This window comes from Eleutherodactylus coqui, chromosome 5 (assembly GCF_035609145.1).
Source record: "Eleutherodactylus coqui strain aEleCoq1 chromosome 5, aEleCoq1.hap1, whole genome shotgun sequence".
Classification (NCBI taxonomy): Eukaryota; Metazoa; Chordata; class Amphibia; order Anura; family Eleutherodactylidae; genus Eleutherodactylus; species Eleutherodactylus coqui.
This window is the reverse complement of record NC_089841.1, coordinates 267,560,620-267,704,798: the sequence shown is the minus strand read 5'-3', so window position 1 is coordinate 267,704,798 and position 144,179 is coordinate 267,560,620. Positions and strand designations below refer to the sequence as shown.

The following is a 144,179-nucleotide window of genomic DNA, read 5'->3' as shown; positions in this document are numbered from 1 at the left end:
TTTCACGTCTGTACGACATCAGGAAGTTAGAGAATTAGTGGTGAGTCAGTGAGCGCATTAGTCTCTCTCTATATATAAATATAGATAACATGAGTAATCAAAGCACTACGGTATTAGGGCTCCCTCAGACGGGTGTAATTTCTATGCACATTGCAGAAGCACCATAGACTCGCATTGGGGTATTCAAAAATGCCTTTTTCAGTAGCTTATTTTTTGGATGTGAAAAATATTTCAGCATGCCCTGTTTTGGTTTGCATTATGAACTAATATTTCCTATTCAAGTCTATGGGAACATTAAGAATACCAGGGAATATGCATTCATGCAAGAAGACGGGAACTGCTTGGGTTCTCCTTTTCTGTGTGTGAAATACGCACACAAAAAAACGCTGCAAGAACTAAATGCTCAATAAATATGAGACGTTTTAGCCCATATATATGCCGCACATCTCACGGACTGAATCTGCTTATGCCCATGTGAGCGAGCCCTTATTTTATTCACGTGTTTCCATTATGTTTTTCCTGTGTGCTAAATTTGAATGGTTGGAAGTGACACTCAGAAATCTTCTCTTCCTCAATATTGCTGGGGAACCCAATGTTTTTAGGCAGCTGTGGTAACACTACCTCCCCTGGGAAGGTTAGGACCCCTAAGGAGGGGTCTTTTAGAATAAGAAACTTTGCATTTGGCAACTTTGAACCTTATACTTTAAGGCAAGAACCAGTCCGAAACTTTTCCCACCTATCTCTGTATTGGAGAGGGCCCTGTTAATCATCCACTATCTACAGCTACATGCCATAAACATCCCTGTCTTTGACAATCCTCCAGCATACTAGTAGAACTGGGAAAGAGACCTAGGTTTAAGTTAATTAAGATTCTCTGTTTCTGGAGATATGGAGACCAGGAAAGGTCTGTTTTACCCATTTTTTGGTGCTGTCCACTTCTTCAGACCTTCTGGAATACAGTGGGGGAAATAAGTCATCTAAGTGGCCTTAATATCTAAATGGAGCCACCTTGGCCCTTGTTAGATACATTCCTCTGACTGTAGAACAATACAGGGCCTCACTACTCAGATATCTCATCAGGAAAATGCAGTCTTGTATCTCATCTTCATGGAAAATATCCACTCGACCATCAGTGGGTAGGTGGTTTCCAAGAGTGAATGACATCATGGATATGGAGGACCTTATAGCCTCCATTATAAACAGAAATGAAAAATGTAAAGCTTAGTGGATATATTCCACGTTCTTCAAGGAATACAAATCCAGACTGCTGTAATCCATGTGTATTGGCCCAATACAATGGCACCCCTCCATAACTATATGCATGCATTTGTCTTGTCAGTGTCTTTTGTGTTGCAAGAATGGTGGGCATTGCCTAGCTGCTGCACTGAAAGAGTTAACTGTCTGATATGTGAGCTGACTGTCTGGAAAATATATCTGTTTGTTTGTCATGTGACGTTGTGAGATATATGTGCTTGCAAAGCGTGTGCAAGAGGCTTCTGTTCTGAGAGTGTTCTAGACCTGCAGCAGAGAGGTCTTCAGGAGTTCCACACAGGTACCTTCAACCTGTGTGGTTCAGAATGGAAGAGGCAGAGAGATGGACTGGTAGAGATTGAAAGAGAGAAGAGTGTGGTACTGGGCCAGGACCTACAGATAACTGTGGCTTCTCCTAACATCCCGTCAGTTCTCCCTGTCACACCGCCTGTCTAGGAAACTGCTGAACTGTATTTGCTGCTAAAGTTGAGTAAACCGACCGGTCGCCCATCCGTTTCTGGCGGCCTTAAAAAGTACCTGTGTGTGGATTTACTCCAACAACCAGGAATTCCCCCACGGAAGTTGCACGAGAGAGGATTTACTCCGCCATCTAGGAATTCCCAGCAGAAGAAACAATGGCGTCACGAGTGACTAAAAGGACTCAGGTAATCCCTAAGTGAGTTCTCATTTATTAACCTGCCCTCGGCCCTTGGACATGTCACCGGTTACTCTCCGAGTGGGAGACGGTAGAGCCACCATGACAAGGCCCAAACTCTATCCTGCTGTCTCCTAGGCCATGGCCTGCTTCTCGGACGCTGCACAGGGTTGTCTATTATATATAGGCCATTTAGCAGAGTGATGGCCCTTGGCTAATGGTCAGCTTCCACCATCTCCTCATCCCATTTTCCTTTCCTGTCCCCCCCCCCCATGTTGCCCCAGCCCTTTCTCTTGACCTACCTTTCACCTGTATCCTTCCCTTCTTTCCTCCCCCTTTATCTTTGGCTTCTCTCCTCCTTTCATGATTGGGGATTGATTTGGGGATTTTAATTGTAACAGAAACTGGAAAATGTTCTGGGAGTTTGATTTCTTGTTATATTTGCCAATGACTTTCTGTGTAACCATTACCCAGGGCTGTGGCCCGATAGCAAAGATGATTTGATCTCATAGTATCCCAGTTTGGTTGGTTTAAATAGAGAATTAAAAAAAATTGAATGGTCATCAGATCAATTTTATAATAGTCAGATATAATAGGATATATAGATTAATTAGGTTATTGATATAATATTTAGAGTGAAACCTCTCAAAAAGACCACCTCTAAGAACACCACCTTTTATCTAGAGCATATTGTGACAGACTCAGTTCCGTCATCTACTTTGCAATGTTGGCATCTTCTTTGAGAGGAACTCCCGTCTAGAAGGCCATTTGTGATGCAATTTTTGGTGTCATCTTGAGGTTTTGCAATACGACAAATCTCTGTCATTGGGGATACTTGGGTTTAGTTTGGTAGCTCAGTGATTAGGGGGTTGTTGAGGCTATATCTGCAGTATGTATACATTATAAGATTTGCCCACTGTTTTGTAAAGATGTTCAATCTATATACGCTCACTGTCAAGAACAATCCCTGAACTGTAGTGGATAACATGATGGCATTGGTTGGTTGCTAAGACTTTATTCCTATGATGTATGTTCCCATGCTTTCTATGTGACAGATGCCCTTGGTTGCATGTCTCTAGATGTAGGTTATGAGCATTCTTTGGGTCTCCATATGCTAGTACTTTATTTACAAATACTGTTCACCTAAAATGGACAAAATCAGCTATTTTATCTTATATGTATGGCCAACTGTAGATAAATTCCCCTTATTTTCATATTATCTGCTGTATGCATTAATTGGTCTTTATAGCACTATTTATGGCTATCAGTGTGGTGACCGTAATGATTGGTGCAGCAGTATTGGTTGCTGACTCCCTGAACCGGATGCACGAGGCTCCTCAGGAGTATAAAGGATGCCAAATGCAATGCAGAGGCTGTGATTTATCAATTCCATTACTCCAATTACTCCAGTAGTATATATAACCGACATAAAAAACAACATTTTCCGCAAATGTCTAACTTGTGAGCCCCCCTTTCCCCTTCATATAGCAACCAATCACGGCCTCGTTATGCGTCCCATGTTTTATAGCTTCACTGCACTCATTACACTTATATTCCACCAATTTACTGAAAGTGAACAGAGCTCCGGGACGAAGAGTCATACACGACAGTGTCAGATGTGGGAATCCACTATCTACCAAAAATAACCTCTACTGTGGCACTTCTGAGACATTTCACAAGGCTCTCCAATATTCTTTGCCTTCAGCACAGCACATTACATTTCATCCTGTAACTGGGGCACTATAGGGTGCACACAGTCCACATTGGGAGCTCATGGGCACTCCATGGTGGAGACACCACAAGGCTTCTACGGAACACTCTCTGTGACACGGTATCCCATCGAACATGTTACATTTTATCTCTCTATGAAACCAGAGCCACAAGGAGGTGAAGGATGGAACCAGAGTAAGCTATAACAGCTGTATCAGTGGACTTTCATACAAGGCGCAGAAATACTCCACGGACAGATCCGCACCAAGGCATGTGGATTTTGGTGAGGATTCATCCATGGCATAATTTAACGCCACGTGTGAAAGTACTGACAGATCCATGTTACAGTTCTGTGTATGAGACCTAACTAAGTGGTCTGGAAAGTCACAAGAACGGGTAATCCAGATCCCGCCCCAAGGAAATAACCTTAATTTGCTCAAACTGGAATCCCCTTTAAGGCCCATCCGCATGGCAGAGATAGGCGAAGACTATAACTCCGGTCAGTCCTGCCCATCATCAGGCCGCTGGACGTAAACAATGAAGGTTCCTATGCCAGCAAGAGACCTTTTCCATATTGGGAAATGTTACAACTTTTAACCCCTTAATGATGACCATATTTTGACCATAAGAACACAATGATTTTTTGAGGATTTTCATCTCCGCTTTTCAAAAGCCGTAACCTTTTTTTCCCGTTGACACGGCCGGACGAGGGCTTGTTATCTGGTGGGGAGCTGTAGTTTTTATTGGCACATTTTTTTGGGTACATATAATTTATTGTATAACTTCTATTAATTTTTTGAGGGGATCAGGGAGAGAAAACACATTAATTCTGCCATTTGTTTTTTGTTTGTTCTTTTATTTCTACAGCGTTAATCATGCAAGATTAATCTTTGTCAAGACCTAACTTAAGGTCGTTGTGTTTTTTGTGGAAAATAAAAATTAAAATATTGTTGCACCACCGGATGCTGCCACCTTTTTTCGTCATTTGTTATGGCAGATGCTCTCACCGGAAGTCAGGTGATCGCTGCAGCATCAGCGCTCACATCCTAGATGCTAGGAGTTCCGATTGGTGACACTGCATCCTCTGGCAGCAATTACCTCAGCTGCGGGGCAGCATCACTGGATTGTGGCAGCAGAAAACAGGTAAGAACTGCTCAATTTCTTATTTCAGCACACTGGGCGCTATAGGGGGCGGGCATGTTGTCTGGTAAGTGGACAGCGCCTATAACAATAGCATATTAGACATTAAGTGAAGGGAAGGTTAAAATGTACATTTTGCACAATACTGATCGCGATGAAAGGGGCAACCGCTCTAAACATTAATAAAGATGCTCCACTGCTTAAGCCCCATTTGCACGGAACGACTGTTGGGCAAACAATGTCGTCCCCGCATGTACTCACTCCCATGCTGTCACACAGTAGGGAGTATTGTTGGCTTGTAGCGGGGTGGCTGAGATTTCCCTCCTCGCGCTCCCATTCAGTACTAAACGTCCGCTGTGTTAAGTGAATGCAGAGGGAGTGACATTTCCTGCAGCCGCCCCGGCCCACTGCTGGCCACTCTGTGAGCGAGCCAGCGATACTCGCTCCTGTGCAGTGGCACGGGAGGGAGTATACGCGGAGACGAGTGTCGGGCATCGGTTGCCCGACATTCGTCCAGTGTAAATGGGGCTTGGCTTGTTACTGTTTATCTCATGGTTCCCCTGGCATTAATACACACACAAGGCTTTTTCACTATAAAGTGCTCTAGGTCCATGAAGTGCTTCTATTCATGCACAGCAAGCCGACGTAGTGCTTCAGATACCTAAAGAAGGAGAAGGTTCCCTGAAATGCTGCTGCTATTGCCGATGTGCCTCCATGCTCTACCTCAGCTTGCTGTGCATGAATTGAAGCACTCCATGGACCAGAAGCACTATATGGGGAGAAAGCCTTGTGTGTATTAATGCCTGGGGAGCCATGAGATAAACGGTAACAAGTTAGCGGTGGATTATAGGGTCTGTGATTTATTATAGACAGAATAGTCACACCATGTCCTGTTTTTGGGTGATATCGCCCCTCTCTGGTTTACATATTGTACCTGCACATACCTGTCCATTACATGACAGGACAGATAACAATGAAGCAGAGATCATGAAAACCTTGAAGAATTGACACAAAGTATATGCCATGCATTATACATAGGATCACTTAGTTTCTCAAACCACAACCTGTGTCACCAACTGTCCGACGACGCAGCAGGACACAGAAAGCTGCCTCCTCCTTACTGCTTTGCTTCGGGGTCTCAGATTGTCCTCTATAGTTCATCAGCTAATCCAAAGAGGAGGGTGGAAGGACAGGGAACAGCGAGAATGCTAGTAGGAGCACCCAGTAGCAGGTGCGCACCCATGTACGTGCAAAAACACACGTGAATGCAGGTCTGTGCATTGTTTTCAATGAAGCCACAGCCACTGGCGGCGGCTCCATTGAAAACAATGGTCTGCTGGCACATCTGCATTGCTTTTCAAGGAAGGGCTTTACATATAAGCCCCTCCATGAAAAACAAAAATTTTAGTGTAAAAAAAAAATAAATAAATAAACTGACCTCTCCGCCGCTGCCGTGTCCCTTGTGGGGATGAAGATATTTCCTTTATCCTCGCTAGTAAAAAAAAATTCCCTGATGCTACATCTGCCACATCTTTGCCAGATGCAGCAAAGGAATTCTTCAATTCTCTACCGCAGCTGTCATGTGTGACAGCTGCGGTAGGGGATCCAGCTGCTGGCAGCCCGTCAATTGATTTCAGGCACCCCGTCATTCATTTGGCGAGAGCACCTCAGCCAATCACATTCAGCTCTTTCAGCAGGCGGGGAATTTAAATTCCCACCTGCTGATAGATCAGCACCACAAAGCAGGGGACAGCAGGAGAAGACGAGGCTGAGCCCCAGCAGCTGAAGCAAGGTGAGTATCTTTTTTTTTGTTTGTTTTTTACAGCACTTTTACTGGATTTTCAGGGAAGGGATTATATTTAAAGCCCTTCCCTGAAACCAGTTGACGACAGTAGAATCCTCTATCGCAGCTGACACGTGTGACAGCTGCAGTAGAGAATTGAAGATTTCCTCTGCAGCATCTGTCACAGATGTGGCAGATGTAGCAGCAGGGACTTCTTTTTACTAGCAGGGATGCATGTGGCAGATGTGCTCTTCATCCCCACGGGGGTTACGGCAGCGGTGGACATGCAAGTTTATTTTACTTTTTTTTTTAACACTTAAATTTTTGTTTTTCAGGGAAGGGCTTATATGTAAAGCCCTTCCCTGAAAAACAATGCAGGGGTGCCAGCAGACCATTGTTTTCAATAGAGCTGCTGCCAGTAGCCACGGCTCCATTGAAAACAATGCATGCATTCCCTATGGTGCTCGCATGTCCTATCTTTGCAGGCACACGTCTGTAAAGCACGGACATGTGCACACACCATAGGGAATGCATTGGGGCTAATAGACGCATGCTTTTGTGCGTGCGTATGCATGCACAAAATACACTCTCGTCTGAAGCCACCCAAAGCCTTCTGCAAGTGCCTGCTGTGAAGAAATCCAGGAGCACTGGGGAGGCTCAAGGGAATGTGAGGGATACAATCCAACACCCAAACACTGACCAACAGATGAGCCCAGGCACATGTGTTTATGTGATGTGTATATACTGTAGCGGACTGTCTCTTTATTTCTGTTATTGCAACAAAAAACAAAAACAAATTCAGTTAAAGGGGTTGTCCCGCGCCGAAACGGGTTTTTTTTTTTTTCAACCCCCCCCCCGTTCGGCGCGAGACAACCCCGATGCAGGGAGGTAAAGAAAGCTCACCGGAGCGCTTACCTGAATCCCCGCGCTCCGGTGACTTCTCTACTCACCGCTGAAGATGGCCTCTTCCTCCGTGGACCGCAGCTCTTCTGTGCGGTCCACTGCCGATTCCAGCCTCCTGATTGGCTGGAATCGGCACGTGACGGGGCGGAGCTACACGGAGCTACACGGAGCCCCATAGAAGACTGCAGAAGACCCGGACTGCGCAAGCGCGGCTAATTTGGCCATCGGAGGGCGAAAATTAGTCGGCACCATGGAGACGAGGACGCCAGCAACGGAACAGGTAAGTATAAAACTTTTTATAACTTCTGCATGGCTCATAATTAATGCACAATGTACATTACAAAGTGCATTATTATGGCCATGCAGAAGTGTACAGACCCACTTGCTGCCTCGGGACAACCCCTTTAACTCTTCTCATAAAGTTAATAAAATGTAAAAACCATGGCTGCAACCAATAAGGGTTTCGTCACTCATACACATGTGATAGCTGAATAAAATTGTAGAACTGTTATCTATCTCTATCTATCTATCTACACACACTAACCACATAAAACTTTACGGTTCTTAGTACATACTTTGAACAAAACATGTAGGCCCATCTGCCACGTCCGCGCAAACCATTGCTTTCAGATGAGTTCCTTATGCTAATAAGCACCTCTCTTTGAGGCTTTGCCTCCAAATGGATTTGGGGGAAGAAGGATATCAGGCTAAATAGTCTAATAAAAGGCATGGGACAGATGGATGGAGTGGCTGCATGCAGTACTGCCATGTAAGGTTGGGACATCGAAAACCAATATATCGAAATATTGATATATCGCTGATGCTTTGGCGATACCTTTCATTGATATTGTTATGTCCGATATATCGGTAACATCGATAGTTTAAGGCGATTTAATATCGATTTGTCTTGTGGTCCAGTGACCATATTTTCGTTCTTTACATTCCGCCCTTTCCTTTGTGTTGTACAGGATGTAGTTTTGCTCGAGGCACTAATGAACTTATAAACGAGTTCTAGAAACTTTTGAAAAGTGTGAGGTGACTGTCACCAATAAGGATTGCTCCAGGCAAAATGACTCAGAAAAAGTGGGGTCTTCGGCCCCTCCTCCACATGTGTTTGTTCATGGCGTTAGACGCAGGCTCTGAACGCTTGCATCAAACGCAATGGCTGTGGGCAATGCTTTCTAAATAAAAGCATTTCCACATGCAGATGGAGGGCTGCACTGAACGCACGAAGGTCGCGTCCAGAAAAGAAGACACGACATGTTGTGCGTTCAGCATCTAACATGAACGCACTGCCCATAGAAAAGATAAGAGACCCATCTAACGCAATTACAACTGCGTTCGCATGACCAGGCCTCGATTTTTTTTTTTAGAATATCTTTCTGTAGTTGCTACTTCGGTTCCTGCAGAAAGAATGTTTTCAAAAGCTGGTGAAATTCTGTCTGCTCGAAGGAGCGTTGTGAAGGGAGAGCAGGCAAGCAAGTTAATATTTCTTGGCTCGTCAGATAACGATTATTGGGGCCAATGATAAAAAACCTCTTTTCATATCCCTAATTTTAATTCTATGTTTCATGTGTAATTTTTTATTTTCATTTGTAACTTTAATATATTTTCATGATGTTATTAATAGTTAGAAGTTAAAGGGGTTGTCCCGCGCCGAAACGTTTTTTTTTTTTTTTCAAACGCCCCCCCCCCCGTTCGGCACGAGACAAACCCGATGCAGGGACTTAAAAAAAAAACCGGACAGCGCTTACCTGAATCCCCGCGCTCCGGTGACTTCTTACTTACCGGTTGAAGATGGCCGCCGGGATCTTCTCCCTCGGTGGACCGCAGGGCTTCTGTGCGGTCCATTGCTGATTCCAGCCTCCTGATTGGCTGGAATCGGCACGTGACAGGGCGGAGCTACACGGAGCCGGCATCCTGCACGAGCGGCCCCATTGAGAAAAGAAGAAGACCCGGACTGCGCAAGCGCGTCTAATTTGGCCATTAGACGCCGAAAATTAGGCGGCACCATGGACACGAGGACGCCAGCAACGGAGCAGGTAAGTGAAAAACTTCTGATAACTTCTGTATGGCTCATAATTAATGCACAATGTACATTACAAAGTGCATTAATATGGCCATACAGAAGTGTATAGACCCACTTGCTGCCGCGGGACAACCCCTTTAATAATAAATTCAACAGTTTAAAGTTTTAATTTTTTTTGTTGATTATGTTGGTTTATTAACCCTAGACCTGGTTTATTTTTATACGGCATTTAAACAAATCGATATATCGAAATATCAATATATTTTCACCAATATTTTACAATAATCGATAGTTTGTTCAGCGATAGTCGATACTATCGATATTTTTGTGTCGATGTCCCAACCATACTGCCATGCACAACATCTTTCCTAAGGTTTTTAAACTATATAGTCTGGCATCCTACTTTCTTTGAATCCATCTGGAGACTTAGGTCAAAGGAAAGTTGTCTCTTAAGAACCTGTCTGAAAGAAATGGTTACCTATATGTGGCAGATGGGCCCTCATGTTTTGATTAAAGTATGTGCTAAGAAACTCACATTAATGTGTTTAGTATATATAACAGTTATACAATTTTATTTGTGTATTTTATTGTCTTGCCATGTGACTGCTCTGTACACATCTGCATCATAAATGGAAACCACTGCACAGTGGCAGATCTATGCACATCAGAAAGGGGTCCCCACACCCCTTCTGGGTACTCTCCTTGGGGAGAGACTATGCCATCCCCATATCCACTCACCCTCTAGGTGTCTCCACACACTTTTTGGGTGCTCTCCTTAAGGAGACACGACACCGCTTCTGACCCAGTGTCAGATCTGTCACACGATGATCAACAGAATAAGTAAATCTTTCTTCCCATTAAGTTAACTAGTTATATTACAAAATTCACAAAATAAAGCAAATGTCACTTATATAGTCAAATTGCAAAACAGTAATGGCAATATTAATCCCAGCTTCCAACATTCCTGTATCTGTCCGATAGCCATTCCCCAGCCTTTATGTAATGCACATCATGTGATTGCACCTCGAGGAGTGGAACCTCTTCTAGCTGCGGCCCTCACATTTGACCTTGGGTTCCCCAGTAATGATAGCTTAAAGACTTAGAACGCAGTCAATGAGTCGTATTCCTCACACTCCCTGCCAGTCCACCAAGGTCTAGCTAGCAAGATGATGGTAAGAGCTCGGTGCCTTGGGATACTTCTCATCATGTAACACCCACCACAAACATTATGAATAATGTGACATTTTCCAACAACCTAAAACCAGAACACGACGACCGTTCATCTTTTCTCTTACATATTTTTGTCAGGTCATTTATTTTCTCTCGTTCCTCCTATTTCCTTTTGTACATAATTACTTCTGCACTTCAATTATTCTAATGACAGAAAATATCATTAGCCCTGCAAATGACCAAAAGAAAAATGTTCTCCAAGTGTAAATCCCCTTACACCTACCTGCGCACATCCATCCCGAAGGTCATACATCATCTTTTCTCTTCTGCCCATTTCCAATGGATAGATCAGGGCACGTCAATAGAATGTGTGCAGTTGGCAGCGGTGACCAGGAGTGGCACAGGACAATGGTCAGGGGATGCTGACAGAGGGAATGCGCACCTAGGAATGTTGCTGATCACAGAGCTGCTTTTATTAGACAGAAACCAAACATAAGCTTGTGGTCACGGACTGAGTCGGGAAACTTCAGGAGCGCAGCAGGGGATCAAACAGCAAAAGAGCCACAGGATGAAGCGCGATGGCATCAGAAGCTTGTGATAAGCAACATGTTAGCTTCTGGGCTGTAATGCTGGGCACCAGGTTATATTCACGGCTGCCCAGATGGTGGCAAAGGCTGCAGATATCATCATAACCCTCATACTAATTTTTCTAGACCTCGTTGCTGCGGGCGGGTGAATATCGGTTGGTATTATTACTAGGCAGCCCATGTCCATGGGATCTTACGCTTTATTAAAACCTTACCAAACTCTTATAAATAACCGACACCAATATTGGATAAAGAAGGCCGCGGTGTTTATTAACGGGGTTACAAACATTGGGGAGAAATGTAACCAATAATAACCATAACACTTCCTGTAAACTCTGTTTTACAGACCCAAGTTTATTAACCAATCAATAAGCATAACAGTTCATGTAAACTCCGTCTTACAGACACGACTTTACCACCACCAAACTCTCCCCAAGTTTACCTGCCCACCCGCGACATGGGGTGGTGGGCGACAATCTCCCACCAGGCCATGGCATCCACTAATGACATGGCCCCCCCCAACAAACCGCAGCCTCCTCAATCATCTACATGAATCCATAATAAAAATATCCAACTCAATCTCTGACAAGTATACTATATCATTCCTATGGAAGCTGGGAACAAGACCTTCCATATCAGCATGTCTAAAAAGAAGACTTCCACTCCTGGAATGAGCTCTACCACCGGGGTAACCCTTCTCCGAATTCTCTGACCATAATAATCAACAATATCTGAAAAAACGATCACTATTTGGAACCTTGTTTCAATGCATGACATATCAATGTGTTCTCTTTTTCCTATGTCATTAACCCCTAAGTGTAAAATTAAAACATCTGGACAGGACCCACGTGACCCTCTATGCCCACGTGACCCTCTATACATCAGTTCAGCCATTACTCCACTCCACCTCAGACATCTATTACCGCACCAAAAATTTCAAACTGACTTTACTTACACAGGTACTGTGTGTTATATATGTAACCATACTTTGTATTGTTTGTATGCTTGATAAAGGCTAAGGTTTATCCGAAACGCGTTGTACACCCTGAATAAACAACTTTCCTTGTCACCATCTGGACACGAGTTTATCTCTACGAGCTGACCAGGATTTCCAGGGGTGTCATTCACATTGGCACCCCTGCTAAGTAAGTCCTTCCTTCTTTCTATTTCACCTTGTTGATCCGTTTACTGGAGCACTGGGGTTTTTTTAGTTTATTTTACGCTTCCTTCTGCTGCCTCTGGTATAATTTTTTTACCTAGAGTCACCCTGCAATGCTCTCCCTTATTAGGATGTCCTTCTGACCAGTAACCAGGATCTATTGATGACATCTAGAACCAATCTTGGATATTATCAGCTTCCCAGGACCATTAGTGACTTTCCTAGGGTCCGGTTACATCTGGGGTGAGTTCTATTGGACCTCTTCTCTATTTTTACCATTTTCTCCGCCTTATATTGGAGCGCTAATCTCATTTTTTACTCACTTTTACACATGTGATCTGTACAATCCCAAATTTTCGGAATAACAGCGCTCTGCTGCCCTTCTCCAAGCCCAGTACACAAAGGAGGGTCCAACAATCCACACAATACTTTTCTTAATTCCTAGAATGATAAAAGAATTAGTACCCCATATTATTCAGGCGCATGTACAACCTAAACTGAGATGAACCCCATCTGTCTACTTGTTCTTCGATAAAACCCCACCTGTAAACAATCTAAGCACCATTATACATTAAAAGCAAGGTAATGACTGTCCATCATCCCTGTCTCCCCGAAAACAAGACAGGGTCTTATACTAATTTTTGCTCCATAAGATCTTACTTTTGCCATGAATAGCGGCCTGGACACCATTTACATTGACTTTTTTTTTATTAACTGTAACTCAATTTTGGAATAGGGCTTAAAATTCAAGCATCCTCAAAAATCCAGAAAAATCACGCTAGGGCTTATTTCTGGGGTAGGCTTTATTTTTGGGGAAACAGGATACGTGGATCAACAAAGAACCTGGTGCTTGCGGGCACAGACACTTAAACGCCTGCAAATTCCTAAACGGGCATATATTCTCATGAAAATGAGCAAACAAGCGAATCCATACCCCTTTACCCATTCTGTCTAATTCTTATAAAGCTCCCATGGTTGGACACATCCTTAAGGCCCCAAAGTCACATCTAAACAGCCGTACCTCATATGCTGATCTACACACTTCAGGCAATACTTTCACCAACTCCCCTAGTAAGCTAAATGTGATAGCAGAGCGTTGATCAGCGGCGTACACTACTGCCTTACAGCCCCTGATCAGCGGCGTACACTACTGCCTTACAGCCCCTGATCAGCGGCGTACACTACTGCCTTACAGCCCCTGATCAGCGGCGTACACTACTGCCTTACAGCCCCTGATCAGCGGCGTACACTACTGCCTTACAGCCCCTGATCAGCGGCGTACACTACTGCCTTACAGCCCCTGATCAATCGCTCTACCTGAAAAATAGAATTAATAGGTACCAGATTATATCACCTTTGAAAGAAAGCCATACCCAACATTACCTTCCAAACTGAGCTATATGAGCCGCATCCTAAATGTTGGGCTCTTCTTCCCTGAATTGCTGCATCCACAAACAAGACTATGAAATAGCAGCCGCATTAATCTCACACCGACCATCTCTAACCCTCAGTAAGAGGTTATATGTTAGACATAATCTGACTAGCACACGAACTAACTCCTGCTGACCGGCTCTTACCAACAATCACTCCATAACCATTACCCACTGATGTCAGCTCCTCATGATAACTCCTCCGCTTCCACAAACTCCCATCACCAGGCTGACTGACCATTAAAGTCACAGATACCAACCATAGCACTAAATCCTGCTTTAGCTCCCTTGGCATCTGCTCATGTGATGTATGGGCCTTCCAACCGCACATCACCACACATGACCTGCGGGAATACCTGCGACCAATAATAATCACCTGTGAAGCTGAACAGGACCGACCTGCTAACCGCTGCAACTCCCTTCATACATAATGTCTGACTAATTAACCCCATAAACTATACACCCCTGACAGTGGCAATTAGAAAAACCATCACAATGCTATCAATTGAACTCTAAAAACGAGAATATATTTCACTGTAAGGGTTCAACTTTTTCTCTAAAACATAACTTTTAATAAATAAATATTAAAAAAGGCTTGTCAAGCAAGTCTTAGGTGGGACCCAAAAAAGAGAAAAAAACAAACGAAACAAAAATCCTCCTTAACTAAAGTCCCCGACCCGTATATGGGGAATTAGGAGATGAGAACTGAATGTTTTTTCAAGTTTCTCTTTGAAAGTAGCCAGATTAATATAGAGGAAGTACCAGATATATAAAATTCCATAATCTGGATGGGGTTTTGTTTCTTTCCTGGCGACTCTCCTTCATCATCGAAGGATATTGGGATTCTCTTCATTTACTACGGGTCTACTTGGACTACAGGTGCCAGCGGGCAGCTCCCGTATGATCGTCTGGTCTATGGGAACCCCGCTGGGCACCAGGTGAGTCCTCTTTACTATTTATTTCCTGGTGGCGCGGATCATTATTTTGAATAATCTGGATGTCGTTATATGGTCAGCCTTATCAAAGAATAGGCGTCCCCAAAAGTGGATCTACTAGTATCCACCTTTTAGTTCCAAAAAGAACATATGGGTCCAGAACCAGACCGATACCAATTCTCTATATAGCAGGGGGATTTGTAGGCAGCTTGATGGTTAGGTCTGATTCGGAGCAAGGAACTTTACAAGGAGTGAGTACTCCAGAGAATACAGCTTTATAGGATTTGGAAAAGGTCAAAGTCGAAGGTTCGACATGTTTCCGCTACTTGTAATGTAGCATCATCAGGAACCAAGATTAAGGTCTGTGCAACTCTAGGATACAAAGTCCCAGAATCAATCTTGAGTTGGATTTGATATAATAATAGATCAAAAACAGCTTAAATCCTATAGACTGGATCTAGTACGGTTATAAATTGCTTGAAATGATCCTAGGTTAGATCAACTAGACTAGTCAGAACTTCAGGTGAGGGATAGATGATCCTATCATCTTAGGCTTGTCTATGTCTAAGCTCCAAGTAAATCCCCACCCCAATCCCAACAGGAACAGAAAACAAAAAAAGGCAGCAGCACCAGCCCTTATGGTAGGCTGGCAGCTAATGAGCAGCTCAGTGTCTCACTCACAGATTTATAGTGTCAAAGACCCACCCCCGGCTGGGGGTCAATCGCTTATCAGCCAATGAGATCATGAAGTAAGTTTACTCCTCCTCAGGAGGCGGTGTGTGCATAGACGCTGTTCCTAATAAGATCTCTAAGTGCCCAAAAGGGGGCACCGCTAACCATCAGATAAACTAATCATAGTCCATGGTTGTAAATACCTAAGAGGGTTTCCTCCGAATACCCGGCTAAACACCTGAACAGTTCGTATACCTTCTTCCCCACTAGCGTGTCTATGGTTGCTAGGCAGCGACCGGTAGTATCGCGGGACACAGGACGTCGTAACGCTTCTCAATAGCGGTGGGCGTATGACCTCATCACATGGTCACGTAGTGAGGGTTCGTTACAATGTACATGTTCAGTCCTGCTCACACCGCTGAGGGTTCGTTACAATGTACATGTACAGTCCTGTTCACACAGCTGAGAGTTCGTTACAATGTACATGTACAGTCCTGCTCACACAGCTGAGGGTTCATTACAATGTACATGTACAGTCCTGCTCACCCAGCTGAGGGTTCGTTACAGTGTACATGTTCAGTCCTGCCCACACGGCTGAGGTTTCGTTACAATGTACATGTACAGTCCTGTTTACACAGCTGAGGGTTCGTTACAATGTACATGTACAGTCCTGCTCACACAGCTTAGGGTTCGTTACAATGTACATGTACAGTCCTGCTCACCCAGCTGAGGGTTCGTTACAGTGTACATGTTCAGTCCTGCTCCCACGGCTGAGGTTTTGTTAGTGTACATGTACAGTCCTGCTCATATAGCTGAGGGTTCGTTACAATGTACATGTACAGTCCTGTTTACACAGCTTAGGGTTCGTTACAATTTACATGTACAGTCCTGCTCACACAGCTTAGGGTTCGTTACAATGTACATGTACAGTCCTGCTCACATAGCTGAGGGTTTGTTGCAATGTACGTGTACAGTCCTGCTCACCCAGCTGAGGGTTCGTTACAATGTACATGTTCAGTCCTGCTCACACGGCTGAGGTTTCGTTAGTGTACATGTACAGTCCTGCTCATATAGCTGAGGGTTCGTTACAATGTACATGTACAGTCCTGTTTACACAGCTTAGGGTTCGTTACAATGTACATGTACAGTCCTGCTCATATAGCTGAGGGTTCGTTACAATGTACATGTACAGTCCTGCTCACACAGCTGAGGGTTCATTACAATGTACATGTACAGTCCTGCTCACCCAGCTGAGGGTTCGTTACAATGTACATGTTCAGTCCTGCTCACACGGCTGAGGTTTCGTTAGTGTACATGTACAGTCCTGCTCATATAGCTGAGGGTTCGTTACAATGTACATGTACAGTCCTGTTTACACAGCTGAGGGTTCGTTACAATGTACATGTACAGTCCTGCTCACACAGCTGAGGGTTCGTTACAATGTACATGTACAGTCCTGCTCACGCAGCTGAAGGTTCGTTACAATGTACATGTACAGTCCTGCTCACACAGCTGAGGGTTTGTTGCAATGTACGTGTACAGTCCTGCTCACACAGTTGAGGACTTGTTACAATGTACATGTACAGTCCTACTCACACAGCTGAGGGTTCGTTACAATGTACGTGTACAGTCCTGCTCATATAGCTGAGGGTTCGTTACAATGTACGTGTACAGTCCTGCTCATATAGCTGAGGGTTCGTTACAATGTACATGTGCAGTCCTGCTCACACAGTTGAGGACTTGTTACAATGTACATGTACAGTCCTGCTCACACAGCTGAGGGTTCGTTACAATGTACATGTACAGTCCTGCTCATATAGCTGAGGGTTCGTTACAATGTACATGTACAGTCCTGCTCACACAACTGAGGGTTCGTTACAATGTACAAGTACAGTCCTGCTCATATAGCTGAGGGTTCGTTACAATGTACATGTACAGTCCTGCTCACACAGCTGAGGGTTTGTTGCAATGTACGTGTACAGTCCTGCTCACACAGTTGAGGACTTGTTACAATGTACATGTACAGTCCTACTCACACAGCTGAGGGTTCGTTACAATGTACAAGTACAGTCCTGCTCATATAGCTGAGGGTGCCTTGGGTGCGCGCATAAATAGAGAATGTCGAGTAGATTTTTATGTGTTCAAACACTGAGCACAGTGGTGAGATATCCGATGGTAAGATATCATATGGTACATATATATGCAGCGTTGAAGGAGGAAAACACTCAGATGGGGCTGTAAGGCATGGGTCCAGACAGAAGATAGGGAGATCATGGCTGAAAAAAGATTAATGTGCATAAAATTACGTGCACGGTCAGTGAATGGCGCCTGATAAAGGGAGTATACAGTTCTATTAAGGCCTCCAATGGAGGTCCAGAATGGGCCTCAATGAGGCCTCTAGAGAAGGACGTGAATATGTACCATTAGGTAGGCTTAAAGGAAGCTTGAAAAGGAAATAATCTCGTTCAAGACCCTCGGCTGGACGCAGTCCATTCAATATGGCCACTGAGCCTCTTTTTGTAGGAGTCTTTTATCAAGATCTCCCCTTCGGCCAAAACTTCTAATAGATTCAATTCCCTGGAATCTCAGCAGATCCGGGTTCCCATCATGAAAGTCCCTCATGTGATTCGCCAGGGGTGTCTTATTCCCCCGTCCTATGTTTCCTAGGTGCGCAAGGATGTGAAGTCTGAATTCTTGCGGCCTATATGTGAGGATCGGCAATTAATGAATTCTCTTATTTCATAAGAGAATCCAGCAGAGGCACTTATTGCTGTATCCCCTTTCAGAATGTTCTTACATGCCAGGCAGTCAGTACATTGGAAAGTCCCTTTAGGTCTATATTTGTTGAGCCATGTATCGGTTTGTTTGGCCTTCAAGTGACCTTTTACCACCATATCCTTGATGTTCCTGCCTCTTTTAAAGGTCAAAAGTGGATTAGGCGGTAAGATGGCATTCAACTCAGGGTCTTCCTGAAGGATCCCCCAATACTTGGTAAGCAAATCTCGCATATAGGGGACCCCATTATCAAAGGTGGTAATTATGCGCAGCTGGTTATCAGGATCTTTCTTTTTTGGGATAAGTAAAGCTGATCTGTCTTGTTTTATGGAATGCTGGTATGCCTTCTCAATTGACCCGACCGGGTACCCTCTGCAAACGAATCTATTCTTAAGGTCCCACATTTCTTGGTACTGCCTGTCGGTGCAAAACCATGCAAGAATTCAGACTTCACATCCTTGCGCACCTAGGAAACATAGGACGGGGGGATAAGACACCCCTGGCGAATCACATGAGGGACTTTCATGATGGGAACCCGGATCTGCTGAGATTCCAGGGAATTGAATCTATTAGCAGTTTTGGCCGAAGGGGAGATCTTGATAAAAGTCTCCTACAAAAAGAGGCTCAGTGGCCATATTGAATGGACTGCGTCCAGCCGAGGGTCTTGAACGAGATTATTTCCTTTTCAAGCTTCCTTTAAGCCTACCTAATGGTACATATTCACGCCCTTCTCTAGAGGCCTCATTGAGGCCCATTCTGGACCTCCATTGGAGGCCTTAATAGAACTGTATACTCCCTTTATCAGGCGCCATTCACTGACCGTGCACGTAGTTTTATGCACATTAATCTTTTTTCAGCCATGATCTCCCTATCTTCTGTCTGGACCCATTCCTTACAGCCCCATCTGAGTGTTTTCCTCCTTCAACGCTGCATATATATGTACCATATGATATCTTACCATCGGATATCTCACCGGTGCGCTCAATGTTTGAACACATAAAAATCTACTTGACATTCTCTATTTATGCGCGCACCCAAGGCACCCTCAGCTATATGAGCAGGACTGTACATGTACACTGTAACAAACCCTCAGCTGTGTGAGTAGGACTGTACATGTACATTGTAACGAACCCTCAGCTGTGTGAGCAGGACTGTACATGTACATTGTAACAAACCCTCAGCTGTGTGAGTAGGACTGTACATGTACATTGTAACGAACCCTCAGCTGTGTGAGCAGGACTGTACTTGTACATTGTAACGAACCCTCAGCTGTGTGAGTAGGACTGTACATGTACATTGCAACGAACCATCAGCTGTGTGAGCAGGACTGTACATGTACACTGTAACGAACCCTCAGCTATATGAGCAGGACTGTACTTGTACATTGTAACTAACCCTCAGTTGTGTGAGCAGGACTGTACACGTACATTGTAACGAACCCTCAGTTGTGTGAGCAGGACTGTACACGTACATTGAAACGAACCCTCAGCTGTGTGAGCAGGACTGTACATGTACATTGTAACGAACCCTCAGCTGTGTGAGCAGGACTGTACACGTACATTGTAACGAACGCTCAGCCATGTGAGCAGGACTGTACATGTACATTGTAATGAACCCTCAACTGTGTGAGCAGGACTGTACACGTACATTGTAACGAACCCTCAGCCATGTGAGCAGTACTGTACATGTACATTATAACGAACCTTCAGCTATGTGAGCAGGACTGTACATGTACATTGTAACGAACCTTCAGCTGTGTGAGCAGGACTGTACATGTACATTGTAACGAACTCTCAGCTGTGTGAGCAGGACTGTACTTGTACATTGTAACGAACCCTCAACTGTGTGAGCAGGACTGTACATGTACATTGTAACGAACTCTCAGCTGTGTGAGCAGGACTGTACTTGTACATTGTAACGAACCCTCAACTGTGTGAGCAGGACTGTACATGTACATTGTAACGAACTCTCAGCTGTGTGAGCAGGACTGTACTTGTACATTGTAACGAACCCTCAACTGTGTGAGCAGGACTGTAAATGTACACTGTAAGGAACTCTCAGCTGTGAGCAGGACTGTACATGTACATTGTAACTAACCCTCAGCTGTGTGAGCAGGACTGTACATGTACATTGTAACGAACCCTCAGCTGTGTGAGCAGGACTGTACATGTACACTGTAAGGAACCCTCAGCTGTGAGCAGGACTGTACATGTACATTGTAACTAACCCTCAGTTGTGTGAGCAGGACTGTACATGTACATTGTAACGAACCCTCAGCTATGTGAGGACTGTACATGTACCTTGTAACGAACCCTCAGCTGTGTGAGCAGGACTGTACATATACATTGTAACGAACCCTCAGCTGTGTGAACAGGACTGTACATGTACATTGTAACGAACAATCAGCTATATGAGCAGGACTGTACATGTACATTGTAACGAACCTTCAGCTATGTGAGCAGGACCGCACATGTACATTATAATGAACCCTCAGCTGTGTGAGCAGGACTGTACATGTACATTGTAACGAACTCTCAGCTGTGTGAGCAGGACTGTACTTGTACATTGTAACGAACCCTCAACTGTGTGAGCAGGACTGTACATGTACATTGTAACGAACCTTCAGCTATGTGAGCAGGACCGCACATGTACATTATAATGAACCCTCAGCTGTGTGAGCAGGACTGTACATGTACATTGTAACGAACTCTCAGCTGTGTGAGCAGGACTGTACTTGTACATTGTAACGAACCCTCAACTGTGTGAGCAGGACTGTACATGTACATTGTAACGAACCCTCAGCTGTGTGAGCAGGACTGTACTTGTACATTGTAACGAACCCTCAACTGTGTGAGCAGGACTGTACATGTACATTGTAACGAACTCTCAGCTGTGTGAGCAGGACTGTACTTGTACATTGTAACGAACCCTCAACTGTGTGAGCAGGACTGTACATGTACATTGTAACGAACTCTCAGCTGTGTGAGCAGGACTGTACTTGTACATTGTAACGAACCCTCAACTGTGTGAGCAGGACTGTAAATGTACACTGTAAGGAACCCTCAGCTGTGAGCAGGACTGTAGATGTACATTGTAACTAACCCTCAGCTGTGTGAGCAGGACTGTACATGTACATTGTAACGAACCCTCAACTGTGTGAGCAGGAATGTACATGTACACTGTAAGGAACCCTCAGCTGTGAGCAGGACTGTACATGTACATTGTAACTAACCCTCAGTTGTGTGAGCAGGACTGTACATGTACATTGAAACGAACCCTCAGTTGTGTGAGCAGGACTGTACATGTACATTGTAACGAACCCTCAGCTATGTGAGGGCTGTACATGTACCTTGTAACGAACCCTCAGCTGTGTGAGCAGGACTGTACATGTACATTGTAACGAACCCTCAGCTGTGTGAACAGGACTGTACATGTATATTGTAACGAATAATCAGCTATATGAGCAGGACTGTACATGTACACTAACGAAACTTCAGCCGTGTGAGCAGGACTGCACATGTACACTGTAACGAACCCTCAGCTGGGTGAGCAGGACTGTACATGTACATTGTAACGAACCCTCAGCTGTGTGAGCAGGACTGTACATGTACATTGTAGCGAACCCTAAGCTGTGTGAGCAGGACTGTACATGTACATTGTAACGAACCCTCAGCTGTGTAAACAGGACTGTACATGTACATTGTAACGAACCCTCAGCTATATGAGCAGGACTGTACATGTACACTAACGAAACCTCAGCCGTGTGAGCAGGACTGCACATGTACACTGTAACGAACCCTCAGCTGTGTGAGCAGGACTGTACATGTACATTGTAACGAACCCTAAGCTGTGTGAGCAGGACTGTACATGTACATTGTAACGAGCCCTCAGCGGTGTGAGCAGGACTGTACATGTACATTGTAACGAACCCTCAGCTGTGTAAACAGGACTGTACATGTACATTGTAACGAACCCTCAGCTATATGAACAGGACTGTACATGTACACTAACGAAACCTCAGCCGTGTGAGCAGGACTGCACATGTACACTGTAACGAACCCTCAGCTGTGTGAGCAGGACTGTACATGTACATTGTAACGAACCCTCACTACGCGACCATGTGATGAGGTCATACGCCCACCGCTACTGAGAAGCGTTGTTAGCGCAAAATTCGCTATTATAGATATACCGTGTGTTCCAAATTTGATAATATGTGCAGGCCTGGAGAGCCTTTCAAAGATCACAAGCCTACATCATGTGTTCCCAAAAGAGTCTCTAGCTTTATTAAGCGCGGGTAAAACTTAAATAAGTTTCAACACAGGAAGTCAGGCAATTTAGGACACAGTTACATTATTTAGCGTGCTGATTGGTCGTCCTCAGAGGGAGGTATTTGTGTGGTAGCTTGTGATGTCATCCATTTGGGAGGAACTTCAGTGAGCACGCTCAGTTCATTCTTGAATTTGGTCTCATGAGAAGAACATCCTGTTTCTCCTCTCTGCTTGACCAAGACAAAGATATTCCTAGATAGGTTTCTGCCAGTTAGAACAGGTTTGACCAGTTCTCTGACACACAGCACTGCTTCTCCAATTCTTGTGGAGGTGGGGGGGGGGGGGGCATGTTCCCTTCCCCCAAAGGATTAGACCATACACAAAATACAGTATATTCACAGTTGACAACAGAAAATACATACAAAATGGTGAACATATTGGATATCTCCCACAGTTACCACGTCCTGCGTCCCGCGATACTACCGGTCGCTGCCTAGCAACCATAGACACGCTAGTGGGGAAGAAGGTATACGAACTGTTCAGGTGTTTAGCCGGGTATTCGGAGGAAACCCTCTTAGGTATTTACAACCATGGACTATGATTAGTTTATCTGATGGTTAGCGGTGCCCCCTTTTGGGCACTTAGAGATCTTATTAGGAACAGCGTCTATGCACACACCGCATAACCTAGGATCATTTCAAGCAATTTATAACCGTACTAGATCCAGTCTATAGGATTTAAGCTGTTTTTGATCTATCATTATATCAAATCCAACTCAAGATTGATTCTGGGACTTTGTATCCTAGAGTTGCACAGACCTTAATCTTGGTTCCTGATGATGCTACATTACAAGTAGCGGAAACATGTCGAACCTTCGACTTTGACCTTTTCCAAATCCTATAAAGCTGTATTCTCTGGAGTACTCACTCCTTGTAAAGTTCCTTGCTCCGAATCAGACCTAACCATCAAGCCGCCTACAAATCCTCCTGCTATATAGAGAATTGGTATCGGTCTGGTTCTGGACCCATATGTTCTTTTTGGAACTAAAAGGTGGATACTAATAGATCCACTTTTGGGGACGCCTATTCTTTGATAAGGCTGACCATATAACGACATCCAGATTATGGAATTATTTTTTATATCTGGTACTTCCTCTATATTAATCTGGCTACTTTCAAAGAGAAACTTGAAAAAACATTCAGTTCTCATCTCCTGTCTAATTCCCCATACACGGGTTGGGGACTTTAGTTAAGGAGGATTTTTGTTTCGTTTGTTTTTTCTCTTTTGTGGGTCCCACCTAAGACTTGCTTGACAAGCCTTTTTTAATATTTATTTATTAAAAGTTATGTTTTAGAGAAAAAGTTGAACCCTTAGGCCTCATGTCCACGGGGAAAAGAAGAATTATAATCCGCAGCGGATTTTAACTCTTCTTCTGCCCGTGGATCCGCACCCCATAGGGATGCATTGACCACCCGCGGGTAGATAAATACCTGCGGATGGTCAATAAAAGGGATTTTTAAAAAAATGGAGCATGAAAAAATCTGGACCATGCTCCATTTTCGTGCGGGTCTCCCGCGGGGACGGCTCCCGCGGGCTTCTATTGAAGCCTATGGAAGCCGTCCGGATCAGCGGGAGACCTAAAATAGGAATTTAAAAGAATTAACTCACCCGCAGCGGACCGGGAAGGTCTTCTCTTCCTCACGGCCGGATCTTTCTTGCTTCGGCTCGGTGGATGTGGCCGGGCCATGCGCGCGGCACGCCGTGACGAGTTCATCCGCCGGCCGAAAAAGAAGATCCGGCCGTGAGGAAGAGAAGACCTTCCCGGCCCGCTGCGGGTGAGTTAATTCTTTTAAATTCCTATTTTCAGCGCTCATGTCCGCGGGGCAGGAGGGACCCGCTGCAGATTCTACATGTAGAATCCGTAGCGGGCCTGATTTTCCCCGTGGACATGAGGCCTTACAGTGAAATATATTTTAGTCATCCAGGTGTTCCGCCTGCTTCTGTGAAAGAGACTAAAAATGAGGATAGTCCTAAATAATAGTAGGATGCCTTAGATCCCATCGGTAACGCTAAACGAGAAACCCAAAGAATTAAAACCCCAACCAATAAGAAGTTATCCGAATATTGCATCACATGACCGAAGTGCCATAATAAAGCCAATGTAGTCACATGATGCATATCTTAATGCCAGCAGCTCAGGAGCCCTTTAGCATTCAGAGACAACTGCTTGGGGTAAGATAGATGATAAATCACTGAGAGGAGATAAACTCCTTCTGTGGTATCACCCTTAAAGGGGACAACCTCATATTGAAAAAAGGGGGGTATCAAAATGACCGGCAACTCTGCCCTCAGCTATGTTCTTAGCAATTTAACTACATCAGAAATAACTAAAATTAATTTATTAACCCCTTCACAGCTGAGTCCCTTTAACTCATGTACATGTAAGCCGTCCCGGGAGCCTTCTTTAATGAGCCGGGCCTACTTCCAATATGAGAGCCTCACTGGCGTCTTGCCCTATTGCAGGAAACTCTCTATTTCCAGGATGCAAGGAATTTGTACTGATTTCTGACTAAAACAACCATAAATGGATGAGAGCCGCACAATATGAGCCCTCATGTCAGTACCTACACCTCTCCATTACCTCGATCCCATAAATGTAACCACACATCCAGGTAGTGGGGCGCCCCAAGGATGTCTAACAGCCACCTAACTAGTTACACCGAGGTAGTGAGGCGCCCCAAGGATGTCTAAGACCACCTAACTAGTTAAACCGAGGTAGTGAGGCGCCCCAAGGATGTCTAACAACCACCTAACTAGTTACACCGAGGTAGTGAGGCGCTCCAAGGATGTCTGACAACCACCTAACTAGTTACACCGAGGTAGTGAGGAGCCCCAAGGATGTCTAAGACCACCTGACTAGTTACACCGAGGTAGTGAGGCGCCCCAAGGATGTCTGACAACCACCTAACTAGTTACACCGAGGTAGTGAGGCGCCCCAAGGATGTCTGACAACCACCTAACTAGTTACACCGAGGTAGTGAGGCGCCCCAAGGATGTCTAAGACCACCTGACTAGTTACACCGAGGTAGTGAGGCGCCCCAAGGATGTCTAACAACCACCTAACTAGTTACACCGAGGTAGTGAGGCGCCCCAAGGATGTCTGACAACCACCTAACTAGTTACACCGAGGTAGTGAGGCGCCCCAAGGATGTCTAAGACCACCTGACTAGTTACACCGAGGTAGTGAGGCGCCCCAAGGATGTCTGACAACCACCTAACTAGTTACACCGAGGTAGTGAGGAGCCCCAAGGATGTCTAAGACCACCTGACTAGTTACACCGAGGTAGGGAGGCGCCCGAAGGATGTCTAACAACCACCTAACTAGTTACACCGAGGAAACACCAACATCCCGGTAACCATTATTAACCATCTCTGTTCCTCCGGTCATCATTAGATTCTGATTCTTATATGAAAGTAACAGTTATAAAATAACAAGTGATTATAAACCAGATCTGATTAACAGAAGCAGCCGCCTCAACCACAGACAGTATACAGTGGTTACCTCACAGCTGACTGCCTGCATACAGTGATTACCTCACAGCTGACAGTCTGCATACAGTGGTTACCTCACAGCTGACTGTCTGCATACAGTGGTTACCTCACAGCTGACAGTCTGCATACAGTGGTTACCTCACAGCTGACTGTCTGCATACAGTGGTTACCTCACAGCTGACAGTCTGCATACAGTGGTTACCTCACAGCTGACTGCCTGCATACAGTGGTTACCTCAGAGCTGACTGTCTGCATACAGTGGTTACCTCAGAGCTGACAGTCTGCATACAGCGGTTACCTCACAGCTGACAGTCTGCATACAGTGGTTACCTCACAGCTGACTGTCTGCATACAGTGGTTACCTCACAGCTGACTGTCTGCATACAGTGGTTACCTCACAGCTGACAGCATACAGTGGTTACCTCACAGCTGACTGTCTGCATACAGTGGTTACCTCACAGCTGACTGCCTGCATACAGTGATTACCTCACAGCTGACAGTCTGCATACAGTGGTTACCTCACAGCTGACAGTCTGCATACAGTGGTTACCCCACAGCTGACAGTCTGCATACAGTGGTTACCCCACAGCTGACTGCCTGCATACAGTGGTTACCTCAGAGCTGACTGTCTGCATACAGTGGTTACCTCAGAGCTGACAGTCTGCATACAGCGGTTACCTCACAGCTGACAGTCTGCATACAGTGGTTACCTCACAGCTGACTGTCTGCATACAGTGGTTACCTCACAGCTGACTGTCTGCATACAGTGGTTACCTCACAGCTGACAGCATACAGTGGTTACCTCACAGCTGACTGTCTGCATACAGTGGTTACCTCACAGCTGACAGTCTGCATACAGTGGTTACCTCACAGCTGACTGTCTGCATACAGTGGTTACCTCACAGCTGACAGTCTGCATACAGTGGTTACCTCACAGCTGACTGTCTGCATACAGTGGTTACCTCACAGCTGACAGTCTGCATACAGTGGTTACCTCACAGCTGACTGTCTGCATACAGTGGTTACCTCACAGCTGACAGTCTGCATACAGTGGTTACCTCACAGCTGACAGTCTGCATACAGTGGTTACCTCACAGCTGACTGTCTGCATACAGTGGTTACCTCACAGCTGACAGTCTGCATACAGTGGTTACCTCACAGCTGACAGTCTGCATACAGTGGTTACCTCACAGCTGACTGCCTGCATACAGTGGTTACCTCACAGCTGACTGCCTGCATACAGTGGTTACCTCACAGCTGACTGCCTGCATACAGTGGTTACCTCACAGCTGACTGCCTGCATACAGTGGTTACCTCACAGCTGACTGTCTGCATACAGTGGTTACCTCACAGCTGACAGTCTGCATACAGTGGTTACCTCACAGCTGACTGTCTGCATACAGTGGTTACCTCACAGCTGACAGTCTGCATACAGCGGTTACCTCACAGCTGACTGTCTGCATACAGGGGTTACCTCACAGCTGACTGCCTGCATACAGTGGTTACCTCACAGCTGACTGTCTGCATACAGTGGTTACCTCACAGCTGACTGCCTGCATACAGTGGTTACCTCAGAGCTGATAGACCCCAAGCAGTAATCACCTCAGAGCTCAGTCACCTCAGTGCAGCGCTCAGTTACCTTAGTGCAGTGTTCAGTCACCTCAGAGCTCAGTTACCTCAGTGCAGCGCTCAGTTACCTCAGAGCTCAGTCACCTCAGCTCAGACATGATACCATTAATAAAACACAATTGCTAAGCAGACATACATTCCCCATCATCACCCTGACTCGCCCTTTCTTTACAGTCTAGTAGGGGTTAACACTAACACATTTAAAACTGACCAATCTACCTTAGGGGGCGCTCACACGACGGCCCCCATGCCCAGCACCTTGTGAGCCAGAGTCAAGAGCAGAGAGAAAGTACAATGGAAAGATTCACATGTCTTCCCTATAATGGACCCGCTCCTGGCTCTGGACCCGCCAAAAAACCAAACACAAAAACCGCCGTGCGAAATTGCTCCCAACTGGTACACAAGCTAAATTATTCACCGACGTCATCCTGCGCATCCGCCGAGCCGAAGAAAGAAGATCCGTCCGCGACGCAGAGAAGATGACACCGCGGCGAAGAGAAGAAACGGAGCGGGTGGGAGGTGAGTTTATTCTTATTTATTCTTCTTTTCAGCGCTCATGTCCGCGGGGCAGGAGGGACCCGCTGCAGATTCTACATGGAGAATCCGGAGCGGGCCTGATTTTCCCCGTGGACATGAGGCCTTAGTCTTTGGGCAGAGTTGCAGTAAGGGTGCTTTTACATGATACGATTCATCACTCGCATGTGCAACCTGTTCATACAGGCAGATAAATCATTGCCGTTCACTGCCGCACCGAATGAGAACGACTGAACTGTTTAAAGCGAACAATTAGCAAACGAGCCAACAATGATTAGCAAGCCTGTATAAAATGAGCGATAAACGAACAAATTATTCTTCATTGCGGGCACAATTATCGTTCTAATCCAAACAATCCAGCGATTATTTCTGAATGCACCTTGTGTGGCCACTGATTATCCCATGTCAATAGGAAATATAAGCCGCTGGATGATGAGTGTAGTAGTCTTCATGAACCGCCTTTTTACTGACGTCGCTAATGGGCTTGATACCAGCACACACATCTTTTTAAGGCGGTGTCTCGGCCGACTACTGACAGCCCGGCTCCGGCTTTAACAGCCAAGAGCAGAGAAACCTTAGATCCCGGCAGTTTCACCCCCTACATACCACAATCAATAGCAACTGCAGCATGTAAGCAGATGACGGGGAATGATCTCGTTTTGTCACCCATTGGCACCCCACAGTGTGATGGCAAAGTACTAATGACAAAGGTGTCCATGTCTGCCATGTATCTGCCTATTAGGCTCTGTCTTCTGAGTGTAATAGGCTGCTGTCATAGGCATAGTAAAATGCACTACATAAGTCAATGCAGTGTATTATTCTAGTGATCAAACTATCGCATCTTCAAGTCCCTAAGTGTCAATTAGACTGATTTCAAGTCCTTCGGGGATAAAAAAAAAATCCAGTTTAAAAAAATACACATTTTTCCTCACAAAAATCCTTTTAAAATGGACCAAATACCAAGGAGATTTTTTTTAAAAAAAAGCAACACATAACATTTATTAGAGTGATGATGACCCTGACTCAGCCTCATGTGAATGCCACAGCTATTGGCCGACTGGTCACCTGCAACGGTCACATGACTCTTGTCGGAGTCATCATCACCGACTGCCTGCACCCCGAAATGAAGATCAGTGGGGACCGGAGAGCTGGCGAGATGGCAGGGGAGCGGGGAGGGGCGAGTATGTAATCTGCGAGGAGCGAGGTTTTACAGCATACGATGTCCTTTTAAGGTAAAATGCCCCATTAGAGGTGCAGATTACAGGGAACTACTTTTAGCAAAATGCATTTCTAAAATACAACGTAGACTTCCATTGGGATTAAATCAAAGCCATAATATAGCATTACATTATTAAGGGCTAATTATTATTTTTTTGGGGGGGGTCATGTATTTTTCCTTAGTTGGATTAGATCATGGGATTATTTGTGATTTTAATCCAAGATGGGGGAGTATGTGAAGTTAACAGCCATGATTAAGGGCATGTAGTCAGGAACGCGTTGGGTTGAATGGTGGGGGTTTGGGACCACATATGTCAAATGCTTTAAGAAACAGGGATTTCAGTGAAGATCTTCAATGCTGGATGTTGAACATTTGCTCCTTCTGGACTGAATGTTATCCTGCTGTGGAGTTCCTTCCGAGCACAGAAGATGGGTATTTTGTGATATAATGCGGTGTGGCTGCTACAAGAGCCCGGGCCCTTAACCAAACATGCAGAAATACATAGTTCCTACTCATTGGATGTGTTAGACGTACCCAGTGATCGAGCATTGCTGCTGAGCTCATAGTGACTTGTAAGACGCAGGTAAACTCTAAAGAAAGCCCCATCTAAATGACACGGACACATGATTAAAGGCCTTTCAGATACACGACTGGAAAAAGTTTGGACACAGCTACTAATAGAAGGAATCTTATGATCTTTAGGATCCTCCTGCTAGATTGTTGTTGGGGCAGTTGTGATGCAACTCTCGGACAACTGATCCTTGAGGCTAACTTCACACGGGCCAGCGTGATAGCGGGCCGTGAATCTCGCCCCATATCGTGATCGCCATCCATGGAAATCTCCATGGATGCGAGGTGTTTCACATAATCCCCCGGCAAGGCTGTCACAGCTGCCGCAGAGGATTGCAGATTTACTAGTATTGCATCCGTCGGGCGCAATGAGAACAATGGGCGCTGCGATGCGAGAGAACACAGAGAGATAGAACATGCTCTGATTTGTTTCCTGCATAGCATCGCATTACAGTGTCATGCAGGAAAACAACGCTAATGTGCATAACAAAAGAATGGGGCTCATATTTGTGCGTCTCGCAACACACAAATCTTGCGCGATTTTGACTCCCGTGTGAAGCCAGCCTTAGAGTGGGTCAGCTGACCACACTGCTGCATATCTGTCTCACTTGAAGAGTTCTTGATGGATTAGCTTCTGCTGTGTGTTTAAATCCAGTATTATTTGCTTCTAGTGTCTTGTTCCTAACGAGTGTGGTCTCCTTGAGGTTGTTAATAGTCCAGGCCTTGCTCCTTAGCCTTATAATTTTGTTTGCTCTTTCCATGTTTATAACCGCCTAGTTCAGCTTTGTCCAAGTTTGTTTTTCTTGTCTCTGGGTCTTAGTGCCCTCTCATTATTGGTTGGGATCAGTGTTTTAGATAGAGATTCTGCATACTCCTGGACAGTGGTGTCTGGTGTTAGGGTCAGTGTAATTGATAGACTAGGGAAAGACATAGAGAAAACTAGATTTAGGGTCAGTTATCCATTTATTGTTATCTGTCATCTTGACTATGTGCACCCTTATCTTATACCATCATCATCCTTTTATGTCATCATCTGATTACCATCACCTTTCTGTTCTTGTCATCTACTGCAGGTTTCTATTCTTGCATTTTTATTATTTACTACTAGTATTGATACATGCTTCATATTATTGCTCATTCAATTATCTAATCATTACACAGTTTGGCTCTGCTATAAGTCTTGGGTGTATCTTAGTACCAGGAGAGAACATTAGTACTCGGGAAAGGCGACTGCTGTATGTGAAGTCCAGTTCTGCAGTCTTATATTCAGCCGGTGTCATTACTAAATGGAATTGCAGAGCAACAAAGAAAGGTAACACCAGTCAAACTATTTTAAACTTCATGTTCTTCTAAGTAGTCATTAGAGATGAGCGAGCGTACTCCCTAAGGCAAACTACTCGAGCGAGTAGTGCCTTCTGCGAGTACCGGCCCGCTCGTCTCCAAAGATTCGGGTGACGGAGAGCGGCGGGGGAGAGCGGGGAGGAACGGGGAGGGGGGGGGGGGGGGGGGGGCGACGACGACACAGTCGGACTATTACTAACATTTGAAGTGAAGAATGCAGTCGTGCATCTACTGCCCTGCAGGCTGTGTACTCTGATCTTTTCTGCCTTATCACTTGACCTTGACTCCTGGGGTCAATGTAAGTCAGTCCCTGACAGCGTGATAGGTCCTGTATGTGTAATAGGGAGAGTGCTCTTAGGGCATCATCTGAATACAAGAATAATAGGGATCAGGAGGGAATAAGGGAACCTGATGAAGTTCTGCTGAGAACACAACGTCCTGGAAAGTTGTTAATAGTTGTTTGATTCATCCGGTTAGTGATGGTCATCAGTTGTAGCGAGGAAGCATAAAGGAAGAAGATGGCACTACTGCAGCTTCTTGAACAGCTTGGAGCTTGTAGGAAACCAGCTCTGACATGCTACAGTGTAGGCGCGTACAGGGTGGCTGCGGTGAGGATCCTGCTGTCAGCACAGAATGGAAGCACTGTGACCATTGCAGCAAACCAGAGGCCACCTTCCCAAACTCCAGGCATCATGGCACCCAGAAAGTGAGCGCGGATGGCAGAAGAACAGATGGTGCTGCTGCAGCCTGCGACTGGCTGCAGCGGTCACCTGACTTACGGTCTGTGCCGACAGAAGGATCTTCACCGGAGATGCTTTGCTAGTTCTCAGGGGAGAAGAGAGATACTCATTGCTTCTTTTATTTTATCGCATGCCAGGCCATTAAAAAAACAAAAAAAATGAGGATATCCTCAAATAAGCCCTCTAAATACATTACATGCCCATTATTATTTATATTTTAGACACACATTTTTATCTGAATTCTTGAGATTCAATATTTTCTACCTCTAAATGTGTAAATGTAGTTCAAAATGAAATGGGCACGTTCTCAAGAATGTTTTAAGTATCAACATTACAGAGCTTTCAGTAAGTACACGCAGAAGCATCGACGACAATAGGTAGGTATTTGTGGAAATAAATACATTCGAGACTACGTCCACATCGGTTTTGGTGTTTCCATGTTTCAGCTCCGTTACGGGAACAAACGAAGGAAGTCCCCTGCCAGGTGGATGTCTTATGATGGAAAAGACGCCATTGGCTATAATTCGGTCCCTTCAGTTTTTGTCATGCTGCCGGCAATAGCCAAGTATGCGGCACTACTTCCAGGATTATATTGGAATCCCATGACAGAAGCCCCGGACGCTCATGTGAACAGCGCCAAAGCTGTAAGACGTTAGATCGAAATGGCTTCAAATAAAGAGAAGACAACCCCCCAAAAAACATCCCAGCAATTCTTCCCTTAATCTTCTTTAATCTTATTCTGTATAATGTAGCAATTACAACTGAAAAATATGCAGAAAAAAAAATCCTCCATGTGTCTCCCAGATCAGCCTTGTCCGCACAACCGTGTAAGAAGGAAGGTACTTTTACACGGGCCGGTAGGTGTGCGGAGCTCACGGGAACAACACGACTAGTGAGCGACTTGTTGCTCCGTGTAAACAGGCAGTCGCTCATCTATGACTGTTTGCAGTGAATGGAGGCGGCTGGAAGAGATCCACCTCCAGTCACTGAATGACTGCGTGAAAGCATCAGTAGTTGTTGGGACAGCGGTCAGGAAGCAATGGTCCCGTCTAGGACATTCACTGCAGCAGGAACCTCTCCCGCTGCCCGTTCTGCATACACTCCCCACAGACTGCTGTCTGACTGTCGCTCGTCTGCTTACATAGGAGCGATAGTCGTTCATGTGGATGGAGGAGGAGCGGTCTGGGATCGTTCTGGCTGCCTGCCTCCATTCACAGTAAACATGAGTCGCTCAAACATGGAGTGCTTTCTGTTGGGTTATAAGTTTTGCTAAAAACCAACAAATTAGCGATTTCTTGCTCAGTGCCCTGTTGGCGGCGGCATGAACATGGGACGATTATAGCCTAAACTCACTGTTTCCAAGAGGAATTTGGGTGGTAATTGCTTCGCATAAAATATCCTTAAAACACAAAGCCTTTTCTCCTTGGTTAAGCTCCATCCTTTCGGCCTGTCACTTATTAGGAGATTAAAGGCCCATTTAGACGGGATGAATGTCGGGCAAACGATGCCCGACACTCGTCCCCGCACATACAGGCTGCGGTGCCGCTGCACAGAACTAGTATAGCGGCTCACAGCAGGCGGCTGGAAAAGATTCCACGCCTCTCGCTCCCCCGCCCCTCTCCATTGACTTAACATAGCGGCCCTTCAGTACTGAACAGCTGCTATTTACACTGAACGCTCATCATTCAGGATTTTAAGATGCATAAATGATAGTAGATGAGCTGAACGATCATCATTCAGTGTAAATAGCAGCCATTCAGTACTGAGCGGCAACTATGTTAAGTCAATGGAGAGGGGCGGGGGAGCGAGAGGAGAGAGATCTCCTGCAGCCGCCCTGCTGTGAGCCAACGATGCTAGCTCCCGTGTAGCTAGTATGTGCGGGGACGAGTATAGGGCATCATTTGCCTGACATTCGTCCCATCTAAATGGGCCTTAATCCCTGCACTCTCAGCAGGACACTTCCAAAAAAATCCTGCAGACTGGTAATGTCCCTTTTACACGGGTCGCCAGGCGTTTAAACGTCCGTATGAGTGCTGACGTCTGCTTGTGCAGAGTGTTTAAACAGAAAGACATCGCTGGATCGCAGGCTTCTGGCTCACCGCTTCACCTTCTATGTAAAGAAATGAGCGAGGATCATTTACACGCAACAAGAAGCCTGAGATATTTTCTCCCCTGACTGAGAGTCAGCGATTAGGCAATCACGAATGAATAGGGAGCGATTTTTTCGCATTTACCCTGAACGAGTATTGCTAAAATGAATTCCTTTGAACAATAATAGTTGCGTGTAAAGAGTGTGGTGACTATCTCCCGTTTACTGTTGCCTTCAGACAGAAACCATATTGCATCGTGAGATTAACTGACACATTTTATTTGCTTATTATGTTTTACATTTGAAATTTAGGTAGGAGGTGGAATATGGGTAATTTTCAGGCAGGCAGAGCAAGAGACAGAGGCACCAATATATTAAAAGTCCACGGGCTCCACGAAGCTTCAGGTCCCGCGCTATGGGCACACCGTCCGAGAGGGAGTAGGGTTCACAGTTAACATACAAGGGGCATAGATAAAAGGCTAGAGGGTGAAGGTCAAGGGGATATCAGTAGAACCTGCAGCAACTCTCTAGTCACATCATTACAATGTTTTGCGGAATATTAAATCATATACAGCAGCTAAGGGATAAAAAAATAAAGTTAACTTTCGTATCACGTCTCCGGACTTCACTCTTAATGAAACACAAGAAACAATTTCCATGACTATACTTGTAACAATAATCTTGTCACACACTCCATCACATTCCAAATGACATGGCGAACCTTATACAGCGATTCTAACGCCAGGCAAGTTGTACGCACGAAACACAGATATTGAGAATGGAGAGGATTTTGCTATTAATCACTTTTAGCTTTCATTACAACTTTCTAAGTGGTTAATACAATACACAGGTGATGGCTGAAGTGGATGGCAATGCTGTTGGCTGGGAAGATCTGTTCTTCCATATTCTTAAGATGGTCAAACCGAATTGCTAGTTGTAACCCATCTGCCCTTAAACTCTAAGGAATGTTATAATAAAGTGTAAACGTACTGAGATTCTCAAGACCTGCGATTTACGAGCGACTGGTGAGCCACACTGAGATTGTCTTTTCATCGTATCGTTTCCTGAAATGTCCCAATGTTGTAACATTCATTGGTAAAATCCTGTATGTATCGAGCGTTCAATTCATCCATTGGTTGGTGTGTTCAACCTACAGTGTAACTCTTGGGAAATGTCCTCTAAACTGTTCACGTTGGTGGTTATAAAAGTGACCGTTGGAGGTAGAGGAGATGAGGGGATCGACTAGATTTCACTGGATACAAAACGGCAGTAGCTTTCATAATATATAGGGAGAGCTGCAGATTCTTCAGGAGATACCAGGAGCAAACATAGCCGAGGAGAATGAAGACTCTAGTGCTGCTAGTCGTGTGATGCTCCTCATACATCTGAAGGTTGTGTGGATGGAAGTCTTCTTCCCAGTCTGAGAGCTTGCAGACTCCGTGTAGGATGATTATTAAGAGAATGTCCTCCCAGATTTCACGAGGAGGAGTGTAGAACGGAGCCCACCGTTAGTTTTGGATCATGGAGGGGACTCCCTCAAAGGCTGAGGTGGATAGAAAGAGTACCCCTTTAATAAACTAAAGGCTTAGGGGTAGTAGCTCTCCATCCAGAAATTATGGTAAAGTACAACCTCCGGTTTCAGGCTTTATGGTGTATGATGGTTAGAGGAAAGGCACACCTTTTCCCTACCTTCACCTGCTTACATCACACTGCAACACTTGCATCTCTGTTTCTTCATAGTTAGATCCTGCTCTCCAGTCTTGAGTGCAGCCGTGTCATTGGCCTCAGGCTTCTCACTCTTGTTGGTAGATTCCGCTGGAGCACCATTGGGAGGGTGCTGTGCCTTTTCTGGTACACCTCCATCAGCGGCTGGCTGTGGGTCTCCATCACCAATGACGACCAGTTCAGCGGTGATGGCCTCTTCCAAACCCAGGACCTTCTTTGTTTCATTCTCATCTTCGACATTCTGGTAGCCCATAAAAATCATGGTTACTGGTTGCTCTGGGCCCGGTGATACTTCAGGAGGTCGAGCCTGGACACCGGGGATTTCCTTTCGAGGAGATGCTCTTTGGATTGAGGTCTTCTCATCTGATGTCAAGGAAACTTCACTAAGTGTTGCTTCTTCCGCCTTGTGGATCAGATCCTCCACCTCTGTGGAACTGAGCTGGTGGACGGCGTCATTAGGTGCCGTAACCTCTGATCTCACTGCATGTACAACTGTAGACAGATGAAAGAGTTAGAAGGGAAGTATAAAGGAAAATGCAGGTTTTACAATTCAGCAGAGAAAACAATTCTAAGCGGATTACACAGTGTTTAACGTCCGGGTCAGTGCATTAAAAAATAAGGTGACCATAAACGGCCCAATATGGATTTGTGGAAACAAAGAGAGATGAGACAACAATACAATGCAGAATTACAAGCCACAGAAACATCGAAACTGAAGAACCACAAGTTTTGTCCACTTGGCACTTCTTGTCGGACAAGCGAGAGTAACTGTTCAATGACATTGCTATTGACATCGTCTCCTAAGGAGAAGAAAGAAACAGCCGACCTTCCAGAGCGCCCTACCTTTCTGTGCATCTTCATACACCTTGACCCCCTGCAGGGGGTGCTCTTGAGGGAGCACAGTGTTGCTAGAGAGGACCTTAGTCTCCCCTGTGATTCTGTCCTTCTCTACTGTAATCTCCACAGAGTACATGGCTGGGATACAAACAGGACAGCGACATTAAACCCAACAACCCCTCCCATCATCCTGCTGAAAGGCAGCAAGCAAGGGACGGGAGATACAGGAGGGCACAGCTGAAACTAAGAGAAGAGAAGCAAAGCGGGGGTACAGCGGGCAACAGCCATCTCCAGCAGCTTGCTTAATCCTTGGCAAAGAATATTACTCATGCTGTAAAGAAACCAGAGCCCCAACATCAGGCTGTGATCACAGGGCTTCGGTACGGTGCTGGGTGTACAGGTACTCTCCTATGCTAGTAGCATTATATGGCATTTGAAATATGGATTACAATGATACATGTAGGGTGAGACATCAGCAAAATAAAACAATTTGCCCAAACAATGGTAATTGTAAAACATTTTACTCCACATGCTGATATAAGGCTGCTGCAGTGCGAGGTGTCAGGCCGCAGCAGCGGCAAGTGTCGGGCCGCCGCAGCAGCGGCAAGCATGGGGCCGCTGCAGCGGCAAGCGTGGGGCCGCTGCAGCGAGAAGCGTCGGGCTGCTGCAGCGGCAGGTGTCGGGCTGCTGCAGCACATTACTTTGATTACTTAGTTTATGCTTTTAGCCTATTATACCTTTGTGCAATCAATTGCAGGTATCAGAAGTGGAATCTTCTCCCTCCTCCTTTGTCTTTTGTGTGTTTCCAAATTAAACAGTCAGCGATGAATGCAGAGGAACGTGTGACGGACGAGTGTTAGGGCTGATTACATGCAGTGAATACGACCCATTGATTTTAATGGCCTTATTCACATATGTGTATTTTTCACGCGACTTTCGGTGCCTGTTATGCCGTTTTTTTTACGCAGCTCAATGCCTGCGTAAATAGGGTGATGTGACTAAGCTCCTAGGCTCAGGGCACATTCAACCTTCTTGTAACAGGCGCAGCCTAAGGCCTCATGTCCACGGGCAAAATATGATTTAAGATCCGCAGCGGATCTCCCGCATGCGGATCCGCATCCCATAGGGATGCATTGACCACCCGCGGGTAGATAAATACCCGCGGATGGTCAATAAAAGGGATTTAAAAAAAAATGGAGCATGAAAAAATCTGGACCATGCTCCATTTTCGTGCGGGTCTCCCGCGGGGACGGCTCCCGCGGGCTTCTATTGAAGCCTATGGAAGCCGTCCGGATCCGCGGGAGACCTAAAATAGGAATTTAAAAGTATTTACCCATCCGGAGCGGACCGGGAAGGTCTTCTCTTCCTCACAGCCGGATCTTTCTTGCTTCGGCTCGGCGGATGTGCCCGGCGCATGCGCGCGGCACGTCGACGACGTGCCGGCGACGTGCCGCCGGCGTGACGAATTCATCCGCCGGCCGAAAAAGAAGATCCGGCCGTGAGGAAGAGAAGGCTTTCCCCGCCCACTCCGGATGGGTAAATTCTTTTAAATTCCTATTTTCAGCACTCATGTCCGCGGGGCAGGAGGGACCCGCTGCAGATTCTACATGTAGAATCCGTAGCGGGCCTGATTTTCCCCGTGGACATGAGGCCTAAGGGAACAGATTCAGGCCGGCTTCACACGAGAGCATGCGCATCTGCATACCCATGAGCACTGTGTTTTTGTGGAACGAATGTTGCTTTTGGCACGCACATCGGCGTATGTTACTGTACTTTTTGTGTGCACAAGTCCTGTGCAACTGCAAAACAATCTGCACTGATGCTCCCAGCCATTGAATCGGCTAATCAGTCGAATGAGTTCAATGTGTTATTTTCCCTGTGCAACTCCGTAGTGTTACACGTATCTTCCAGTGTACTGCGCGTGCATTTGCGCATCCTCATTGACTTCTTTCGGGACTTTTGGTGTGCAAATGCGCAGAAAAATCTGTGCATATGAACGAACCCAGAGAGATGATTGGGTTCTATTCCCTGCGCATTGCGTGCTCAGATATGTGTGACGCCGGCCTCCGTCACACAACAGTCACTTGTACATGAGAACTTCATGAGACTATAGTGTGAACTAATATACATGGCGTGCAGATCTCCCCGAGGTGACATGAGACGGACAACGGTGCAGCATGCCATCGGGGCCACTTCAGCGGGGCCCATGCTGCGCCATGTTTTAGCATGTGGAAATCTGGCGATTATTTTCAGATTAGTTATGTGACAAATCAGGTTAAGTTGAGCCCAGCCATGCCCTTCCTGAAAGCCAAACAGTGCCCAGCCAGATGCGGCAAACCTGGCATCCACTTACCGGCTCGCATCATATCTGGGCTATCCGTCTTCTTGGCGGGGGACTGCGAAACCATCTGACCTGTGGGAGGAATGCAAGGCAACAGTTCAAAAACCACAACGCTGAGCGCTCCAGCAGAAGTTGTACGTGTATCCACCTCTAGGAGGCGCAGCTGAACTTACCCCGGGCGCTGTTCATGATGGTCTGAAAGGGAACAGAAGAGAATCAGTGCATGGTGAGGAGCGCGAACGCAACGCTACAAGTGCAGAAATTGCAGCATGTTCTATCTTGGCACATATTAGGCCCGCATACACGCCAACGTAGTGTATAGCGATTTTTCGGATTGTCATTGCGTGCTTGCTATGTGCTGTGCGCGTCTGCCGCGGGCGTCACGCAGTCAGTTAAGGCCGTCTGAACCTGGCTTAATAGAACGCAGCATGTCCTATTATAGTGGGTATTACTACAATACAGGCTGTGGGGACGCAACGAAGACAGACGCATGCACTGCGCAGCCCGTGTGAACGAGCTCCAAGAGGCCACAGAACTCCGGGAGAAGCTTGATATCATTTATAGCAGAAGGGCTTTAATACTCTTCAGCTGCTGCAAAACCTCTTTTTAAATAGCAGTGGAAACTTCTGATTGATCACAGATTCTGCGGCCAATGAGATGCGCCGGCGCTCCGGCGAGTGGAGTATTTCCACCGACGCAAACCTCCCGTGGCTCTGTGCGGACTGCGATGCGGAGCTGAAAATGGCTTAAATTCTGCATCAAAGTCTGCAGGTAGACTTGTGGGCTGTGGAACGGAATTCGGCAGATTAAGCCGCGGCTTACAGAAATATTCGGCTCACGTGAAAGCGCCCTTACCCCGCCAGACGGGGGCTCCAAGGCATCAGATGCGCTAATCGCAGGGCAGCTTCTAACAGATGTAGGATTAAAACCGCAGCTCAGATTAGTCGCCACAAGGGTGGCAGCGCCATATTTACATCCGGATGTGTCCTAGCAGGTGGGATCATGCCGCATCGCCTATCTAAGGCTCCGTTCACACGGGGCGGATTGCAAAAAAAAAAAAAACTGCTTCAAAAAGTGCATTTGCAAAACTGTGTGCATTTTTTGCCCCATTTTACTCCAAACCTAGTGAGAACACTCGTGGCTTCACCGATGCACTTTTTGGTGCGGTTTTTATTGCTACCGAACCGCGCCGTGTGAATGGAGCCATGAGGTCCCTGGGTGACAGTTGGCACCCCCCACACACACACACACAAGCCAGTTGTCTGGCCTCAACAGCATCAGGGAGTCTGCCCAGCTTGGGCTCAAGTGTATGGGCACTTTAACCCCTTAAGGACGCGGATGTGACGCTTTTTGGAGGATTTTCATCTTCACTTTTCAGTAGCCATAACTTTTTACTTCTCCGTTGACGCGGCCGCGTGGGGGCTTATGTTTTGTGTGGCAGAATGTAGTTTTTATTCGTCCCATTTTTGGGTGAATATAATGTATGGCAGAAGTACGCTAGGGGACTGAGGCCTCATGGAATCTGGGGGCGGAAGGGGTTAATAACTTTAATAAAAGGTAGATGGAAATGGTTTGTATTGGATTTAATATATTATATTTGATGTTATTGGGGGGGGGGGGTTCTAATCTGTTTTTATTAAGTCACTCTAGGGCAGACCTGGGCAAAGCACGGCCCGCGGGCCACATCCGGCCCGCTGAATAGCTCGGACCGGCCCGCAAAGAGTGTCCTGGTGACTCACCAATGAGTCCGGTGTCAGCAACGGGAAGCAGCGAAACTATGCACTCCGAAGCCTTGTCCATTTTGTTCACTTCTGTGCTGTGCTAATAGTTATTCAGGCCTTACTTATTCAAGCACCTCTACCAATGACGTATGCCTGAATAACTTTATTAAACAGCACATAAGTTAACAAAATGGACAAGGCTTCGGAGTTTGTAGTTTCACTGCTTCCCGATGCTGAGTAAGTGATGCCACTGTAACTTCTGAGTGCCAGGATGCTCGTTGCGGACCTTGGGGAGTGCCAGGACAATCGTTCCACGCTCGTCATTGGTAAGTGTCAGGACTTTTCCCTTTGCATTGTAATTAGAATAATAATACTAATAATATTCACTTTTTAATCTCTCTTCTTGGGGCAGCTCTCTGTGCCCTCTCCTAGGAGCATACTACTGTGTATTAAAAAAATCTATTTTCCGAGGTTAGCTGTTAACCCTTAAATATGGCGGCTAACATTAAAAAAAGAAAAATTGATGCAGAATGCCGAGTTTTTAACAAAGAATGGACTTCTAAATATCTATTTACTGAAACCAAAGGTAAAGCTGTGTGTTTAGTTTGTGGAGAGCAGATAGCTGTATTTAAAGATTACAATTTGCATCGCCATTATGAGACTAAACACGGAGAGAAATACAAGAACTTGACGGAGGCAGAGCGGGCACGGGTATCTGAAGATTTGCTAGCAAAACTGCAAAGTCAGCAAGGATTTTTTAAAAAGCTTCACTCATCCAGGGATGCAGCCGTAAAGACCTGCTTTGTAGTATCCTACAAAATTGCAAGAAACAGTAAGCCATTCTCTGATGGGGAGTTTGTCAAAGAATGTTTGGTGGACTCTGCAGCGCTAATTTGTCCTGAGAAAAAAGAAGCATTCGCAAAAGATAGTTAATTTCATCAGGGCAAGAGCACTAAATCACAGACAATTTGTTGCACTGTTGGAGGAGCCGTATTACAGCGCCATTCATTTTCAATGGCGGCCGTATTCTGGCCGCAAATCGGGCGGCTGGAATACGGCCCCATTAAGGCAATGTGCATGGAGCCTTCGTATGTTGGTCTGGCCCTCTAAAACCATTCCAATTTCTCATGTGGCCCCATGGGAAAATTAATTGCCCACCCCTGCTCTAGGGTCAGCTATAATATGAAGAGTCTGCTATGGAAGCTGGGAAGCCTGGCGACAGAGAATGATTGGCCAAGAAGATAACGGCAGTGACCTATCAGGAGAGAGCGTCTCTGTGAGGCAGGGGCCTAGCAACAGGCTGTGATTGGTGGAGGTTTGAGCGGGAAAGAAGAGAGGAGATATCACTAAGTCAAGCTGCAGAATCCGGTCACAGTTTTCCTCACAGCATTCAAGGTTGCCAGCTGTGTGATGGAGGACTTGCTGAGGCTGCAGGGGGTGAGGAGTGGCTGAGACGTTGCCTGGAAGTTCCTGCTGCAGGTGTGTCTGCCTTACCTGCCAGCCTGGAGGATATCTCCCTTTTAGCCTCTGAGCCAAGTGAGCCGGAGGATGACGGAGGTATCGGGTCAGCGGTCATTTTGCCCCGGAGGGACTCCACCAGAAGTGCTGCAGCATCGTCCAGTGCGAGGAAGAGGTCGTCTGGAAGGATGTTGGCGTCGGAGCGGCTGACTGGATGCCCGCCGGAAGCTTTAGTACCAGGGGTTGTGAAGAGGCAGACCCGCGCTAGGAGTAAGCGCACACGGAAGAGCAGCAGGCGCTATTCTCCATCAGTTTCCCCACAGCGTCACAAGCCTGCGGAGGACAGTTCGAGGAGGACACCGTTGGGCTCCACAGCAGCTGAAGGGCCAGCCATCCAGATGACAGCAGCGGCGAGCTCCAGCGGTGGTGGGACTTCTGGAGGGCAGTGTTTTCGCTGCCCTCTGGCAACGAAGGTTTATGGCAGCCATTGCTGGCATCTGCTAATATGCTACCATCATTAGATAGTGTTTTGCTGACCCTGAAAGGGTTATTACAGGCTGGTTCTTCAGGGATGCAGCAGTCAGTGGAGTTAAATAGAGGGTTAACTGTGCAGGATGAGTCCCCAGCAGTGTCATGGACAGCAGCGGTCCCATTGATTGTCATGGACAGCAGCGGTCCCATTGATTGTCATGGATAGCTGCACCAGCGGTCCCACTGATGGTTAACAAGGCCGGTGTGAGCTCACAGTGTTATAAAGAAGCTCTGCCCTGTGAGCTGTCCCCCGCTGGGGTTTCACCTGCCAATAGCCACTAAGGAGAAAATCTTAAAATCTTTTGAAAAACAAAATCTTTTGTTTACATACGATGAAGTGCAGACATAAGATAGTCTGCACTTCAGAGTATGAGAGGATTTTATTTCACTGCGCCTTTTTAGTGGCTTATTTTGGAGCTCTGAGATGTGGTGAATTTGTGTCCCAATCCAAGGTAACTTGCTCACCGTTATCGGTGTCTGACGTGTTTAATCAGGGCAATCACGTGAAATTATTTTTAAAACATACAAAGACTGATAGGTTAGGCGGAGGGATATGGATTCAGCTGTTTCAGAATCCCTCTGCTAACCTGTGCCCGGTCAGAGCTTTACAAAGGTATTCGAGGATTCGTCCGCAGAAGATGGGATCGTTCTTTTGCCATGTGGACGGATCTTCGCTGTCACGATTTCAATTTGTAAGTGTGCTAAAGAAATGTGTTACGAAGGCAGGTTGCAATGGGGTTAAAGTGACGTCGCACTCATTTAGAATTGGCGCTGCCACAGAGGCAGCTAGGTTGGGTTTCAGCAAAGAGCATATTAAGAGTATCGGTAGATGGGGATCAAATCGATTTCAATTATATGTTCGGCCCAATAATGTTGCCTTGTAATGTTCTTTGTTTTTTGTTTTAGGTTCTCAAAGAGAGATAGTTTGGATTGTAGGACACTCTTTTATATTCTGGGCCCATCAGAGGGCGGTAAGCCGCTGCTACTCAAGGGATTTGGGTTTGGATACATCTTCTCATGAGATCTATTGGTGTGGAATCAGGGGCATGTCTTGGTCCTCCTTGACATCGTTGCTGCTCGAGAAGCAGGCAGTGCTGCCGATGCCGAACATTTTGATTATTCATTTAGGAGGAAATGATGTTGGAAGGCTGAAGACATACGACCTGATTCTTGAGATCAGAAAGGAGCTGTGGAAAACGAAGTCTATGTTCCCTGGGACCAGAATAGTGTTATCAGAAATAACACCCCGGAAAATTTGGTCGTTCCCCAAGTTTTTGTTTATGGAAAAAGATTAGAAGACGGTTGAATAGATCTCCAGAGAGATGGATGTCAACCGTTGGGGGTTTCTCATTTCGTCATAGAGAATTAGAAGGGTTCGTTCCTGGGTTTTACAGGGCGGACCAGGTACATCTATCTGATATTGCTCTTGACATTCTTAACATGAATTTGCAAAATATGATTGAAATGGCTGCGGCGGTTGTGGGGGGGGGGGCATGTCATAGGATGAGCATGGCCGGGTGGGATGTCGCCCGCCTCCTGCGGGTGGACAGAAAGGCTATTAAAAGGACTTTGGTGCTGTAGACTGGAGTATGCAAGACTAAGTCTACAGGTTATATTATATTTGATTTTATTATATTTGGTCGACTTGAGGTGGACGGACTGAGTCTACATTTTATATATTTTATGATATTTAATATGTTTTAACCCAGTTTAAGGCCTCATGTCCACGGGGAAAATCGGGCCCGCTACGGATTCTACATGTAGAATCTGCAGCGGGTCCCTCCTGACCCGCGGACATGAGCGCTGAAAATACAAATAAATGAGAATAAACTTACCTCCGATCCGCTCCGTTTCTTCTCTTCGCTGCGGCGTCATCTTCTCTCGTCGCGGCCGGATCTTCATTCTTCGGCTCGGCGGATGTGCACGATGACGTCGGTGACGTGCCCCGCGCATGCGCCGGGCCGAAGCAAAATGATCCGGCCGCGGCTGAGAGAGGATGGCGCGGCGCCGAAGAGAAAAACCGTAGCGGGTAAGTAAAATGTGATTTTTGTGTCCCGCGGATCCGGACGGCTTCCATAGGCTTCAATAGAAGCCCGCGGGAGCCGTCCCCGCGGGAGACCCGCATGAAAATGGAGCATGGTCCGGATTTTTTCATGCTCCATTTTTTTTTAAATCACTTTTATTGACGATCCGCGGGTATTTATCTACCCGCGGGTGGTCAATGCATCCCTATGGGGTGCGGATCCGCGCGCGGGAGAAGAGTTAAAATCCGCTGCGGATTTTAATTCTTCTTTTCCCCGTGGACATGAGCCCTAAATAAATGCCGCGGCCTTTTAATCCAGATTCAGATTTTGTGTATGTTGTTTTCTTGGTAAGATAAAAGATATTTGTAGCCTAAGATTCCATGGAAACATCAATTCTGAATTTCTGTGAACTTCATGCAGCATAAACGACACACGATACATTCCTGGCTGAGCCCCGCGATACCAAATGTACTCATTTTTTAATCACTATTGCACAATAACCCCCTTTTTTGCCTTGTGACATCCAATGAGCCATCGCTTTTTGTTTTTCGCTGGCCGGGCCTCTGAGGGCTTGTTTTATGTGTGGCGAGCTGTAGTTTTTATCAGCACCATTCTTGGGTACATACACCTTTTTTGATTACTTTTGTAGTGTTTTTTGGGTGGCAAAGTGAACAAAATAAGCATTTTGCCTCCGTTCTTTAGGTTTTTATAGTTTCAGTAAGTTCCATTTATTTTACAGGTCGCTGTGGATACAATTATACCGATATGTGGGGTTTAAAAAATAATTTTTATACGGGGCAAAATGTGCAAAAAAGGGGTTTTTAGTGTGTTTTTTTTTTGTTACACTATTTTAATTTTTTCCCCATTTTTTTATGTCACTGAAGGGGATTTGAGCCATAAAAGCTCTGATTGCTATGATAATAGCACGCAGTGCACAGTCCGCTGGTTACACGCAGTGGAGTACAATGTATAGGCCGCTGGTTACACACAGTGCAGTGCAATGTACACGCCGCCGGTTACACGCAGAGGAGTACAATGTACTGGCCGCTGGTTACACATAGTGTAGTGCAATGTACAGGCCGCTGGTTACACGCAGTGGAGTACAATGTGCACGCCGCTGGTTACACGCAGTGCACTGCAATGTACAGGCTGCTGGTTACACGCAGTGGCGTACAATGTATAGGCCGCTAGTTACACACAGTGCAGTGCAATGTACAGGCCGCTGGTTACATGCAATGCAGTGCAGTGTAGTGCAATGTACAGGCCGTTGGTTATACGCAGTGCAGTGCAATGTACACGCCGCTGGTTACACACAGTGTAGTACAATGTACAGGCCGTTGGTTACACGCAGTGCAGTGCAATATACACGCCGCCGGTTACACGGAGTGCAGTACAATGTATAGGCAGCTGGTTACACGCAGTGCAATGTACAGGCTGCTGGTTACACGCAGTGGAGTACAATGTATAGGCCGCTGGTTACACACAGTGCAGTGCAATGTACAGGCTGCTGGTTACACGCAGTGGAGTACAATGTATAGGCCGCTGGTTACACACAGTGCAGTGCAATGTACACGCCGCCGGTTACACGCAGAGGAGTACAATATAGAGGCCGCTGGTTACGCATAGTGCAGTGCAATGTACAGGCCGCTGGTTACACGCAGTGGAGTACAATGTATAGGCCGCTGGTTACATACAGTGCAGTGCAATGTACAGGCAGCTGGTTACACGCAGTGCAGTGTATAGGCCGCTGGTTACACGCAGTGCAGTGCAATGTACAGGCCGCTGGTTACACGCAGTGCAATGTACACGCCGCTGGTTACACGCAGTGTACTACAATGTACAGGCCGCTGGTTACACGCAGTGTAGTACAATGTACAGGCCGTTGGTTACACGCAGTGCAGTGCAATGTACACGCCGCCGGTTATACGCAGTGTAGTACAATGTATAGGCCGCTGGTTACACGCAGTGCACTGCAATGTAGAGGCTGCTGGTTACACGCAGTGGAGTGCAATGTACAGGCCGCTGGTTACACACAGTGCAGTGCAATGTACAGGCCGCTGGTTACACGCAGTGCACTGCAATGTACAGGCTGCTGGTTACACGCAGTGGAGTACAATGTATAGGCCGCTGGTTACACACAGTGCAGTGCAATGTACACGCCGCCGGTTACACGCAGAGGAGTACAATATAGAGGCCGCTGGTTACGCATAGTCCAGTGCAATGTACAGGCCGCTGGTTACACGCAGTGGAGTACAATGTATAGGCCGCTGGTTACATACAGTGCAGTGCAATGTACAGGCAGCTGGTTACACGCAGTGCAGTGTATAGGCCGCTGGTTACACGCAGTGCAGTGCAATGTACAGGCCGCTGGTTACACGCAGTGCAATGTACACGCCGCTGGTTACACACAGTGTAGTACAATGTACAGGCCGCTGGTTACACGCAGTGTAGTACAATGTACAGGCCGTTGGTTACACGCAGTGCAGTGCAATGTACACGCCGCCGGTTACACGCAGTGTAGTACAATGTATAGGCCGCTGGTTACACGCAGTGCACTGCAATGTAGAGGCTGCTGGTTACACGCAGTGGAGTGCAATGTACAGGCCGCTGGTTACACACAGTGCAGTGCAATGTACAGGCCGCTGGTTACACGCAGTGCAGTGCAATGTACACGCCGCCGGTTACACGCAGTGCAGTGTATAGGCCGCTGGTTACACGCAGTGCAGTGCAATGTACACGCCGCTGGTTACACGCAGTGCAGTGTATAGGCCGCTGGTTACACGCAGTGCAGTGTATAGGCCGCTGGTTACAAGCAGTGCAGTACAATGTACACGCCGCTGGTTACACGCAGTGCAGTGTATAGGCCATTGGTTACACGCAGTGCAGTGTATAGGCCATTGGTTACACGCAGTGCAGTGTATAGGCCATTGGTTACACGCAGTGTAGTGTATAGGCCATTGGTTACACGCAGTGCAGTGTATAGGCCGCTGGCCGCCAGCTCTGCTGTTGTGGTTTCCCCATTTGACAGTTTCTTCTCATAGCCATGACTTCTTAGTTTTGTTGAATCCCCTTCTGAGTTCTTGTTTTTAGGGGACAAGATGTATTTTTAGTGGCGTCACTTAAGATGCCAAATAATACACTGAAAGCTGCAATAAAAGGAAACCCTTGATTCCGTCATTCTTTCTTGAGTTCCGCCTTCACATCATTAACTGTGTGGTGAGCCTCCCTCCGTGGGGCGCTACAATTAGGGTGATACTACATCTTCTATCACTATATAGATCCGGCCATTCAGTACAACCCCAACGGAACAATCGGGAGAGTGCGGGAGCCATTTTCCTTGAGACCGTGTGACGGAACCTTTTGGGGATCACTGGCTACTAATTTGCGCCCTGAAGCAAGTCCCCCCCTAGATGTTCACTGACGGACGAGGATCCTCCATCCTGGAAGACTTCTGTCTGGAATTATTTTCCAACATGTTGTTTTTATTCATCACACAGCCGTTTATATTCTTGGATCGGTAACTCCAGCGGCGGCCGGCGAAGCTTCCAGATCATGACGTAAACTGCTCCCTTATGCATCATACGGACAACTGCACCAGATTGTATAGTGTGAATTGGTAATAGGTTACACACCCAGAATGCACCTCTGTGTGCCTCATGGATTAAGACATGCGGCATTCTGAGAGAATACGGAGGCATCTTGTTATGAGACACAGAGTGCCTGCAGGACTGTCATTCGCACTCTTTAAGCGGTGGTACAGAGTTAGAAAAAATGGCTGCTCTCGGCCAGAAACAGCGCCACACTTGTGCACAGGTATTGTCTGGTATTACAGCTCGTTTCCACTAAAATGAATGAAGGTGAACTGAAATGCCACACACAACCTGTAGGCAGCCATGTTTTTCTAATCCTTACAACCCCTTTATGGGCTTTCAGTCATCCGCTGATTTACAGGTTAGGAAGAGATATCACCCAGAGAGGCTAACAAAATTGGGATTATTTACCCTGGAAAAAAGACGGCTAAGGGGTGACCAAATAACCATGTATAAGTACATGAGGGGACAATACAAGGATCTCTCCCATGATCTGTTTATACCCAGGACTGCGATGGTAACAAGAGTGCATCCGCTACGTCTAGAAGAAAGCAGGTTTCATCACCAACACAGAAGGGGGTTCTTTACTGTAAGAGCAGTGAGACTGTGGAACTCTCTGCCTGAGGACGTGGTGATGGCAAAATCCATAGAGGAGTTTAAGAGGGACTAGATGTCTTTCTAGAGAGCTATGATATTACAGGATATAGACATCAGGTGACCAGCGGGTTGTTGATCCGGGTCTTACATTTAGGTAGGAACTATCAAAGGTTGATCCAGCGATTATTCTGCCATTATGGAGTCGGGAAGGAATTTTTCCGCCAAAGGGTCTATTTGGCTTCTGCCTCTTGGGGTTTTTGCCTTCCTCTGGATCAAAAAGGAGGTTGAAACAAGCTGAACTGGATGGACATTGTCTTCATTCACCCTAACATACTATGTTACTATCACACGTAAAAACTAATGCCAACATGAATCTCACCTTGTCTGTTCTGGCCAATTCTTGGTTCTCCGGCTCTGATGCTAAGCTCTCTTTGGTGGACGTGCTAGACATGCCAGTCTCCAGTAACTCAATTTCACTTTCTAGCCTGTGGAATGGGGGAAAAGGAATTTTTAATTCTGCAAAGTACTACGAAAAGTCTTGTAACGTACTAATATGTCCATCCCTGTAGGAGCTCTACAGAAAGTCTATGGAATACCTACACCACTCACTGGTAGCAGCCGAGCAGACAGAGTGCTCAGCTGAGTGCTTCTGCCCGCTCAGTGTAGTGATCCGAGAGTCTCAGCATGCGGATCTCCACCAAACAATACTATTAGTAAGTTAAGTTAAACATTAAAGGGGTTGTCCCGCGCCGAAACGGGTTTTTTTTTTTTCAACCCCCCCCCCCACCGTTCGGCGCGAGACAAACCCGATGCAGGGGTTAAAAAAGAAAACCGGACAGTGCTTACCTGAATCCCCGCGCTCCGGTGACTTCTTACTTACCTGCTGAAGATGGCCGCCGGGATCTTCACCCTCAGTGGACCGCAGGGCTTCTGTGCGGTCCATTGCCGATTCCAGCCTCCTGATTGGCTGGAATCGGCACGTGACGGGGCGGAGCTACAAGGAGCCGCTCTCCGGCACGAGCGGCCCCATTCAGAAAAGAAGACCGGACTGCGCAAGCGCGTCTAATCTGTCGATTAGACGCTGAAAATTAGACGGCTCCATGGAAACGAGGACGCCAGCAACGGAGCAGGTAAGTGAATAACTTCTGTATGGCTCATAATTAATGCACAATGTACATTACAAAGTGCATTAATATGGCCATACAGAAGTGTATACCCCACTTGCTTTCGCGGGACAACCCCTTTAAGGCGTAAAATGAATTGGAAGGTAAATTAAACTAGGTTGCTGCCTGACTGTCCTCCAGCTGCCGGTGTTGGAGATTTCACCTTCAAGCTGACTGTACAGATAACCAGCGATTGCTCTAAGGTGCCACTGATGCCACCACATAACACTGGACTCAACCCATATCATGAGATAGATATATATATAGCCGTTTGGTTACAGAATGTGAAAAGATATTCTCAGGATGACTATTACAGTACGTTGATGGGAAGTTGTAGAATATGTAAAAGTGCCTGTTGGGTGGGAGTACCGAGCGGCAGAATATTACGCCACAACACACAACATGTCGCGGTAACATCAGAACTTACTGAAAACTTCTAAATGGTACATGAAAAATAAAGCAAAAGCTCATGGCATTCATGGCGGTAAACACAGAAATGAGCTCTTCTAAGGTCCTGCTTCCTTATGTTGTGAGCCGCGCGTCCCGGCGGCGGCGGACTGCAGGTTACGGCTGCCTCTCTGGATTTGTCATCCATACTTCAAACAACCTATTTTGGATAAACTGTATTATAGATGAACATTGCCTATAGCCACCGAATGCTACAGACTTGGCCTCCTACTTAAACTGGATTGGGTTCCCCAACTTCCCGAGAGCAGATGCCAGGGATAAACGATCGAGCATGCTGGATTTCAACAAGTCTAATCCTCTGTGTTGACTTACATCTCTCCCCTCATTGAGAACACATTCACGTTCGCCGGAGCCTAAGTCAACAGTGTGTGTGTATGGGGAGGACGACTGGTCTTGCAACCAATGCATGTATATGGGGAGGACGACTGGTCTTGCAACCAATGCATGTATATGGGGAGGACGACTGGTCTTGCAACAAGTGCGTGTATATGGGGAGGACGACTGGTCTTCCTTCGAGTGCGTGTGTATGGGGAGGACGACTGGTCTTCTAACGATTGCGTGTATATGGGGAGGATGACTGGTCTTCCTTCGAGTGTGTGTATATGGGGAGGACGACTGGTCTTGCAACGAGTGTGTGTGTATGGGGAGGGCGACTGGTCTTCCAACGAGTGTGTGTATATGGGGAGGACGACTGGTCTTCCTACGAGTGCGTGTGTATGGGGAGGGCGACTGGTCTTCCAACGAGTGTGTGTATATGGGGAGGACGACTGGTCTTCCTACGAGTGTGTGTGTATGGGGAGGGCGACTGGTCTTCCTACGAGTGTGTGTGTATGGGGAGGGCGACTGGTCTTCCTACGAGTGTGTGTATATGGGGAGGACGACTGGTCTTCCTACGAGTGCGTGTGTATGGGGAGGGCGACTGGTCTTCCTACGAGTGTGTGTGTATGGGGAGGGCGACTGGTCTTCCAACGAGTGTGTGTATATGGGGAGGACGACTGGTCTTGCAACGAGTGCACGTATATGGAGAGGATGACTGGTCTTCCTACGAGTGCGTGTATATGGGGAGGATGACTGGTCTTCTAACGATTGCGTGTATATGGGGAGGATGACTGGTCTTCCTTCGAGTGCGTGTGTATGGGGAGGACGACTGGTCTTCTAACGATTGCGTGTATATGGGGAGGATGACTGGTCTTCTAACGATTGCGTGTATATGGGGAGGATGACTGGTCTTCTAACGATTGCGTGTATATGGGGAGGATGACTGGTCTGCCTTCGAGTGCGTGTGTATGGGGAGGACGACTGGTCTTCTAACGATTGCGTGTATATGGGGAGGATGAATGGTCTTCTAACGATTGCGTGTATATGGGGAGGATGACTGGTCTTCCTTCAAGTGTGTGTGTATGGGGAGGACGACTCGTCTTCCAACGAGTGTGTGTATATGGGGAGGACGACTGGTCTTGCAACGAGTGCACGTATATGGGGAGGACGACTGGTCTTCCAACGAGTGTGTGTGTATGGGGAGGGCAACTGGTCTTCTAACGAATGCGTGTGTATGGGGAGGACGACTGGTCTTGCAACAAGTGCACGTATATGGAGAGGATGACTGGTCTTCCTACGAGTGCGTGTATATGGGGAGGATGACTGGTCTTCTAACGATTGCGTGTATATGGGGAGGATGACTGGTCTTCCTTCGAGTGCGTGTGTATGGGGAGGACGACTGGTCTTCTAACGATTGCGTGTATATGGGGAGGATGACTGGTCTTCTAACGATTGCGTGTATATGGGGAGGATGACTGGTCTTCTAACGATTGCGTGTATATGGGGAGGATGACTGGTCTGCCTTCGAGTGCGTGTGTATGGGGAGGACGACTGGTCTTCTAACGATTGCGTGTATATGGGGAGGATGAATGGTCTTCTAACGATTGCGTGTATATGGGGAGGATGACTGGTCTTCCTTCAAGTGTGTGTGTATGGGGAGGACGACTCGTCTTCCAACGAGTGTGTGTATATGGGGAGGACGACTGGTCTTGCAACGAGTGCACGTATATGGGGAGGACGACTGGTCTTCCAACGAGTGTGTGTGTATGGGGAGGGCAACTGGTCTTCTAACGAATGCGTGTGTATGGGGAGGATGACTGGTCTTCCAACGAGAGCTTGAGCATTTAGTAACAGCGAAGGCTAAATTCACATCTGCGCTCGGGACTCAGTTACGGGAGCAGGAAAACTGAATCCCCGGAAAGAACGGATTGGTCCCATAACACAACCAAAGCGTGCTGACCGGACCCCACTGACTGTAATGGGGTCCGTCCGGTTCCTGCATGTATGACTTTTATTTGTCGGGCATCTCATGTCTCTGATGCCGATGTGGACAGGGCTAGCTCAGATATGCGGCCGCCTTTAGCTTCTGTTTTAGTTGCATTCCATTATATGAGCCGTTTCTTAGGGCACCTTCACATGGCGGATTACACAGAGAATAAAAGATTGATGTCATTTCCCAATTTTGCATGCAGAAAAAAATAAAACATGTTCTATTTTTCTGCAAATTTGTACACTAACGGTCCCTATAGGGGCCTATGGAGGGCGCTAATGAGAGCTCAATGTGCAACATGCTGCGCAATTCAGCGGGGAAAAAATACTTCTGTAACTTACTATGTTAAATGGGGATTAAAATCTGGCTATGTGTGTCTACTGCGCAAAAAGAACACAATCTGCGGGAGCAAAAAGGACAGTAAATTATGCTGATATGCGTACAAATAAAAATTTGTTCGTGGCGCAAATCTGTTGTGCTGAGTTGCACAAAATAAACTGCATGGGCCGGAGTAATGCCGTCCTTAAAGCTACACGGTTACCTCAGAAAAAGGTCAGCTCCCCTCATCTTGCAAATGAAAGTTGCTTAGAGGAGCGCGCAGGGAAGCTCCAGCGGACCCTCGGAGATCGTAGAGTGATCCAGAAACAAAAAAACATCCCAGCACTTTATTAATAAATTCATGGCAGTTTAACCCCCTAATGACACGGCCTATTTTGGCGTTGAGGACCAAGCGATTTTTTGGTATTTTTCCATCTCCATTTTTCAAAAGCCATAACTTTTTTATTTTTCCGTGGACGCGGCCGTATAAGGGCTTGTTTTTTGCGTGGCGATCTGTAGTTTTTATCGGTGCCACTTTTGCGTACATAGACAATATCGTAAAATTTTTTAATTTTTTTTTTATGATAACATGGAGAGAAAACGCATCAATTCTGCCATAGATTTCTTTTTCTTTTTTTTACAGCATTATTCATGCAGCATAAATGACACACTATATTTTTTCTGCGGGTCGGTACGGTAACAACGATACCAAAATTGTTAAATTTTTTTTAGGTTTTTACACTTTTTTGCAATAAAACCCCCCTTTTTTTGGAAATCTTTTTTTTTTCTCTATAGCTGCATTCAAAGTCCTGTAACTTTTTTATTTTTCTATGTACGGAGCTCTTTAGGGGCTTATTTTTTGTGAGACGAGCTGTAGTTTTTATTGGTACTATTTTGGGGAATGTACGGCTTTTTTGATCACTTTTATTGCATTTTTTGTGAGGCAAAATGCTAAAAATTAGCATTTTGCCTCTGTTTTTTAGCGTTTTTTGTTTACGCTTTTTGTCGTACAAAATAAAAAGCGTGTTCAACTTTTTGTACACGTCGTTACGGACGCGTCAATACCAAATATGTGGGGTTTTAATTTTTTTCCCATTTTTTTATGCTAATATTAGAAAAAGCATAAAAAAGGGTTGTTTTTATATTTTTTTTTACATTTTTCTTTTTTTTACGTTTTTCTTTTTTTTACACTATTCGAGTCCCTCTGAGGGACTTGCAGCACTATGCCTATGATCGCTGTCATAAGGCATGGCAGAGCTACTGCTCTGCCATGCCTTATCGCTTGTACAGCGATTATAGGCACAGGCAATACAGGACGCCAGTGTCTGGCGTCCTGTTGCCATGGTGACAGGCCGGGCTCTCGCGATGACATCGCGATAGCCGGCCGGAGACACAGAGGGAGCGCGATCCCTCTGTGAACTCTTTCCCTGCCGCGATCTACTTAGATCGCGGCAGGGAAGGGGTTAACAGCGGGGGGGGGGGGGGGGGGGGGCATCTCCGGCTCCCGCTGCGGGATATCGCGGGATCATATGTGATCCCGCGCTATCCCCAGGACGTACCGGTACGTCCTGTTGCGGGAAGGGGTTAAGGAAGTGCTGGGACTTTCTCTATTTCTAGATAATCTGTGACCTCCGTGTGGCGCTATAACTGGGTAGGATTTATCATTCGCACAAGCCAACAATGCCCGCGCCGCTCCTGCAGCCAGTTTATACAGCAGATACATTGCTGGCTCGCTGAATCCTTCACATTTACTGCATGAAATGAACGATAAGCAAAGGAATCATTGTTCATCGCCCGATTGCTGGCTGCGTTTACGCTGAATGGTTATCTTACAGATTTGAAGGATCCAGCAATAATCCTCCCGTGTAAAGCACTGGTCATGTAATCCTCCCGTGTAAAGCACTGGTCATGTAATCCTCCCGTGTAAAGCACTGGTCCTGTTAGTGGAGGTGACGGATATTTTATCCCCTTGCTGAAGACCGCTCGTTGTATAGAAACCTGGCTCTGTGCTGGCGGCCGCTCCTGTACAAGTCTATGAAAGAGCGCAGAACAGCAATCTGAGAAGAGTCACATTTCCCTGCGGTGTGCGGATTCCAGCGGCGGACACTGCGGGAACCAGGGAGTATAAAACCATCACCCTGTCACCTCCTTAATAGCAGTAACTTAGTTTATGGTGCAGTAGGGAGGTGACTGGATCCCTTTAAAAGTATTCTTAAAGGAGATGTCTCGAGGAAGCAGTGACATTTTTTTTTTGCCCAGTCCCCCCCATTAAGTACACATTACTAAGCCCCCCTGTAAATGACTTTTCTAGCTGGTTCGTACTTACCGTTCCAGCGTTTCAGCAACTTATAAAAGTTTCCCCAAGATGGCCGCCGGCTCTTTTCCCGTCGCTCGCTGCAGCCCGACGTGCGCGCTCCCGAGACGCTACCAGCTGTGTCTCCATGGCAACCAGACGCCCCGCAGCCGCCGACCGGACCGACCGCAGCCGCCGACCAGTCACCCACCGCCAGGCAGCAGGTAATCGGCGCTAGCCCCCGGCTCCCCAGCGCTACGCTCCCGGCTCCCCAGCGCTGGGCTCCGGGGCCTTCACCTGTCAGTGAACATCACCCCCGACCCATCACTTACCTGGGCGGCTTCTCGGGACAGCTGGACACCTGGGCAGCTTCTCGGGACGGCAGCTCCAGTTTCTGCACCTTCCTCTAACAGAGGATGGTACAGAATGGCCGCTCCAGCGCGCTCCCGAGCAGTGACAGCTCGTCTGCGCATGCGCAGAAGAGCTGTAGCGGGGAGCACACTGAAGCGGCTCGTGCTGAAAGGAGAAGACCAGACTGCGCAAGCGCGTCTAAAAAAGCAAGCTGCCAGCGAATTTAGACGGCCTCCATGGAGACGAGGACGCCAGCAACGGAGCGGGTAAGTGAATAACTTCTGTATGGCTCATAATTAATGCACGATGTATATTACAAAGTGCATTAATATGGCCATACAGAAGTGTATAACCCCACTTGATTTCGCGAGACCACCCCTTTAAAGGGGTTGTCTCACAAAAAGACAACTTTTCCCAGTCATTTGGACGTTCACCAATCCTGAAACTCTGAGTGTCCCACAATGAAGGCAGTGGCCATCACTCTGCCACTCCACTCATTTCGGTAAGAACCCTGGAGATAACCAAGTGCTCAGACTCAGCGATCTTCAGATGTCCCACTGAAATGAGTGGAGTGATACTGCGCATGTGTGACAGAGAGTGCCTTCACTATGGGATGCTCTAGACCCCTCTTTTGGGATTATGGGGGTCCCCGCAGTCGGGCCCCCATCAATCAACAAGTTCTTCTCTATCCTTTCGGTAGGGGATAACTGGGACAACCCTTTGAAGAAACTCTCTGTTGGATATTTCTAACCCTTCTGAGGGGTCAAGATTCACTTAGAGTTTACTCTTTGGTTTAATTTTGTTGTCAAATTTTAATCAAGTCACAATTCCCTAATATAATATATAAGTATAAGGTGTATATATCTGTATTGTGATAACCTGTGGGTACTCGCTATTCGGATCACTTTTCAGCAGCAATGGGCACCATGTGCAGAAAGGCTCCCGAGACTCGGATCACTAGCAATTCTGGAACCTGTCAGCATTTATTTTATATACAGCAGTCATTTGTGAAACATATCACGACCAAGGGTTCACAACCCACGGGGTCTCCATCACCATTCCCCACGGATGGTGTCTAGAGAGCATCCTCCTTTGTCAGACTAGTGACGGGCCCTGTCAGGTCTACATGGAACTCCGGCTCCAAGTGCCTGATGGCTGCTGCAGCCTCTCTCTGTGACTGGCAGCCAACTTTCCCCTGAGTGTGGCAGGAACTGATCTTTTAATGTTGTTTTACAATATATTTATTGTAGGAATGCAGTACACAGAATGGCCTGTAGGGGGTTGTAGACAGGAATTCTGCTAACAGAAAGAAGAGAGAACATCTGTGATTGTGGCAGGAAGTAACATAAAAGTATCAGTGGCCAATCCACATACCTCTGAATACTTTCTTCAAGTTCCCGGGTTTTCTGCTCATCTTCCAGCATCTGTTTCTTTGTTGCTTCATCTTCCTCGGGAGTGGAAGCCGGAGCCCCTTCAAGAAGCCAACGCTCCCGGAGAGCTTTAGACTGCAAATAATAATATTCATTAGGCACTTCTCATCTCTGCCGTAATAGAAAGCAATAGTTATTAGTATTGTTCTCTGTGTATCAAACCGACCCCACAGATCCACATTGTGATGATATATGTAATGGTGTCTGCGCTCTGAGGATATGCAGAATATACAAAGCAATAGAGTGGTAATGCAGTAACAGGTATGGAGCCTATCAGATGACAGGACTCACCACCTATGGTCCCCGTTAGCCTTCAGTAATCCTCGCAGGTACATCATTCCATCAGATGTAACCACACAGGGAGAGCAGCAGTGGAAAATGTCTGGGGTCAGCCTTGAAAAAGGGGTCTCCATAACCCCGAAACGCGTTGCCTAGACATCTAGTCATAATTTTAACTTGGATTAAAACGACTGGATAAAGTTTCTTATGACCTCCTGCGTGACCCCTTGTTGGCTGACCTGGTGGGGGGGAATTGGTTACCTCCAAGTCCCCTCTGTGAAGTAAGTCTATGTCTTTTCCATACCTTCAGGTACTTTAGTAGCGCAGGGATCTTTTTCTATATCACTTTGTGATGATGTTGCGTTAGGACTTCATTCCTTCCTTTGTCGCTCCCCCTTGCTTTGAACTACAACTTTACTTTTTTTGTTTCAGTACTTTTTTATTAGTTTTGAAAGAACATAAGAAAAGTTTATAAGACTCCGTTACAGAGATACTTCACATATAAGACAGGAGGAGCCGGGAGGATGGTAACTGACATCAACAATCAAAGGGACTGCTTTTATAGCCAACGAAGGCCTCATTCACACGGGTGATTTAATGCGGCTAATTAACCGCACTAAAATGTCGGCCAAAAATGGCGACCAGGTGAAGCACTGGATCCAATGCATTCATTGGCATGGACGTGAAAAAAAACCAACGTCAAACCGAAAACCGATGCCGGTTTTTAAAGCTGCGTCAAAAGATAGGTCTTGACCTTAGATACACTGGAAGCTCACATGAACTCCTATGGGAGCTGAAAAAAGGGAAGGGAGTTTAGCTACGGTCGAACGTATAAATGCATCCGCTCGTTTGAAGGAGGCCCAAGTCAGAAGGGAAGAACAAGACAAACACTGGGAATCTAGTAGAATAGCACCAGGACCCTCTGATGTCCGGATGAGGAGACTCACCTTAAGGTGCTGCAGCTGTCTTCTGTCATCTTCTAGTTGGCGCCTCTTGTTCTCAATCTCTACTTGACGCCGTCTCTTTTCCTGAGAAGAAAATGTACAAACTATGAATAGAAATGTCCTCCCGTTCCATCACGGCCAGCGGCCTACCATGCAACACGGCGACAACCGCATCCCTCCATCAGTAACTAGAGCCCGCGGCGTGCTGGCGCTCCCAGAACAGCCCGCCGCAGCTTTACGCTCCTCTACACCTTTCTAAAACGCATTGCTTTAGGGCGGCTTCAGACGAGCGTATGCGCAAATATGATTGCCTCAGCACAAAGTATTTGCGCAGTGAGCGAGGTTGATTTGCCTGTGTACCAGCACATTGTACGGGTTTTTTTTTGCTCAGGACCTGTCCATGTGCGCACGAGCCGCCCCCTCCCCCCTCCATTTAGCCTAATGAGGTCCAGATGCGTTTGACGTTTCATGCGAATTGCGCATTTGTGCATCTCCCATAGACTTCTATGCGGCCTTCAAGTGCGCAAATACACATAAAAATAGAGCAGGTGCTACTTTTTTGCACACGACCGAAACGCACGCAAAAAATTGTTAATGAGAACAAGCCCATTGGCATCCATGGGTTCTAGTCTCTGCATAATGATGTGCTAGTTCCCCGCGCACGCTGCGCAACGCAAATATGTCCGTGTGAAGCTGCCTTTAGGCCCGGTTCTCATTAGGAGCAAATAAACAAAAATGGCAAGAGCTCTAGATGGTCCCATTATGGAGGACACCAAGGTTCCATGAGTTTCCATCAGTGCTAGAAGGTCGGTTTGTCTTCATCTGCCAAGTTTCCATCAGGATCTGTTCTTCTTAACATACAAGTGGCGGCGGCGCATTTCTGTCCCGTTAAACAATGAGATTTGTAAGGGTCATTTTTTTTTTTAACAATGCAAGTGTAAGACAACAGGACGCGGCAGGACAGACATCCTTCAGCCCCGCGCGGCTTGGTTCCAGGCGGTTCAAAGCTGCATGGAGAGTGTCATACAGCCAGCAAACGGACGATCGCCCAGACGGGATGCATCGCCATCCGCTCCTCAGCTGACAGCAGGACATGGATTGTACAGAGCGGCTATACTACGAGGACCTGAGAGACAAAGTACGGACATGGCAGAAACTTGTATTTATGCACTGCTCAACCCATTATATACCCCACAGAGACGGCGGAAGATTAGGCGGTTCCGGAAGATATGTTTGCCGTTCCTCCGGAGGTGGGACTGTTCCTCTGCAGACACCCTGGAGACAGCCTGATTAACGCTGCTTTTACACTGAGCGAGTCTCGTGCCAATGAGTGAAACCGAAGATAATCGTTTGGTCTAAACACGAAGCAACGACTCAACGATGAGCGAGAATCATTCGCTTTCCGTTCACGTTATGCCGGCATATAAACCATCGTCGGCTCATTCGCTTCTCGTTCAGTGTAAACAGCGATCGCGCAGTCATTCATGGTCACTAATACAGGGAACGAAACCCATTAACCCCTTCATGACATGGCCTATTTTGGGCTTAAGGACGCAACAATTTTTGGCGGATTTTCTTCTCCGTTTATCAAAAGCCATAACTTTTTTATTTTTCCGTCGACGCGGCCGTATGAGGGCTTGTTTTTTGCGTGGCGAACTGTAGTTTTTATCGGTGCCACTTTTGGGTACATAGACTATATTGTAAAATTTTTTTTTTTTTTTTTAATGATAGCAGGGAGAGAAAACGCATCAATTCTGCCATAGATTTTTTTATTTTTTTTTTACACCGTTAATGATGCAGCATAAATGACACAATCCATTTTTTCTGCAGACCGGTACGGTTACAACGATACCAAAATGCTAACTTTTTTTTAGGTTTTCCCACTTTTCTGCAATAAAAACCCTTTTTTTTGGAAATCTTTTTTCTATTCTAAATTGCTGCATTCAAAGTCCTGTAACTTTTTTATTTTTTGATGTACGGAGCTCTATGAGGGCTTATTTTTTGCGAGACGAGCTGTAGATTTTATTGGCGTACATACGGCTTTTTTGATCACTTTTATTGCGTTTTTAGTGAGGCAAAATGTTAAAAATGAGCATTTTGCCTCAGTTTTTTAGCTTTTTTTTAAGCGTTTTTTTCCGTGCACAGTCAAAAGCATGTGCAACTTATTGTACGCATCGTTACGGACGCGACAATACCAAATATGTGGGGTTTAATTTTTTTTTTACCTTTTTTTATGCTAATCTGAGAAAAAGCATAAAAAATGTTTTTTTTACTCTTTTTTTTTACATTTTTTTTAATTCATTTTTTAAATCTTTCTTTTTTTTACACCGTTTGTGTCCCTCTGAGGGACTTTAACCACTGCCCTGATGATCGCTGTCATAAGGCATGGCAGAGCTACTGCTCTCCCATGCCTTATCGCTCATACAGCGATCTCAGGCATAGGCAATACAGGACGCCAGTGTCTGGCGTCCTGTTGCCATGGTGACAGGCCGGGCTCTCGCGATGACATCGCGAGTTCCGGCCGGAGACACAGAGGGAGCCGCGCTCCCGCTGTGAACTCTTTCCCTGCCGCGATCTACTTAGATCGCGGCAGGGAAGGGGTTAACAGTGGCGGGCGCATCTCCGATGTCCCCCCGCTGTTGCAGCGAGACGCCGGCTGTGACTGACAGCCGGCTCCCGCTGCGGGATAGCCCTGGATCATATGTGATCCCGCGCTATCTCCAGGACGTAAGTTTACGCCCTGTTGCGGGAAGTACCAGGCTGCCAGGACGTAAACTTACGCCCTGCAGCGGGAAGGGGTTAAATGCATCAATGGGTTCTTTATTTTGCGCATGTATATTTTATGTGTGCAAAAACGCACGCACATACGGTCGTCAAAAGAATCACTCATTGTCACTTGCAGCAAAGCAGGAGAGAGAACAGTAGAGAACAACGGCGAGAAAGCCGCCATCTAATTCCCATGTCCGTCACGTAAATATGCTGTGTGTTTATGCGGCCAATAATTGCTCACTCCCACATATCTCACCGGCTCTGGCGTGGTTTGTGTGCGCAAATACACATATAAAAGAGAAGTCAGATTGACCCACTGATGGGCCGCACAGATACACAGTGAATACGGAGCTTTCCTGCATATTTGCGCCCGCCTACTCACTTCATTGGCTTAGTGCAGTGCGTAATATGCACCAAAATAGGCCAAGCTGCGCAATTGTTCAAGTCGCTTGCAACAATACACGGATGTGACTGGAACCCACTGAAATCAATGCTGGGGTCCACAGAACGGCATCCATGGTAAGAGGATGGATTTCAGGGGCTTCTAGAGTTTGTCAAATTAGTTTTTGAGTGGCAAAGGGTCTGTTGAGGATATTTGGAATGGCCGGACCTCCTTTCAGTCTGTGCCAGTATAGCCTAGAAGGTGGGACCCCAGTAACACGGAGAGTTTTCAGGATGTGTTCCGGGACTGGAAGTGCTCCACATAGATAGAACAATTTGGGAAGACATGTCATTTTTAGGGTATTCACTCCTCCTATCCATAGTATTTGGTAGTGAATCCAATTTTTTAGGTGTCGCCTAAATTTGTGGAGGAGAGGCCACAAATGTGTGTGACATGGGCGATTCAACGGATGTTGTCCGGGGCCTGACGACCTGGAACAAATGCCGCCTGATCCCTTCCACTCATCAAGGGGAGAGCAGTATTTAAGCGTGCACCTTAAATCTTGGTGAGGAGTTTCATGTCCACATTGATGAGAGAAATATCTAAATGGGTCTGTGTCCAGTTTAGGAATCACAGAGATGACTGCCAATAGGGAGGATTGTCCCACTGGGTGTCCCTTCACATGGCATGAAAGTAGTTAGCAAGGTGAACACTCAGAATTGGAAAAAATATATTACTGTGAAGCCGCCAGAACCCGGGCATTTATTAGTTAGAAGTCTAGGGTGATCTTTGAGGACAACTCTTCTAGAAAGCTTTGTTTAACCCCTTAACAACCACCCATACTTCTTTTAACAGCGGCCATTTATTCTGCTGCACTGTCTTTTGACTGTATGAGAAGTCTGGCGCAGGTCTCTCATGCTGGGGGAATTGGGCATTCGGATGACAGCCTGACACCTGCGCTAACAGCTGGGACCCAAGAAACCACAGCTCCCTGCTGTTTAACCCTTTACACACCACGGTCAGTGTAACCACGACATGGAAAAGGCTTACAAAAGAAGGGGGCTCCCTCGTACATCCAATGGACCCCCGCAATGTAAACGCGGGATCTTGATGGGTTGTTATGGCACCCTGCGTCTTGAATATATGCTTTGGGTCTGCAGGCTTCAGTGGCCTATGAGACTCTGAGCTTCATAGGTTTTCTAATGCAATACTATATTGAATTGTAGAAGTGTATTAGATGAATGATAAAAGATAAGTGATAATCAAGTCCCCCAGTGGGGCAAAAATAAAAAGTTGAAGTATTTAAAAAAAAAAAAAAAAAAATAGCAAAACCCCACCTTCCCCCTTTACTATGTGAAAAAAAAAAATCACACAAGTGATATCGTTATTACCCAGAAAAAGAAGCTAGCACATTATTTTACCCATAAAAAAATACAAAAAACATGGCAAAAATAGCAAGTTTAGCCTATTTCGCCTTGAAAAAAAATATGGGATAGAAAATGATCAAAAGCTTGCATTGGGCGAAAAATGGTACGATTAAAAAGTATAGCTCATCCGCAGATAAAAAAAAACCCTTACACAGCACCGCTGACCAAAAAAGAAAAATGTTAGAGGTCTTACAGCGATAAATAAAAAATAAATTGTTTAAAAATGCGTGAAAACATTGCAGAAAAAAAAAAAAACTATATCAAAATTGTACTGACATAATCGCACGGCCGGCAGAATTACTTCAACATATTATTTCTGCCACACGGTGAACGCCATTACAGATCAAAAATAAGGCCGGAAAGGGAGATTTTGCTAATTTTGCCTCTAGAATAAATCAAAATGTTAAAAATGTTGGATAAACGAAGATTAGAATTCATCCCGCAGGAAACAATTGACATTATTTATTTTGAAGACGGGACATTAAAATAAAATCAAAAAAACAAATAGCAGAATTTTTTTCCCTCAATCCCCCTAAAAAAATGTAATAAGTTATATACAGTACATTATATGTGCCCAAAAATGCCATTAAAATACAACTTGTCCCGCAAAAACGAGCATCCGGCTATGTCGACAGAAAAAATGTAAAAGCTATGGCTCCAGGACTGCGACGATGAAGAGTACTGAGGAATTAGTTGGTCAAGAAGGTGCAAACAGGCTCCGCCACTAAAGGGTTAATGTGGGGACTGTTATGTGTTAAAAAAAATGAAGTTAAAGGGGTTGTCCCGCGCCGAAACGTTTTTTTTTTTTTTTAATAGCCCCCCCGTTCGGCGCGAGACAAACCCGATGCAGGGGTTAAAAAAAAAAAAAACGGACAGTGCTTACCTGAATCCCCGCGCTCCGGTGACTTCTTACTTACCTGCTGAAGATGGCCGCCGGGATCTTCTCCCTCGGTGGACCGCAGGTCTTCTGTGCGGTCCATTGCCGATTCCAGCCTCCTGATTGGCTTGAATCGGCACGTGACGGGGCGGAGCTACGAGGAGCCGCTCTCCGGCACGAGCGGCCCCATTCAGAAAACAAGAAGACCGGACTGCGCAAGCGCGTCTAATCCGGCGATTATACGCTGAAAATTAGACGGCACCATGGAGACGAGGACGCTAGCAACGGAACAGGTAAGTGAATAACTTCTGTATGGCTCATAATTAATGCACGATGTACATTACAAAGTGCATTAATATGGCCATACAGAAGTGTATAGACCCACTTGCTGCCGCGGGACAACCCCTTTGATTGGGGGGGGGGGGCTGGAAGGTTCATTGTTTAACATATGGTAAGGTTGGTGGGACCTTCTGATTTTGCAGTGGTGTCATTGAGGCAGAACTAATTCAGCTCTAGTCCAAGGGAGTCTTTGAAGATTGCCTGCCGGCTGGAGGGGGGTGAGGGTTCCAACTGCCGTGGTAGCCTTCCCCTCTCAGCGAGCTATTATCTGGATGAGGAAGCCTCAGAACACCACTTTGTGTGCTGTCAATAGGGAGATATGGGAAGTGACTGAAGGGCAGTCTTTAGTGGTTGAAGGACCAAGAATCTATCAAATGGTAGTGAGATAGAAGTGATTGATTGGAAGGTATTGGTCAGCGAATGTTGGGGTAGTGGGAGAGGAGTTGGTTTGGACCTAAGACACAACTGGAGTCACAACAGAAGATAACAGTAAGATTAAGGCAGCGGTGATAGCATAAGAGGTGCGGTATAAAACATAATCTTGATTCCCCCGCAGTCCACATACAACGTTTCGACTCCAGGGAGTCTTTTTCCAGTATAAAACAATTAGGCCTCATGTCCACTGGAATAAGCCAAAAAAGAAACATGGGCTCACCTCACCAGCAGCACCCTCCAATGTAGCTGGTGTAACGGGATCTCTGTCCTCAAGCAGCCGACGGCAGACGGCTAAATTCCATATAAAGAAAAATAGAAGTGGAGAGGAGCTGCTACCGTTAAAAATTTTTTATTTTTTACAGCTCACAGGTCCACGCTGAACACGTTTCGGCTACAGTAAATGTCCACGGGGACAGATCCGCAGCGGATCACCCGCACGAGTGATCCGCGCCCCATAGGGATGCATTGGACACCCGCAGGTAACTAAATACCTGCGGATGTCATTTTCCCTTGAGGCACGGATTGCTTGTGCGGGAAAACACCCGCAGCATGCTCCATTTTAGTGCGGGTCTCCCGCAGGCTTCTATTGAAGCCTATGGAAGCCATCCGGATTAGTGGCACACCCACAGCTGAATTCCTGCTCTTCGGCGCCGGAGCGGGGTAGAGCAGGAGTTAAAAAAAAAAAAAAAAAAGAGTGCACGGCGCATGCGCGTGGCACGCTACTGGCGTGCCTAGCACATCCGCTGGGCCGAAGAGGGAAGATCCGGTCACGACGGAGGGCAGATCTGCACCGTCCGGACAGGTAAGTAATTCTTCTTTTTAGGCCTCATGTCCGCGGGAAAGGAAGTACCCGCTGCGGGATTCTGCATGAAGAATCATAGCCTCGTATGGGTCATTGGGACATTTGAAACGTGCCACCAGAATCACAGGCATGCGGTACGGTCAGCAAGGCATATCAGGATTTAGTTTGTCGAGTTGTTTATCTGATTAACGTCTCCACCAATATTAGAGAAAGACAGATGGGTTGTACTTTTGTACGGAGTTGTTGTACCATTTCCGACCACTAGATGGCGATAAGGCTTGCATGATATCCAGTTGTTATTATTTGACTTTCTCTAGTGGAATAATAGGGCACAAGCCTCCTATACGTTATCGAATAGTTCAGATATTCAAGTATTTTTTCCTTCACCCGGCAAAAAGGTGAAAGTATAACCCATTAGTAATGGCCCCATTGCCTTCTTATGTCCTGGCTAATTGGGCTTTAACCCCCTAAGGACCAGGCACTTTTTAGGGACTTTACCCATGTGGTGGTTTTACTGCCCTATTTTTTCCTTTAGCCATCAAAATTATTTTTGCTGCTTTTTTTCCAGTGACACATAGGGCGATTTTTTAAAATATCTTTTTTCCAGTTTTTTAGTTTTATTGGCGGTAAAAGGCTAAAAGAAATGATTTTTTTAAGATCAATTCTAGTTATTTTCTTTAATTAGTACATTTATGCTAAAATAAAGTATGGGAACAGGTTCCTCATTTTGTTTCGGACACTATGATATATAATATGTATGGTTTGGGATTATAGCTTATAGTGTCGGCTTTGGGTTATTCTCTTTCTTATGTATATATTGTTGTTTTATTCTGTCATTTTGTTTTACTTATTTATGTAATTATGTTTTTTACTATATGTCCCCCATGACGTCATGCAAGACCTCTGGGGGACATTCACATGTTTTTTTTATTTGACACTTTCCCACTGTAGCTGGGGCATCCATAGGAGCCCCAGTTACAGGGGAAACCAACCCCTGTTGTGACATAAGTCACTGGCAGAGCTGGTTAGGGTCTAGTACGATCCTGTAGCTCTGCTATAGCAGGGAATCGCGGCAGTCATGTGACCACCACCCTCCCGGCTCCCGTAGTGAAAGTTACATTTCCACTTTCACTTTTCAGTACACAGTGCTCATTGAGCGTTGTGTACTCAGGTAAGAAAAAGGCAGGAAGGGTTAAAGCCCCTTGGGCTGTGGACTTAACAGGTAGTCGGGAAGCAGGACATGTGACCAGGGACCATGGTGACCGGTCCCCGATCCCGTGATCGGCGCTCTCCAATGGATAACGGTGATCACGGAAAAGTTCTAAAAAGTAAAATAAAGTTAAAGTTTCACCTCCCCCATAGATCGGATACATGAGAGGAGGTGAAAATAGTCACCCCCATATTCCACGATATCCCATGGCGATATGGTACTTCAATGACCTTACGTCGCCTTCTGTGCATGCGGCGGATGCCAGCATGTGCAGCCTGGAGCAGAGAGAGGTCACCATGGACCGCTGTATGCGGTTTCCAGTCACATGATCACTGTAATCATGTAAAGTGGAAAAAAAAGAAAAAAAGTTAAAAAGGTCAAAGTTTCATCTCCCCTCACGGATCATATCCATGAGGGAGGATGAAATTACGTACCATATCCGCGGACCTTACCACAGCTTCTGCGCACGGGCCATCACCACGGTGGCAGACGCCTGCACAAAAACCGCAGATTGCCTGGGTAATTTAAAATCTCCCTGCTTCTGATTTCCAAACATAGCTCAGAGCCTGGAGATTTCAGGGGGTGACGTGGTAGGCGTTCCCCGGTCACGTGATCACTGCTATCCAATGGATAAGGGTGATCACGTAAAAGTAAAAAAAAGCTAAAATTTCACCTCCTGTCACAGATCCAATGATGGGGAGGTGAAATGACTTATCTAAGGCTTCCGGCGATGTTCCCTGATGGGATCTTTATCCATTGACCTTTCCTCAACTTTGGTGTATGCGCCTGTTGGTAAAATGATGCATGCAAGCGCAGAAGCTGGGGAGGGTCCGGAAAATTTTAAATCTCATTGCTCCTGTCTACTAAAGGTAGCCAAGAGCCTGGAGCAGTGACTGGGGGCCACGGTAAACGGTCTCCGGTCATGTGAACGCCGTTATCCAATGGATAATGGTGATCATGTAAAAGTTAAAAACAGTTGAACCTCAATGCTCCTTTCATTTTGGGCCCCGTTGTGCACATAGACATAAGATTAGGGCCACAATGGGTATGTTTCTGAACACGGGACAAAGAGGGGGATCCATTTTGGGGTGAAAGTCTTCATTCATGTGTGTGCTGTACAAATAAAAACTGTTTTTTCAAATGACGCGATTGCCAAAAAAATAAAAATCGTAATTTTTTTACTTCTGCTTTGCTTAGATTCATTTAAAAACTGTGGAGTCAAAATACTCAGTACACCCCGAGATGAATTCGTTAAGGGGTCAAAATGGGGTCATTTGTGTATGTTCTCCATCGTTTTGGCCGCTCAAGATCTCTACAAGTGGGCAATGGGGACTAAAAGGACTTCAAGCAAAATGTCTGATCTGAAAGCCACCGGCTGCTCCTTTAGTTTTAGGGCCCCGTTGTGCATACGGACATAAGATTAGGGCCACAATGAATATGTCTCTGAACATGGGAGAAGCAGGGGGATCCATTTTGGGGTGAAAAGCCTCATTTTCATGTGCATTATAGAAAAAAAAAATCCTATCTTTTAAATGACATATTTGCAAAAATATGAAATTTTATTTTTACATTACATTAATTTCTGAAAAAAAAACAGTGTGGTCAAAATCCTCCTGACCTCCTCAGTAAATACATTAAGGGGTGTAGTTCTTAAAATGGGGTCATTTGTGGGGGTATCTATCATTCTGACACCTACGAGCCTTTGCACTCTTGGCTTGATGCAGGAAAACACAGTATTCCTCAAAATGCTGAAAATTAATGTTAAGTTTCTGTCTCTTAAATGGTTAAAAAAAACTAAATTTTTCAGCCAGAGTAAACAGATGGAGATTATATATCTAAGCAAAAATGCTTGAGATATTACAGTTGAAAAGGTGAAAAAAAAAATGTTTCCCAAATTTTCCCAATTTTGGCGCTTTTAATAAATATACACAAGTTCTATCGGTAAATTTTTTCTGGGGTAGACTGTGGGGTTCTGCTCTCGGGGGTGGTCTACCGGGTTCTGTTCTGGGGAGGTGGTCTATGGGGTTCTGCTCTTGGGGGGTGGTCTACGTGATTATGCTCTGCGGGGAAGGTCTACGGGGTTCTGCTCTGGGGGTGGCTTACGGGGTTCTGCTCTGGGGGGGGTGGTCTACGGGGTTCTGCTCTGGGGGGTGGTCTACGGGGTTCTGCTCTGGGGGGGGGGTCTGTGGGGTTCTTCCCTGGGGGGGGGGGGTCTGCGGGGTTCTGCTCTGGGGGGTGGTCTGCAGGGTTCTGCTCTGGGGGGGGGGGGGGGTCTGCGGGGTTCTGCTCTGGGGGGGGGGGGTCTGCGGGGTTCTGCTCTGGGGGGGGGGAGGTCTGCGGGGTTCTGCCCTGGGGGGTGGTCTGCAGGGTTCTGCTCTGGGGGGTGGTCTGCGGGTTCTGCTCTGGGGGGGTGGTCTGCGGGTTCTGCTCTGGAGGGGTGGTCTGTAGGGTTCTGCTCTGGGGGGTGGTCTCCGGGGTTCTGCTTTGGGGGGGTGGTCTACCAGGTTCTGCTCTGGGGGGGTGGTCTACGGGGTTCTGCTTTGGGGGGTGGTCTACGGGGTTCTGCTTTGGGGGGTGGTCTGTGGGGTTCTGCTCTGGGGGGTGGTCTGCGTGGGTTCTGCTCTGGGGGGTGGTCTGCGGGGTTCTACTCTGGGGGGTGGTCTGCGGGGTTCTGCTCTGGGGGGTGGTCTGCGGGGTTCTACTCTGGGGGGGTGGTCTGCAGGGTTCTGTCTGGGGGGGTGATCTACGGGGTTCTGCTCTGGGGGGTGGTCTACGGAGTTCTGCTCTGGGGGGGTGGTCTGCAGGGTTCTGCTCTGGGGGAATGGTCTGCGGGGTTCTGCTTTGGGGGTGGTCTGCGGGGTTCTGCTCTGGGGGTGGTCTGCGGGGTTCTGCTCTGGGGGTGGTGTGCGGGGTTCTGCTCTGGGGGTGGTCTGTGGGGTTCTGCTCTGGGGGTGGTCTGCGGGGTTCTGCTCTGGGGGTGGTCTGCGGGGTTCTGCTCTGGGGGTGGTCTGCGGGGTTCTGCTCTGCGGGTGGTCTGCGGGGTTCTGCTCTGGGGGGTGGTCTGCGTGGGTTCTGCTCTGGGGGGTGGTCTGCGGGGTTCTGCTCTGGGGGGTGGTCTGCGTGGGTTCTGCTCTGGGGGGTGGTCTGCGGGGTTCTACTCTGGGGGGGTGGTCTGCGGGGTTTCTGTCTGGGGGGTGATCTACGGGATTCTGCTCTGGGGGGGTGGTCTATGGAGTTCTGCTCTGGGGGGATGGTCTGCGGGGTTCTGCTTTGGGGGTGGTCTGCGGGGTTCTGTTTTGGGGGTGGTCTGCGGGGTTCTGCTCTGGGTGTGGTCTGCGGGGTTCTGCTCTGGGGGTGGTCTGCGGGGTTCTGCTCTGCGGGTGGTCTGTGGGGTTCTGCTCTGGGGGTGGTCTGCGGGGTTCTGCTCTGGGGGTGGTCTGCGGGGTTCTGCTCTGCGGGTGGTCTGTGGGGTTCTGCTCTGGGGGTGGTCTGTGGGGTTCTGCTCTGGGGGTGGTCTGCGGGGTTCTGCTCTGGGGGTGGTCTGCGGGGTTCTGCTCTGCGGGGTTCTGCTCTGCGGGTGGTCTGCGGGGTTCTGCTCTGGGGGTGGTCTGTGGGGTTCTGCTCTAGGGGTGGTCTGCGGGGTTCTGCTCTGCGGGTGGTCTGTGGGGTTCTGCTCTGCGGGTGGTCTGTGGGGTTCTGCTCTGCGGGTGGTCTGTGGGGTTCTGCTCTGGGGGTGGTCTGTGGGGTTCTGCTCTGGGGGTGGTCTGCGGGGTTCTGCTCTGGGGGTGGTCTGCGGGGTTCTGCTCTGCGGGGTTCTGCTCTGCGGGTGGTCTGCGGGGTTCTGCTCTGCGGGTGGTCTGTGGGGTTCTGCTCTAGGGGTGGTCTGCGGGGTTCTGCTCTACCTACATGGGGGTCCACCTGTGAGGATAGCAGATCGTCTCAGTATCCACAGCGGGCCGATATCAGTACGTGCCGCTAGCAGGTCGAAACTCGTGGCTTCCAGGCAGGCGAAATCTATCTCCCCTCTGGCTCTACTACTGCTTGATAAAGGCGCCGCTGTGCGCTGAAACGCGTAGCAATTTTATGCTGTTTTGTACACTTTTATGCTTTTTCTGAAGGATTAAAATCAAAGCTCATAATACTTTGTGGAATCCTATTGGATTTTTAACTCCTGACGTTTAACTCTTTCCATTCCAAGGAAATTTAAGCCTTACAAGCGCAGAAAAACTTTTTTCTTCTTTTTTAAACTTTTTATCAATGGCAGACATGAAGACCTTTTTTCAGGCTTACGGCTACTATGGGAACACATTAGTACTTTGTGATTGCACTGCACAGTGCTGGAGGGTGACAGAAAGCAAGCCCTTTCCCAGCCCTCAGTTTACATGCTGTAGCTGTTATTGCTTGTAGCATGTAAGGGGTTAAACTGCCAGGACCTGAGGTTTCTCCTCTCCTGGCGGTTAGTCAGTAGTCAGCTGAGCCATAAAGATCTATGTGCAGGTGTAAAGTCTATTAACGGGGACAGTAGAAAGGTGTACTGGCCTTCACTAAGGGGTTAAAGGGGTTGTCCAGTTGTAAACTATTGGCTGTTCTCTGGGTTGCGGCAAGAAGCAGACAGCTCCGTTTAACTGGAGTGGCCAGACTGGATATTACAGGCAAAGTGGCAATGAGAGCCTGGCCTGTGGTACCAAGTTTGGCCACTGCAGGGGAACGAAGCTGTCTGCTTCCTGCACAAATCAGCTAAGTGCATGAGAGCACCAATAAGGAGAATAGCTAATTGATGGGGGTCCCTGGCGACAGACCCCCGACGATCTACTATTAATAACATGTCCTGAGTATAGGCTATCAATAGTTTACAACTGGACAACCCCTTTAAGTAGAAACTGACAAAATTTATAGCTGAAATCTACTCCAGCTCTTCGCCAACTCAGATTTCTATTTAGCGTCCGGATGCCCGATCCGTGCCTGATGCAAGAACGCAAGGCGCCTCTTTGTACATTAGGCCATCTGTGAGGGTCATACTGTGGCGTTGCAGGTAATAAGTAGAATCAGACTCCCAGGCAGTCCTAGGATGGCGTACAATGAAGAAGTAGAGCTGCAGCGATACCTGCAGGCCGCACATGTCAAAAACATCCTATGAAAGAACAGCGAGAAGCAGGGCCACCTCTATTAGTTGCTAAATACTAATAAAAGCACATAAAACTCACCGCTATCATCTGCAGTCTGTCCTGCTGGCTCTGGGATTCTGTAATCCTGCAAACAACAGAGAACAGCAGTGTCAGAGCCGGTGACCACAGTGCCCCTCCCCCATCTGTAGCCCCAACAGGATACGGAGAAAATCACAATAAAATAGATTTTCACCCATAAAACGCCGATTCATTCAAGCTTTAAAAATGCGATAAATCCAGAGAAATAATTCCGTAATAACCAACAAAACGCTTCAATAAAGTGATGCGAATGCAAAACAGATGCAGAAGAATGTGTAAATATCTTATATAATAGAGGCTCATTGTGCTCTTCATCAGTAGGATGGCAGCGATCGCAGGATCGGTGGTCACGGGTCACAATGCCGGCGTGGCTCTCCGGGTCCATTCACAGCTCTGCCAGTAAATGGTCAATAGTGTCCTTGTTATACCAGCAGTCAGTGAGGCGTGCGTTAGGAAGCAGTCGCACGGCCGAGCGCGATACCGCACTGGTAAAATTCTGGATGCGAGCATGCGACATTTTTGCTTTACAACCCCCTGCATCTTTGGACTGGTGGTTTCCATTGATGACGATGGCACTCACCTGCCGGCCAATCACGTGTAGGCGAGTGCGATGCAGTGAGAAAACAGACGAATTGTGAAGAATCGCCCCAAAATAGGACCTGCAGCGCCGCTTCCATCTTGTAGCGTTGCCGAGACAGGAATATCGCAGAGGTGAACAAACACATTGAAATCAGAGTGCTGCTATCAGGCGCGGGTTCCGTCCGTACCGCTATCGGTCCCGAGAAGCTTGTCCCATCTTAGGCTACCTGCCCAATCTCACACTCATGCCGCAGATGAGAGGTGTTTTCAGGCACCCGTGAAGCGCCGGTCCTCCCGCACGACAGACGATCGGAAATTTTCCGACTGATTTTAAATGAGGAGCCTCGCATCGTGCGGCACGCGAGCACCATGGAAGCATCATGGGTCCCATGGGTATCAATAGGCGATGCGTTCTGAGGAACGTGAAGAGACGGGACACGCTGCGGTGCGAGGAAATATCGCCGGTGTGTAGGAGAAGAAGATTCAGATTTGTGTGCCTTGTAACACGTAAATCTCACGCGAGTTTCACAGCCGTGTAAAGGCAGCCTTAATGGCGGCTTCAGACAACCCTACTGCAAAATCCGCAAGGGTTTTGGCAATGAATGGGGGTACTTTGTGAGCGAGCCTGCGCACTGTATATTTCCGCAGACGCTGCTAGTTTGCATGGGCGAGGAAATTACCCCCACCCTGATTTAAATGGCTATCAAGCCAACGGAGGTGGCGGCGTGCGCGGGGTTGTGCTCCTCCCATAATCCTCTAAGCGCCACTGTGGTTCACAAGTGCGTATAAAATAGAACGAGTCTTATTATTCTGCTTGCCGAGAACCGAGAGCGAAATAAGGAAATGAGCCTACTGAAATCAATGGGTTCTACTCTCCGCGGATTCAGTGCACAAATACGGTCGTGTGACGAAGCCTCGGAGATGTCAGCTACCATCCCTCACGATGTATAGTCAGAAGGAGCGAGGGACGTCCTCCGGCGCCCGTTCTCCCGCGCCGCCTCTTTATACGTCGCTGGCTCACTCATTCCCTGTATAACGACTGAACGATCAGGATGTAAACTGAATTATTACTGAACGTGCGACGCCAATGCTCTTGCGTGGAGTATGAGCGTAGTTGCGCCTATGTGTTTGGGCTTAAAGTCTTCATATGAACGTGCCCCTCTAAAGGCTCATGCCCCTGGGCGTACGTGTAAACCACTGTGGGTCTCCTGCAGCGTTGTACACATTACAGCGCATACTAGCTGCCGGCAGATACCGCATGTGGGCGGAGTATGGCACTGCACATGCCCGTGAATCATGCGTTATGGACACGCCCAGTGTCATTTTAAATTCCCCGTGGGGATGTGTATCGGACCGCTGATGTATGCAATGTATTCCGTATGCACAGCGTATAGAAGACCTCCATATCATACGCTGAGAAATAGCGCATGCTGCGATTTACTTCTCCTGCGCATTGATGAATGAAAGTCCATTGACTTCCATCACCTCCATTCACCATATATTATGCGTGTATTCAACACATGAGTTATACATAGTGAAAACATGGTTGTGCGCGATATGGGGCCGTGAATCCCGCTCCCGTATCACACTCACCTGAGGATGTGAGGCGTCCCTCGAAGCATCAAGATTTGTTATATGTCAAATATGAACTGCGCCCAGTTGACACCATTGGCTTGGGCCAGGAATGCTATCTTTTCTCCTTAGGGAGAGCACCTAGGTGAGTGAGGAGACTTATAAGGCCATTCATGCTCCTCTGGGTAATATGCATAGAAGGGAGATGGAACAATACCTCTGCATCGCCACCTATTGGAAGTCAACAGTAGACTCTTTATACAAGCCTTGTAAAATTCCAAGTCAGTGTTACAAGGCGTGTATAAAGAGTCTAATGTTGACTTGCAGGAATGGTGCCTTCCAATAGGTGGCGCTGCAGAGGTATTGTTCCATCTTCCTTATTTGCACATTACTGACTGTAACGAGATCCCTCAGGAGTGGACACAATAGAGCTGCGTTATTCTGTTTTGTGGAATACGCCGTCCCTGAATTCCGCACTGCTAACTGTGGAGCCTGACGTGGAATTAGTGGCAGGATTCTGTTATAGTCGGCACAGAACATTCCGGAGGGCTCCACAACGCTGCGGCGGAATATTCTGTCCTGTATGAACGGTCCCTTTTTGGAATCTTTGCCGGAGTCTCCTCACGAAGCCTCCAATAGTGATGTACATGCAGCCTCACCATCTTCCGAGTGCCAGCGTGCGTGCGACGGGTCGCGCCTGTCGTCCGAGCTCATCTACAGATCTGGACAAGCAGCAATGACAGAATATTAAGTGAGATGAAGGACGCTGAAATAAATATCTCTATGGAAAACTCCTCTCATTGTTTGAAGGCGGCTCCTTCCCTCTGCACATTACTTCCTGCGGCTCACCCCCACGACCGGCGGCGGCCGCAGGCGCTTCTACATGAAGGATGCTTGGAGGTGCAAGTAGTATTTTCCACACTGCCTGATGAACTTGGACCCAGAGGATGCAGCCTCGTCAGTGGTGACAGCTGAGATAGCGCATTGTCATAATGAGCCGACACTGAACTCCCGTGACGTCATTTCCTATGTTCCAGTTCAAAACAAAGTGCAGATATTCCTTCCACCCGCGGAGAGGGATGAAGTCGCCCTCCGACATGATGGGACGCAGCCGCATTGCCTTTCATTATATGACCATCCCAACTGTGTCCTTCAGGGTCCCACGGTGGGGTAACCACATGCGCCAGAAACCCGCCTGCGCCCCATAGTGCTTGTAAAACCACTGCTGATGAACAATCTCCGACTCTCACACCGACCGGGGTCCGTTCACAGTTAGTCTGCGCGGACTCCGGTCTCACAATGTCACCCCTATGGGAATTCGGCACCTGGTAAAACCTGCGCATCCTTAATTCAAAAGCTTTCTGCTGAGGATTACGGACGTCTTGCGGAATTGTTGTTGTGGATGCCGCTTTCATGCGGCCGAGAAAATGGTGCAAGATTTGTGTTCTGCGAGACGCATAAATCTCGCAGGAATATGAACCCAATTCTATACATGAGAGTCGCAGTGCAGAAAACAACAGTGGCTTGTCCCATCTTTGGCGTTTCCTCGGAATGCCTCGCCCATTGTTTTCAATGGGGCCAACAAAAACATTGCACCTCCTGCGAGGTGTACACAATGCGTGGGGGACACAATGCGAAAGGGACATAATGCGAGGGGGAGGCACTACGAGGGGGAGGCACTACGAGGGGGACACACTGCAAGGGAGACACAATGCGAAAGGGGCATAATGCGAGGGGGACGCACTGTGAGGGGGGCACACTGCAAGGAAGACACACTGCAAGGGAGACACACTGCGACGTGCACACAATGCAAAAGGGACCGGATGAGAGGGAGACACAATGCGATGGGGGAGCATATTTCTGTTTTCAGCCGCACTTAAGCAGCGCTGCTGATTAGAGCCACCTGATTGGCTCTTCGGCACCACGTGACTACACAGCGTGTACGCAGATTGCCTTCAGCAGCCGTGTGCACTACACACTACAGTTAAGCAGACGTGCACTACACACTACACTTAAGCAGCACGGGGTTAGGGTTTAGGGGTAGTGTTTAGGGTTAGGTTTAGGGTTGGGGTTAGGTAACCCTAACCCTAAAACTAACCCCGTGCTGCTTAAGTGTAGTGTGTAGTGCACACGGCTGCTGAAGGCAATCCGCGTGCACGCTGTGTAGTCACGTGGTGCCGAAGAGCCAATCAGGTGGCTGTAATCAGCAGTGCTGCTTAAGTGCGGCTGAAAACAGAAATATGCGATGGGGGACACAATGCGATGGGGGACACAATGCGATGGGGGACACAATGCGATGGGGGACACAATGCGAGGGGGACACAATGCGATGGGGGACACAATGCGAGGGGGACACACTGCGATTTGCGCACAATGCAAGGGAGACACAATGCGAGTTTTACCATTGAAAACAATTGGAAACACTTGCGGATCCTCCGTTGCGGCTGAAGTGCATGAAAATTGGTTTAACACAGATCGCCTCACATCCGCCGGGAAAGCGCACATTACTGAGCGCAATATGGAGCCAAGTTTCACGGGCCGCCATCACTCGCCCGTGGGAAATCGGCCTGAGGAGCGCAAGCGACAATTATATCATTAGGAATTTTATGTGGACTAGAAAGATTCTGCTAAACGGACTTCACTCGTTTCCACTTTTCGTGGTTGTTTAAAACGGAGATCATTTCACTGAAACCCTCTGAATTGTGATGATAATCCATGCCTGCAAACGCACTTTATTACCTTAATGCTATAACAAAACACATGTTTGGCAATGCTGCGGCATTACATCCTACTGCAGAAGCGATCAAAGCAACGCTATTTGTGGTCCCCTCTGGGGACTAAAAAAAAGTAAAAATAAGAGCAATAAAGTTTTACTAATTATAAAAAAAAAGTAATAAAAGTTTAAAAAAAACCTTTTGGGCTCAGTCAGATGAGCGTTGTTTACATGTGTGTATCCGTGTGTAAAAAAAAAAAAACGCGTGACCACTTCCATTGCCACCCATATGGTCTATCTTCTGTACGCGCAAATTTTATGTGCATGTAAAAATCGGACATGTGACCCTACAAAAAGAAAAGCATTGGTTCTATATAGATGCGGATGGCAAACGTGCGCACATAAAAACGCCCGTCCGACTGAGGCCTTTGCCATATTTACAATTAAACAAAAACACATATTTGGTATCGCTGCGTCCGGGTTGGATCTATCAAAGTAAAGCATAATTTACCGCGCACGGTGAACAGCGTCAGAAAAAAAAAAAAGAACAGAAGAAATGCGCTTTTTTGGTCACCCTGTCTCCAGGAGAAAATGCAATAAAAAGCAATCAAAAAGTCACATGTATTCCAAAATGGTACCAATGCAAACTACAGGACGTCCCACAAAAAACGAGCCCTCGCACAACTATGTCGACGGAAAAATAAAAAAGTTATTGTGCGCAGAAGATGGCGGCAAAAAATAACTTTAAAAAATAAATATCTTTGAAAAAATATAAAGTAGCACAGCAAAAAAAAAAAAGTCTGAAGTTTGGTACCGTAGTAATTAGAGATGAGCGAGCACCAAAATGCTCGGGTGCTCGTTGCTGGAGTCGAACTTTCCGTGATGCTCGAGGGTTCGTTTTGAGTAACAAACCCCATTGAAGTCAATGGGCGACTCGAGCATTTCTGTATATCGCCGATGCTCGCTAAGGTTTTCATGTGTGAAAATCTGGGAAATTCAAGAAAGTGATGGGAACGACACAGAAACGGATAGGGCAGGCGAGGGGCTACATGTTGGGCTGCATCTCAAGTTCCGAGGTCCCACTATTAAGCCACAATAGCGGCAAGAAAGGGCCCCCACCCCCCCAACAACTTTTACTTCTGAAAAGCTCTCATTAGCAATACATACCTTAGCTAAGCACCACACTACCTCCAACAAAGCACAATCACTGCCTGCATGACACTCCGCTGCCACTTCTCCTGGGTTACATGCTGCCCAACCCCCCGCACGACCCAGTGTCCACAGCGCACACCAAAGTGTCCCTGCGCAGCCTTCAGCTGCCCTCATGCCACACGCTGGCCTCATGTCTATTTATAAGTGCGTCTGCCATGAGGAGGAACCACAGGCACACACTGCAGAGGGTTGGCACGGCCAGGCAGCGACCCTCTTTAAAAGAGGCAGGGCGATAGCCCACAATGCTGTACAGAAGCAATGAGAAATCCAATCCTGTGCCACCTCCATCAGGAGCTGCAAACGTGGGCATAGCAATGGGGAATCCATGTGCCACACAGTATTCATTCTGTCAAGGTGTCGCATAGCTCAATCCACACTACAAGGGGAAAGCCGTCAGCGCTTTGCCCCCTACCCAAGTCAGTCAGTGTCTTTGTGCCAGACAGGTCAGACACCGCGATGGGAGCTAAGTTTGCACCAACAGCATAGGTGGGTCCTAGGAAACCCAAGACATGAACAAAAAATTGATCTGAGCGGCCAAACATGGCAGACTTGCACCGCGCCCACGGCATAGGCCTCGGCCCACAGCTTCAGCAATCCTAGGCAGGAAGCGGACTTTCACTGCACCCAGGACATAGGCCTCTGCACAAACCCTCAGCAATCACGGGCCTACAGCGGACTCCAATGCTAGCGTAGCTGTGCACGTCTCATTAGCGCTGTATTGCTCCTGTAGTTTGTCCCAATGCAGTGCCCCGGATAGTAGAGCTAACGTCAGATTAAATACAGGTGGGCTTCGGCCCACACTGCATGCCCCAGTCAGACCGGGGTTTTTTATTAATAGTCACAGGCAGGTACAACTCCGCAATGGGAATTCCGTGTGCACCGACAGCATGGGTGGCTCCCTGGAACCCACCGGCGGTACATAAACAAATCCCATTGCAGTGCCCAGCACAGCTGAGGTAACGTCAGATTAAATGCAGGTGGGCTTCGGCCCACACTGCATTTCCCAGTCAGACTGGGGTTCTTTATAAGTAGACACATGCAGTTACAACTCCGTGTGGACCGACAGCATAGGTGGGTCCCTGGAAGCCACCGGCGGTACATAAATAAATCCCATTGCATTGCCCAGCACAGCTGAGGTAACGTCACATTAAATGCAGGTGGGCTTCGGCCCACACTGCATGCCCCAGTCTGACCGGGGTTTTTAATACGTAGACACTGGCAGGTACAAATCCCTAATGTGAAGTCCCTGTGGACCCACAGCATGGGTGGCTCCCTGGAACCCATTGGCGGTACATAAATGTATCCTATTGCAGTGCCCTGCTCAGCAGAGCTGACGTCACATACAATACAGGTGGGCTTCGGCCCACAGTGCATGCCCCAGTCAGACTGGTAATATGTACCTTAACAGTAACCGCGTTGGTGGGAAATGGCCTCGCCACCATCATGTCTTTGGGAAGCCTCCGTTTCCACACCACAGTGACATAGCATTAGCAGCGGTATAGTCAGAGCCCAGAATTAGTAAACATTTCAGCGGTAGCATTAGGCACAGGCCCCAGTAACATATCACTAGCAGCATTATAGGGGGAGCACAGTCTTAGTTCCATTTCAGTAGTAGTAGCAGTCAAGACAGGCCCCAGTAACAATTCCGAAGCAGCAGTATAGGGGGAGCACAGTCTTAGTTCCATTTCAGTAGTAGTAGCAGTCAAGACAGGCCACAGTAACAATTCCGAAGCAGCAGTATAGGGGGAGCACAGTATTAGTTCCATTTCAGTAGTAGTAGCAGTCAAGACAGGCCACAGTAACATTCCCGTTGCAGCAGTATAGGGGGAGCACAGTATTAGTTCCATTTCAGTAGTAGTAGCAGTCAAGACAGGCTACAGTAACATTCCCGTTGCAGCAGTTTAGGGAGATAACAGTCTCTTTCACATTTCAGTAGTTGCAGTATAGACAAGGCCCCAGTTACATTTATGTAGCAAAAGTGTAGGCCAACCCCACACACCTTGCTGTAGAATGAGTGCAGGCGAAGCCCATAAAAATTACTAGGATTACACTGTAGGTGAGGGCCCCAAAAAATTGGTGTACCAACAGTACTAATGTACCTCAGAAAAATTGCCCATGCCCAACCAAGAGGGCAGGTGAAACCCATTAATCGCTTTGGCTAATGTGGCTTAATTTGTAACTAGGCCTGGAGGCAGCCCAGTTACAATAAAAATTGGTTCAGGTGCAAGTTTCAACGCTTTAATGAGAATTGAAACGTATAAACATTGTTTACAAAAGTCATATGACTGAGCCTTGTGGGCCTAAGAAAAATTACCCATTCAGCGTGATTACGTGAGGTTTCAGTAGGAGGAGCAGGAGGAGGAGGAGGAGGAGGAGGAATATTATACACAGATTGATGAAGCTAAAAGGTCCCCGTTTTTTATGGTGATAGAGAACAATGCTTCCATCCGCGGGTGCAGCCTACGTATTGTTTAGGTACCGCTGCTGTCCGCTGGTGGAGAAGAGAAGTCTGGGGAAATCCAGCCTTTGTTCATCTTTATGATTGTAAGCCTGTCGGCACTGTCAGTTGACAGGCGGGTACGCTTATCCATGATGATTCCCCCAGCCGCACTAAACACCCTCTCTGACAAGACGCTAGCCGCAGGACAAGCAAGCACCTCCGGGCATACATCGCGAGTTCAGGCCACGTGTCCAGCTTCGATACCCAGTAGTTGTAGGGAGCAGAGGCATCACGGAGGATGGTCGTGCGATCGGCTACGTACTCCCTCACCATCCTTTTACAGTGCTCCCGCCGACTCAGCCTTGACTGGGGAGCGGTGACACAGTCTTGCTGGGGAGCCATAAAGCTGGCAAAGGCCTTGGAGAATGTTCCCCTGCCTGCGCTGTACATGTTGCCTGATCTCCGCGCCTCCCCTGCTACCTGGCCCTCGGAACTGCGCCTTCTGCCACTAGCGCTGTCGGATGGGAATTTTACCATCAGTTTGTCCACCAGGGTCCTGTGGTATAGCATCACTCTCGAACCCCTTTCCTCTTCGGGTATGAGAGTGGAAAGGTTCTCCTTATACCTTGGGTCGAGCAGTGTGCACACCCAGTAATCCGTAGTGGTCAGAATGCGTGTAATGCGAGGGTCACGAGAAAGGCATCCTAACATGAAGTCAGCCATGTGTGCCAGGGTACCTGTACGCAACACATGGCTGTCCTCACTAGGAAGATCACTTTCAGGATCCTCCTCCTCCTCAGGCCATATACGCTGAAAGGATGACAGGCAAGCAGCATGGGTACCCTCAGCAGTGGGCCAAGCTGTCTCTTCCCCCTCCTCCTCATGCTCCTCCCCCTCCTCCAAAACGCGCTGAGATATAGACATGAGGGTGCTCTGACTATCCAGCGACATACTGTCTTCCCCCGCCTCTGTTTCCAAGAGCAAAGCGTCTGTCTTTATGCTTTGCAGGGAACTTCTCAAGATGCATAGCAGAGGAATGGTGACGCTAATGATTGCAGCATCTCCGCTCACCATATGGGTAGACTCCTCAAAGTTTCCAAGGACCTGGCAGATGTCTGCCAACCAGGCCCACTCTTCTGTAAAGAATTGAGGAGGCCGACTCCCACTACGCCGCCCATGTTGGAGTTGGTATTCCACTATAGCTCTACGCTGCTCATAGAGCCTGGCCAACATGTGGAGCGTAGAGTTCCACCGTGTGGGCACGTCGCACAGCAGTCGGTGCACTGGCAGATTAAACCGATGTTGCAGGGTCCGCAGGGTGGCAGCGTCCGTGTTGGACTTGCGGAAATGTGCGCTGACCCGGCGCACCTTTCCGAGCAGGTCTGACAAGCGTGGGTATCTTTTTAGAAACCGCTGAACCACCAAATTAAAGACGTGGGCCAGGCATGGCACGTGCGTGAGGCTGCCGAGCTGCAGAGCCGCCACCAGGTTACGGCCGTTGTCACACACGACCATGCCCGGTTGGAGGCTGAGCGGCGAAAGCCAGCGGTCGGTCTGCTCTGGCAGACCCTGCAGCAGTTCGTGGGCCGTGTGCCTCTTCTCTCCTAAGCTGAGTAGTTTCAGCACGGCCTGCTGACGCTTGCCCACCGCTGTGCTGCAACGCAGCGCGACACCGACTGCTCGCGACGTGCTATTGCTGACACATCTTGATTGCGAGACAGAGGTTGCGTAGGAGGAGGAGGGTGGTTTAGTGGAGGAAGCATACACCGCCGCAGATACCACCACCGAGCTGGGTCCCGCAATTCTGGGGGTGGGTAGGATGTGAGCGGTCCCAGGCTCTGACTCGGTCCCAGCCTCCACTAAATTCACCCAATGTGCCGTCAGGGAGATATAGTGGCCCTGCCCGCCTGTGCTTGTCCACGTGTCCGTTGTTAAGTGGACCTTGCCAGTAACCGCTTTGGTGAGGGCGCGTACAATGTTGCGGGAGACGTGGTCGTGCAGGGCTGGGACGGCACATCGGGAAAAGTAGTGGCGACTGGGAACCGAGTAGCGCGGGGCCGCCGCCGCCATCATGTTTTTGAAAGCCTCCGTTTCCACAACCCTATACGGTAGCATCTCCAGGCTGATCAATTTGGCTATGTGCACGTTTAACGCTTGAGTGTGCGGGTGCGTGGCGGCGTACTTGCGCTTGTGCTCAAACAGTTGCGTTAGCGACGGCTGGACGCTGCGCTGAGAGACATTGCTGCATGGGGCCGAGGACAGTGGAGGTGAGGGTGTGGGTGCAGGCCAGGAGACGGTCGTGCCTGTGTCCTGAGAGGGGGGTTGGATCTCAGTGGTAGGTTGGGGCACAGGGGGAGAGGCAGTGGTGCAAACCGGAGGCGGTGAACGGCTTCGTCCCACCTTGTGGGGTGCTTGGCCATCATATGCCTGCGCATGCTGGTGGTGGTGGCTCCCCGGCTGATCTTGGCGCGACAAACCTTGCACACCACAGTTCGTCGGTCGTCTGCACTCTCAGTGAAAAACTGCCACACCTTTGAGCCCCTCGGCCTCTGCAGGGTGGCATGGCGCGAGGGGGCGCTTTGGAAAGTTGGTGGATTATTCGGTCTGGCCCTGCCTCTACCCCTGGCCACCGCACTGCCTCTTCCAACCTGCCCTGCTGCTGCACTGCCCCCCCCCCCCCCTGAAGACCTGTCCTCAGTAGGCTTAGCAAACCAGGTGGGGTCAGTCACCTCATCGTCCAGCTGCTCTTCCTCCGAATCCTCTGTGTGCTCCTCCCTCGGACTTACTGCCCTTACTACTAACTCACTGATAGACAACTGTGTCTCATCGTCATCGTCCTCCTCACCTACTGAAAGCTCTTGAGACAGTTGCCGGAAGTCCCCAGCCTCATCCCCCGGACCCCGGGAACTTTCCAAAGGTTGGGCATCAGTCACAACAAACTCCTCCGGTGGGAGAGGAACCACTGCTGCCCAATCTGGGCAGGGGCCCAAGAACAGTTCCTGGGAGTCTGCCTGCTCCTCAGAATGTGTCATTGTAATGGAGTGAGGAGGCTGGGAGGAAGGAGGAGCAGCAGCCAGAGGATTCAGAGTTGCAGCTGCGGGCGGCGTAGAAGACTGGGTGGTCGATAGATTGCTGGATGCACTTTCTGCCATCCACGGCAGGACCTGCTCACACTGCTCATTTTCTAATAAAGGTCTACCGCGTGGACCCATTAAATGTGAGATGAATCTGGGGACCCCAGAAACTTGCCTCTCTCCTAATCCTGCAGCAGTCGGCTGCGATACACCTGGACTAGGAGCTCGGCCTGTGCCCACACCCTGACTTGGGCTTCCGCGTCCTCGCCCCTGTCCTCTAGGCCTACCCCTACCCCTCAGCATGGTGTATTACGAGTAGAGCAGAAACAGAACGTTGTAATTAAATGTGCCGCTTATTAGCCTGTGGTTGGAGGCTGACTTCGCTTACGGAACGCACAGCAGAGCCAGGAAACAATTATGCGCAAGCCTGTAGTGAGACCTAGGTGTGTATGACTGAGCTAGTGGAATTCACAGCGCAGAACCAGTCAAGTGGCCAAAGGCCAGTGGTAGGCCTTAAGTATTTTGCTTCTATTTTTTAAAATGGTGAGGTGAAAAACCAGACAGACACCGTATGCAGCGTATATTATGTATACTGTTTACCTGTGGCGGGATGACGGCGATCATGTAATGGACACAGCAGAGCCAGGAAACAATTATGTGCAAGCCTGTAGTGAGACCTAGGTGCGTATGACTGAGCTACTGGAATTCACAGCGCAGAACCAGTCAAGTGGCCAAAGGCCAGTGGTAGGCCTTAAGTATTTTGCTTCTATTTTTTAAAATGGTGAGGTGAAAGCCCACTGCCTATATAGCCAGTATACCTCTTTCCCTGTACCACTGTCCCTGCCTCACCAGTACTGCCCCTATACTGAGTAAAATGACTGCAGACTGAGGACGCAATGGTCTGCACGCCCGATATACAAAAAAAAAATAAAAAATTGTGCAACACTGCTAAAAGCAGCCTCCACACTACTGCACACGGTCAGATGTGGCCCTAAGAAGGACCGTTGGGGTTCTTGAAGACTGAAATAACACCTAACACTCTCCCTATAGCAGTATCAGCAGCACTGTCCCTGATCTCTCTCAGCGTGCATCTGTGGCGAGCCGCGGGCGGGGCAGATTTAAATACTCGGGTGTCATCTGATCTCCCCAGCCACTCACTGCAGGGGGTGGGATAGGGCTGGAACATCACAGGAGGAAGTTGTAATGCCTTCCCTGTGCTTCTATTGGCCAGAAAAGCGCGCAAATTTCTCAGGGAAGGAAATGTAATGGAGTCGAGCACCGCGTGGTGCTCGTCTCGAGTAACGAGCATCTCGAACACCCTAATACTCGAACGAGCATCAAGCTCGGACGAGTACGCTCGCTCATCTCTAGTAGTAATCTATATATATAAAATTGAATGTATGTCTGCGTGTCTGTTTGTCCTTTATGCGCTACTACACCATTCATCCGATCGCCATGAAACTTTGCGAATTTGTTGAGTACACTCCTGGGAAGATTATAGGCATAGTAAAGTTATGCTATGATAAATGGCGCGCGTGCGAGCGTCGTCGACAGTTACGCCCTCCCCCCACATAGATCGTTTGATTTCCATCATTGCCACTAATTCTCTCACTTCCCGATGTCGTAGAAACATGAAATTTGGCACAGGCATTGATTATGTCATAAATAGGAAAAGTTAATAGGTCCCAACTCGATTACTCAATTCTAAGCGCAAAAGAATTAGCGTCCAAATTTTACATACGGAATCGAATTCTCTCACTTCCTGATGTCATCTATAGATATAAAAATGAATGTATGTATGTCTGTCTGTCCTTTATGCATTACTGCACCATTCATCTAATCAACATGAAACTTTGGGAAGTCGTTGAGTACACTCCTGGGAAGGTTATTGGCATAGTACAACTATCCATCGTCGACAGTTATGCCCCCCAGACAAAGATCATTTGATTTCCATCTCAAGCACAAAAACAAAAGGCATTACGAGCAACGGGATGAGTGTTCAACTACAAAATGATGCATCCGCCGAACGTTTCGCAAGACAATTGCTGCATATTGAGAATGCTGAGGTAAAATAAAAGCTGTGCTGTGATTGGTTGCTATTTCTTATACTACTGAGGTTACATGAAAGCTGTGCTGTGATTGGTTGCTATATATTATACCGCTGAGGTAAAATGAATGCTGCGCTGTGATTGGTTGCTATTTTTTATATTGCTGAGGTAACATGAAAGCTGCACTGTGATTGGTATATTTTATACTGCTGAGGTAACATGAAAGCTGCGCTGTGATTGGGTGTTATCTATATATATAAAGCTGAAAGCCCTCACTGACTCACTGACTGACTGACTCGCCAAAAGTTCTCCAACTTCCCGATGTCGTAGAAACATGAAATTTGGCACAAGCATAGATCATCTCCAAAATAGGAAAAGTAATTGGTTCCCAACTCGATTATTCAATTCTAGCGCAAAAGAATTGGCGTCGAAATTTTACGTACATAATCTATATCTGTCACTTCTCAATGACATAGAAACTTAAAACTTGGCACGAGCATTGATTATGTCATAAATAGGAAAAGTTAATGGGTCCCAACTCGATTATGCAATAATATGCGCAAAAGAATTAGCGTGCAAATTTTACGTGCGGAATGTAATTCTCTCACTTCCCGGTGTCATAGAAACTCAAAATTTGGCAGGAGCATTAATTATGTCATAAATAGGAAAAGCTAATGGGTCCCAACTCCATTATTCAATTCTATGCGCAAAAGAATTAGCGTCCAAATTTTACGTGCGGAATGTAATTTCTTCACTTTCCGGTGTCATAGAAACGGGAAATTTGGCACGAGCATTGATTATGTCATAAATAGGAAAAGCTAATGGGTCCCAACTCGATTATTCAATTCTAGCGCAAAAGAATTGGCGTCGAAATTTTACGTGCGGAATGTAATTTTTTCACTTTCCAGTGTCATAGAAACGGGAAATTTGGCACGAGCATTGATTATGTCATAAATAGGAAAAGCTAATGGGTCCCAACTCGAATTTTCAATTCTATGCGCCAAAGAATTAGCGTCCAAATTTTACGTGCGGAATGTAATTTCTTCACTTTCCGGTGTCATAGAAACGTGAAATTTGGCACGAGCATTGATTATGTCATAAATAGGAAAACCTAATGGGTCCCAACTCCATTATTCAATTCTATGCGCCAAAGAATTAGCGTCCAAATTTTACGTACATAATCTAATTCTCTCACTTCCCAATGTGATAGAAACATGAAATTTGGCACGCGCATTGATTGTGTCATAAATTTGAAAAGTTAATGGATCCCAACTCGATTATTTAATCCTATGCACAAAAGAATTAGCGTCCAAATTTTACGTACGGAATCTAATTTTCTCACTTTCCGGTATCATAGAAACGTGAAATCTGGCATGAGGATTGATTATGTCATAAATAGGAAAAGTTCTTAGGTCCCAACTCCATTATTCAATTCTATGCGCAAAAGAATTAGCGTCCAAATTTTACGTGCGGAATGTAATTTTCTCACTTTCCGGTGTCATACAAACGGGAAATTTGGCACGAGCATTGATTATGTCATACATAGGAAAAGCTAATGGGTCCCAACTCCATTATTCAGTTCTATGCGCAAAAGAATTAGCATCCAAATTTTACGTACATAATCTAATTGTCTCACTTCCCAATGTCATAGAAACATGAAATTTGGCACAAGCATTGATTGTGTCCTAAGTATGAAAAGTTAATGGGTCCCAACTCGATTATTTAATTCTAAGCGCAAAAGAATTAGTGTCCAAATTTTATGTACGTAATCTAATTCTCTCACTTCCTGATGTCATTTTATATAAAGGAAACGTCGCATGGTTGCCTCCACGTGGGGTTTCCTGGGTAACGCAGAGAACTATGCAAAATGGGGAACATATGTTTTTCCTCAGTATCTCTAAAGTAACCACGACTTCATAAGATTTTCCGTGTGAACACCAGACAAATACCAGTACCAAATTAACTCGGGCGAAGCCGGGTATATCAGCTAGTATATTATAAAGCTGAGGTAACATGTAAGCTGCGCTGCGATTGGTTGTTATATATTATACCACTGAGGTAACATAAAAAAGCTGCGCTGTGATTGGTTGTTATCTAGATATATAAAAACGAATGTATGTATGTCTGTCTGTCTTCGCAGCATCGCGCGACGGGTAAGCTAGTCATACATAGAATAAACTCAGGTCATTTTTGTTGCAGTTTGTGCGCCGTAGAAACAACACGCATTGAAAGATGGCAGAATTTAGGTTTTGTTTTTCATTTTACTCCACTTAGAATTTTTTAACGTTTTTCAGTACATTGCGTGGTAAATAGCACCATTGAAAAATACAACTCGTCCCGCAAAAAACAACAAGCCCTCATACAGCGACGTTGATGGCTAAATAAAGCAGTTACAATCTTTTAAAAGGGAGAGGAAAATGGAAAAAAGGGCTATGTCCTTAATGGGTTAAAATGCTGCAACATTCCAGAATAAAAGACCCATGCGGGCAAAAGGCATGCCTGCCCCGGGTTCATTCAGCCTGTGGATCCTGATGACATGATCCTTTAAAAGAAAAAAAAACTATGGGGTGGTAAGCCATATACTAAATTCACTGCAGATCTGTGCGAAATTATGCCCTCTAGTGGACATGCAGAGCGTTGCGGTTCTCCTTCAATTACTGCAGTGTCAGATAAAAAACAAATGTAATTACTACTAGTAAAGTCAAGAAAGTTTATAGAAAAGTGTTCCCTTTACATACTTCTCACCTATCTCACTGCCAGGACCTTTCTGTAGTCTAGTATGTTCTCACACTGTCGGGGCCCTTCTGTAGCCTAGTATGCTCTCACACTGCCCGGACCCTTCTGTAGCCTAGTATGCTTTCACACTGCCAGGACCCTTCTGTAGCCTTGTATGTTCTCACACTGTCGGGATCCTTCTGTAGCCTAGTATGCTCTCACACTGTCAGGACCCTTCTGTAGCCTTGTATGTTCTCACATTGTCGGGACCCTTCTATAGCCTTCAATGCTCTCACACTGCCAGGACCCTTCTGTAGCCTAGTATGTTCTCACACTGTCAGGATCCTTCTGTAGCCTAGTATGTTCTCACACTGTCAGGACCCTTCTGTAGCCTAGTATGTTCTCACACTGTCAGGACCCTTCTATAGCCTTCAATGTTCTCACACTGCCAGGACCCTTCTGTAGCATTGAATGCTCTCACACTGCCAGGACCCTTCTGTAGCATTGAATGCTCTGACACTGTTGGGACCCTTCTGTAGCCCTGTACGCTCTCACACTGCCAGGACCCTTCTGTAGCCTAGTATGCTCTTATACTGCTAGGACCATTCTGTAGCCCTGTGCGCTCTCACACTGCCAGGACCATTCAATAGCCTTGTATGTTCTCACACTGCCAGGACCCTTCTGTAGCCTAGTATGTTCTCACACTGCCGGGACCCTTCTATAGCCTTCAATGCTCTCACACTGCCAGGACCCTTCTGTAGCCTTGTATGCTCTCACACTGCCAGGACCCTTCTGTAGCCTTGTACGCTCTCACACTGCCAGGAACCTTCTGTAGCCTAGTATGCTTTCACACTGTCAGGATCTTTCTGTAGTCTTGTATGTTCTCACACTGTCAGTACCCTTCTGTAGCCTAGTATGTTCTCACACTGCCAGGACCCTTCTGTAGCTTAGTATGTTCTCACACTGCTAGGACCTTTCTGTAGCCTAGTATGTTCTCACACTGCTGGGACCCTTCTGTAGCCTAGTACGCTCTCACACTGCCAGGACGTTCTGTAGTCTAGTACGCTCTCACACTGCCAGGACGTTCTGTAGTCTAGTACGCTCTCACACTGCCAGGACGTTCTGTAGCCTAGTACGCTCTCACACTGCCAGGACGTTCTGTAGTCTAGTACGCTCTCACACTACTCCTGCCACCTGTTCCACTATAGGATATCACTCAGAAGTATTCAGTTGTATGTGCTATTCAGAATGAAAATAAATCTAATAAAGGAAATGTAAGAATGTGACAGGCGTGTGAAAAATGTCCTGGAACATTGTTATCAGAGAGGTGAATCCAACTGTGTTGTGTATGGAACAAACTGTGCTGGCATGAAGTGGTGCAGCGTGTCTGTAGGACACATACATGTATCTAGCCTGTAAACCCCACATTGGTTCCCTGCGGTGGGGTCTTCCCACCCACACGGACGCAACTGTTCAGGAACATAAAGGTTTTTCATCATTTGCTTTTAAGATTTCAAAAATAGGGGATAATGAAGAACTGGAGAGTAGAAGCGCTGGGGGTCCAGGGACCTCTGTTATTGCAACTGCACCACAGATAATGAACATGGAACAAACAAACAAAAAATTCCAAGGAAAATCACAAATTAAGCAGCCAAATGTCCACCATCCGCCATCTACTAACCATCCTAATCCTGATAGCTCCATCCCAGTGTGAGGTACTACCATAACTCCTCAGCGGCATGGCCGATGTCTTGGGATCATTTTTGACATTGATCTTTGTTTCACTCCCTATATTCAATCTGTTGCCCGCTCATGTCACCTGCACCTCAAAGACATCTTCAGAATCCACTCTATACCTCCACCTTGTACCAGTCACTGCACATATGCCTCCACTCTATACTGGTTACTGCACCAATAGCTCCACCCTGTACCAGTCACTGCACCGATGCCTCCACCCTGTGCCGGTCACTACACCGATGGTTCTACCCTGTGCAAGTCACTACACTGATGCCTCCACCTTCTGCAGTCGCTACACTGATACCACCACCCTGTGTTGGTCACTACACTGAAGGTTCCACCCAGTGCCAGTCACTACATTGATGCCTCCACCCTGTGTCGGTCACTACACCGAAGGGTCCACCCAGTGCCAATCACTACACTGATGCCTCCACCTTGTGCAGTCACTAGATCGATGCCTCCACCCTGTGTCGGTCACTACACTGATGCCTCCACCTTGTGCAGTCACTACATTGATACCTTCACCCTGTGTCAGTCACTACACCGATGGTTCCACCCTGTGCCAGTAACTATACTGTTACCATCACCCTGTGCAGTCACTACATTGATACCTCCACCCAGTGCCAGTCACTACATTGATACCTCCACCCAGTGCCAGTCACTACACTGATGCCTCCACCTTGTGCAGTCACTAGATCGATGCCTCCACCCTGTGTCGGTCACTACACTGATGCCTCCACCTTGTGCAGTCACTACCTTGATACCTCCACCCTGTGTCAGTCACTACATTGATACCTCCACCCTGTGTCAGTCACTACACTGATGCCTCCACCCTGTGCAGTCACTACATTGATACCTCCACCCTGTGTCAGTCACTACACTGATGCCTCCACCCTGTGCAGTCACTACATTGATACCTCCACCCTGTGTCAGTCACTACACTGATGCCTCCACCCTGTGCAGTCACTACATTGATACCTCCACCCTGTGTCAGTCACTACACTGATGCCTCCACCCTGTGTCGGTCACTACATTGATACCTCCACCCTGTGTCAGTCACTACACTGATGCCTCCACCCTGTGTCGGTCACTACATTGATACCTCCACCCTATGTAAGTCACTACACTGATGCCTCCACCCTGTGCAGTCACTACATTGATACCTCCACCCTGTGTCAGTCACTACACTGATGCCTCCACCCTGTGTCAGTCACTACACTGATGCCTCCACCCTGTGTCAGTCACTACACTGATGCCTCCACCCTGTGCAGTCACTACATTGATACCTCCACCCTGTGTCAGTCACTACACTGATGCCTCCACCCTGTGCAGTCACTACACTGATGCCTCCACCCTGTGCAGTCACTACACTGATGCCTCCACCCTGTGTCAGTCACTACACTGATGCCTCCACCCTGTGCAGTCACTACACTGATGCCTCCACCCTGTGCAGTCACTACATTGATACCTCCACCCTGTGCAGTCACTACATTGATACCTCCACCCTGTGTCAGTCACTACACTGATGCCTCCACCCTGTGTCAGTCACTACACTGATGCCTCCACCCTGTGCAGTCACTACACTGATGCCTCCACCCTGTGCAGTCACTACACTGATGCCTCCACCCTAGTCACTACATTGATACCTCCACCCTGTGTCAGTCACTACACTGATGCCTCCACCCTGTGCAGTCACTACACTGATGCTTCCACCTTGTGCAGTCACTACCTTGATACCTCCACCCTGTGTCAGTCACTACACTAATGCCTCCAGCCTGTGCAGTCACTACACTGATGCCTCCACCCTGTGCAGTCACTACACTGATGCCTCCACCCTGTGCAGTCACTACATTGATACCTCCACCCTGTGTCAGTCACTACACTGATGCCTCCACCCTGTGCAGTCACTACATTGATACCTCCACCCTGTGTCAGTCACTACACTGATGCCTCCACCCTGTGTCAGTCACTACACTGATGCCTCCACCCTGTGCAGTCACTACACTGATGCCTCCACCCTGTGCAGTCACTACACTGATGCCTCCACCCTGTGCAGTCACTACACTGATGCCTCCACCCTGTGCAGTCACTACACTGATGCCTCCACCCTAGTCACTACATTGATACCTCCACCCTGTGCAGTCACTACACTGATGCCTCCACCCTGTGCAGTCACTACACTGATGCCTCCACCCTGTGCAGTCACTACACTGATGCTTCCACCTTGTGCAGTCACTACCTTGATACCTCCACCCTGTGTCAGTCACTACACTAATGCCTCCACCCTGTGCAGTCACTACACTGATGCCTCCACCCTAGTCACTACATTGATACCTCCACCCTGTGTCAGTCACTACACTGATGCCTCCACCCTGTGCAGTCACTACACTGATGCTTCCACCTTGTGCAGTCACTACCTTGATACCTCCACCCTGTGTCAGTCACTACACTAATGCCTCCACCCTGTGCAGTCACTACACTGATGCCTCCACCCTAGTCACTACATTGATACCTCCACCCTGTGTCAGTCACTACACTGATGCCTCCACCCTGTGCAGTCACTACACTGATGCTTCCACCTTGTGCAGTCACTACCTTGATACCTCCACCCTGTGTCAGTCACTACACTAATGCCTCCAGCCTGTGCAGTCACTACACTGATGCCTCCACCCTGTGCAGTCACTACACTGATGCCTCCACCCTGTGCAGTCACTACATTGATACCTCCACCCTGTGTCAGTCACTACACTGATGCCTCCACCCTGTGCAGTCACTACATTGATACCTCCACCCTGTGTCAGTCACTACACTGATGCCTCCACCCTGTGTCAGTCACTACACTGATGCCTCCACCCTGTGCAGTCACTACACTGATGCCTCCACCCTGTGCAGTCACTACACTGATGCCTCCACCCTGTGCAGTCACTACACTGATGCCTCCACCCTAGTCACTACATTGATACCTCCACCCTGTGTCAGTCACTACACTGATGCCTCCACCCTGTGCAGTCACTACACTGATGCTTCCACCTTGTGCAGTCACTACCTTGATACCTCCACCCTGTGTCAGTCACTACACTAATGCCTCCACCCTGTGCAGTCACTACACTGATGCCTCCACCCTGTGCCAGTCACTACATTGATACCTCCACGCTATGTCAGTCACAACACCGAAGGTTCCACCCAGTGCCAGTCACTACATTGATACCTCCACCCTGTGTCAGTCACTACACTGATGCCTCCACCCTGTGCAGTCACTACACTGATGCTTCCACCTTGTGCAGTCACTACCTTGATACCTCCACCCTGTGTCAGTCACTACACTAATGCCTCCACCCTGTGCCAGTCACTACATTGATACCTCCACGCTATGTCAGTCACAACACCGAAGGTTCCACCCAGTGCCAGTCACTACACTGATGCCTCCACCTTGTGCAGTCACTAGATCGATGCCTCCACCCTGTGTCGGTCACTACACTGATGCCTCCACCTTGGGGCGTCCTGAGTCCAGTCACCTTGTGTGCCCCTATCCACTGCGCTTACTCCTGCGTGACACCGGCCTAAGTGAACTTTTACACATAAGGAGAAATCGTTTGCCGGAGCGAATCATCACATATTGCCCGTTCGCTCCATTTGAACACAAAGATCAATTGTTTATGTTTTTTCTTTACAGGACTTTTAGCTCGCTGTAACAGCGAATGAGAACGACTTAACGATCCGTGTTTAATGATGGAATGAACGATAAGCGAACAAATTATCCTTCGTCGTTGGCCGTGTTCACACTGAATGATTAGCGGTCAAATTCTAAGGCACCAGTGATGTTCTGAAGGATAATTATCATTCCGTGTAAAAACACCTGAAGATCTGCTGTCGTCTGAGCCTCACATTCTATCCATCTCTAAGGCTTTTCCGATCAGCTCCAGTTCTCTGGAATATGCTCAACAATCTCAACAATCAGTTTAATCCCCAATACTCACAATTTCACACGTGCCCTAAAAAACACTTCTCTCTAGAGGTGACCCAGACCATCACACCAGCAGTGTGCAGCTCCGCAGCAAAGGCAGGATTGGGGCACTCACCCCGAGGTCTCCAGACATGAACAGTGCCCAAACTAAAAACCTAGATTCATCACGGACGACAACCAGGTGGTCTGTAGGGGGCGTCCTGAGCCCGGTTACCTTGTGTGCCCCCATCCACTGGTCCCAACACCTCCTAACAGTCTGGTCAGACGCTCCTCTTTACTGGCAGTCTGTAGGGGGCGTCCTGAGTCCAGTCACCTTGTGTGCCCCTATCCACTGGTCCCAGCACCTCCTAACAGTCTGGTCAGACGATCCTCTCTACTAGTCGTCTGTAGGGGGCATCCTGAGTCCGGTCACCTTGTGTGCCCCCATGCACTGATCCCAACACCTCCGAACAGTATAGTCAGACTCTCCTCTCTACTGGTGATCTGTAAGGGGCGTCCTGAGCCCGGTTACCTTGTGTGCCCCCATCCACTGGTCCCAACACCTCCTAACAGTCTGGTCCTCTTTCGTGGTGGCCTGTAGGGGGCGACCTGAGCCCGGTCACCTTGTGTGCTCTCACACATCCACTGGTCCCAACACCTCCTAACAAACAGTCTGGTCAGACGCTCCTCTCTATTGGTGGTCTGTAGGGGGCGTCCTGAGCCCGGTCACCTTATGTACTCTCACACATCCACTGGTCCCAACACCTCCTAACAGTCTGGTCAGAACGGCCCGATGGGGACAGTTCATGGATACGACCATCCAGCTTCTCACATCCCAATAATGCGCCCCTCTCAGACTCTGGTAACGGTGAAATCTCCTCTCTGCGTTGTAGAGGCGTCTAGTGGTCAACAAGCTCCACACAAGCAGAAGAAGAGGTCACTACACACAAGGAGCCTCCGAGAGCCTTTTATAGGCCAAGGGGGAAACCACTTTTAGGGCCTCTGGTGACAAGACCGTCCATCTAATCACCACAACTCTCATCATTTACAGACCTGCCTGAGATGGAACCGCAGGATGGGGTCTGCAGCAGAACGACAACTTCTTCTGGGGGCGGAGTGTTACTGTTCGGGTTTGCGATGCATTTCAGAACACAAACTGGCAGTGAGACGTACTCGTCACCTTCCTGCTAATTTCACACAGGTGAGCGCAATATTGGGCTGTGAAACTCAAACCAATATCACTCTCACCGACATGCGATTTCCAAGGTGTTTTTGTATCAGAACCACCTCGCTGTCAGCCGCGGAGGGTTTCCCATTGTTTTCTATGTGAAACCTGGCATCACACTCGCATATACCTAGCATGCGGTGCAAAGCTGCTGCCAGCCCCATTGAGAACAATGGGCAATGCCAGGGCATGCCCAAACACAAGACATGCCGCAAGATGCATAAATCTCACATGAATATTAACGCCACTTGCTGAATGCGATCATACACAGGAGCGATTGTTTCCTGCATCGCAGTGTGGGAAAAAAATAGCTGCGCGTCCTATCTTTCTGCGTGCCCTCACATCGCCCGCTGTTTTCAATGGTGTCGGCAGCGGCATCGCACCGCATGCTAGGTGCATGCAATGCGCTGCGAGGTTACCCATTGAAAACAATAGCATTCCGCAATCCTCTGTCGCGGCTGTAGGCTACTTCCCTGAAGTGATGCGCGGCAAAATCACATGTTGGCGATCGCGATATTAGGCCAAGCTTCACAGCCCGATATCGCACTCGCCCGTGTAGAGGAGCAGAGTTTTCCTAGGTCAGGAGGAACAACTGTAGATGATGGAGATCGTACATCATATACTATTCTTGTTTCTTGCTTTGTCAGTAGCCCCGATGTCCTGATGGCGGTCACCAAAAAGTCTCACATTTCATTCTCGGGTTCAGAGTAAATCATGCCATGGCGGCGGAGCGTTGCAGCTGACAGAGGGGTTAATGCAGCAGCCTGGGAGGTGTTAGGTCAGGCGGCACACATGGTAATGACAAATACTCCATGCCTGAGGCTCCTGAGGTCCATGTGATCCGATCATGGGACCCAGCAGGAGACATGGCCTGGAATAGAACTACACTGAAGTAAACAAGCCCATAGGAAGCATTAGGGGTTAACAACAACAAAACCTGGGTGGGGCACTAAGGGGTAAAGACGCTGGGGGCAACACTGCCAGGGATCAGGATGATTGCAAGAGACAGAAGACACTGGGGGGGGGGAGAAGTCTCCATTATCTGCATTCCATTAAAAGCAAACTCATTGATGTAGAAGTGAAGGACACAACAAGGATTGAATATGCGCCACTTATAAAAGACGAGACGGCACATAAACCAGTAATGTCACAAGTGAGGGCGCTGCCGGCTGCAAAGCAGCTTTGATGTTAGGATTCGAAGAAGACTTTTGAAGTCAATTAAGTAACTTCAGGATATTTTGTATGCAGATGAATATTAGATGCACTTGACAATTAAGCCGTGACTGTAAGGGTAGATTCACATACGGCAGATCTGTTGCAGACATTTCCATGGCTGCCACCATCATGTGAACGGCCCACATATCCCCATCATGTGAACGGCCCACATATCCCCATCATGTGAACGGCCCACATATCCCCATCATGTGAACGGCCCACATATCCCCATCATGTGAACGGCCCACAAATCCCCATCATGTGAACGGCCCACATATCCCCATCATGTGAACGGCCCACATATCCCCATCATGTGAACGGCCCACATATCCCCATCATGTGAACGGCCCACATATCCCCATCATGTGAACGGCCCACTTATCCCCATCATGTTAACGGCCCACATATCCCCATCATGTGAACGGCCCACATAACCCCATCATGTGAACGGCCCACATATCCCCATCATGTGAACGGCCCACATATCCCCATCATGTGAACGGCCTACATAACTCCATCATGTGAACGGCCCACATAACCCCATCATGGGAACGGCCTACATAACCCCATCATGGGAACGGCCTACATATCCCCATCATGTGAACGGCCCACATAACCCCATCATGTGAACGGCCCACATAACCCCATCATGTGAACGGCCCACATAACCCCATCATGTGAACGGCCTACATAACCCCATCATGTGAACAGCCTACATATCCCCATCATGTGAACGGCCTACATATCCCCATCATGTGAACGGCCTACATATCCCCATCATGTGAACGGCCTACAAAACCCCATCATGTGAACGGCCCACATAACCCCATCATGTGAACGGCCCACATAACCCCATCATGTGAACGGCCTACATAACCCCATCATGTGGACGGCCTACATATCCCCATCATGTGAACGGCCTACATAACCCCATCATGTGAACGGCCCACATAACCCCATCATGTGAACGGCCCACATAACCCCATCATGTGAACGGCCCACATATCCCCATCATGTGAACGGCCTACATAACCCCATCATGTGAACGGCCTACATATCCCCATCATGTGAACGGCCTACATATCCCCATCATGTGAACGTCCGTCATCAGCTGGCGCTCTCTAGAGGTAATGGGAGAAAAGCTGCGCCAAGAACTGGGAGGTGAGCGTAGCACTGAGGCTACTGAAATACAGCTGGTTTCCAGTCAGTTTCGGCAGTGGTGGTGCAGATTTCGACTCTTGTTTTGGATGCAGAAATGCTGCATGATTTCCACCCCGTGTGAACGTACCCTCAGAGGATGTAATTCACTAACATACTTTGTAAAAGCGCTCTTAATGTGGAATCTCACTGTAATTACCAGCCAAGAAGGGTGAAGCCATTCAGAATGGTGAGTCGCAGGCGGGTGAAGCAAACGACTCTTTATGGCATAAAGTCAGGGTCATTTTCCACACCAGGACTCCAATATTGGCTGCTAAGGAGCAACCTTCCATCAGTCTAACATCCATCATGATAGTCCCTGATACTAGCCACTCAAGACTAGTTCCCATCTTCACTTCCTTCCCATGCGCCGACATTACATGAGAATGATACAGCGCATACAACCCTGGAATCATCCAACGACCATACCGATGTAGATTTTTCTAGCACGCGGCACGTCAACCAGAAATGCAGTTTGGTCGTTGAAGGCCCTTAGGTGATCAGCTGGCTCTTCAGATTACAGACTGCTACACACACAGCTACTTGCCCCGGCACCCCACACATGGACCACACGTGTCAAACTCTAGGACCCCGGGACAAACCTGGCCCGTCGTGTCATTTTCTGTGACCTGCTACCAGGTCTCAGCTCTCCCCGCAGGACGCAGCCAGCACTTGGCAGACCGGGTGGGTGCCATCTTGGATTCTGGGCTCTGGCGTACTTACACGCAGCTCTGTTTAGCAACGCACAGGTGGTGGCACAGCTCTGCCAGCCCTAACCGGCACCCTAGCCACCCGCCAAGGTAGGAAGCTCGTGGCTAAAGAGGTGGAAGGGAAGAAACCCATCATAGTGTGGAGAGCGCCGCCGCCGTGTGAGGAGGAGTTACATTTAGGGCTCATTCACACCGGCGGATACAGTTTCTTTCTGTGAAATACACAGCATTTTCACGGAATGAAACTGTGCGTATTCACTGCATATTTGGACCTTCTTGAGTTATTTTTTTTGCCTAAGTATTCACAGTTTTACATACGCAAAAAATCTGCAAGAAGGCCCATACATGTCTCTGGCCTTCAAACAAAGGTACGCAATGAATTCACGTGTGTCCTGTGTATTTACACGATCCTTTTAGGACATGCTGAAATTGCTTTTCATGTGCATAAAATACACGTGTGAAAATGTGAATCCCCCAGTGCAAATCACCATAGGATTGGGGATAACTCGCTGATCAGTGGGGGTGTCACTTCTGAGACCCCCATCAACAGCCAGAAGAGTTGTGCCCCCTCCTCCTCATTGCAGGCTTACTGCATACCCCTACAACAGTGAGGGGGAGACTGAATGGAGCGCTGACACTCTACTCACTATCAATGGACAAGCGTTGGGGTATTTCCATCAGCCCCAGTCTGGCGGGCTGGAACGATCCCCAGCCAGCTTTGCCTCTATTCACTTACAATGACCATTCCTTTAAGGCCAATGGGACAATTAGGTGCAGAGGCCACATGGAATCCTGGCGTGAAATGGTTAATATGGTTGGTTTTTCCCTCTATTAAGAGGGCGCTTATGTAGCTCACCTCCACTGAGGAGTCCTTCAGTACTTTCCAGAACATATGAAAATCAGGTGACTCGGTGACAGCGCTGGATTGGCTGTCCAGCGGCTGGCGGGAAGATCTGGAGTCCACAAGAAGAGGAGAAGTGGTACCCTGGCATCCAGAGGTGGGCTGAAGACTAGCTGTCTCCCCATAAGGGCTCATGTCCACGGGCAAAATAAGAATTAAAATCCGCAGCGGATTTTAACTCTTCTCCTGCCGTGGATCCGCACCCCATAGGGATGCATTGACCACCCGCGGGGTAGATAAATACCCGCGGATCGTCAATAAAAGTGATTTTTAAAAAAATGAAGCATGGAAAAATCTGGACCATGCTCCATTTTCGTGCGGGTCTCCCGCGGGGACGGCTCCCGCGGGCTTCTATTGAGGCCTATGGAAGCCGTCCGGATCATATTTTACTCACCCGCTCCGTTTCTTCTCTTCGGCGACGCGCCATCCTCTCTCAGTTGCGGCCGGATCATTTTGCTTCGGCCCGGCGCATGCGCGGGGCACGTCACCGACGTCATCATGCACATCCGCCGAGCCGAAGAAAGAAGATCCGGCCGTGACGAGAGAAGATGACGCCGCAGCGAAGAGAAGAAACGGAGCGGATGGGAGGTGAGTTTATTCTTATTTATTGTTATTTTCAGCGCTCATGTCCGCGGGGCAGGAGGGACCCGCTGCAGATTCTACATGGAGAATCTGCAGCGGATCTGATTTTCCCCGTGGACATGAGGCCTAAACCCTCCCTCCCCAAAGTAGGCTACAGTGACGGTATTGGATGAAGCAGGTTGTCGCCGGCATCACGTGGGTAGACATTGTTTCGATAGCTTCAGTTTTGGACTTGGCAGACTTGAGTCTGTAGAGCGGAGTCTCTAAGCGTCTTTTATAAGTTACTGATTTATTTATATATTTATTGAATACTAATTAATGGTTTAACCGTTAAATAAAATGTGGCCTTTTATTATGCAAATTGTGTGGTTTGTGTGTTTCTAACTGATTGGTATTTTCCTGTATCCGGGCGCATGGGATCCCAGGTGTAAAAGCAGAGGGCCGATTATTGCTGGGACAGGTCCTGTTGGGCCCGTGTAAAAGGGTCCTAAACCTACCAGATAAATGAGTTTACACATAAGGAGGTTGTCCGTGATGAGATTGTAGGAAAGACCCGTCTTCTATAAAGGCGTCTTCTCCCAGATCACGGCTTACAAGCTTTATGCGGTTTTACGCTGATCGATTCATTTCATGATCCACTGATTAGATATACATTGGTGAGAAAAATCCCTGTTAACTCCAAGCGCAGATTATGTGAAGTCATTCGGACATCCACTAACATGCATGCAAGACGACATTAAAATGCTCTAACATTGCTACAAAGTCTCCCGGCTGCAGAAGCTTTATGTGTCGCTGCAGCCCTGCTGGTCTGATAAGTGCAGCATTACTGACACAAGGCTACATTTTCCAGGATGTGCTTTGTTAATATGATTCTCAGGGTAGACGGCCAATCACAGCCAGGAGTCCCAGGGGAAAGGGTGGAATATGAGCTCATCCTATAATAACAAGGAAAGGAGATACCGCACCCTAGTAGTAGAATACCAATGGAGACAGACGTGAGGACTGAGGGGTGTATGTACACTTAGTGCCGCTCTGTAATACGGAGGCATGAAAAGCTTTTCCTTATTTATATATTGTAACAGAAGAAAGTTATTTGGCCCCGGCACACAGTGTATAACTTCCCCCCGCCCGTCCGTGCTCACTAACACCTGTTACTGGTGAGCATCTCGGTGTATATACTGCTGATACAGCACAAATTCTGTAAGAAAATGGAAGAACTACATAATCACAAGGAGCCCAACATGATGAAAGGTCGCCCTAATACATATCATAGAGAGGTGCTAGTGGGTGGTGACAACCTGTAGAGGCCGTCCCCAGAGGAACAGCATCATTAACCCATTCCCGCTGCAGGGCGTAAGTTTACGTCCTGGGAGCGGGGTACTTCCCGCAACAGGGCGTAAACTTACGTCCTGGAGATAGCGCGGGATCACATATGATCCAGCGCTATCCCGCAGCGGGAGCCGGCTGTCAGTCACAGCCGGCGTCTCGCTGCAACAGCGGGGGGACATCGGAGATGCGCCCGCCACTGTTAACCCCTCCCTCTGTTAACCCCTCCCTCTGTGTCTCCGGACGGAACTCGCGATGTCATCGCGAGAGCCCGGCCTGTCACCATGGCAACAGGACGCCAGACACTGGCGTCCTGTATTGCCTATGCCTGAGATCGCTGTATGAGCGATAAGGCATGGGAGAGCAGTAGCTCTGCCATGCCTTATGACAGCGATCATCAGGGCAGTGGTTAAAGTCCCTCAGAGGGACACAAACAGTGTAAAAAAAAGAAAGATTTAAAAAATGAATTAAAAAAAATGTAAAAAAAAAGAGTAAAAAAACCACTTTTTATGCTTTTTCTCAGATTAGCATAAAAAAAGGTAAAAAAAAAATAAAACCCCACATATTTGGTATTGTCGCGTCCGTAACGATGCGTACAGTAAGTTGCACATGCTTTTGACTGTGCACGGAAAAAAACGCTAAAAAAAAAGCTAAAAAACTGAGGCAAAATGCTCATTTTTAGCATTTTGCCTCACTAAAAACGCAATAAAAGTGATCAAAAAAGCCGTATGTACGCCAAAATGGTACCAATAAAATCTACAGCTCGTCTCGCAAAAAATAAGCCCTCATAGAGCTCTGTACATCAAAAAATAAAAAAGTTACGGGACTTCGAATGCAGCAATTTAGAATAGAAAAAAGATTTCCAAAAAAAAGGGTTTTTATTGCAGAAAAGTGGGAAAACCTAAAAAAAAATGTTAGAATTTTGGTATCGTTGTAACCGTACCGGTCTGCAGAAAAAATGGAAAGTCTCATTTATGCTGCATGATTAACGGTGTAAAAAAAAAATAAAAAAATCTATGGCAGAATTGATGCGTTTTCTCTCTCTGCTATCATTAAAAAAAAAAAAATTTTTTTACAATATAGTCTATGTACCCAAAATTGGCATCGATAAAAACTACAGTTCGCCACGCAAAAAACAAGCCCTCATACGGCCGCGTCGACGGAAAAATAAAAAGGTTATAGCTTTTGATAAACGGAGAAGAAAATCCGCCAAAAATTGTTGCGTCCTTAAGCCCAAAATAGGCCATGTCATGAAGGGGTTAAAGGAGGGGAAAACTAACACCAGATCCTTCTGCCCTGGGGGGCAAAATCTGACAAGATAATTGAGGCCCATCTTTTCGTGGGTCCTCTTTTATATGATTAGAGTTACTCTAAATTTTCAGTTTCTGGTTCAGCAGCATTATTTGACTCTTGTGCTTATTTTAAATGGGTTGTACCGGAATGACGAGTTAAGCCCCATCCGTAGGACAGAGACTAACTTGCTGATTGGTGAGGGTCTCACTGATCCTGTGTCCCCCTCTTCTTGTCTCTGTAGGGATTCTTCGCTTGCTGCTCAGCTATCTCTGTAGTCCCACTGAAAACAACTGGGGGTCTTGCGTGAGCGTTGCTCCATTCATTCTCCTCATCATTACGAGGGGGCAGTGAGCAGGACAGGGAACACAAGTTCTCGGCCTTGGTGGGGGTTTCTGTGAGGAGACCTCCACCGATCAGCAGGTTATATCCTATTCTTTGTATAGAGTTTTTTTTTGACTATTCAAACTGCGCGCAAAAAAAAAAAAAGTGCCAGAAAGTTAGGGCAAGTATTAGGGCTTCTACTCACTAGCGTTTTTTTTTAAGGCTGCACAAAACTGCACAAAAATCGCAAGTTTGCGCTTCTGCGGTTTTAACATTAGAATGTCCCATAGGCATAAAAAAATGCAGCAATATCGCAGCATTAAAAAAACGCTAGTGGGTAGAAGCCCTTAACATGCAATATAGTGATAGCGATTAGAGATGAGCGAACGTACTCGGTAAGGCCGATTTCGCAATCGAGCACCGTGATTTTCGAGTACTTCACTACTCGGGTGAAAAGTACTCGGGGGCGCTGTGGGTGAGCGGGGGGTTGCAGAGGGGAGTGGGGGGGAGAGGGAGAGAGCTCCCACCTGTTCCACACTGCTACCCCCCGCTCCACCATGCCATGCCCCGACCCACAGCGCCCCCGAGTACTTTTTGTTGACTCGTTTGCTAACATGGGTCATTCAGTCGCTGGCACAGCGGATGGAACGATGAAACAACAATAAAGGATTTATCTTTGTGTTTAAACTCCACGCCAGGGTGAGTGAGCCAACCGAGTCATCGGGCGACCGACTTCTTGTTACGTGGAAAAGGACCCTTAGTGGTTTGCTGTGTATTTACCCTGCAGTGGACCCGGCCCGAGAACCCGAAGAGGGCACAGTGGACTCTCTTGTAGGCAGCCACGTGTCTAAGGCCGGGCTCACACGGGCGGATTCCAATTGCGGAATCTATGATTGGCATTCGCAGCAAAATGTAGGCATTGAAAAGTATGTAAATTAGCTTTTTCGCTCACCGTAGCAAATACGAATTGCGTATTCCGTGAGCGGAGGAAACATCGCAGCAGGATTTCTTTTGCTGTGGATTCTACACGAACGGCCTCCATTGAAGTCTATAGAGGCCGTCCGACCCGCAGCCCATAACATTGCGTATGGGCCGAGGGAATCTGCGTCATCACTAAGCCACGGCACGGGAAATACAAACATAAAAAAATAAAAAAAAAAACCTTTAGGCTGGGTTCACACTGGGCGGATTTGCCGTGGAAATTCTGTGCGGAATGTCGCCGCGGCAAATCCGCATGCCGCCGCTAATCCCGGGATTAGCCAGCCATGTGGACGAGATTTCTAAGCTGGCAGAAGCCGCCGCTGCGGCGCGGATTTGCCGACCGCAGCATGTCCATTTTTTTCCCCGCTGCGGCTGCGCTCCCCTCTATGGGAGCGCCGGCCGCAGCGGAAGGGCGAGCGGCCAGGCCGCTTCAAAGCCGCCGCGGGTTTTGCATCAGAGGTTCTCCCGGTGGAAAGCTCAGGGTTTTTCCCTGCGGCCAAACCACGAGATTTCCGCCGAGAATCCGCCCTCTGACAGCCCATTACTGCACATGAGCGACGGCGAGCTGCCGCTGTCATCGACATTACAGAAGAAGGTAGGCCGGGTCACCTTCTCTAGCGACGCTGCGAGATGGAAAAGTCATCGTGTTCTATTTTCGTGTAAGTCTCGCGTGAGAATAAAACATGCCGATGTCGGGTCTCCAGCACAGCGCACAGATTGGGTGCCATTGCACTGTGTGATGCGAGTCATATCCAAGAAGGTCGCCCGTGTAATTGTACCTAATGCGTAGACAGCGGTCAGTGATGGGGTGCTCGTGACTAGACTGCAGCTCATGACTATCGAGGACTACTTCCTGCAGTCCTCTGTGTGTTCTGCTACTGATACAACGTGTCTGACAGAGATGCAGCGTGCGGGTTGCGATCAACAGCCAAAAGCAGGCAGTAATACCAGACAAAGGACAATGTCTGCAAGTAGTTTTTATGTCCTCCCTGTGCTGGTTTATTCTGGGCACTCCAGTTTCCTCCAACACTCCCCAGCATACGGACAGGTTTATGTGGGGTTTAGACAACAGGTGACGGGCCGCTGTAAGTGAGGCCGATCTCTGCAGCGCAGCAGGATATGTTGCTATACAAATGAATACAATAATAATTGCTGAGGTCGCCAGGAGCAACTTATTGCTTGCGGATTCTTCAAGAAAAAAACGAAGCGTTACGGCTGCCACATGCTTGCGTTTTTTTTTATGCGAATGTCAATGGGACTTTTTAATGTTGAAAACGCATCACACAAAAATCACAAAGCACCAACTTGCGAAACTTTTTGAACATTAGAAAGTCCCATTAACATAGCGTGTGGGAGCCCTGACATTCATGGACAGAGTTTTTCCCCTAAGGACGACTTCACACGGACGTATTTGTGCGCACAATACACAGAGAATAGAATGCATTGATGTCAACGGGTTTATACGCATTTTCTATTTTTGTGTGTGCAAGAAAAAAATAGGACCTGCGCTATTTTCCTGCACATTTGTGCACCAAAGGTCCCCATAGAAGTCTGGGAGGTGCACAAATGTGCGATAATTGTGCGCCCAACTACGCAATTCCATGAAAAGAAGAACACACCTGGGCCTCATCAGGCTACGTAGTCTTCTACATCGGGGGGGGGGGGGGGGGCGCACATACGGACAGGCTCTGCGTGCACAAAAAAAACCAGAACAATGTGCAGACACCTACGTAAATCAACCTCGCTCATAGTGACAATACGCTGCAGCCTGCGCATGTGCGAGAGAGCGTATATAGTGAAACTGGTTGTTAGTCATAGAAACTGGTCAGGAAAACGAAAATGGACTCTTCTAAGTGGTCGCAGCAGCAGTCTGAGGGCTCGTCCACACGGGCCACTCCGGGTCACAGTCGTGTAACTACACTGCACAAACGCATTTGCGCGGCGTATTACGCCTGCAATGCACAGTGAATAGAACCCACTGATTTTAATGGGTTGAGTTGCATGTGCATTTTTTGCGCACACATTTCAGTCGTGTAAACTGCGCAGCGTCTCCTGCATTGGCGCACGTCACGCCAGTCAGCCCACATTAAACTTCATTGGCCTTTGCAATCCAATGGGCGATGCTTGAGTGTTTTTTTGCAAATACAGTAAAATGCGCGCGTGGACGCTCCCGCCTGCGTGAAGCCGCTTTACAAATGAAAAAAAAATATCCAGAAGGGCCCGTTAATTTGACGCACAATCACTGCGTATTTTTGCTGGCCCCCGGCCTATTGCAGTGCGTGATGTGCACCAAAATACGACATGCTGCGTTTGTTTCCACGCGAATGAACGTAAAAATTACATGCCTAAACTGCGGCATAAATACGTTAGTGTGAATGAGCCCTAAGAATGCTGCAAATATTAGTTCTTACAACCCTCACCTACAAATGGCGCATTGTAAAATCTACGGCCAAAAGTCCAAAATGTCTTCACTGTGGTTGTCTCCGTCCATCACGCTGCGCACATCATCGCCCGCAGCCGGCCGGACCTAGTGGCGCTATCTGCCAAACCATGGAAGCGGCGCCGTCTACTGGAGTGTCTCTGGACTCGGCGCGGATCATCCTTCCTCTGCTTGGCTTTAGATGCCACCTATAAAGTCCTCCCGCCGAGTCCCAGACAGACCCTGAGGGAGGAAGAAGATGTGCGGGATTAATGGCTGACACTGCAGGGAGGCGGGTGCCGTGGTAACATCACCATAGAAACCAAAGAGAGAAGGCGTCAGGGGACCAGGGAGATGCATCAGAGGAAGCGGACACCGAGTATACGCCGTATACAACCAACTGCACACTGTAGCTTCAAGACCAAGAGAAGACACAGAACAACATAGCAAATACGAGGAAAGAAACACAAGGACAAGGGCAAAAATATAAACTAATCTGAGAGGAATGGTAGACAGATAGATATGAGAGAGAGAGAGAAAGAGAGATACATAGATAGATAAGTATGAGATAGATGTGAGATAGATAGATATGAGATAGCTAGATATGAGATAGCTAGATATGAGATAGATAGATATGAGATAGATAGATATGAGATAGATAGATATGAGATAGATAGATATGAGATAGATAGATATGAGATAGATAGATATGAGATAGATAGATATGAGATAGATAGATATGAGATAGATAGATAGATAGATAGATATGAGATAGAGAGATATGAGATAGATAGATAGATAGATAGATATGAGATAGATAGATATGAGATAGATAGATATGAGATAGATAGATATGAGATAGAGAGATATGAGATAGAGAGATATGAGATAGATAGATAGAAAGATAGATATGAGATAGATAGATAGATAGATAGATATGAGATAGATAGATAGATAGATATGAGATAGATAGATAGATAGATATGAGATAGATAGATAGATAGATATGAGATAGATAGATAGATAGATATGAGATAGATAGATAGATAGATATGAGATAGATAGATAGATAGATAGATATGAGATAGATAGATAGATAGATATGAGATAGATAGATATGAGATAGATAGAGATGAGATAGAGAGATATGAGATAGATAGATATGAGATAGATAGATATGAGATAGATAGATAGATAGATATGAGATAGAGAGATATGAGATAGATAGAGATGAGATAGAGAGATAGATATGAGATAGATAGATATGAGATAGATAGATAGATATGAGATAGATAGATATGAGATAGATAGATATGAGATAGATAGATAGATAGATATGAGATAGATAGATATGAGATAGATAGATAGATATGAGATAGATAGATAGATATGAGATAGATAGATAGATAGATAGATAGATAGATAGATAGATAGATAGATAGATAGATAGATAGATAGATAGATAGATATGAGATAGATAGATAGATATGAGATAGATAGATAGATATTGTTTTTTCTAATCACATACATTAGTGATTGGGATGTGCTGTGTCAAGGAGGATGTAGTCTAGTCTGTGTCCTGGGAGGGGAAAGGCCTAAGTATCAGCAAGTCTGGGTAGAGGGGCTGCTGTATATTTAATGAGAATTAGGAATAAGAGGCACTCAGCCCCCGCTGCGATGACTTCTTCCCCTGAACTCTAGAGGCACTTACGGAGATAAAGATATGCAGCTAAGAAATCTCAAGCACTTATCTGCACAGATTCATCATACATAAGACATCTCCTGTTAATGAGCACATAAAGGGTTAATATATACAATCCATCACCCTCATGCTGCTGGATCTCCCTGATGTCTCCGTTGGCCGGAGTATTTTACATACACAATACGGAGGGATGTCGGCTCTAAAGATGGTTCAGCGGCACCGCTGGAATAACGTCTGTATCTCGCAGCGTGCGGAACACACTATGCTGACGATGTGAGCCCAGCCTCACCGCACGTTCACACCTTGCCGATTGCTGCCGATCTGAGGCACATTTCACCCCTTCAGTTATGAGCGCAACTTCACGCGGCTGGACGTGCGACCGCACTTGCCGTTACGGAGCGCTGTCGCACATTGACAGGTTTTTTTTTCTCTTCTCATTCAAAATCTTTCTTGCAGGATGTATTCAGAGTGAGCAGCAGAGGTAGATTATCTCCTAACGAGGAGCCCACTGAATTCAATGGTTATGTGGCTGTATAGCAGGACAATTACCTGCCCATCTGTTTAAGGCTTTGTTCACACGAGCGTATATCGCCCCGCCGTTTTCACTGTCGGCCAATATACGCTACGATCTGATGTATTGGATTTCAATGCATCAGATCACATGGCCGTATTCCTGCGATGTAAAAGTGATCGTCCGGCCAATATAGCGCCGGGCGTTTTTACGTCGGGCCCAAAAGATAGTCCTGGAACTATCTTTTGGGCGGGAATAGGCCGGCTGCTGCATGAGCTCCTATGGGAGCCAATGACATCGGCAGGAGAAGGGAAGTGGGAGGGATGATTGCAATAGGAGGGGCGGAGCTAAGTTCCTGCCCCTCCCCTCATCCAGAGCCAGCAATGGGAAGAGGCGGGACAGGGTGGCGCTTAGCGCTGCCCCACCATTGCAGTCAGCTGGAGGGGAGGAGAGAGGATGTGAGCTGGCAAGGGGGAGGGAAGGGGCAACGGGCTCACAAACGTTAAATTTGTGCACCAGTTTACGAGTTTTAGCTGCTCAGATCGAAGCGTATATTGTCCAGCCGTGAAAACGGGGGCCGCTATGCGCTCATGTGAAAGAGCCCGAAGGGTAAAATCTGCTGCAGATCAGAAATGCCTGAATGCATCCTAAGGCCTTTTTCACACGAGCGTCAATATCGCGCAGAAGTTAGACACGCAATAAAATTGTGACCATCGCTGCCGAAAATCGTATGAATGGATGATTTCCCGCGAACAAGTCCCAAGCTTCATTAGTGTTTTCCCGTCCATTCAAACAGCTGAGTGCGAAGTATTGCCGAAAAAATGCCCTGCTGTTTGGAATTCCCTCGGTCAGCAGAAGTCCTCCCAATGCCTTAAAGGGGTTGTCCCGCGCCAAAACGGGTTTTTGTTTTTTTTCAACCCCCCCCCCCCCCCCCGTTCGGCGCGAGACAACCCCGATGCAGGGGTTAAAAAAGATCACCGGACAGCGCTTACCTGAATCCCCGCGCTCCGGTGACTTCTTACTTACCCGGTGAAGATGTCCGCCGGCATCTTCTCCCTCCGTGGACCGCAGGGCTTCTGTGCGGTCCATTGCCGATTCCAGCCTCCTGATTGGCTGGAATCGGCACGTGACGGGGCGGAGCTACACGGAGCCCCATTGAGAAGATAAGAAGACCCGGACTGCGCAAGCGTGTCTAATTTGGCCATTAGACGGCGAAAATTAGACGGCAACCATGGAGACGAGGACGCCAGCAACGGAGCAGGTAAGTAAAAAACTTTTTATAACTTCTGTATGGCTCATAATTAATGCACAATGTACATTACAAAGTGCATTAATATGGCCATACAGAAGTGTATAGACCCACTTGCTGCCGCGGGACAACCCCTTTAAACAGGGGCACCTGTCATCTCTCCCGGCGTTGGACGCAGCTGAATTCACTCCCCCTCCCTTTTTTGCAGCTATGGAGGCTCCAGGGTTTTTCGGTCCAAAGATAGGGCAAGACCTCTATTTTTGCGCAGCAGGGAGTCTCTACCACTGACTTCAGTCGCTGATGTCCTATCTTTTTAGGTCCGATTTTTTTTTTTTTGCACGGCTAAAAATCGTTTGCTGAATGATTCCATAGGAAACCATCGGTTCTATTAGTTGTGGCTTTATTGCACGGCTAACTTAGCCGCGCAAAAACCCTCGTATGCATGAGGTCTAAGGCCGTATTTACAAGGCTGATTTTATCGTGCACGTTTTCTGCATTACAAGACGCACAGAACTCACACGAAGATAGAACCCATTATTTCCAATGAATCTACTTACACGGGCAAGTTTTCTCTCGCAGTCAGAAATCAACACTCGTCCTGTTTTTTGGGAGATATTAGCCATTGTTTTGTATGAGAGTTAAATAAAAAAAAGTTAGAAAATCGGTCTCCGTGCCGACCTATGTATATTTGGAGCGGAAGCCTCAGCCCTGACCTCGGTGTAGTGGCTGTCGCTTGTAACTGCAGGCATAGCTTGCGTTGATTTCAATGAGCGCCATGCTTCCAGTTACAAGCACCAGCCACTATACGGAGGTCGGCGCTGAGGCTTCCGCTCAGACCTTTGTGTTATTGTGGCGCTGACCGCATGCGCCGCAATAGTTCTGACCACGGTGTCACAAATTTTTCCCTCTGGTTTTTTACACACTTGTCTTGCAGACTACTATGATTGAGGCTGATAGTGTACGGCGCAATAGTTCTGTTCTGGGTGTCGTGAATTGTATTCTCTCTCCTTACTGTGACATTCATGCGTTTGTTTCAGGCCTGTATGGATAAGTCCTGTATAATGTTGTGTCTATTGGAGGAGTTGACATATACTATTTTTGCCCTAAGGGTCCAGAAGCCTTTTTTGTTAGAGAGGGGGGTAGAGTCACATCACAGTCAGCATACGGTCAGGGGGGTAGAGTCACATCACAGTCAGCATACGGTCAAGTCTTTGCCAGCACATCTTTGTTTCTGTGGGTTCTATCCTTAGTTAGGGTTAACATCTCCTGTGCTTACTAGTACAGGTTAATTAGTCCTGCAACTGTCAGCAAGGTGTGGCTGGTGATTGACAGTTCTGTCAGGCAATCGGCTTCTCCCTCTTCCCTATATCATCCAGCTCTTCCTGGCTAGGAGTTGCTGGTTATTTTCAGGGTTCTCTGAGCAGTCAGCCTGCTTAGAGCTCCTGTGTTCAGGTTTGTATCGGTTATCTGGTATTCTACTGTTCTTGTCTTTTAGTTATTGTCAGCCTCTGACTGTTTGGTTGTCAGTACTCTGGTTGTCCTCGGGCCCCTAACCTGACGTTGTGGAAGACGTGGGGTCGTCCCTTTCGGAATGGGTGCTCCCCTGAGAGGTGGATTTAGTCTGAGGGGTTTGGATTGCCCCGCTCTGTTCATTCCCTATCATTTCTGTTTGTCCTGTGTCTAGCCACCTGTATAGCAAACTTACATGGCGTCATCATGGCTGCCCTCGTACCAAGGCAGTCCAGGAAGAACGTAACAACTGTTTCTATAACTTATAACATAGAAGTCAATGGGAATTATGCTACACTGTTTGTGTAACTCTCATTGACTTCTAGGGGTGTTATGGAAACAGTGTAGCTCAGTGTTTCAGTCATCTCCGCCACCTAATAATCAGCAGTGTTTCTAACTTGGCCGTGTGTCAAATCTGCACCACAGGTCAATTTAAGTACTGATTAAGGCCGCCTGCAGACGGGCGAGTCGGATCCGACGGCGAGAATTCTCGCCGCCGGACCCGACCCCAGCGCCTGCAGGGAGGAGCGCATACTCACCCGCGCCTGGCGGCCCCGGCTCTTTCATGTGCCGGCTGCCGGCGCATGCGCAGACCGGAGCCGGCGGCCGGGTGAGAAATATGACATGCCGTGGTTTGTTTGCCGCGCGACATTTCGCGCGGCTGTCTGCATAGGAGTGCGTATTGTATTTCCGCCCGTGTGCAGGCGGCCTTATCAAGGATTTTTTTTCTGCAGCCTGTGAATGAAATGTTGAATGTCTTCTCCACTTTGCTGCTACTGTAAAAGTTAAAGAGGTTGTTCGGCCTAAAACTTTCCATGTCTTATCTATCAACTGCTTATTGCAGCCCCCCTCCGAATGCTGATAGTTCTTTGTTACATCACACTGTTCTTGTGTCCATTTGTGTATAACTATGTGGCTCTTCAGATAATTTGGTGAATCACGACTGAAGAGACCTAAGTAGTCTTGAAAGCAGTTGGCGAATAAAAGGCATCACCACCTGAGGACTCAAATATCTCTCTCAACCTTTTTAAGACTGCCTTCTCACATGGCAGAATCACTGTGGGCATTCTGCAACGGAACACTAGCAGCACTTCTGCAAGAATTCCATGGTAACCCAATCCACGCCTATCTGGCTACCCTTTATATACAGTCATACAGCGCTGTCAATCACTGGTGGCTCCACCCACTGGACAATGTGTAGGGATATAAATGTATAAACTACAAGTTCTACTGAGTCTTTCCCTATAAATTATACATCAGTCCGCTCGGCTGCTCCAGCTCTATCACATCATGCCGGCAGCAGTTCAAGCTGACGATTCCCTTTAAGCACTTAATTCTTCTTTTCAGCTCTAGCTCTGCGCAGTTCAGCAGGTTGTCGCTGATTTACGAGCATCCAAGGTTTGAAATGCTTTCTAAGCAAATTTCAGGCTAATACATGTGCTGGGAAAAACTATTGTGTATTCTTATGAAAAGTGATATATGGCTTACATTTCAATAGGATGTCCTGTACAGGGTAACTTATGGCAACAAATAGGCACTCATGTGCTTTAACTCTTTCACTCTTGGGCCATTTTTGACTCTTGATTTGCATTTTTTTGCCTTTCTGCTTTCAACCAATCATAAATTCTTTCGTTTTTCTGTTTGGCGCAGCTTTTTGCGGGACAAGTTGTATTTTCAATGGAACCATTTAATGGATTGCGTAGTGTACTGAAAAAATATCACAACTTCTAAGTGGGGTGGAATGAAAAAATCACAAGTGGCCCATTCTGGTGGTTGTCTTATTTTTATGGCCTACACCGTGCAGCATAAATAGCATTAACCCCTTTAGAGTAATTTTTTTAAGCGGTTTTAATGCTTTTTTCCGTGCACAGCCAAAAGCATGTGCAACTTATTGTACGCGTCGTTACGGACGCGTCAATACCAAATATGTGGAGTTTTAATTTTTTTTTATGCTAATATGAGAAAAAGCCTAAAGGGATTTTTACTTTTTTCCTTTTTTATTCATTTTTATTATCTTTTTTTTTTATACACAATTTGTGTCCCTCTGGGGCACTTACAGTATAGCACTGATGATCGCTGTGATAAGGCATGGCAGGGCTACTGCCCTGCCATGCCTTAACGCTTATACAGCGATCACAGGCTATGCCAATACAAGACACCAGTGTCTGGCGTCCTGTTGCCATGGCAACAGGCCGGGCTCTCTGCAATTATATCGCGAGAGCCCGGCAACTTTACAGAGGGAGCGCGCTACCTCTGTGAACTCCTTCCGTCGCGATCTACATAGATCGCGACAGGGAAGGGCTTAACAGCAGGGGTCGCATCTCCGCTGCACCCCGGCTGTTTTAGCGGGAGGCCGGCTGACAGCCGACTCCCGCTGTGGCATAGTGCGAGATCATAAGTGATCTCGCGCTATCCCCAGGATGTAAGTTTACGCCCTGTTGTGGGAAATACCGCGCTGCCAGGACGTCAACTTACGCCCTGGAGCGGGAAGGGGTTAATCTGTGGGTCAGTAAGTGTACAGCAAAAGCAAATTTTTATATATTTTTACTTTACGTTTAAAAAAATTTCCTTTTTAAATTATTTTTTTGTCTCCACCTTCTGACCGTCATTAGTTTTTTTTTTTTTTCTTTCATGTATCCCTCTGAGGGCTTATTCAGACTAGCGTATATCTGCTGGGTTTTTACGCCTGGCCGATATACGGTGTCCCTCTCTGCAGGGGGAAAAGGATGGAAGATGCAGAGCAGTGCACTGAGCTCCCGATGCCCCAGGGCTGCCTTAGGAGACTGCCTATCAAGCAATCCCCATGTGGACGGTTTGAAAGACTGCCTGTCCAATTGCAGTATGACGTAATGCTATAGCATTGTGCATACTGCAGGAGCGATAAAAGCAGAGCTGGTTGTGTTCCCCCAGGGGGGCTTAAAAGAAAAGTGAAAATAAGAGCAATAAAGTTACTTTTTTATTAATTAAAAAAAACAAAACATAAAATGGCCCCCTTTTGTAATATCTAGAATAAAAAATGCTAAATCTTAAAATAAAAATACATATTTGGTATCGCCGCGTCCGTAATAGTCCAATCTATCAAAGTAGTGCATTATTTACCCCGCATGGTAAACGTTGTCTAAAAATAAATAAAGAACACCAGAAATGCACTTTTTCAGTTACCCTGTCTCCCAGAAAAAATGCTATAAAAAGCAATGAAAAAGTTGTACATTTTGCAAATAATGTATAAAAAGTAATAAAAACTTATCCCGCGCCGCAGCTGGAAACTAATCATTTTTTTTTTATTATTTGTAAAAAATAAAACAACGCGTTTCGACACTACATGTGTCTTTTTCAAGTTAAACAAGTCAGCTACGGCGCGGGACAAGTTTTTATAACTTTTTATACATCGCTTAACCCGACCGTGCAAGCACGGTCTTAGGAAATCCCCGGACGCCGCTCCAGAACCAAAGATACATGGAGAAGCAAGAAACTGACTGAAGGCTAATGTGGACAACAGGTGCAGAAGGGTTAACTCCTTGCTCACCGGATTAACCCTTCCAGCATCGGGTAAGTCCACTCTTAACTTGGCAATAAGCATTTTTTACTCTAATTGCATGAGGCGCATTTTAACCCCTTAGTGACGGCGCTATCGTAAAACTACGTCCTGCTGTTGCAGGACGTGTATGGAGGGAGGTAGCGCCGCTATCTCCCTCCATACAGCGCGGGCGTCAGCTGTTTATTACAGCTGACACCCGCGGGCAATAGCCACGCTTGGCCGTTCGCGGCTATTAACCCTTTAAATGCCGCTGTCAATTCTGACAGCGGCATTTAAATCCCCCGAACGCTGTTTGGGGGCCCTGCACGCGCCCCCCCCCCCCCCCCCCCGTGGTGAGATCGGGGGAGCCGTGCAGGTGTCATGGCAGCCGGGGGCCTAATGAATGGCCCCAGGGCTGCCTTAGCAGACTGCCTATCAAGCCATCCACACAGGGTGGCTTGATAGACTGCCTGTCAAAAAGCAGTATGACGTAATGCTATAGCATTACGTCATACTGCAGGAGCGATCAAAGCATCGCATGTTAAAGTCCCCCAGGGGGACTTCAAAGTAAAGTAAGAAAAAAGATCAATAAAGTTTTTTAAGTTGTAAAAAAAAAAAAAAAAAGTTATAAAAGTTTAAATAACCCCCCTTTTGCTATATCAATTATTAAAAAATTTAAATCCTAAAATAAAAATATGTATTTGGTATCGCCGCGTCCGTAAAAGTCCGATCTATCAAAGTAGTGCGTTATTTTTCCTGCATGGTGAATGTCGTCCGAAAAAAAAAAAATAAAGAACGCCAGAAATACACTTTTTTAGTTACCCTGTCTCCCAGAAAAAATGCAATAAAAAGGGATCAAAAAGTTGTATGTATTCCAAATTTATACGATCGGAAACTACAGGACATCCCACAAAAAGTGAGCCCTTGCACAACTACGTCGACAGAAAAATGAAAAAATTATTGCGCGCACAAAATGACCGCAGAAAATAATTGAAAAAAATTTAATATCTTAAAAAAAAAAATACAAGTTTGGTATCGTAGCAATCGTACTGACCCATAGAATAAAAATATCAGGTCGTTTTTGTTGCAGTTTGTGCGCCGTAGAAACAAGACGCACCGAAAGATGGTGGAATGTCATTTTTTTTTCCCATTTCTCTCCGCTAAGAATTTTTAAATTCAGTAAATTATATGGTACAATAAATAGTGCCATTGAAAAATACAACTCATCCCGCAAAAAACAAGCCCTCATACAGCGACGTCGATGGATAAATAAAGGAGCTACGATTTTTTAAAAGCGAGTAGGAAAAAACAAAAAAGCTCCGTCACTAAGGGGTTAAACTATAATTCTAACATTTTGCAAATGGATACTAACGTAAACTACAGGACATCCCGCAAAAAATGAGCCCTCGCTCAACTATGTCAACGGCAAAATAAAGTTATTGTGCGCAGAAGATGGCAGCGGAAAATAATTTAAAAAAAATTTAATGTCTGAAAAAAAGTGTAGTACAGTAATAAAAACCATCCAAGTTTGGTATCGTAGTAATCGCAGCGACCCACAGAATAAAGTTATCAGGTCATTTTTGTTGCAGTTTGTGGGCCACAGAGACAAGATGCACCGAAAGATGGCGGAATGTCGCTTTTTTTTTTTTACTCCACTTTGTTTTTCAGTACATTGTATGGTACAATAAATAGCACAATTGCAAAATACAACTCGTCCCGCAAAAAACAACAAGCCCTCATACAGCGACGGCGATGCATAAAGGAAGGAGTTACGATTTTTTTTTTTTTTTTTTTAAAGGGGAGGAAAAAACTAAAATGTAGGGGAAAAAAATGGGCCGCGTCTTTAAGGGGTTAAGGACCTAACATCCCTGCTCAACTGCTCCTCCTACTGGTGTCTCTGTGACATTGATTTCCCCCTCCCTCCTGCCACCAGGCAGTGCGGAGCTGCCAACTGTAACCAGCCACAAACAGCGCCTGGGGACGCATCGGAACTTGGAAGTATTGGAGCCCTTAGACCGGGCTGTACAACATACGGCCCATGGCGAACAGCCTCATGGCCCATGACATCCACGCAGACCGGCTGGCCTTCTGTCTTCGCGCCTCGGTGATAGACTGGTCGGCAGTCAGTAGACTACAGAACTATGAGACAAATATGTCCCTTGGTCCTCAAAGAGTTAAAAGGAGCGTTTCAGGAGATTTCATGCCAACTCTGGCGCCAGCACACGTCAGATCGCAGCGTCAGGCCGCTCCCTCACACGCGAGACGTTCCATGGCCGACGTCGCCATATTGCCTTAACCACAACCCCTGCCTTAGGGATCTTCCACACTTGCGTTTTTTTTTTTCATGTTTTTTTTCACGTGATATCGCTGCGTTTCTTTTAACGCAAATGTCAATGGGACTTCCTAATGTTAAAAACGCATCACACAAAAAATGCAAGTGTGCAAGAGCCCCGAAACCAAAGGGTTTTAGGTCCCTACAGTTGTTTTCTGTTGCTACACTATCTAAACCCCCTTAAGCCTCAGTGTGTATCCAGGGGCCCGCTCCCTGGGAGAATCACTGCTGCGAACCCCGAGGACAGACCAAGCCAGCGTACCTTCCTTTACTGCACTGCTGAAAATGGCTTCTTATGAAGTACGTGGTCTGGCCTATGAGCCACAGAGGGTGTTTTCGGGACCACTTCAGTGGTAGTTGGCGTCCGGGCGCCGTGGGCAAAGAGTTCTTAGCTGACACAACTCTGAAGAATGTTTGGAGGCCTTATTCCCCAGACAGCAGTAGAAAGTAGCGAGGGCCTAAGCCTGCGGACCGCTTCGGCGGGTTCCTGGAACCCCGGGGGGCAGATGATGATCTCTGGATCCCCCCCTAAAAACAAAATGTGATCAAACAGTTGCATATAGCCCAAAACTGTCCCAATAAGAACTGAAGCTCATCCGGGGAGAAAAAAGCCCCCCGAAGCTCCCCTGAGGCCGTTTACACGCGGCTGAGGAATTCACCTGAGATTTGCGCATTGCGAGACGCACAGCAGACCCCATTCTTTGAATCTCAGCATGCCTGATCTCCTCGTATTCCTCAGAACGCATCGCCTATTGATTTCACTGGGAGCTTTGTTGCCTCGCGTGGCTCTCGTGCCGCGGGATGTGCGTGCGACGCGAGGTCATAGGAATCAATGGGAAACGTTTCCGATTCTCTATCGTGCAAGAGGATTGGAATTTCACAAATGTGATGCGAGCGCGCTACCAGGCCGAGTTTACCAGCCCAATATCGCACTCGCCCGTGGAGGGAGCCCGAGAGAAACGAAAAAACGTTGGGATGCCCAGAACTGCGGTTTTCATTACATTATGTCTGCAGCGCCAAATAAACTCCACAAGGCCCGCTTCAAACTAGCGGCATCCGTAATAATACAGAGGTGCGTCCGGGCCTGAGCGCCTCCATGGAGTCCTACAATGGTGGCCTCTTGGGGCCGTCGGTCGCACTCCTGAATTACAGATGCAGAAATAAACGGCGTCTCCACAAGGCAGATTACGTCAAAGAATCTGCGCCAAAATCAGCTTGCAACAACCATTTCATTCGCTGAATCGGACGCCGCGCTGCTGTCTACACAACGCAGGTGTTTGCATCGCGGCTTTTAAATCTGCATCACACAACAAAAAAAGGAGTGACGAGCCGCTACTTGAAAGCGGTCCTGCGACACAAATGCTGCACCCGGTTTTGCTCGTAGACTAAATCCACGTGACGCCTTGTGACCAAATCTACAGCAGACACCCGCAGTTTACTTGGGATCTCTTCCGCAATTTTAGAGGCGAAATCCACGTGGAAAAATCAGATTTGGATCCTGCTGGCAACATGGAGCTCCTAGCGGCTGGATATAGTGCACAGCTGCTGCAGAACCTCTTTCTGGCCGGTACTAGATGTGTGTGCAGTGTGAAGAGTCTCCAATGTGTCATCATAGGGACCTCAGTTACCTCTCTGCCCCTTAAGAGTTAACCCAAGCTGCAGTCTCTGCTTCCCAGATGTAACCTTTCAAAGAGGGGTCTTCCTGCCGGACCCCCGACCTCTGAGACTTCCTATGGAATGCCATTGATCTACATGTTTACTACCTGGAGGGGCGACAAATGTCAGATTGTTTCCTGCTGCTGCAGCGCTGCTACATCCTATGGCGGGCGTTCCGACTGTCAGTGTCGGCTTCACATGAGCTGAGGGGCGGCTTCACATGTGCTCCCCGCAGCGCCACATACGTGTGCAGTGAACGAGGTTGGAGGAGGTAGATTTGTGCACATATTGGTACATCGTACTTTTGGGCACAGCACCCCCCTCCGTGGTTTAAAAGACGTCCAGGTGTGTTCTTCTTTTAACAGAATTGTGCGCCGTATTGCGCGTTTGCAAGCGCCGCCCACAGACTGCGGGGCCCACGGCCCGCAGAGAGATGCAGCATGCTGCATGTCCATTCACCTGAGCGAAATGCGCGTTCAAAACCGTCATGATGAACTCCATGAAATCAATGACTTCTATTCTTTGCATACTGCGTGCGCAAATCCGTCCGTGTGAAGCGGTCAGGTAGCCGGCTCATGGTTGACTCGTCCTTCCATCCTTAGGAGGTCGGTAAAATGAGATTCCAGCTTGGTGGGGGGTAATAGATAATAATTACCTGAAAGCGCTGCGGAATAAGTTGGCGCTATACAATAACAAGATTTATTTAATATCGCCGAGGTTCTCGTAAAATTGCAATTCAGGGTGCGACCACGATGCGTTTCTGTTTAACCCGCATCGCCTCGCGTCTATCGACTGGACATTTTTCTGTGCGTGAAAAGATTACAAGTGCTTCCAATAGTCGCTGTTCCGAATCGCTCCATATAAATGATGCCGGTATAGAAGTATATTAGCGGCGCGCCTTCAGCAATATCCGTATCACCTGGTCGGCAGCAGGGATGATCACCTGCGCCATTCTAGGAGCGCGGGCGTCACGTCATGGGCAGTTTGGGGACGGTTATCTGAATGCCCCTTGTAGTCTCCCATAACAGACAGATATTAGGGAACTCCCGGAATATAACACGAAGCGAACCTCCGCCCTCCAGCGCAAGACTTCAGCGCCAGTCCTACGTCTTGATAGGAGCTGGCACTTCTTTCTTGCTGATGCGGAGCCCCATCCTGCGTCAGCCGGGGAGTGTTTAGCTTGCGTTACGCTCACATAGCCCTCATATTTGTCACAAGTACAGGAGAGGCTCCAGACGGGTTTGCTGAAAGGTGGGAACGCTGCTCTCTACAAGGTGGCGGAGAAGGGGCCGCTGCTCTCTGCGAGGTGGCGGAGACGGGGCCGCTGCTCTCTGCGAGGTGGCGGAGACGGGGCCGCTGCTCTCTACGGGGTGGCGGAGAAGGGGCCGCTGCTCTCTGCGAGGTGGCGGAGACGGGGCCGCTGCTCTCTGCGAGGTGGCGGAGACGGGGCCGCTGCTCTCTACGAGGTGGCGGAGACGGGGCCGCTGCTCTCTACGAGGTGGCGGAGACGGGGCCGCTGCTCTCTACGAGGTGGCGGAGACGGGGCCGCTGCTCTCTACGAGGTGGCGGAGACGGGGCCGCTGCTCTCTACGAGGTGGCGGAGACGGGGCCGCTGCTCTCTACGAGGTGGCGGAGACGGGGCCGCTGCTCTCTACGAGGTGGCGGAGACGGGGCCGCTGCTCTCTACGAGGTGGCGGAGACGGGGCCGCTGCTCTCTACGAGGTGGCGGAGACGGGGCCGCTGCTCTCTACGAGGTGGCGGAGAAGGGGCCGCTGCTCTCTACGAGGTGGCGGAGAAGGGGCCGCTGCTCTCTACGAGGTGGCGGAGAAGGGGCCGCTGCTCTCTACGAGGTGGCGGATCTCAGGCACCGCTGCTCTTTACGAGGTGGCGGATCTCAGGCGCCGCTGCTCTCTACGAGGTGGCGGATCTCAGGCGCCGCTGCTCTCTACGAGGTGGCGGATCTCAGGCGCCGCTGCTCTCTACGAGGTGGCGGATCTCAGGCGCCGCTGCTCTCTACGAGGTGGCGGATCTCAGGCGCCGCTGCTCTCTACGAGGTGGTGGAGAAGGCGCCCGGCACAGCTCGGCTGCATTGTCTCCGACTCCCATAGAAGTCAGTGGGAGTTACACAAACAGCAAGTGGCGCGGTTCGTTACTCGGAGTTTGTTGGGCCGCTTGTGCAGATCCCACAAACTTCTATGGAGATGAAGAAGCCGCACAGTGAAGCCCAAGCGCCCATCAACACCCCACATAGCCGGAGCCAAAACCTGCACCAATCTGCGGCGGGGGCGCTTATAGGGTCACATACTGGTGGGACGTTTGCTGCAATAGTTAAGGGACATAAATCTGCTTCCTCTTAGGACTTCTCCACACGGGCGCATTAGTGCTGCGAATTACATGTGAAAAGATGTGTGTGCGCAATACGCAGCGAACAGAACTCACTGACTTGAATGGGTTCAGTCACACGTGCAACTGCGTACGGTTCAGCGCAACATATCTGCGCTATAAGCCAGGTAGATGTGCACACATGTTAGTGCAATGAACGCAGGTAAGGGTTTTTGCGCACGGGACACAGCTGCGCTTTGAGTTCCAGAATTTTGCAGCGTTTCATGGCCTAAGCAGATTAGCATGATGCGCCGCGATTATTTTAGGCGCGCATAACACGGAGAATAGAACCCGATGATTTCAGTAGGTTCATTCTCATTTTTTTTTTGCACCCGTTGATTTTGCGGTCAGAATAAAATAGGACCTGCTCTATCTTGGACGTGTTTGCGCACCAAAGAGCCGCATAGAGGTCTATAATAGGTGCGCAGACTCGCATCTACCCGTATGCACTAAACACAGCGCTCACCCGCGATCACCAGCATCGGGTTAGGCTAATCAGCCATTTAAATCAGGGCGCAGTGATTTCTGCGCCTGTGTGAACAAGCAGTGCCCGCAAATACGCTAAATACACTTGTTTACTGCGCAAGAGTTAGTGCACTACGTTACACGCTCCTCAGTCGGAGCTCTTAGACACTTTTTAAGTTGCCAGAAAGAAGGCCTAAGTTAATCAAAAGGGGCGTGGCTTGAGATGCAACAAACTGCGCCAAAGTTTGGTGCAAAGTACTGGCGCGGAGTAGGCCAAGTAATATGTGGTAGAAGGTAAAGAGACGTGTCTGAAGATGAGCAAAAGGCATCATCCAGCCTGAACAGACGAGGTGCGGTCACAGCGGATTATGTGCGCAGGCGTTATGTTGTACCAATCTCCCATATGCTTCCAAATTGTGTGCAATATACGCACCAACAAAAATGACAGCCTGTAAAGATGGCGCGTGGCGACTGGCGTCACGCAGCACATACACAGGCCACTGCGTACTTCCTGCATGCCACGCTGCGTGTGCCCAGCCTGAGTTACACTGCTTAGACCGTTCTCCCACGCGCTACCTGACGCTGTCTGTTATGTACACAGCGCCAAACCCAGCATGACGTGGGTGCGCCGCTGTCACGGCCGAGAAGCCAACCATCCGGACTAATTACCCATCGCAGCTCTCTTCTATCGATCCCACAAAATAATCAATGCCTGGATAATGATGTCTTCTGGCGGAGTCACAACACGCTGCGCTCCGTGACGCTGGCGTGTTACACGCATGGCTTTCATTTATTAAGGAAATCTTCTACCAACGAACATACAAACATATGGAACACATGTGCGCATGAACAACGTTTGGAGGTGGCAAGCTGATACAGGCGCATAGTATGGCATTTCTGCGCCCGTTCACCCACGGGATCCTTCCTATCGTACAATGGCTATTTAATACCTAATAAGGGCCGGCGGTCTTCTCCTGCGCTGTCCGCCCGTCGCACCTTCTCTGTTTATTGAACCTGCCGTAGACTTCTATGGCAGCTTGCTGCGTAACACGCAGAAAGAGAGGGCAGGTCCTCAATTTCTGCACGCGAGAAACACGGTCGCGAGAACAAATCCACTGAAACCAATGGCTTCACTTTGTTACATGAGCGGCCGTGAGCTTCATGAACGGAAAGTCATGTCCAAATACAATCGTCTTACTTGGATCATATATAAGGCAGCGCACAGACGTGTCATGGCTGAGAGCCCCAACACGCGTGTAACATGAGAACGTAAAGAGGCGGCAGGCAGCAGTCTTACGCAAATCCTGTTTACTGAAACAAGCAGCACCGTTCAATGACAAGGTCTTATAAAGTCCTACCTGGCCCATTAAGGCCGGTCTCACACGACCGTATGTTTATTGCGTGTTTCACGGACTCTGTACACCCATGTGCTATGCGGTAACGTGCAGCAATCAATTACATTGTCTTACGCAGTTCAGAACACTGCGGCGCGTCGGAATTGCGTAATATGCCAGTGCAAAAAAGAACGCAACGTGTTCTATTTTGCTGAGTATATATGCAAGATGGTACCCGTTGTTGTATACGGTGGACTGCGCTTGACCGGGTACCTGAGGACGCCGTCATGCACAGTTCTATTTCGCTCCCTACATGGCGGTACGCCGGGTCACGACCGACTCTACAGCCGCAAAAACACTTTCTACAAGCAGAGAAAAGGGTTATAGAATGGCAAACAGTGCGGGCGTTATATACAAGTCATGTGACTGTCAGGACTAGTGCGCGCGCCGCAGTTTACATAGATGGCTGTCCCGCTACTTCGGGGTTTTGTCAAACATAACTCGCTTTGTCTATATGAATTCATTGTTCCAAAAATGACATTAATATAAATCAAATTCATCAACTTTATCCAGTCTCTTATGAACTCAATAACAGAGGCTGCGATGTGCGAGTGCACAGCTAGATAGAACATGCTGCGGTTTGTTTCCTACTTCTCATCGCCGCGCCATGCAGGAAAACATTGCTAATCTGTATGACCCCACTCAAAAGAATGGGGTTTGTATCTGTGAGTCTTGCCATGCACAAATCTTACGCAACTTAAGGTCAGCTGAGGTGAGGCGGCTGTCACACCAGCGTTAGGGTCAGTTGAGGTGAGGCTGCTGTCACACCGACATTAGGGTCAGTTGAGGTGAGGCTGCTCTTACACTGACGTTAAGGTCAGTTGAGGTGAGGCTGCTCTCACACCGACGTTAGGGTCAGTTCAGATGAGGCTGCTCTCACACCGACGTTAGGGTCAGTTCAGGGGAGGCTGCTCTCACACCGACGTTAGGGTCAGTTCAGGGGAGGCTGCTCTCACACCGACGTTGGGGTCAGTTCAGGCGAGGCTGCTCTCACACCGGCGTTGGGGTCAGTTCAGGCGAAGCTGCTCTCACACCGACGTTGGGGTCAGTTCAGGTGAGGCTGCTCTCACACCGACGTTGTGGTCAGCTCAGGCGAGGCTGCTCTCACACCGACGTTGGGGTCAGCTCAGGTGAGGCTGCTCTCACACCGACGTTGGGGTCAGCTCAGGTGAGGCTGCTCTCACACCGACGTTGGGGTCAGCTCAGGCGAGGCTGCTCTCACACCGACGTTGGGGTCAGCTCAGGCGAGGCTGCTCTCACACCGACGTTGGGGTCAGTTCAGGCGAGGCTGCTCTCACACCGACGTTGGGGTCAGTTCAGGCGAGGCTGCTCTCACACCGACGTTGGGGTCAGTTCAGGCGAGGCTGCTCTCACACCGACGTTGGGGTCAGTTCAGGCGAGGCTGCTCTCACACCGACGTTGGGGTCAGTTCAGGCGAGGCTGCTCTCACACCGACGTTGGGGTCAGTTCAGGCGAGGCTGCTCTCACACCGACGTTGGGGTCAGTTCAGGCGAGGCTGCTCTCACACCGACGTTGGGGTCAGTTCAGGCGAGGCTGCTCTCACACCGACGTTGGGGTCAGTTCAGGCGAGGCTGCTCTCACACCGACGTTGGGGTCAGTTCAGGCGAGGCTGCTCTCACACAGACGTTAGGGTCTGTTCCATAGACTCTGCAGGCTTTGGGCTCAGTTTTAGCAGATTTTGGCATTTTAGCTGGAGAGAATAATGTAGGCAACTTGTAACTTTGGTCGACAAATCTGGAAACCATTTTTGGCCATCCAGATGCGGCCCTGGGACGCAGTCCGCAAACACTATGTAGATGTATGCTAAGTCAAGCGTCTAGTGGGTTAAATAGGCACAACAAGTGCGCAAAACTGTATTATTAAGCGGTGGAAAAACATTGCCTGGTCAGATGGGTCCAGATTTCTGTTGCTGATGGGAGGGTTAGAATTTGGCGCAAGCAGCATGAATCGCTGACCCCTTCCTATCAGCTGGACAGAACATGACAGCACCACCATCTAATCTGCGGCGACTACATGAAGCTTCCTGTCCACAGAGGCCGATATTCCTGGAGAACGATTCAGAGGAACTTATGAGGTTCTGAAGGCCAAAACATTGGACCAACATGCCAGGAGGTCCAACGTGCCATTAGATTGGGTCTCTAATAAAGTGTCTGCTCAGTGTAAATAGATACATAACTATTTCACAAACTACCATTTATAGGAAGAAGCGACCATGAAATCTGCATGTGACCCCAACTACATATAAATCTCCACTTCTATCTCCCTGGGTGCCGCAGGGAGGCCTGACGTGCGATCCTGCATATTAGTGCTGGCCGTATGGGAGTGACAGACGTTCTTTAACCTCCTGAGACAGCAGCTATGTGGGAATCAGGGAAAAGTACCGAGCTGCCATTGAAGACGGCCCCCGAGCTGTAAATCTAGGACTGACCCCCCCAGACGTGGCTCAGGCTGCAGGGTGATGTAGACCTTGATGGCCAAACACAAGGCCTACGGGCCAAATCCGGCCCGTCACCTCATTTTGTGTGGCCCGCTGGCCATGCAGACACCTAACAGGCATTCCAGTCAACCAGCTTGCAGCTCCGGTCCAGCGGGGGCAGTACAAAGCTGAGCTCTCCCCTCGATGTCTGCACGCGCCGTCCCGTAGGCAGCGCAAATACTGAGGGGGGGTCAGCGAACACAGATTCGGCTGCCAGACCGGGCTGCAGGCTGGGCAAGTGGAATGCCTGTGGGATGCTGACCAACAGGAGGGGGTCGCTATTAATACTGGGGGTTACTTATTACTAATGGGGCCAATACAAGGGGCACTAACTGCTGGGGTCACTATTACTAATGGGGGGGGGGCACTGTTACTACTAGGGTCACTATTACTAATGGGGGGACACTGTTACTATACTGTCTTACAATTACAATCAGCCCTTTGAAGGCAACCATAAGGGTGATGTGGCCCTCGGTGTAAATGAGGTTGACACCCCTGGACTAGATCCACAGGAGAGGCAACCCATAAGTGCCCAGAACCCTTGAGACAAACCACTCCTATGCTCGGGCGATGAGTCCGGCCCCAAGTAGTTCATTTTGCCACAGAGAGAAAATACGAAACGTACAGAAGCAAAGGGAGATTATAGGGCAGATGGTGATGAGTACAGAGGTCGGAGACGCGGACATGTGCTTCAGTCATTGGGAATAAAGCCCTCACAGGTGGGGTATTACCGTACGCAGGAGGACCCCATGAACAACTTGTGGGGGATCTCCGATGCCACAAGCGGAGCAAAACATAACGGGACACTGAGATACATAACTGGCAAATCAGCTGTTTCCACCCTGCACATTAATATCTGGAAAACACCTCTTGGGTCCCAACGCTCCTTACAGCTCCAGATGAAAACCTTGAGGGGTTTGATTTCCACAATGTCTTTTCTTGGGGGAAAAGGGCTTTCTTATGTTTCGGTACCTCATGGTCTTACAATCCTAAAACGTTAATTAGGGACCTCCGCCAGCCGCGACATGCAGTGGGACCCGCAACTATCAGATGTTATCTGGTGGAGATGACATGGAGGTCTCAGATGGGGGTACTCCTTTAAGGGGTTAATGGAACAATTTCACATACCCTGCTGTACTTCTACATCCCAGTTCCACATGCTATACGTCTATATACAGCCTGTTGGCCTCCGTCACTATTTGATGTCTTTAGTAATATATAGCGTTATTACAAATGATCTTCCCTCATAGCTCCAATTGGTATTAGGGTATTTTGACTCCACCAGCAAGAGCTGGTGGAGTCAAGATTGACAGGGGGTTACGCCCCCTGTATGTGATTGGCTGCGTAGGTGGGAAGTCAGTAGGTCCTGCAACGGGACAGTACATCTTCTTAGAAGGCATACATGGGCCTCCACTGCAGCACGTGATGCAAGGGCCTAACGGAGTTACAGGACAGAAGCCCAGTATAAGTTGTTCCTGGGCGCCGCGTCTAAAGAAGTGCCATAAGCGGTTTGTTTCTGCGACCCACCTCACCCATTGCTGCATTTCACCTTCTGATCAAGGAGGGATGGCACAGCGGCGTTGGAAAGGGCTCTGACAGCTGGCAGTAGGAAGTGTTCATCAAGATAAATGGACGGATCCCTGTGGCGCGCGGAACCTCAGCAAGATCCTCTGCGGCAGCGTCGGAACATGCCTTGTAACAATGCGCCAGGGAAGTGCCGTAATTGAGCACACAGGCGTCGTCGGGCTGTTCGGAGCAGCCAGCCCAGTAGAGCCCTCAGGAGCAAGCCCCCACACAAGCAGCGTGGCGACCACCGGTAAGCGAGTCACAGGGGAAGCTAGGGGTGTGACGGGTGTCCCCCCTGTCAAACCCCTACTTCCCGGTGGCGTCAAGATACACTAATACCGCTCCTATTTACTAATCCTCAAATACTATTGAATACCCTGTTTCCCCCAAAATAAGACAGGGTCTTTTATTGATTTTAGTTCTTTACATGTACGGCTGCGTGGTCACTATTTACATTCACTTTTTTATTAACAGTAACTAGGGCGTAATATTGGAGTAGGGCTTATACTTCAAGCATCCTCAAAAATCCTGAAAAATCCTGCTAGGGCTTATTTTCTAATATTACAGTATTCTCCTTTATGTACTTTGTTAATATGTTAAGTAAACCACCTTGACCCCAGAGAAGCTTCTTATATTGTACCTGTAGTACATTCTTCCAGCTAAACTGTATTCTCATGTAAAATGCTGCGCGCTATTATGATGGCGGCTGACCCAAACTGACGAATCCGCAGCAAGCGAATCTGCCCTGACGATTACTGATCCCCATCACAGATGCATTTTATGTCCTAAACAATCAATCTAACTAGAAATGAATCCAAGTTCCTGGTCCGTCATCCTGATCACTATGTTACATTGTATCTATATACAGCCAGCAGCGCCGCTCTGACCGCAAACTACTAAAAGACACCCGCAACTCTCCATAGCAACACACAGACATCAATATAGTCGCAGCGATCGGGTGTGCAAGGAGCGGTCAGCATTTAATGTAGAAAACTCAAAAATACATGTGACACCTAAAATGATGTAAAACCTCCAAACAAACAATCTCAATACCAAATGGGGATCACTGTATGTGGAGCGCCGAAGAAACCGCCATCCGTCAGAATGTAACCGAGGACCCTGTACAAGGCACAACCATACTCACAGCTACAGGGACTAATGTAATATCGGAGCTCCTACTTCTGTTCTCCTTGATAAGGGCGGATCACAACATCCAAAGTACAACCCCAATTCCCAAAAAGTTGGGACACTGTGTAACATGTACATAAATGTAAAGAAGTAGTTGGGGTTGTACATAGGATGCCACCCGCCTACAGCTGATCCATTACCGATATCAATGAAAGTAAGGTCAATAACCGGCCCGCACTTGGCTCTCTGCACTTGTGTTACTATTAGAGATGAGCGAACGTGCTTGGCCCCGCCCCTTTTTCGCCCGAGTACCACGATTTTCGAGTACTTCCGTACTCGGGCGAAAAAATTCGGGGGGCGCCGTGGCGGCGCGGGGGGTTGCAGCGGGGAGTGGGGGGGAGAGGGAGAGAGAGAGGGCTCCCCCCTGTTCCCCGCTGCTACCCCCCGCACCGCCGCGCCTCTCCCCGCCCCCCGAATCTTTACGCGCGAGTACTGAAGTACTCGAAAATGGCGGTACTCGGGTGCGTAAGTACTCATTACGAGTACGTTCGCTCATCTCTAGTTACTATCTCAGCTAGTTTCATAAAAACAAAGACAATCCAGTTAAAGAAAATACACATTTTTCCCACAAAAAAAAACATTATAAATGGATGAAATACGAAAACAAACAGCACGACTGGTATTACCGCATGCGTAACGACCATAATAAAAAGAAATGTAATTATTTATCGCACAGGATGAAGACCGCAACACGAATTTCAAAAAGTAACATTAGAATTGTTTTTTTTTTGTTCACCTCCCCAAAAAATGGAATAAAAAGCAATCAAGAAGTAAGAAAGTACCTCAAGATGGTACCAATAAAAAAAAACAACAACTCCTCCCACAGATAAGAGACAGCGTGCAGCCGGGCAGATTCAGACGTTTATCTTATGCTAAAGTATTAAACATAAACATCTCTGTATCCCCCCGGCGCCGCGGTGATCGCGCCGAGCAGGTAACGCCGCTGTCAGGTTCTGGTTACTGAATGGTAAATGCTGGTAAAACAAAACCAAAAAACAGTGGCAGAACTTCTGGATGTTTTGCCAGTCCCCCCGAAAATGTAATACAAGTTCTAGAACACATTATAGGGACCCCAAAGTGCGGCCGGTAACATCTACAGGGCATCCCAAACAAAGACAAGCATACAGCAGTTAGGGCTCGGTCACATGAGCGGATATTCGGGCATTTTTCCATGCTGAAAAAACCCGCACGACCGCGTCTATTGCCACGCAGATGTTCTATCTTTTGTAGGTGCGTTTTCTTTCCGCGCGGAAAGACGCGCAAATATCTGCTTGTGTGACTGAGCCCTTACTGAGTTCCTTATCTGATCCAGAGCGCTCGGACAGTTCCTTATCTGTTCTAGAGCGTTCGGACTGTTCCTTATCTGTTCTAGAGCACCCGGACGGTTCCTTATCTGTTCTAGAAAACCCGAACTGTTCCTTCTCTGCCCCGGAGCGCCCGGACAGTTCCTTATCTGTTCTAGAGCACCCGGACAGTTCCTTCTCTGACCCAGAGCACCCAGACTGTTCCTTATCTGACCCAGAGCACCCGGACACTTCCTTATCTGTTCTAGAGCACCCGGACAGTTCCTTATCTGACCCAGAGCACCCGGACTGTTCCTTCTCTGCCCCACAGCGCCTGGACAGTTCCTTATCTGTTCTAGAGTGCCCAGACTGTTCCTTCTCGGACCCAGAGCACCCAGACTGTTCCTTATCTGTTCTACAGCACCCAGACTGTTCCTTATCTGATCCAGAGCACCCGGACTGTTCCTTATCTGTTCTACAGCACCCAGACTGTTCCTTCCCTGCCCCACAGCGCCCGGACAGTTCCTTATCTGTTCTAGAGTGCCCAGACAGTTCCTTCTCTGACCCAGAGCACCCAGACTGTTCCTTATCTGTTCTACAGCACCCAGACTGTTCCTTATCTGATCCAGAGCACCCGGACTGTTCCTTATCTGATCCAGAGCACCCGGACTGTTCCTTCTCTGCCCCACAGCGCCTGGACAGTTCCTTATCTGTTCTAGAGCGCCCAGACAGTTCCTTCTCTGACCCAGAGCGCCCAGACTATTCCTTATCTGTTCTACAGCACCCAGACTGTTCCTTATCTGATCCAGAGCACCCGGACTGTTCCTTATCTGTTCTACAGCACCCAGACTGTCCCTTCTCTGCCCCACAGCACCCCGACAGTTCCTTATCTGTTCTAGAGTGCCCAGACAGTTCCTTCTCTGACCCAGAGCACCCAGACTGTTCCTTATCTGTTCTACAGCACCCAGACTGTTCCTTATCTGATCCAGAGCACCCGGACTGTTTCTTATCTGTTCTACAGCACCCAGACTGTTCCTTTTCTGCCCCACAGCGCCCGGACAGTTCCTTATCTGTTCTAGGGCGCCCAGACAGTTCCTTCTCTGACCCAGACTGTTCCTTATCTGTTCTACAGCACCCAGACTGTTCCTTATCTGATCCAGAGCACCCGGACAGTTCCTTATCTGATCCAGAGCACCCGGACTGCTCCTTCTCTGCCCCACAGCGCCAGGACAGTTCCTTATCTGTTCTAGAGCGCCCAGACAGTTCCTTCTCTGTTCTAGGGCGCCCAGACAGTTCCTTCTCTGACCCAGACTGTTCCTTATCTGTTCTAGAGCGCCCAGACAGTTCCTTCTCTGTTCTAGGGCGCCCAGACAGTTCCTTCTCTGACCCAGACTGTTCCTTATCTGTTCTACAGCACCCAGACTGTTCCTTATCTGATCCAGAGCACCCGGACAGTTCCTTATCTGATCCAGAGCACCCGGACAGTTCCTTATCTGATCCAGAGCACCCGGACTGCTCCTTCTCTGCCCCACAGCGCCAGGACAGTTCCTTATCTGTTCTAGAGCACCCAGACTGTTCCTTATCTGTTCTACAGCACCCAGACTGTTCCTTATCTGATCCAGAGCACCCGGACTGTTTCTTATCTGTTCTACAGCACCCAGACTGTTCCTTCTCTGCCCCACAGCGCCCGGACAGTTCCTTATCTGTTCTAGGGCGCCCAGACAGTTCCTTCTCTGACCCAGACTGTTCCTTATCTGTTCTACAGCACCCGGACAGTTCCTTATCTGATCCAGAGCACCTGGACTGCTCCTTCTCTGCCCCACAGCGCCCGGACAGTTTCTTATCTGTTCTAGAGCGCCCAGACAGTTCCTTTTCTGACCCAGAGCACCCAGACTGTTCCTTATCTGTTCTACAGCACCCAGACTGTTCCTTATCTGTTCTACAGCACCCAGACTGTTCCTTATCTGTTCTACAGCACCCAGACTGTTCCTTCTCTGACCCAGAGCACCCAGACTGTTCCTTATCTGATCCAGAGCACCCAGACTGTTCCTTATCTGTTCTAGAGCACCCGGACTGTTCCTTCTCTGTTCTACAGCACCCGGAATGTTCCTTATCTGATCCAGAGCACCCGGACTGTTCCTTCTCTGTTCTAGAGCACCCGGACTGTTCCTTCTCTGCCCCACAGCACCCGGACTGTTCCTTATCTGACCCAGAGCACCCGGACTGTTCCTTATCTGACCCAGAGCACCCGGACTGTTCCTTATCTGTTCTAGAGCACCCGGACTGTTCCTTATCTGTTCTAGAGCACCCAGACTGTTCCTTCTCTGCCTCAGAGCGCCCGGCAGGTAACTGGGGACGGTCCTGTAAGACTCCTTTGCTCCCCACTTCTGGAGCTGAGCAGGTACTCTGGCTCTTCTGCTGCTGGAAGCCCCAGCTCTGACGAAGGACTTGAGAACATGCAAATTATACAAATCGGGAATAGATTTTTCTTGCAGACATAAACATTTGTTTAACCAAGTTCCACCCTGGGCAGAATAATAAAGTCATCTGCACATAAAGCCGTGCGCAGCAGGCCGCCGGCCCATTACACTGAGTGCCATTCAATGGCTGTTATTATATAATTGTTTGTTGGTTATTACGGTATCGCTCGGCTCGCCCACCTGACAGCGTTTCTCCGTTATTTTACACCAGTTCATGTTATTCTCCTTCTCTGCAGGTTCTACAATCTCCCAGTTCTTCCACGAAGGAGCGCTCCTCCAGGAAGTGCCAAGACGGCCGGCGCAGGAGTGGGAGCCTTGTCCTGGAATGTACGGAGGCAACTGGCTCCCTTTCCTGCCCTCCATGATGTCTTCTCCCCCACAGCCTCTGCATTCTTCCATCTTCCTGGTGCTCCCCGCTCTCTGCCTACAACGGTCCGCCTATTGCACCTTGCAGTCCCTCTACATTCTGCATGGCAGCCCCTCCTTGAGAGCAGCGCAGGTGGTCCTCGCTATATACTGGGGGTCCCCAATCATGGGGTGCAGGCGGCAACAGGTGCTAATAAGTCGGACGGCAGGGAAGGATCAGAGGATGAGGAGGGAGACTCCCTACCCCGAGACACAGTTCATATGAAGGGCAGACGGCGAAGCAAGGGGGGGGGCAGCAGACCCCCAGAGTCAGATGGAGTTAGAGGCAGCAATGCAAATGCCATGGAGCCCAGCGAGGAGCTGATGCAGGCGAGCAGCAGGGAGGCAGCGCTGATGCACAAGGAGAAGTGCCGAAGCAGCAGGGATGCAGCCACTAGATGTGATTACAGGAAGCAGAGGTGGGGGTGGTGCACAGAAATATGGGGGGCACAATGCCTGGGACAGCTGGGGGCATGCAGGGGCATGAGCTGGGACTGCACACAAGGGCAAGGAATGGAGCATGCCAATGCTGAGGCTGGAGGAAGGTGTCTAGGGATGCAGGGTCATGGCACAGAAGGGCTGGCAGCATGGCAGAGAGGTGCCGGGCATGCAGGAGGGAGGGCGAGGCGAGGGGCGAGCGCTGTCAGTACTCACTCCATGGTGCGGCTCCTGGATGGGCAGCGGCGGCGCCCGGTCTGGCCTCACCGGTGTGTGCGCTGCGAGAGGAGGGAGGCACCGGCGGCAGGATCCGCGATCTGCATGTCTCCGGCGCCCCCTGCTGGACACACAGCGCACTGCAGGCTTCGACACATTCGCGTTCAAAGTACCAAGAAGACCGTCAGGAACGATTTCCTTCCTCCAGCAGCCGCCCGCTCTGTGTGTTATCCAGCTGCCTCCTCCTCTGTGTTCCCTCCATGCTGCCTCCCCCACTGTGTGCCCTCCATGCTGCCTCCCCCTCTGTGTGCCCTCCATGCTGCCTCCCGCTCTGTGTGCCCTCCATGCTGCCTCCCCCTCTGTGTGCCCTCCATGCTGCCTCCCCCTCTGTGTGCCCTCCATGCTGCCTCCCGCTCTGTGTGCCCTCCATGCTGCCTCCCCCTCTGTGTGCCCTCCATGCTGCCTCCCGTTCTATGTGCCCTCCATGCTACCTCCACCTCTATGTGCCCTCCATGCTGCCTCCCCCTCTGTGTGCCCTCCATGCTGCCTCCCCCTCTGTGTGCCCTCCCTGCTGCCTCCCGCTCTGTGTGCCCTCCATGCTGCCTCCCGCTCTGTGTGCCCTCCATGCTACCTCTACCTGTGTGTGCCCTCCCTGCTGCCTCCCGCTCTGTGTGCCCTCCATGCTGCCTCCACCTCTGTGTGCCCTCCATGCTGCCTCTACCTGTGTGTGCCCTCCATGCTGCCTCTACCAGTGTGTGCCCTCCATGCTGCCTCCCCCTTTGTATGCCCTCCATGCTGCCTCCCGCTCTATGTGCCCTTCATCACTGGCGTAACTATAGGGGATGCGGTTGCACCAGGGCCCAGGAGCCTTAGGGGCCCATAATGCCCATCTTCTCCAAATAGGAAGCCCAATACTATGAATAAAGCATTATAGTTAGGGCCCCGTTACATGTTTTGCATTGGGGCCCAGAAGCTTCATGTTAGACCACTGCCCTCCATGCTGCCTCCCCTTCTGTGTGCCCTCCATGCTGCCTCCCCTTCTGTGTGCCCTCCATGCTGCCTCCTCCTCTGTTTTCCCTCCATGCTGCCACCCCACTGTGTGCCGTCCATGCTTTCGACTCCTCTGTGTGCCCTCCATGGTGGCTCCACCTCTGTGTGCCCTCCATGCTGCCTTCCCCTCTGTGTGCCCTCCATGCTGCCTTCCCCTCTGTGTGCCCTCCATGCTGCCTCCCCTCTGTGTGCCCTCTATGCTGCCTCCCCTCTGTGTGCCTCTATGCTGCCTCCCCTCTGTGTGCCTCTATGCTGCCTCCCCTCTGTGTGCCCTCTATGCTGCCTCCCCTCTGTGTGCCCTCCATGCTGCCTTCCCCTCTGTGTGCCCTCCATGCTGCCTTCCCCTCTGTGTGCCCTCCATGCTGCCTTCCCCTCTGTGTGCCCTCCATGCTGCCTTCCCCTCTGTGTGCCCTCCATGCTGCCTTCCCCTCTGTGTGCCCTCCATGCTGCCTCCCCTCTGTGTGCCCTCCATGCTGCCTCCCCTCTGTGTGCCCTCCATGCTTGCGGTCCTCTTTGTGTGCCTTCATGCAGCCTACCCTTGTGCGCCCTCCATGCTGCGGTCCGCTCTGTGTGCCCTCCATGCTGCGGCCCCCTCTGTGTGCCCTCCATGCTGCGGCCCCCTCTGTGTGCCCTCCATGCTGCGGCCCCCTCTGTGTGCCCTCCATGCTGCAGCCCCCTCTGTGTGCCCTCCATGCTGCGGCCCCCTCTGTGTGCCCTCCATGCTGCGGCCCCCTCTGTGTGCCCTCCATGCTGCGGCCCCCTCTGTGTGCCCTCCATGATGCCTCCCCTCTGTGTGCCCTCCATGCTGCCTCCCCTCTGTGTGCCCTCTATGCTGCCTCCCCTCTGTGTGCCTCTATGCTGCCTCCCCTCTGTGTGCCTCTATGCTGCCTCCCCTCTGTGTGCCCTCTATGCTGCCTCCCCTCTGTGTGCCCTCCATGCTGCCTCCCCTCTGTGTGCCCTCCATGCTGCCTTCTCTCTGTGTGCCCTCCATGCTGTTGCCCCCTCTGTGTGCCCTCCATGCTGTGGCCCCCTCTGTGTGCCCTTCATGCTGCGGCCCCCTCTGTGTGCCCTCCATGCTGCGGCCCCCTCTGTGTGCCCTCCATGCTGCGGCCCTCTCTGTGTGCCCTCCATGCTGCCACCCCTCTGTGTGCCCTCCATGCTGCGGTCCTCTTTGTGTGCCTTCATGCAGCCTACCCTCTGTGTGCCCTCCATGCTGCGGCCCCCTCTGTGTGCCCTCCGTGCTGCCTCCCCTCTGTGTGCCCTCCATGCTGCGGCCCCCTCTGTGTGCCCTCCATGCTGCGGCCCCCTCTGTGTGCCCTCCATGCTGCGCCCCCCTCTGTGTGCCCTCCATGCTGCCTCCCCTCTGTGTGCCCTCCATGCTGCCTCCCCTCTGTGTGCCCTCCATGCTGTGGCCCCCTCTGTGTGCCTTCCAAGCTGCCTCCCCTCTGTGTGCCCTCCATGCTGCCTCCCCTCTGTGTGCCCTCCATGCTGCCTCCCCTCTGTGTGCCCTCCATGCTGCCTCCCCTCTGTGTGCCCTCTATGCTGCGGTCCTCTTTATGTGCCTTAATGCAGCCTACCCTCTGTCTTCCCTCTATGCTGCGGCCCCCTCTGTGTGCCCTCCATGCTGCGGCCCCCTCTGTGTGCCCTCCATGCTGCGGCCCCCTCTGTGTGCCCTTCATGCTGCCTCCCCTCTATGTGCCCTCCATGCTGCCTCCCCTCTGTGTGCCCTCTATGCTGCGGTCTTCTTTGTGTGCCTTAATGCAGCCTACCCTCTGTGTGCCCTCCATGCTGCGGCCCCCTCTGTGTGCCCTCCATGCTGCGGCCCCCTCTGTGTGCCCGCCATGATGCGGCCCCCTCTGTGTGCCCGCCATGATGCAGCCCCCTCTGTGTGTCCTCCATGCTGCCTCCCCTCTGTGTGCCCTCCATGCTGCCTCCCCTCTGTGTGTCCTCCATGCTGCCTCCCCTCTGTGTGCCTTCCATGCTGCCTCCCCTCTATGTGCCCTCCATGCTGCCTCCCCTCTGTGTGCCCTCCATGCTGCCTCCCCTCTGTGTGCCCTCCATGCTGCCTCCGCTCTGTGTGCCCTCCATGCTGCCTCCCCTCTGTGTGCCCTCCATGCTGCCTCCCCTCTGTGTGCCCTCCATGCTGCCTCCCCTCTGTGTGCCCTCCATGCTGCCTCCCCTCTGTGTGCCCTCCATGCTGCGGCCCTCTCTGTGTGCCCTCCATGCTGCCTCCCCTCTGTGTGCCCTCCATGCTGCCTCCCCTCTGTGTGCCCTCCATGCTGCGGCCCTCTCTGTGTGCCCTCCATGCTGCCTCCCCTCTGTGTGCCCTCCATGCTGCCTCCCCTCTGTGTGCCCTCCATGCTGCGGCCCTCTCTGTGTGCCCTCCATGCTGCGGTCCTCTTTGTGTGCCTTAATGCAGCCTACCCTCTGTGTGCCCTCTATGCTGCGGCCCCCTCTGTGTGCCCTCCATGCTTCCTCCCCTCTGTGTGCCCTCCATGCTGCCTCCCCTTTGTGTGCCCTCCATGCTGCGGCCCTCTCTGTGTGCCCTCCATGCTGCCTCCCCTCTGTGTGCCCTTTATGCTGCGGTCCTCTTTGTGTGCCCTCCATGCTGTCTCCCCTCTGTGTGCCCTCCATGCTGCGGTCCTCTTTGTGTGCCTTCATGCAGCCTACCCTCTGTGTGCCCTCCATGCTGCGGCCCACTCTGTGTGGCCGCCATGCTGCCTTCCCTCTGTGTGCCCTCCATGCTGCCTCCCCTCTGTGTGCCCTCCATGCTGTGGCCCCCTCTGTGTGCCCTCCATGCTGCGGCCCCCTCTGTGTGCCCTCCATGCTGCGGCGCCCTCTGTGTGCCCTCCATGCTGCGGCCCCCTCTGTGTGCCCTCCATGCTGCGGCCCCCTCTGTGTGCCCTCCATGCTACGGCCCCCTCTGTGTGCCCTCCATGCTACGGCCCCCTCTGTGTGCCCTCCATGCTATGGCCCCCTCTGTGTGCCCTCCATGCTATGGCCCCCTCTGTGTGCCCTCCATGCTATGGCCCCCTCTGTGTGCCCTCCATGCTATGGCCCCCTCTGTGTGCCCTCCATGCTGCCTCCCCTCTGTGTGCCCTCCATGCTGCGGTCCTCTTTGTGTGCCTTAATGCAGCCTACCCTCTGTGTGCCCTCTATGCTGCGGCCCCCTCTTTGTGCCCTCCATGCTGCCTCCCCTCTGTGTGCCCTCCATACTGCGGCCCCCTCTGTGTGCCCTTTATGCTGCGGTCCTCTTTGTGTGCCCTCCATGCTGCCTCCCCTCTGTGTGCCCTCCATACTGCGGCCCTCTCTGTGTGCCCTCCATGCTGCCTCCCCTCTGTGTGCCCTTTATGCATGCGGTCCTCTTTGTGTGCCCTCCATGCTGCCTCCCCTCTGTGTGCCCTCCATGCTGCGGTCCTCTTTGTGTGCCTTCATGCAGCCTACCCTCTGTGTGCCCTCCATGCTGCGGCCCTCTCTGTGCCCTCCATGCTGCCTCCCCTCTGTGTGCCCTCTATGCTGCGGTCCTCTTTGTGTTCCTTAATGCAGAATACCCTGTGTGTGCCCTCCATGCTGCGGCCCTCTCTGTGTGCCCTCCATGCTGCCTCCCCTCTGTGTGCCCTCTATGCTGCGGTCCTCTTTGTGTTCCTTAATGCAGAATACCCTCTGTGTGCCCTCCATGCTGCGGCCCCCTCTATGTGCCCTCCATGCTGCGGCCCCCTCTTTGTGCCCTCCATGCTGCGGCTTCCTCTGTGTGCCCTCTATGCTGCGGTCCTCTTTGTGTGCCTTAATGCAGCCTACCCTCTGTGTGCCCTCCATGCTGCGGCCCCCTCTGTGTGCCCTCCATGCTGCGGCCCCCTCTGTGTGCCCTCCATGCTGCGGCCCCCTCTGTGTGCCCTCCATGCTGCCTCCTGGAGTATCTGGGAGGGTGTAGTATGGAAGGATGGCCGCACTCACGGATAATCTCCACCGCATCCAAATGTATTTTACCTGGATCTAAATGGAATTGTAGCTCTTAAGCGTCCTCGTTGTTTCTGTGCGCACATTCCACGGATGCAAAAAAAAAACGCAGCATGCTCTAATTTAGTGCGGATTTGCGCACCAAAGCGCCCGATTCCCACATAATTGTGCATTATGCTGCGTAATTTTGCAGGGAAAACAGCACATCTGGAACTAATTAGGTTACTTAGTCTTTTAACCCCTTAGTGACGAAGCCTGTTTGCGCCTTAGTGACGGAGCCAAATTTTGGAAATCTGACATGCATCGTTCAACGTAGCATAACTCCGTAAAGGCTTTACATATCCAAGTGATTCTGACATTGTTTTTTCGCCACTTGTTGTACTTCATTTTGGTTGTAAAAAGAGACCGATATAATTTGTGTATATTTATTAAAAGCGCCAAAATTGGGAAAATTTTGAAAAAATTGTCATTTTTTCACATTTTCAACTGTAATATCTCAAATATGTCCAAACATACTGTACACATTTTTGATAAGATATATATTTCCATCTGTTTACTTTATTCTGAATGCACACTTGAAAAACTTTTGTGTTTTTTTTTAACCATTTAGAGGACGTACAAATTTAACATTACTTATCAGCATTTTGAGGAACACTTTGTTCTCCTGCACCAAGCCAAGTTTGCAAAGGCTCATTAGTGTCAGAATAATAGATACCCCCCCCCCCCCAAATGACCCCATTTTAACAACTAGACCCCTCACTGAGGGGGTCATGAGTATTTTGACCCCACCGTTTTTTTTCAGGAATTAATTAAATTAAGAGGAGAAAAATAAAATTTCATATTTTTGCAAATATGTCATTTTAAAGACATATTTTTTTCCAATAGTGCCCATGAGGATTTACACCCCAAAATGGATCCCCCTGTTTATCCCGTGTTCAGAGACATACCCATTGTGGCCCCAATCTTATGTCTGGATGCACAACGGGACCCAAAATGAAAGGAGTAGTCGGTGTCTTTCAGAACATAAGTTTTCCTTGAAGGCGTTTTAGGCCCCATAGCACATCTGTAGAGCTCTTGAGCGGCCAAAACCAAAGGGAACCCCCAATTTTGAAAACTACACCCCTTTACGAATTTATCTAGGGGTGTGCTGACCATTTTGACCCCACAGTTTTTGAATGAATTCAAGCAAAGCAAAAGGAAAAATTGTGATTTTCGTTTTTTTGTCAATTCTGTCATTTTAAAAACAGCTTTTTTTGTACAGCACACACATGAACGAAGCCTTGCACCCCAAAATGGATACCCCTGTTTCTCCCGTGTTCAGAGACATACCCATTGTGGCCCTAATCTTATGTCTGGATGCACAACGGGGCCCAAAACGAAAGGAGTAGTCGGTGTCTTTCATAACATAAATTTTGCTTGAAGGCGTTTTAGGCCCCATAGCACATCTGTAGAGCTCTTGAGCGGCCAAAACCAAAGAGAACACCCACAAGTGACCCCATTTTGAAAACTAGACCCCCTAACGATTTTATCTAGGGGTGTACTGTGTATTTTTACACTACAATTTTTGAATAAATCTTAGCAAAGCAGTAGGAAAAAAATTACAATTTTCATTTTTTTGGCAGTTGTATCAATTTAAAAACAGTTTTTTTTGTACAGCACACATAGGGATGAAGACTTTCACCCCAAAATAGATAGCCCTGTTTGTCCCGTGTTCAGAACCATACCCCTTGTGGCCCTAGTCTACTTAAAGGACACATGGCTAGGCCTAAAATAGAAGGAGCGCCCATTGGATTTCAGGGTACAACGGAATAAATTCCAGGCCCCATCGCCCACTTATAGAGTCATTGAGCGTCCAAAACGATAAAGAACCCCACAAATATCCCCATTTAAAAAACTAGACCCCTTAACGAATTCATCTAGGGGTGTACTGCGTATTTTGACCCCACAGTATTTGAATAAATCTAAGCAAAGCAGAAGGAAAAAATTACGATTTTCATTTTTTTGGCAATTTCGTCAATTTAAAAACTGTTTTTTTTTGTACAGTGTACATAGGAATGAAGACATTCACCCCAAAATGGGTACCCCCGTTTGTCCCGTGTTCCAAAACATACCCATTGTGGCCCTAATCTACTTACAGGAAACATGGCAAGGCCTATAATGGAGGGAACACCCGTTGGATTGCAGGGTACAACAGAATAAATTCCAGGCCCCATTGCCCACTTGTACGGAATAAAAATTGACACCTTAAAAAATATCCCTTCCCCCACACACTCCGCACCCTTTTCGGCGTTCCCCAAATCTTAGATTAAAGTGATAATGGGAACTGTGTAGTATTTCCGAAGACGGGGGTAATTACAGAGGCTGGTTGGGATGGGTACATGGGGCAATAAAACAGTGTATCCCCCCTCCTCTCATGCTTTTTGGGGGTATTTTGTGACCTCAGTGGCGGGTATGGGGTGTAAAAAGTAGCGCACTGTGATGAGGTGCGGCGGTCTCACACAGAAGGCGCTCAACAAGCTGCTCCTGGAACTGCATGAAGGCGAACTTTCCCGGGGCTTCTTGTAAATTACGGATTACAGGTAGCGGTCTGAATAACGCCGGGCTCACACAGCCGTAGGCAGAATCTGCTTGCGGAGGCCCGCAGCGGAGCCCGGCTGTGACCCTGCGTACGGCCGCGTAATGTACTGAGCATAACTGCCTACTCACACAGGCCGTCATGCGCAGTACTTTTTTTTGGTTTGCATTTCCTGCACCGTTGCTTAGCGATGACGCGGGTACCCGCAGCCCGTATACAACGTAGTTGCGTATGGGCTGCGGGTATATCCATGACCATGGAGCACAATGGGCTCTATGTTGTGGATATCCGTGGTAAAATAGAACCTGCTGCGTTCTCTTCTTTTCTGCGAGTGGATTACGCAATTCCGACCCGCTAATGTGAGCAGAATTGTGTAATCCAATGCGATTGATCTGCGTATTACCGCGGAACAGACACATGCGGAATCCGTAATTCCTATCCAATCATGTGAGACCGGCCTAAGGTAGATCGCTACCTTTTTATCACGTGACCGGGGACTGCTCAACGAGGCCACCCATCACTGCTCCAGGCTCTCTGTGACCGTTGGTCGCTGGGAGTACGGAGATTTTAATTTTCCTGGGCTCCCGGCCTCCTGCGCATGTGTCCGGTGTTTTACCGGCGGTCGCATGCGCAGGATCCGGGAAAGTTCACGGAGGAATATCGCGTCGGGGTGCAAATATGGAGGCCTCCGGTAAAAAGTTTCATCTCCTCTCACCGATCGCATCGGTGGGGAGATGAACCTTCACCTTTTTTTTACTTTTACGTGATCGCCATTATCCATTGGATAACGGCGAACACGTGATCAGGCACCGCCCACCGCGGCCCCCGTGAAATCTCCAGGCTCTCAGCTATGTTTTGTAGCCAGGAGCAGGGAGATTTTAAATTACCACAGCTTTTGCGCATGCGCATGCGCCTGCAATTCCGGCGACAGGCGCGTGCGCAGAAGCTGGGGTAAGGTCCGCAGATAAATCCACGGGCCTTAGGTACGTCATTTCATCCTCCCTCACAGATATGATCGGTGGGGGGAGATGAAACGCAATTTTTTAAAACTTTTTTTTTTCTACTTTTTACCCCTTTTTTTTTTTTTTTACTTTTTACACTTTTTTTTTTACTTTACATGATCACTGTCATCCTTTGGATGACAGTGATCATGTCCCTGGTGACATCTCTCTGCTCCTGGCTACACATGGCAGCCAGGAGCAGAGGGATTTTAAATTTCCTGGGGTTCGAGTCCCTCTGTGCACGCGCCCAATGATTGACATCGGGCGCGCATGCGCAGACGGGGACTTCGGGTCCCGGGACATCGCAGAGGACCCGAGGTGAGTATTTTCACCTCCCCTCATGGAATCCGATCCATGAGGGGAGGTGAAACTTTACTTTTTTTTAACTTTTTCGCGATCGCCGCTAATAGCGACGATCGTGTGCCTGGGGACCGCTCACAGCGGTCCCCGTTAACACCTCCTTGTTCCCGGCTACCTTCAGGAGCCGGGAGCAAGGAGTTTTTAAATTTGCCGGGGGCTCCCGGGCTTCTGCGCCTGCGCGTGACGTCATCGTCTGGTACGCATGCACAGAAGGCCGGCGGCGGGTCCGGGAGGACCCGATCTTCGGGGGACACCACAGACAAGCCGGGTGAGTATTTTTAGCTGCCCTGATGGATCCGATCCATCAGGGCAGCTGAATATCTGACTTTTTTACAACTTTTATTTACTTTATTAAGATCCAATGGATAGCGCCGATCGCAATGTCGGGGGGGACTGCCCGCATCCTGGGATGACAGCTCCATGCTGTTGGCTACCTACGAGCACCGACAGCATGGAGCTGTCACGTCCTCAGGCAAGTGGGCATTAATCCTAAGAGGACGCATAAAACTACGTCCTCTAGGATTAAAGCCCATTTGCTGAGGACGTAGTTTCCCGATGGGGCAGTCGTTAAGGGGTTAAATCCCGTGTCACTGACGCTCAGGCTCACTACCCGGCCGGGGAGCTCTCTGATGTACATCAGACCCTGTAGGCCTGGCCCAGGCATACTAGCGGTTACAGACCTGGTGAAGAGCCACCATAGGCTTCCAGCTATAGGGGTTGGATATATAGTTCATGGGTCGCTATCTATTCTTCAAAATTCACTTTATTCAACAGTAAACACTAACTCGGAAACAAATACAGTGATACCTTGGGGTTAGGAGTTCCTCAGCTTACAAGCTTTTTGACTTGAGAGCAGGCTCTCTCCCGAATTTTTGCTCTGATTTAAGAGCAAAAGCTCGGGTTAAGAGCCCTGCTCTCAATTGGGGTGCTGCTGCTGCCGGTGGCCCCATTGAGAGCAATGGCTTGCCGACAACCCCTGCAGTGATTTTCGGGGAAGGGCTTTAAGTATAAGCCCTTCCCTGAAAATACTCCCTAGCTGTAGTAAAAAATATACACTAACCTGTCCGCCGTTGCTTGGGCTCAGGCGTGTACAGCCACCGCTTGTTCTCCCTGCATTTTTAATCCCCACCTGCTGAAAACCTTCAGAGCAGTGCACGGAGAACAAGCGGCGGCTAGACCCGCCTGAGCCCCGGCAGACAGGTGAGTATATAGTTTTTTACTACAGCTAGGGATGTTTTCAGGGAAGGGCTTATATTTAAAGCCCTTCCCCGAAAATCACTGCAAGGATGCCGGCGTCCTATTGCTTTTAATGGGGCAACGCCATCCACATTGAAATCTGTGGGAGAGCGTCACGATCTGGAACGGATTAATGGCTTTTCCATTCATTTCAATCCGGAAACTGGTTTTGAGATAGTGTTTTGGGTTAAGAGCTCCGTCACGGAACGAATTAAGCTCTTAACCCAAGGCACCAGTGTAATCCCATATAACGAGTTAATTTACAGGAAAAGGAGCCAAACACGCACCATCTGATAAACTGGAGGCCTGGTTTGCTCACCAAAGACCCTGGGAGTATGCAGAGAGCCAGACCACAATATGAGCGAGCCAAGTGCTCCTTTTTCTGTGAGTTGTGTCTTTGTACGTTTTTTTCTCTCACCTCTGTGATTTTCGTATAACAGAGTTAAATCAAAGAAAGCCATTAGTTTTTCGGTGAATACACGCCAGAGTCTCTAAATAACGGCTCTCACAAAGCCAGGGGCGCTTTATTCAACACTTCAAAAGTATCAATAACTTCTCCTCAGAGCAGAGATGGAAGTCAGTTGTTGAAGTATAACCTCCCATATCTCAGGTTCACTTCGCTACACGCACCCGGTCTCTACTGGATTGACTAGAGGCACTGGCTTCTCCCCCAAACTGCAGGAGTGGAGATCATGGTGGTGATAGTCGTCCCCAGAGAGCGCAGAACAGCCGCTCTCATACCAGAAAGCTACACGACTACAAGCAGGGTGGTCTGGAGCCCAACTATAAGTCTACGCTCCCAGGGTCTACCGGAGGCATTGAAACAACTGTCCAGCCATTAGCCAGCTTCTTCGTGCTTGCCACAACGTGGCACCAGGAACTCCTATAATGGTGCACTTCCAAATGTATTTAGGCTGCCTGGAGAGGAACTCCTAACACCCTACGTGATAAACCGTAAGGGGGAAGCACCACCACCCCTGGTATACTTTGTCATAAAACAGTATGCCACTAGATGGCAGCACATCACCTTAAATAGCATAAAG

General features: G+C 48.4%; 1 protein-coding gene across 3 annotated transcripts; it reads right to left on the bottom strand.

Moving 5' to 3' along the window:
* Positions 1 to 34,399: 34,399 nt before the first annotated feature.
* On the bottom strand, positions 34,400 to 133,096 carry PALM (paralemmin). 3 transcript variants are annotated; one of them, XM_066604638.1, is made up of 9 exons: positions 132,958 to 133,096; positions 71,965 to 72,010; positions 58,523 to 58,603; positions 57,241 to 57,371; positions 49,345 to 49,450; positions 39,218 to 39,239; positions 39,057 to 39,116; positions 36,710 to 36,841; positions 34,400 to 36,358 (listed from the first exon to the last, which is right to left on the bottom strand). In XM_066604638.1, the coding sequence occupies exons 1-9, from the start codon at positions 132,960 to 132,962 to the stop codon at positions 35,841 to 35,843; spliced, it is 1,101 nt and encodes a 366-aa protein (XP_066460735.1). In that variant the 5' UTR covers positions 132,963 to 133,096; the 3' UTR covers positions 34,400 to 35,840. The 3 variants fall into 3 exon arrangements, with proteins under 3 accessions (XP_066460735.1, XP_066460736.1, XP_066460737.1); XM_066604639.1 differs by lacking the exon at positions 132,958 to 133,096 and adding an exon at positions 106,169 to 106,346; XM_066604640.1 differs by lacking the exon at positions 36,710 to 36,841 and having other exon boundaries at positions 132,958 to 133,094.
* Positions 133,097 to 144,179: the final 11,083 nt, after the last annotated feature.

Excerpts from the sequence above, each read along its gene's own strand:
- PALM (XM_066604638.1), bottom strand. Across the intron at positions 57,372-58,522 it reads GACAGCTGCAGCACCTTAAG|TCTAAAGCTCTCCGGGAGCG; the intron begins GTGAGTCTCCTC and ends TATTATTTGCAG. Across the intron at positions 36,842-39,056 it reads CCCAGATATGATGCGAGCCG|CCATGTACTCTGTGGAGATT; the intron begins GTAAGTGGATGC and ends TTTGTATCCCAG.